Source organism: Thamnophis sirtalis, unplaced genomic scaffold (genome assembly GCF_051295495.1).
Source record: "Thamnophis sirtalis isolate CommonGarterSnake01/CBP01778 unplaced genomic scaffold, rThaSir2_p1.2 scaffold_3, whole genome shotgun sequence".
Classification (NCBI taxonomy): Eukaryota; Metazoa; Chordata; class Lepidosauria; order Squamata; family Natricidae; genus Thamnophis; species Thamnophis sirtalis.
This window is the reverse complement of record NW_028261383.1, coordinates 165,280,774-165,424,952: the sequence shown is the minus strand read 5'-3', so window position 1 is coordinate 165,424,952 and position 144,179 is coordinate 165,280,774. Positions and strand designations below refer to the sequence as shown.

The following is a 144,179-nucleotide window of genomic DNA, read 5'->3' as shown; positions in this document are numbered from 1 at the left end:
TGAAGGGTAACTAAAACCCACTGACCGGTAAAAGCCATTAAACAAAAAGAAAGTTATTAACTTAGTGTCTAAGTAAAGAAGTCCTAAAATATTAAAAAGCAGGAAAGAAAGGTTTCATTGCAACCAAGCCTTCCCAAGTCCCTTGTCTTCCAAAAACTGACTGAGCAGCTAAGATGTCAATGCAGTTCTCTCTGCAGTTCCCTGGGACCTGGCCCAAATGCCAAGCCCACTGAGTGCCAAAAACCAATCATCCATGCTTCAGTTGGCAGGGAAAGAAATAAGTTGGAAGGGGAAAGCCAGCTCAACACAGAACTAAGTACCCACAAATTCTGTAGCACCCTAATGAGCACGCCAGACAGACAAAAACATTTTCCTCAAAGGTTCAGGAGCCAAATGAGGACAAGCTAACTAAGAAAGACAAGGCAGCAGCTAAGTTGTCAGGTCCAACAAAATAAACAGTAAAACAGGTTGACAAGAAGGAAATCTGGCCTTCTAATAAATTCTGGGTTACTTACAGGGAACAAACCTAGAAAGATCCAGCTAGGCCCACTCCCTTTTTTCAGGCTTCTGCACCAAATGTCTCCAGGGGTAATCTGGACAGCAGCTGCCCCAAAGCAATTCCCCTCAGAACAACCCTGATCCATGCCAACCTTCCAGCATCGTCATAAGAACCATTTACTTACCCACACATTATTAGTTGCAGACGCAGCGCTGCGTGAAGAGAGGAGATGGAAGCGCCCCCCCCCATTACATCATCAGACCTGTGAGGCAGCAGGTGATAGCATCAGGTCTGGAGGTGGGAAGTGAGAAAATGAACCCCCTTCCAGCCTGACCAAGAACAGCTGGAATTCCAGAACAGACATCAGCTCAAATCAGTTTGTCCTCCTTTGGAATTCAATTTCTTCTCTCTTTTTCCTAGCCAGAAAGAATGCTGATCCCCATTACATTCTTTCCACAGACATTTCTGCACATGGTCTCCGGGGGAGAAGGAAAGGAAAAGCACACAATCCTTTTCCATGTATAAAAGTGTAAAGGGAGAGAGGGGAGGGAACGACTCCGTAATTCTCTAGGGAAGACATACATCCAGTTCTAACCATCTCTCCAATATTGTGAAAAGACCATCTATATGATACAACCGATGAAATGCAGCTTAACCATTTAGAAAGAATTACTCAAAAGACCAGAAGATGCCTCCAAGACAGAGTAATTACGGTATATGTATCCGTGATCATGATTAGAGAGAGAGAGAAAAAGGCAATTTGAGAAGTCAACCTGAACATAAAGCAAAGAACAAGAGGATGTCCCTAAAAAAGGAGGAGTGAAAGATTCACTCAGCAAGTTGAAACACCTCTTAGAAAAGGACATCTAACCCTGAATCATCCAGCCACAGAATGAATATTAAATATCTGGACTGAATCTCAAAAAGGCCAAAGACAATGAAAAACTTGAACAAAAAGGAAGGCAGTGATAGTAATGGGGAATCTTTAGGGCCTGGCAGTTAATTGGGAGAAGTAGAGGGGGAGTCAATAATACAGATGGGACATAAAGTGGTGAAGACTCAAGATCCATTAAGTCCAATCCTACTTTTCCTAATTTCAGCCCTAAGGTATGCAGGATATACACCAGGCTTCAAACCTTAACTGAAGGGGTGGATCCCAGGGACTTTGTAGAAAGAACATGAAAACCAGGGAAGGAAGATTAAGAAGAAAGTCTGGTCCTCCAATATCCTGAACTAAAACAGCTTGCCTTTGGGCCAAAGGAGCAGGATCTGATTCATGCAGCTCTATTGAGGAAGAGTTTAGAAATAGACTGGTGATAAATATGGAATAGAAACAGCTGAAAAACAGATCAACGTAGAGTCATCGACCCTACTTTTCCCTAATGAAAGAGAAAGAAAAGGCAGCAAATATTTTGAACGGGAATTCAGTAATTCATAAAGCACAGTGTTAGGAGATTGGGAGTGTTTAGGCCAGTAAAGAATTAAAGAAAGGTCAACTAGACCGCTTTGCACGATCAGATCTGTTGTATGAAAATGGGCGATCCAACCTAAAAGCTGGGCGAAAAATCCCTGGGGGGGGGGAGGATTCGGAACAAGGGATCAAAGGTCCTGCTGGATTCCACGACCCCCTCCCCCTCCCCCCCCCCGCAGAAATCTCTCCTCGGTAAAGAACTGTCTCTTACCTTGGCGGCGGTTACTGCTATTGCGAGTCCCAGTAATCCTCGGCCATGGCCGCCAGCATGGGCCGCCTCGGAACTCGGCACCCCTCAACCACCCATGGTCACCCCCCAAGCCCGGGTCTGCTCGACTCCTCCCTCCCAGCTCCGAAGAACCACCCCCAACTCAGCCGCCTCCCACCCTACGACTGACCAACGCCAACCCCCTGGCTGGGCTTAACTCTCCCCACCCCTTTGGAGCGTACCATTCCCTGTTAACATGGGTAAAACCACCAGAGAAGCTGGAGGCCTTACACAATTCATGTTACCCCACACTTAAAGAAGGCGAGGGAAGAAACGGAACCGACACTTCAGTCATTTCCAGAAATAAGAGAGTTTTACGAATCTGTGCCAGAACAATAAAGTATCTCCCCCACTTTCATTTCATGTGGTAGAATCCCAGCCTTCTTATTTTCCCGAGATGGGGGGGGATCTCCCCTTAATAAAAACATCGATGTTTTCTTCTGTATTTTGATGAAACTTTTTAACTTTCTGCAATCCGTTTGCAATAAATCTCAGTCGCCGTGCATGACAACTTTATAGACGTTAGACGTTAAAGGGCCGGCCTATCCTCCATGTGCATCACAATGGTAGATTCCACACTCTCCCCCCCCCCCAAGTAACCGTTCCTCTTAATCATTAGCAGACGTTGCCCCGCCACCGTTCGCTGGTTAGAAGGGGGATGCTTTTAGTTTCGAATAACCGATAGTGGCAACTCATATTCAAATCTCTTGGTTTCTAAATCCTCTTTCTAAGTCGGGACCCCGCAAATCGGTCGAGACGCATCAGGGTTACCAGTATGTAAACCCAAAACTACTATTCCAGGCTTAAGCGAAACTACTTTATTAGCTGCAGAAGAATGGGTTGCACGACAACCATTCGACGTCATATTAATTAGTTACGTATAAGAGAGTAGTGATGAGTTAAATGAAACAGATTAGACTCGGGTTAACTCAAAAAGTATTTATTGGTGATGGGGGGGGAGGTTTACATTGGTAAATGTTTGTGCTCTCTCTCAAGCGATTAAAGGGAGCCGAGCCACCTTAAAGCATAGCGCGCAAGCGATCGGAGCAGCAGAATTTGGAACGCCCGTCTAAAATTTCGGGGCATTGTTTGAACATTCCGAGCTCTTCCTGAAATCTGAGAACAATGAAGGAAAGACCGAGAATAAAGCCGCGACTTTGCTCGCTTGAGATCCACGGCGGTTTCGCCCTCGGAATTCGCAAACTGGATGCTGCTTTCCTACCCTAATTCTAAAGGGAAAGCAATGGACTTTTTATTACTTCTTTTTCCTTCCTTCCACTAATCGGTGGCTTTGTTTCCTGGCCGATTTTATACTACTTTGCACCACAAATTGGTGTCCTCAAATTGTTTTTTTTTTTCCTGTTGCAAGCCGCCTGAACGTTAAGCATATAAGAGGTTTTAAAGTGTTACCATTATGTTTTGCATTGCCTGCTTTCTAGTAGTTTGACGTAATTAATCTCCACTTTTTTAATTATTGGGGTTAGAGGAGGATCTAAGAAGGGAGAGAGAGAAAACGTATTCTCTTTTCTTGCAGCCTCAGGTGAATAGCTAATGCGCTATACTTGTATGGCATTAAGCCTTGCTTCTGGGCCTTCTCCTGGCTAGTTAAGTAAGCCAGGAAGGATTACAGACGAATCATATTCCCTTGCTCTGCCACACTGCCAATAACCTTGATAATGTGAGAAGAAGGGAACTTAATCAGAACCATGGTGTTGCTCTGTGGAGTTTTTCAGAAGCCTATTAGGACCAAAAAGGCTGCTGTCATAGTAACAACACTAAAGACACAATAACCAGTTAGGTCAGTGATGGCAAACCTTTACGGCACAGAGTGCCCAAACCAGAATGTGCATGCACGTGTGGGCCCTGGAAACTCGGAAGACCAGCTGACGGAGTGTGCACATGCAGTCTTCTGATTTCCGGCACCTGGTCTTCACATGTGCCGGAGTGCCGGAAACCTGAAGACCAGGTGGCTGGTACGCATCAGTGGTGGGTTTCAAAAATTGTTCGAACCTACTCTGTGGGTGTGGCCTCCTTTGTGGGAGTGGCTTGCCCATGTGACCGGTTGAGAGTGACTTGCTGCCCATGTGACCGGAAATGAAGATGCCCACGACATTTGTCAGAACCACCTTAAATTACCTCACACACAGCACTGGCATGCATAAGAATATGATGTAAACTTGTTTTTTTAAAGGCATCTTTGGTTTGCGTTAAAACAACTTCAACACACGCAATGTTCTGATTGCACCACAAACGCAGTAGTCATCCTTACTTTTCACAGAGGCACTGAGTTTTATAAATATGAGCGTGATAGTGTAGAATAATCATATCCAAGGACCAGTGGTGGGTTTCAAAAATTTTTGGAACCTCTTCTGTAGGTGTGGCCTGCTTTCCGGGTCCACTGGTGGAACCTCTTCTAACCGGTTCGGTAGATTTGACAAACCGGTTCTACCGAATAGGTGCAAACTGGTAGGAACCCACCTCTGGTGCGCATGCACACGCCGGAAACCAGAAGAGCAGCTGGCGACTGTGCTTGCCCACAGAGAGGGGCTCTGTGTGCCACCTCTGGCACGTGTGCCATAGGTTCACCATCACGGAGTTAGGTCAGCGTTACCATTCTAAAGGCTGTTATTTCCCAGAACAACTTGCCCTCCAGCCAAGGGTCCCAGAGTGAAAAAGCTTGGATGAAAAAGAGCAAACTCGAATCCACAGAGATAACGGAAGGATTTGTTTGTCTAATCTCTCACAATACTTAATACAGAAATCCAATTAAAATGATAATTTACAAATATCGCCTTTTTGCTCAGCAAAGGGGAGTTAACTTACCCATAACATTGTCAGGATGCTTTTATCTTTAATAAGCTTATAGTTAGCAGAAATCTGCCTTTTTGTGATTATTCTGTATCCTGAACCCTATGTTAGAGAACAGGTAGACACATTTTCCAAGTACAGTTTGTCCTCAACGTACAACCACAAGTGAGCCCAAAATGTCTGTTGTTAAGTGAGACATTTGAGTTTTGTCCCATTCTTGCTATAGTTAATTAAATCACTGAAGTTGATGAGCTAGTAGCTTGGTTGTTAAGTGAATCTAGCTTCCCGATTGACTTTGCTTGTCAGAAATTTGCAAAAAGTGATAATATGACCTTGAGACACGGCAAGTCATAAGTATGAACCAATTGCCAAGCATCTGAATTTGATCACATGATCATGGGGATGCTGCAAAAATCATCACTCTGAAAAACTCACAAGTCACTTTTCGGTGCCGTAACTTCGAATTATCACTAAATGAACAGCTGGAAGTCGAGGATTACTGTACTATCTTCAAATAGCTTGCAGAATGCTATCCCTCTCTGCCATTTTTTTCTAGACCGGTGGTTTTTTTAAAAAATTTAGGACATCTTTTCACTTTTAAAAATTGAGGATCCCAAAACAGTTTGTGCTTGTATGGTTTATATTTATCAATATTTGTTATATTAAAATTGACACATTTGCTACTGCTTCTGTTGTTTGATTTTAATACTGTATTTCTCAATATAGGCTGGCAAATAATTTTGATTTCATGGACCTCTGAGAGAGCTTTGGGGATCCCATGAGGTCTTAATACCACACTTTATAAAACACTACTGTAAAGTTAACTAAAGTTATGTTTAGTCCATCCATAGGGGATTTAGTTTATAATCCCCTGATCCATCCCCATTTCCTTTTTTTTTTTGCATCTTAACTTTTCTTGAAATATAGTACCCAGAATTGGACACAATATCAGAGACAGGTATGAACAGTGCAAAATGGGATAAAATTATTCCTTCTCATTGGGGGAAAAGATATATTTCCTTTGATTTAGCCATTTGCCTTTTTGGCAGTCACATTACACTGCTAACTCACTTTTACTTTGTGATCAGTTCAGGTCGAAGATCATTTTCCCAATGATAGGAAAATGGGCTTAACCAAATACTCCCTAGCCTATCCTTGTACATTTGTTTCCCCAATCTATATACTACTTTTTACTAAAATCTCTATACTAATAAAACTCTTGTTCAGGTAACCTTTAAATGGATGAAACGGTGCATCACAGGGCAACAATTTCTGAACCAAACTACCTCAAATGGGCTAACTTATAGAATGTGTCCAAAATCTGGGAACCATTAACCCCTTTGGCAACCGTTACAAAACATTTTGTGACATAAAAATTAAAATGCCATAAAACATTTCCTGTGCTGATGTTTGACAGTTTATGTATATAGTTCAACTTGGGCTATTTTCAAGGCCTATACTCTACATTTCTGAACATATTCCAAGTTTCTCAGTGAAGACAGTACATTAGAAATTCTGCCATAGTTGAACACAGTGAGGAATCTAGTAAGGAAATATCTCTGAAAGTATGAAAGTTGTCATGGGTTGTCTGGTTATTTTTGTTATATTAGCTCACTACAGTGATGTCACGGTCATAGAGCTTTAGATCTAGCCTACAAAGACCTTCAAACACCACTTTACTAATAACATGTAAAATATTTGGCCCACATGTTTGGTGATGCTGGTATATCCTTGTATTCAAAGAAGACAAAACAATTGTGATACTACTATTGCGGGCTGTGACAAACTCCTTACTCTACAGAAGTTTTTTTTTTTGCCTGAAAAAGTAGGGTGTAAAATAGGCAAAAATGCTGGGCTGTGTAGATTTTCAATTGTTCACTTTTTAAACAAAGTCACCAAGCATACAGGCCAGCCTCCCCTCCAGATACTATTTTTTTTTAATATGTTGATTGTGATCCTTTTCAAACTGGCTTTAGGCCTGTTAATTTTGCTGGAAATAATTTAAATTGCTTGGAGAAAGATAGGATTCATAACATATTGTTATGCCTGCCAAGTCCTTTTTGCATGGTGGACCCAGAGGAATTCTTGCTCAAACCTTGTCTATTGTTTTATATGTCAGCCTCTTTCAGCTTACTATGTTCCAGATGGGCTAAATTATAACTTCCAGAATTTCTAGCCATTGGTATGCAGTTCTTGATGAAGGCCTGGGTTTTTTTAAGTTCTGTTTTCTCTAGGGCTTTCGTGTTTATGGCTGTTATGTTATATTTGTTATCACTATCAACATTTTTTAATTAAATTCTCATTTTAGGTAAGTCAGAAAGGCCGAAATAAATAACATCTGAATCGATATGACTTTCTTCTCCACTCTTTATTATTCTTTTAATAAATTAAAAACTAAATCTCTCAATTGATGCAGATGTTTTATTGCTGCCATTTTGACCTGACCAATGCCGGCTTTCCCATAAAGCAGGAGCGAAAGGATCCTAATTCATTTTGGAATCCTACTTGCCTAAGGACTAAATAAATCAGGGGTGAACAGGGAACAGATGGAGAAAGGCATTTTTTCTGCCTCCTGGTAGCAAGCTTGCTGTGATCAATCTTCTGCCAAGATTGTCAGCTGTAAATATTTCAATGATGGTGGCGTATGAAAAGAGCTCGGATGGCATCTCGATTCCATGCTTGCTCACATGCATGTTCATATTGTTGTGAGTTTTCATTTGGGAATTCTGAGCCAAGGGCAAAGAGGAAAAGCTGCTTTTGTTTCATAAATAAGGATCAAGGTTTAGTAACAAATTTTCATACACCCTGGAACTAGAGCTACCAGATTCAGGCTGCAGAAATCCAGCTAGCAGTAAGGAGCAACTCTTAAAGTCACAGGATTTTAATTTTTCCCCACTTTTGTGGACCTGGAGCCTTTCTGCTTCATATCCCATGCTTAGAATTAAGGAACAAAATAGTTGGGCAGCTGTATCAAAAGGAATTCTTCCTGAGGAAATATTTGTCACAGAAAACATTAGCTGCATTTCTTGGATACAGTAGTTGATCTTGGCCAAATGAAGCATGGGACTGCCATATAGCTTGCAATGCCATACTGTGGTTTGTCTTGTTTAGGAGGGTGGGACGGACATATTGTAGTTTATAATTCACAGTTCATCATATGCAAACTCAGCTAATTGTGGTTTACATTAAACCAAAAAAAACAAAAAACCAGGCTAGTTTTTACTAACTTCCTTTTAAAAAAATTTTTTTAATTTAAAAAGTTTACCAAAACTAGTTTATAAAACCCTGGCAAAATAATCAGATGATTCAAAAAGATATGGCAGACCATAAATTTGGACAGTTTGAAGAAGGAATCGGACATCTACATTATCAATAAAGCCATCAAAGAATTGCAGTCATAAAATGGCATTGTATGCTGTGTTCTAGATGAAGAATCAGATTACTCATGAGAAAAACATGAGTGCAATCAAAGGATTTGACTCACCGGGCTTTTGATTTAATCCTTGAGCCTGTTTTATGTTCAGTGCAGCCATTTAAGCCAATGGACATTCTTTCATTTTTTTAAAAAGCATATTGTATGAGGCTCTGATTCACCCAGGATTGCTTTTCAGGTAAGATCAAGTCCTCCTTGGTTGATGCAAATTATAGCTTTCAGACAATTAACAGGAAGAGGCATAATTAGATTAGCTCTGAGCAATTTAACAGCCCTCTGGGGTTATTTTAGACCTCTTTTGCCTGGCAGGATTATGTTAAGGTTTCTGTACTTAGCTTCTTGAAAATTATAATTTAGTCACACAATTTCCATAAGCAACACCACTCCTCCTTCCTTTTTAAAAATAGTTTTTATTAAGAAAGTATTCAACAGAATTAAAACAATGCAAATTGTGAACAAGAGAAAAAAGGGTAAAAGTAATAACATTTTTCTTTTCTATTTCTTTTTTACAAAGTAATAAGTGGCCTTCGAAAAGTGTTTTAAAGACAAAGTAGCTCCCTGCAGCTTCCTGCCCATCCCCCTTTGTCAATGGGCCATTAAGATGCCCAAGCCAGTCTATTCTACATTATAAAGAGTTCTCCCAGTCAGCTCCAGGGTGATGGGATTAAGGCATGATAGTATTAGCCCTTTACCCAACTCACCACATGGCATCTGAGAACTCAACCAAACTTGAGACTCAAAACACAGCCTAGAGAGATGCCCCTGCACGGCATTTTCTTACAGCGGAACAGGAAACAGAGAGGTGGGGCCGAACAGAGAGTATAAATCCAGGAACTTTCAGCATTTCGTCCTCTCTTCTTCATCCAACATTGAAGCATGTGATCACCTTTTCTGTTCAGGACTCAAGCCATGTGATCCAGTCCATCATTAAACCAACTTTCCAAGCAGCTCCATGTCTCCAGTGTCTTTTTCCCCACTTGGAGCCGAACCCAGAAGGACATTTTGTCCAACAGCTGTTATTATGGCCTGGAAACACCTTTCCAGGAAGATTGGCTATTCAGCCTTTGAAAGGGTGCCACTGGGCCAGCTGATGGCATAGGTGATTGAGGTCATCTGTAAGACATACATACAGAAGAAGATCTTTATTCATTCATTAGAGCCATGGTGACACAGTGGTTAGAGTGCAGTACTGCAGGCTACTTCAGCTGATTGCCTATTGACTGCAATTTGGCAGTTGGAATCCCATCAGGCTGAAGCCTTCCATCCTTCCCAGGTCAGTAAAATGAGCAGCCAGATTGTTGGAGACAATATGCTGACTTTGTAAACCACTTAGACAAGGCTGTAAAGCACCGTGAAATGGTATATATGTAAGTCTAAGTGCTATTGCTATCTTTGCATCAGCCCTACCATGTAGTATTATTTCCTGCCCTGTCCACCCCACTACTGAAACAGAATGGCTTGAAACCTCTTACCTTGGACAGCTGTTGTTTGACACTGTCCAAGATGAAATGGTTGCCACTCAGCTAGCCAGTGGCACAGCTCATTCAATTCATCTGAAAGACAAAAGAAACAAGGATTTTAGTCATTCCTAATATATTCTTTTACTTTGTTATGATTGCTGGAAAACATTCACCTTCAAAAGGGGAAGATGAACCATTAAAAGGGTGCCATCCTGCCAGCTGAGTGCAGAGTTCATTTATGTCCTCTGTAAGACACAACAAAAAGCAAGTCCATTAGTCCATCATCTCTGGAACAGCCCAAATAATATTTTTATCCAGGGTTATTCTTACCTTGGGACTGGCTACAAGAATATGGCTGCCACCCAGCTAGCAGGGCACACAAATTCTCTATATCTGTAAGAGACACAAAAAAGGAGCTAGGTCATTAGTACTTCATCCTCTGAGATGGCTCAACCCATTGGTTTTCTTCTGATTTCCTTTCCACCATGGCTTCCGTGGCTTTTCTTCTACAGCCCATCCCCAAATCTTCTACTCTCCGCAGCTCTCGTCTTAATGAAACTATTTCCCTCTGACTAAGTCTTCTGGAGAAAAAAGGGATTCCTTCAATGGGTGAGATGGCTCAATTCCTACCTGTCATATTGGAAGAATTGACTTTCCAAAACTACGAGTAGTACTGGCACTATCTCCTATCGAGTCAGCGTCCGGTAAAAAGTGGTCAGTAAAAGTAGAATCATTTAAAAGTGTTTATTCCTGTCCCTACGGTAACCCTGGACATTCTGAGATGCAAAGAGAATTTTCAGAGTAGAAGCTGATGATGAAACGTGATGTCACCGCAGAAGCCAAGGAGCACATCAGCAATTTCTATCAAGAGCTAAGCCTGGGAGGAAAGAAAATGCCCAGTCCTTCTGCTGACCACCCACCTTCCCTGGTAGCCAATCATCACTTTCAGAGATGTGGGAAATAGCTTTCATTTGGGCAGTAGATGACTTCTTTCTTCTTGAATAAAGTTTTCCTGAATGGCCCAAAGTTAGCAATCCTCAGTCTGTTCCAGCTGTGCGGGAATAAGAGATGACATTGCATTGTTAGAGATCCCTAACACCCACTTTATGATCTGTTTCTATGAGAGGAGGTTTTGAAGTATTTCTAGCAGAACTAGACTATGTTGTTTCTCCGTGTCATATATGTGGGTATATGGATAATTTTGTATTTATCCTGTTATTGGAGGTGGTTATCCTTTGAGACCTGTATGCAACAAAATTTCATTTTTAATGTATGCTGATTAGTGTACATTCAAAGTGACAATTAAGTTTTTTATTCTATTCTATTCTATTTTATTCTATTCATTCCAATAGCCTATCCTATCCTGTCCTGTCTTATCATATCCTATTCTTCATTCCAATATCTGTCCTATCCTTTCCTTCATTCCAATATCTATTCTATTCTATTCTATTCTATTATTCATTCTGATATTTATTCTATTCTATTCCTGTTCTTTTCTATTCTATTTTATTCTATTCTATTCTTCATTCCAATATCCTATTCTATCCTTTCCTATCCTTCATTCCAATATCTATTCTATTCTATTCTATTCTATTCTATTCTATTCTATTCTATTCATTCCAATAGCCTATCCTATCCTGTCCTGTCTTATCATATCCTATTCTTCATTCCAATATCTATCCTATCCTTCATTCCAATATCTATTCTATTCTATTACTATTCATTCCAATATTTATTCTATTCTATTCCTGTTCTGCTCTGTTCTGTTCTATTCTATTCTATTCTATTCTTCATTCCAATATTTATTCTATTCTATTCCTGTTCTGTTCTGTTTTATTTTATTCTATTCTATTCTTCATTCCAATATCCTATTCCATCATTTCCGATCCTTCATTCCAATATCTATTCTATTCTATTCTATTTATTCTATTCATTCCAATAGCCTATCCTATCCTGTCCTGTCTTATCATATCCTATTATTCATTCCAATATTTATTCTATTCTATTCCTGTTCTGTTCTATTCTATTCTATTCTTAATTCCAATATTTATTCTGTTCTATTCTTGTTCTGTTCTATTCCATTTTATTCTATTCCATTCTTCATTCCAATATCTATTCTATTCTATCCTATCCTTCATTCCAATATCTATTTTATTCTATTCTATTCTTCATTCCAATATTTATTCTATTCTATTCCTGTTCTGTTCTATTCTATTTTATTCTATTCCATTCTTCATTCCAATATCTTATTCTATCCTTCATTCCAATATCTATTCTATTCTATTCATTCCAATAGCCTATCCTATCCTGTCTTATCATATCCTATTCTTCATTCCAATATCTATCCTATCCTTCATTCCAATATCTATTCTATTCTATTCTATTCTATTATTATTCATTCCAATATTTATTCTATTCTATTCCTGTTCTGTTCTATTCTATTCTATTCTTCATTCCAATATCCTATCCTATTCTATCCTATCCTATCCTATCCTATCCTATCCTATCCTATCCTATCTTTCATTCCAATATCTATTCTATTCTATTCTATTCTATTCTTCATTCCAATATTTATCCTATTCTATTCCTGTTCTGTTCTGTTCTATTCTATTCTTCATTCCAATATCCTATCCTATCCTATCCTATCTTTCATTCCAATATCTATTCTATTCTATTCTATTCTTCATTCCAATATCCTATTCTATCCTTTCCGATCCTTCACTCCAATATCTATTCTATTCTATTCTATTTATTCTATTCATTCCAATAGCCTATCCTATCCTGTCCTGTCTTATCATCTCCTATTATTCATTCCAATATCTATCCTATCCTATCTTTCATTCCAATATCTATTCTATTCTATTATTCATTCCAATATTTATTCTGTTCTATTCCTGTTCTGTTCTATTCTATTTTATTCTATTCTATTCTTCATTCCAATATCCTATTCTATTCTATTATATTGGTGAAATTGAATCTGATCAGAGGGCATATTTGGGTGGAGACCATAGCATACCACACCAGTGAAGGGGTGCTAAGATATACGACAATTAATAGCTGGAGCAGTGAAGGGTTGGACAGCGAGTAACAGCACACAGTTATAACCAATCGGCTGAAGAGAGCCAGCCACTGAATGCGGGAATCTGAGCTGTAATTGGTTGCTGTGAGAGTAAAGGGGGAGTTTCCTTGTTTCCCGCCATTTTCCTGTGTGCTGTGTGTGGTCTGTGATTTACCTCATGATGTTCCTGTCGTGTTGATTTTCCTGATGATGCTTCTGTTTGTCTCCTGTAAATACATTTATTTACATAAAATTGCCAATTTGTGTCAATGACTCTGACTCCATTTGAACACCGGTTGCGCAATTCCCTGACAAATCTGATCAGAGGACCTATTTGGATGGAGACCATATCACACCACACCAGTCAGGAGGTCCTCACTGTTAAGCTTCCCCTGCAAAGGCTCTTTGCTGCCAATTCACAGCCTTCCCACCTCATGGTCCATTCCACACATGAACGTGTCACCTGAACAGGTATATCCCTTAAGAAATCCAACCAAAACTGAAAAGCTACCCACCCAAAGCACCAACTGAACTTTGTCTTCATGAAGCCAAAGCTACAGATGCAGAGATGAGGATTGATTAGAATGTCTTTTGAACAGTACATCAACTGCATCTCATCCTTTGAGATGGAAAAACCCAAAAGGTTAAAGGAACCTGCACATGTTGTGGTCCAAGGGAACCAGCTGTGCAACTTGTCCCGTATTCACAATAGCCCCATAGCTTGTGACGAGGAAGGGATGGATGAGGAGAGCATAGGTGGCAGAAGAACCGATGCCTCTGTTCCCATGAACATCAGCCACTTGTTTGATCAGGCAAAACTAAAAGGTGTATTGGCATCATTTTTGAAACCTTTTACCCAATTTAGGAGTACGGACTAGATAAAACAGATTTTACAGAAGTTGTTAGTACTCCATCACTGGAAGCTTTTTAAGAAAAGATTGGGCAACCACTTGGACAACGATTTAACTATGAGCCAGCAGTGTGCAGCAGCTGCCAAAATAGCCAACACAGTTCTAGGCTACATAAACAGAGAGATAGAATCAAGATCACGCGAAGTGTTAATACCACTTTATAAGGCCTTGGTAAGGCCACACTTGGAATACTGCATTCAGTTTTGGTCGCCACGATGTAGAAAAGATGTGGATAGCAATAGCAATAGCAGTAGACTTATATACCGCTTCATAGGCCTTTCAGGCCTCTCTAAGCGGTTTACAGAGAGTCAGCATATTGCCCCCAACAATCTGGGTCCTCATTTTACCCACCTCGGAAGGATGGAAGGCTGAGTCAACCCTGAGCCGGTGAGATTTGAACCACTGACCTGCTGATCTAGCAGTAGCCTGCAGTGCTGCATTTAACCACTGCGCCACCTTGGCTCCTAGAGTGGAGACTCTAGAAAGAGTGCAGAGAAGAGCAACAAAGAGGATTAGGGCACTGGAGACTAAAACATATGAAGAACGGTTGCAGGGACTGGGTATGTCTAGTTTAATGAAAAGAAGGACTAGGGGAGACATGATAGCAATGTTCCAATATCTCAGGGGTTGCCACAAAGAAGAGGGAGTCAAATTGTTCTCCAAGGAACCTGAGGATAGAACAAGAAGCAATGGGTGGAAACTAATCAAGGAGAGAAGCAACTTAGAACTAAGGAGAAATTTCCTGACAGTTAGAACAATCAATCAGTGGAACAGCTTTCCTCCAGAAATTGTGAATGCCCCAACACTGGAAGTCTTTAAATAGATGTTGGATAGCCATTTGTCTGGAAAGGTATAGGGTTTCCTGCCTAGGCAGGGGGTTGGACTAGAAGACCTCCATTGTCCCTTCCAACTCTGTTATTCTATTCTATTCTATTGTCTGGAATGATATAAGGTCTCCTGCTCAGCAGGAAGTTGGACTATTGAAGACCTCCAAGGTCCCTTCCAATTCTGCTCTTCTGTTGCTGCTGTTGTTGTTATTGAGAGAGAAAGAAAATTATTAGCCTAGAAACCTGTTGACCCTTACTTAAATTTGCCTGGGTATGGACTTTGATTTAAGATATTTTGTATCTGATTATTATGTTTCATTTATCTCCCCACGCTTACCTTTAGCCTAATGATAAAATTCAGCAGAAACTTTGTATTTAGGGAGTGTCATGGGATCACCTTTTGCAATCTGACAAGCAAAGTGAATATGGCAAGAAAAGTCATAAAATGGAGTAAAAGTCACTTAACAAATGTTTCACTTAGCAACTTAAATTTTGGGCTCAATTGTGGTTGTAACTCAAGGACTACCTGTACAAGTTATCTGTCATTTTTTCCAAGGCTATCGTAACTTTGAATCATTGTTAAAAGATCAATCTTCTGCCAAGATTGTCAGCTGTAAATATTTCAATGATGGTGGCGTATGAAACAAATTTTCATATGCCCTGGGACTAGAGCTACCAGATTCAGGCTGCAGAAATCCAGCTAGCAGTAAGGAGTTAGTATATTCTGACCTTTTTTCTCTGTCATCCAGTGGCTGTTCAGATGTTTGCAGTTTAAATTTCATATTTTTACCAGGAACCATCGCGTATCTGACAATTTCTTTCAGTCATTGGCTACCAAAATTACAAAACACTTAGAGCAAAGGACAAAATAAAGTAATTGAGTTCCATAAGGGGCCATTTGTTAGGGTTTATGGATCCTAAATTCCAAAATATCTGGACAACATCAGATTGCTTATCTGTAACCGTGGTTTCTTGAATGAGTTGTATTACGTCTGATTATAATTTGGAGCAGCACTTCCCAAATTTTTCCTTCATTACCCAAAACCACCTTGGAAAATCCATTTTGCCCAATGTAGGTAAAACACTTAAGTCAATTTAAATATTTCTGATGTGATTGGGTAATGGGTTCATGTGTCATTACCTAAAGAAAAACCCGCTTTCATCCAATTGGGTAGTTTACCGATTTTGGAATCGTTAGTTTAAGAGCGTTGGGTAAACCCAACTTGTATTAGAGAATGAAAACAGCAAACATATCAGCTCTAGATCTGGTAGACTGCTTTTTCTCTTCTCCTTTTTCAAAATCACATAAACAAAGGCTGAAACCTGCTTTAGCTGACATAACAATTTTAGATATTAGCTATGTTATATAGGTAGTCCTCAACTTCTGACCACAATGGAACCCAAAATTTGTCGCTAAGTGACACATGTTAGTGAGTTTTGCCCTATTTTCTTGCAACAGTTGTTAAGTGAATCACTGCAATTGTTAAGTTAATAACACGTTTTTTAAATGACAAAGTCCACGTTGATTTTGTCAGAAAATTGCAAAAAGTGATCACATGACCTGGGACACTAAAACTCATAAATATGAGTCAATTGTGTCTGAATTTTGATGACATAACCATGGGGATGCTGCCACAGTCATTAAGTGAGAAAAATTGTCACGTCACTTTTTTTAGTGCCATTGTACCTTTGAATGATCACTAAACAAACTAAGTCAAAAAAACACCTGTATAACAAGGCCAAAATGTAGTTGCCTGATTTTGAACACATTAGCTGTGTTTGTATTATGTACTTAAGGTAAAGATAAGGGTTCTGCACGTGCGTGCTAGTCATTTCCAGCTCTAAGGGCGGTGCTCATCTCCGTTTCAAAGCTGAAGAGCCAGCACTGTCCGAAGACGTCTCCGTGGTCCTGTGGCCAGCATGACTAAATGCCAAAGGTGCATGGAATGCTGTTACCTTTCCACCAAAGGTGGTTCCTGTGTTTCTACTTGCATTTTTTATGTGCTTTCGAGCTCCTAGATTGGCAGAAGCTGGGACAAATAACAGGAGTTAATTACAAGATGCTAGGGATTTGAACTGTTGAACTTCCGACCTTCTGATCGACAAGCTCAGTGTCTTAGCCACTGTGCATAGCCATGCTTAATTGATCTAATTTTCTTGGTTTTTTTCTAGGCAACAGATGTGGGTGTCATGCACACTCTTCCCAGGGTCTCACCAGCCTAGAGAGAGATACATTGTCTTTGAAGGTCTTGGGGATTGGAAGCAGAGGTGGTATTCTGCCAGTCTGCCCCAGTTCGAGCGAACAGGTAGCGGTGGCAGCGGGTGGCTCCACCCACCGGTCCAGACGCTATCACAGACACTATGCACAGAAGCATCACACGTGAGTGAAGCAAGCGCGCACACGCTCACGCTCCCGGTTCTGAACCAGTAGCAAAGATAAGAGGAAACCATTACTATAATTTAATCACACAATTTCCATAAGCAACAGCACTCCTCCTTCCTTTTTAAAAATAGTTTTTATTAAGAAAGTATTCAACAGAATTAAAACAATGCAAATTGTGAACAAGAGAAAAAAGGGTAAAAGTAATAAGAACATTTTTCTTTTCTATTTTTTTTTTACAAAGTAATAAGTGGCCTTCGAAAAGTGTTTTAAAGACAAAGTAGCTCCCTGCAGCTTCCTTTGTCAATGGGCCATTAAGATGCCCAAGCCAGTCTATTCTACATTATAAAGAGTTCTCCCCGTCAGCTCCAGGGTGATGGGATTAAGGCATGATAGTATTAGCCCTTTACCCAACTCACCACATGGCATCTGAGAACTCAACCAAACTTGAGACTCAAAACACAGCCTACAGAGTTGCCCCTGCACGGCATTTTCTTACAGCGGAACAGGAAACAGAGAGGTGGGGCCGAACAGAGAGTATAAATCCAGGAACTTTCAGCATTTTGTCCTCTCTTCTTCTTCATCCAACACGGAAGCATGTGATCACCTTTTCTGTTCAGGACTCAAGCCATGTGATCCAGTCCATCATTAAACCAACTTTCCAAGCAGCTCCATGTCTCCAGTGTCTTTTTCCCCACTTGGAGCCGAACCCAGAAGGACATTTTGTCCAACAGCTGTTATTATGGCCTGGAAACACCTTTCCAAAAAGATTGGCTATTCAGCCTTCGAAAGGGTGCCACTGGGCCAGCTGATGGCATAGGTGATTGAGGTCATCTGTAAGACATACATACAGAAGAAGATCTTTATTCATTCATTAGAGCCATGGTGACACAGTGGTTAGAGTGCAGTACTGCAGGCTACTTCAGCTGATTGCCTATTGACTGCAATTTGGCAGTTGGAATCCCATCAGGCTCAAGCCTTCCATCCTTCCCAGGTCAGTAAAATGAGCAGCCAGATTGTTGGAGACAATATGCTGACTCTGTAAACCACTTAGAGAAGGCTGTAAAGCACCATGAAATGGTATATATGTAAGTCTAAGTGCTATTGCTATCTTTGCATCAGCCCTACCATGTAGTATTATTTCCTGCCCTGTCCACCCCACTACTGAAACAGAATGGCTTGAAACCTCTTACCTTGGACAGCTGTTGTTTGACACTGTCCAAGATGAAATGGCTGCCACTCAGCTAGCCAGTGGCACAGCTCATTCAATTCATCTGAAAGACAAAAGAAACAAGGATTTTAGTCATTCCTAATATATTCTTTTACTTGCTGGATTCTTTTACTTGCATGATTGCTGGAAAACATTCACCTTCAAAAAGGGAAGATGAACCATTAAAAGGGTGCCATCCTGCTAGCTGAGTGCACAGTTCATTTACGTCCTCTGTAAGACACAACAAAAAGCAAGTCCATTAGTCCATCATCTCTGGAACAGCCCAAATAATATTTTTATCCAGGGTTATTCTTACCTTGGGACTGGCTACAAGAATATGGCTGCCACCCAGCTAGCAGGGCACACAGGTTCTCTATATCTGTAAGAGACACAAAAAAGGAGCTAGGTCATTAGTACTTCATCCCCTGAGATGCTTTAGAGATGGCTCAACCCATCGGTTTTCTTCTGATTTCCTTTCCACCATGGCTTCCGTGGCTTTTCTTTTACAGCCCATCCCCAAATCTTCTATTCTCCGCAGCTCTCGTCTTAATGAAACTATTTCCCTCTGACTAAGTCTTCTGGAGAAACAAGGGATTCCTTCAATGGGTGAGATGGCCCAATTCCTACCTGTCATATTGGAAGAATTGACTTTCCAAAACTACGAGTAGTACTGGCACTATCTCCTATCGAGTCAGCGTCCGGTAAAAAGTGGTCAGTAAAAGTAGAATCATTTAAAAGTGTTTACTCCTGTCCCTAGGGTAACCCTGGACATTCTGAGATGCAAAGAGAATTTTCAGAGTAGAAGCTGATGATGAAACGTGATGTCACCGCAGAAGCCAAGGAGCACATCAGCAATTTCTATCAAGAGCTAAGCCTGGGAGGAAAGAAAATGCCCAGTCCTTCTCCTGACCACCCACCTTCCCTGGTAGCCAATCATCACTTTCAGAGATGTGGGAAATAGCTTTCATTTGGGCAGTAGATGACTTCTTTCTTCTTGAATAAAGTTTTCCTGAATGGCCCAAAGTTAGCAATCCTCAGTCTGTTCCAGCTGTGCGGGAATAAGAGATGATAATGCATTGTTAGAGATCCCTAACACCCACTTTATGATCTGTTTCTATGAGAGGAGGTTTTGAAGTATTTCTAGCAGGACTATCCGATTCTACAACAGCTTTGTTCCCTAGACCACCTGTCTGGTAAACTCGCAAGATTTGTTTTTCTTACCATAAATATGTATACATCTGAACTAGACTATGTTTTTCTCCGTGTCATATATGTGGGTATATGGATAATTTTGTATTTATCCTGTTATTGGAGGTGGTTATCCTTTGAGACCTGTATGCAACAAAATTTCATTTTTAATGTATGCTGATTAGTGTACATTCCAAGTGACAATTAAGTTTTTTATTCTATTCTATTCTATTTTATTCTATTCATTCCAATAGCCTATCCTATCCTGTCCTGTCTTATCATATCCTATTCTTCATTCCAATATCTGTCCTATCCTATCCTTCATTCCAATATCCTATTCTATTCTATTCTATTCTATTATTCATTCCAATATTTATTCTATTCTATTCCTGTTCTGTTCTATTCTATTTTATTCTATTCTATTCTTCATTCCAATATCCTATTCTATCCTTTCCTATCCTTCATTCCAATATCTATTCTATTCTATTCCATTCATCCAATAGTCTATCCTATCCTGTCCTGTCTTATCATATCCTATTCTTCATTCCAATATCTGTCCTATCCTATCCTTCATTCCAATATCCTATTCTATTCTATTCTATTATTCATTCCAATATTTATTCTATTCTATTCCTGTTCTGTTCTATTCTATTTTATTCTATTCTATTCTTCATTCCAATATCCTATTCTATCCTTTCCTATCCTTCACTCCAATATCTATTCTATTCTATTCCATTCATCCAATAGTCTATCCTATCCTGTCCTGTCTTATCATATCCTATTCTTCATTCCAATATCTGTCCTATCCTATCCTTCATTCCAATATCTATTCTATTCTATTCTATTATTATTCATTCCAATATTTATTCTATTCTATTCCTGTTCTGTTCTGTTCTATTCTATTCTATTCTTCATTCCAATATCCTATTCTATCCTATCCTATCTTTCATTCCAATATCTATTCTATTCTATTCTATTCTTCATTGCAATATCTATTTTATTCTATTCTATTCTTCATTCCAATATTTATTCTATTCTATTCCTGTTCTCTTCTCTTCTATTTTATTCTCTTCTATTATTCATTCCAATATCCTATTCTATCCTTCATTCCAATATCTATTCTATTCTATTCATTCCAATAGCCTATCCTATCCTTCATTCCAATATCTATTCTATTCATTCCAATAGCCTATCCTATCCTGTCTTATCATATCCTATTCTTCATTCCAATATCTATTCTATTCTATTCTATTATTATTCATTCCAATATTTATTCTATTCTATTCCTGTTCTGTTCTATTCTATTCTATTCTTCATTCCAATATCCTATCCTATTCTATCCTATCCTATCTTTCATTCCAATATCTATTCTATTCTATTCTATTCTTCATTCCAATATTTATTCTATTCTATTCCTGTTCTATTTTATTTTATTCTATTCTATTCTTCATTCCAATATCCTATTCTATCCTTTCCAATCCTTCATTCCAATATCTATTCTATTCTATTTATTCTATTCATTCCAATAGCCTATCCTATCCTGTCCTGTCTTATCATATCCTATTATTCATTCCAATATCTATCCTATCCTATCTTTCATTCCAATATCTATTCTATTATTCTTTCCAATATTTATTCTGTTCTATTCCTGTTCTCTTCTCTTCTATTTTATTCTATTCTATTCTTCATTCCAATATCCTATTTTATTCTATTCTATCCTTCATTCCAATATCTATTATATTCTATCCTATCCTATTCTTCATTTCAATATCTATTCTATTCTATTCCATTCTATTGGTGAAATTGAATCTGATCAGAGGGCATATTTGGATGGAGACCACAGCATACCACACCAGTGACGGGGTGCTAAGATATACGACAATTAATAGGTGGAGCAGTGAAGGGTTGGACAGCGAGTAACAGCACACAGTTATAACCAATCGGCTGAAGAGAGCCAGCCACTGAATGCGGGAATCTGAGCTGTAATTGGTTGCTGTGAGAGTAAAGGGGGAGTTTCCTTGTTTCCCGCCATTTTCCTGTGTGCTGTGTGTGGTCTGTGATTTACCTCATGATGTTCCTGTCGTGTTGATTTTCCTGATGATGCTTCTGTTTGTCTCCTGTAAATACATTTATTTACATAAAATTGCCAATTTGTGTCAATGACTCTGACTCCATTTGAACACCGGTTGCGCAATTCCCTGACAAATCTGATCAGAGGACCTATTTGGATGGAGACCATATCACACCACACCAGTCAGGAGGTCCTCACTGTTAAGCTTCCCCTGCAAAGGCTCTTTGCTGCCAATTCACAGCCTTCCCACCTCATGGTCCATTCCACACCTGAACGTGTCACCTGAACAGGTATATCCCTTAAGAAATCCAACCAAAACTGAAAAGCTACCCACCCAAAGCACCAACTGAACTTTGTCTTCATGAAGCCAAAGCTACAGATACAGAGATGATGATTGATTAGAATGTCTTTTGAACAGTACATCAACTGCATCTCATCTTTTGAGATGGAAAAACCCAAAAGGTTAAAGGAACCTGCACATGTTGTGGTCCAAGGGAACCAGCTGTGCAACTTGTCCCATATTCACAATAGCCCCATAGCTTGTGACGAGGAAGGGATGGATGAGGAGAGCATAGGTGGCAGAAGAACTGATGCCTCTGTTCCCATGAACATCAGCCACTTGTTTGATCAGGCAAAACTAAAAGGTGTATTGGCATCATTTTTGAAACCTTTTACCCAATATTAGGAGTACGGACTAGAATAAACAGATTTTACAGAAGTTGTTAGTACTCCATCACTGGAAGCTTTTTAAGAAAAGATTGGGCAACCACTTGGACAACCATTTAAATATGAGCCAGCAGTGTGCAGCAGCTGCCAAAAAAGCCAACACAGTTCTAGGCTACATAAACAGAGGGACAGAATCAAGATCACATGAAGTCTTAATATGACTTTATAAGGCCTTGGTAAGGCCACACTTGGAATACTGCATTCAGTTTTGTTCGCCACAATGTAGAAAAGATGTGGAGACTCTAGAAAGAGTGCAGAGAAGAGCAACAAAGATGATTAGGGCACTGGAGACTAAAACATATGAAGAACGGTTGCAGGGACTGGGTATGTCTAGTTTAATGAAAAGAAGGACCAGGGGAGACATGATAGCATTGTTCCAATATCTCCGGGGTTGCCACAAAGAAGAGGGAGTCGAATTGTTCTCCAAGGCACCTGAGGATAGAACAAGAAGCAATGGGTGGAAACTAATCAAGGAGAGAAGCAACTTAGAACTAAGGAGAAATTTCCTGACAGTTAGAACAATCAATCAGTGGAACAGCTTGCCTCCAGAAGTTGTGAATGCCCCAACACTGGAAGTCTTTAAATAGATGTTGGATAGCCATTTGTCTGGAAAGGTATAGGGTTTCCTGCCTAGGCAGGGGGTTGGACTAGAAGACCTCCAAGGTCCTTTCCAACTCTGCTATTGTATTGTATTGTTTAATGAAAAGAAGGACTAGAGGAGACATGATAGCAGTGTTCCAATATCCCAGGGGCTGACGCAAAGAAGAGGGAGTCAAGCTATTCTCCAAGGCACCTGAGGGCAGGGCAAGAAGGAATGGGTGGAAACTAATCAAGGAGAGAAGCAACTTAGAACTGAGGAGAAATTTCCTGACAGTTAGAACAGTTAGAATAATTTATCAGTGGAATGATTTGCCTCCAGAAGTTGTGAATGCTCCAACACTGGAAGTTTTTAAGAAGATGTTGGATAGCCATTTGTCTGAAATCGTATAGGGTTTCCTGTCTAGGCAGGGGGTTGGACTAGAAGACCTCCAAGGTCCCTTCCAACTCTGTTATTCTATTCTATTCTATTGTCTGGAATGATATAAGGTCTCCTGCTCAGCAGGAAGTTGGACTATTGAAGACCTCCAAGGTCCCTTCCAATTCTGCTCTTCTGTTGTTGTTGCTGTTGTTGTTATTGAGAGAAAAAGAAAATTATTAGCCTAGAAACCTGTTGACCCTTACTTAAATTTGCCTGGGTATGGACTTTGATTTAAGATATTTTGTATCTGATTATTATGTTTCATTTATCTCCCCACGCTTACCTTTAGCCTAATGATGAAATTCAGCAGAAACTTTGTATTTAGGGAGTGTCATGGGATCACCTTTTGCAATCTGACAAGCAAAGTGAATATGGCAAGAAAAGTCATAAAATGGAGTAAAAGTCACTTAACAAATGTTTCACTTAGCAACTTAAATTTTGGGCTCAATCGTGGTTGTAACTCAAGGACTACTTGTACAAGTTATCTGTCATTTTTTCCAAGGCTATCGTAACTTTAAATCATTGTTAAAAGATCAATCTTCTGCCAAGATTGTCAGCTGTAAATATTTCAATGATGGTGGCGTATGAAAAGAGCTCGGATGGCATCTCGATTCCATTCTTGCTGACATGCATGTTCATATTGTGAGTTTTCATTTGGGATTTCAGAGCCAAGGGCACAGAGGAAAAGCTGCTTTTGTTTCATAAATAAGGATGAAGAGATATGGTTTAGTAACAAATTTTCATATGCCCTGGAACTAGAGCTACCAGATTCAGGCTTCAGAAATCCAGCTAGCAGTAAGGAGTTAGTATATTCTGACCTTTTTTCTCTGTCATCCAGTGGCTGTTCAGATGTTTGCAGTTTAAATTTCATATTTTTACCAGGAACCATCACATATCTGCTCATTTCTTTCAGTCATTGGCTACCAAAATTACAAAACACTTAGATGAAAGGACAACATAAAGTCATAGAGTTCCATAAGGGGCCATTTGTTAGGGTTTATGGATCCTAAATTCCAAAATATCTGGACAACATCAGATTGCTTATCTGTAACCATGGTTTCTTGAATGAGTTGTATTACATCTGATTATAATTTGGAGCAGCACTTCCCAAATTTTTCCTTCATTACCCAAAACCACCTTGGAAAATCCATTTTGCCCAATGTAGGTAAAACACTTAAGTCAATTCAAATATTTCTGATGTGATTGGGTAATGGGTTCATGTGTCATTACCTAAAGAAAAACCCGCTTTCATCCAATTGGGTAGTTTACCGATTTTGGAATCGTTAGTTTAAGAGCGTTGGGTAAACCCAACTTGTATTAGAGAATGAAAACAGCAAACATATCAGCTCTAGATCTGGTAGACTGCTTTTTCTCTTCTCCTTTTTCAAAATCACATAAACAAAGGCTGAAACCTGCTTTAGCTGTCATAACAATTTTAGATATTAGCTATGTTATATAGGTAGTCCTCAACTTCTGACCACAATGGAACCCAAAATTTGTCGCTAAGTGACACATGTTAGTGAGTTTTGCCATATTTTCTTGCAACAGTTGTTAAGTGAATCACTGCAATTGTTAAGTTAATAACACGTTTGTTAAATGACAAAGTCCACATTGATTTTGTCAGAAAATTGCAAAAAGTGATCACATGACCTGGGACACTAACACTCATAAATATGAGTCAATTGTGTCTGAATTTTGATGACATAACCGTGGGGATGCTGCCACAGTCATTAAGTGAGAAAAATTGTCACGTCACTTTTTTTAGTGCCATTGTACCTTTGAATGATCACTAAACAAACTAAGTCAAAAAACACCTGTATAACAAGGCCAAAATGTAGTTGCCTGATTTTGAACACATTAGCTGTGTTTGTATTATGTACTTAAGGTAAAGATAAAGGTTCTGCACGTGCGTGCTAGTCATTTCCAGCTCTAAGGGCGGTGCTCATCTCCGTTTCAAAGCTGAAGAGCCAGCACTGTCCGAAGACGTCTCCGTGGTCCTGTGGCCAGCATGACTAAATGCCAAAGGTGCATGGAATGCTGTTACCTTTCCACCAAAGGTGGTTCCTGGTTCCCGGTGGTTCTACTTGCATTTTTTATGTGCTTTCCAGCTCCTAGATTGGCAGAAGCTGGGACAAATAACAGGAGTTCATTACATGATGCTAGGGATTTGAACTGTTGAACTTCCGACCTTCTGATCGACAAGCTCAGTGTCTTAGCCACTGTGCATAGCCATGCTTAATTGATCTAATTTTCTTGGTTCATGTGTGACATGCTGAATTAGAAATTAACCAAGAACTGGAATAATATGTATATTTATGTTAAGGTAAAATTTGATTGGTTATATTGTTATTCACTAGGTCAAACTCAATTTTATTGAGGGCTTCATTAGCTTTGTGTTTTACCTCGGGGGTCCAGGGTGGGCATGGCCAGCTCAACGTCACTCATGTCAGGGGTCCGGCGCTCTTCCAATGAAAACGGGCTCCCGAGCTTCATTTTTGACTGCAATGGCATCCTGCAACCCTCTGCCAGCAAAAATGGAGCTTGGGAAGGCTGCATGCAGCCCCCCCACCCCCCCACCCCCAAGCTGCATTTTCACTGGTAGAGGCACCCCAGGCCAGTCTTTCCTTGTTTCCAGGGTAGCCCCAGAAGCCCAATCTAAGAACCCTGTGGACTGGATGCAGCCAGTGGGCCTAGAGTTTGAAACCCCTGCCCTATGCTGTACAAAGCCCATTTTGTTGCAGGCATGTCTTGCTTCTCTCTCTGCCCTAAGCAACAGCAAAATGTATTTCCTTGCCACACAGCAGGCTGGGCAGTCCCTATCAAAGCCAATTTTAGTCAAGAGGACACCTGCCAGGGTTTTCCTATCTTGTTGCCTAGCACTTGCAGGTACTACAGCTGGAAGAAAAAGGGTAGGCAACAGATGTGGGGGTCATGCACACTCTTCCCAGGGTCTCACCAGCCTAGAGAGAGATACATTGTCTTTGAAGGTCTTGGGGTTCAGAAGCAGAGGTGGTATTCTGCCAGTCTGCCCCAGTTCGAGCGAAGAGGTAGGGGTGGCAGCGGGTGGCTCCACCCACCGGTCCAGACGCTATCACAGACACTATGCACAGAAGCATCACACGTGAGTGAAGCAAGCGCGCACACGCTCACGCTCCCGGTTCTGAACCAGTAGCAAAGATAAGAGGAAACCATTACTATAATTTAATCACACAATTTCCATAAGCAACACCACTCCTCCTTCCTTTTTAAAAATAGTTTTTATTAAGAAAGTATTCAACAGACTTAAAACAATGCAAATTGTGAACAAGAGAAAAAAGGGTAAAAGTAATAAGAACATTTTTCTTTTCTATTTCTTTTTTACAAAGTAAGAAGTTTCAGCATTTTGTCCTCTCTTCTTCTTCATCCAACACTGAAGCATGTGATCACCTTTTCTGTTCAGGACTCAAGCCATGTGATCCAGTCCACCATTAAACCAACTTTCCAAGCAGCTCCATGTCTCCAGTGTCTTTTTCCCCACTTGGAGCCGAACCCAGAAGGACATTTTGTCCAACAGCTGTTATTATGGCCTGGAAACACCTTTCCAAAAAGATTGGCTATTCAGCCTTCGAAAGGGTGCCACTGGGCCAGCTGATGGCATAGGTGATTGAGGTCATCTGTAAGACATACATACAGAAGAAGATCTTTATTCATTCATTAGAGCCATGGTGACACAGTGGTTAGAGTGCAGTACTGCAGGCTACTTCAGCTGATTGCCTATTGACTGCAATTTGGCAGTTGGAATCCCATCAGGCTCAAGCCTTCCATCCTTCCCAGGTCAGTAAAATGAGCAGCCAGATTGTTGGAGACAATATGCTGACTCTGTAAACAGACAATGCTGTAAAGCACCGTGAAATGGTATATATGTAAGTCTAAGTGCTATTGCTATCTTTGCATCAGCCCTACCATGTATTATTATTTCCTGCCCTGTCCACCCCACTACTGAAACAGAATGGCTTGAAACCTCTTACCTTGGACAGCTGTTGTTTGACACTGTCCAAGATGAAATGGCTGCCACTCAGCTAGCCAGTGGCACAGCTCATTCAATTCATCTGAAAGACAAAAGAAACAAGGATTTTAGTCATTCCTAACATATTCTTTTACTTTGTTATGATTGCTGGAAAACATTCACCTTCAAAAAGGGAAGATGAACCACTAAAAGGGTGCCATCCTGCCAGCTGAGTGCAGAGTTCATTTACGTCCTCTGTAAGACACAACAAAAAGCAAGTCCATTAGTCCATCATCTCTGGAACAGCCCAAATAATATTTTTATCCAGGGTTATTCTTACCTTGGGACTGGCTACAAGAATATGGCTGCCACCCAGCTAGCAGGGCACACAAGTTCTCTATATCTGTAAGAGACACAAAAAAGGAGCTAGGTCGTTAGTACTTCATCCCCTGAGATGCTTTAGAGATGGCTCAACCCATTGGTTTTCTTCTGATTTCCTTTCCACCATGGCTTCCGTGGCTTTTCTTTTACAGCCCATCCCCAAATCTTCTACTCTCCGCAGCTCTCGTCTTAATGAAACTATTTCCCTCTGACTAAGTCTTCTGGAGAAACAAGGGATTCCTTCAATGGATGATATGGCCCAATTCCTACCTGCCATATTGGAAGAATTGACTTTCCAAAACTACGAGTAGTACTGGCACTATCTCCTATCGAGTCAGCGTCCGGTAAAAAGTGGTCAGTAAAAGTAGAATCATTTAAAAGTGTTTATTCCTGTCCCTACGGTAACCCTGGACATTCTGAGATGCAAAGAGAATTTTCAGCGTAGAAGCTGATGATGAAACGTGATGTCACCGCAGAAGCCAAGGAGCACATCAGCAATTTCTATCAAGAGCTAAGCCTGGGAGGAAAGAAAATGCCCAGTCCTTCTGCTGACCACCCACCTTCCCTGGTAGCCAATCATCACTTTCCGAGATGTGGGAAATAGCTTTCATTTGGGCAGTAGATGACTTCTTTCTTCTTGAATAAAGTTTTCCTGAATGGCCCAAAGTTAGCAATCCTCAGTCTGTTCCAGCTGTGCGGGAATAAGAGATGACATTGCATTGTTAGAGATCCCTAACACCCACTTTATGATCTGTTTCTATGAGAGGAGGTTTTGAAGTATTTCTAGCAGGACTATCAGATTCTACAACAGCTTTATTCCCTAGACCACCTGTCTAGTAAACTCACAAGATTTGTTTTTCTTACCATAAATATGTATACATCTGAACTAGACTACGTTGTTTCTCCGTGTCATATATGTGGGTATATGGATAATTTTGTATTTAGCCTGTTATTGGTTATCCTTTGAGACCTGTATGCAACAAAATTTCATTTTTAATGTATGCTGATTAGTGTACATTCAAAGTGACAATTAAGTTTTTTATTCTATTCTATTCTATTTTATTCTATTCATTCCAATAGCCTATCCTATCCTGTCCTGTCTTATCATATCCTATTCTTCATTCCAATATCTGTCCTATCCTATCCTTCATTCCAATATCTATTCTATTCTATTCTATTATTCATTCCAATATTTATTCTATTCTATTCCTGTTCTGTTCCATTCTATTTTATTCTATTCTATTCTTCATTCCAATATCCTATTCTCTCCTTTCCCATCCTTCATTCCAATATCTGTCCTTTCCTATCCTTCATTCCAATATCTATGCTATTCTATTCTATTCATTCCAATAGCCTATCCTATCCTGTCCTGTCTTATCATATCCTATTCTTCATTCCAATATCTATCCTATCCTTCATTCCAATATCTATTCTATTCTATTATTATTCATTCCAATATTTATTCTATTCTATTCCTGTTCTGTTCTATTCTATTCTATTCTTCATTCCAATATCTATCCTATCTTTCATTCCAATATCTATTCTATTCTATCCTATTCTATTTATTCTATTCATTCGAATAGCCTATCCTATCCTGTTCTGTCTTATCATATCCTATTATTCATTCCAATATCTATCCTATCCTATCTTTCATTCCAAAATCTATTCTATTCTATTATTCATTCCAATATTTATTCTGTTCTATTCCTGTTCTGTTCTATTCTATTTTATTCTATTCTATTCTTCATTCCAATATCCTATCCTATTCTATTCTATCCTTCATTCCAATATCTATTCTATTCTATCCTTCATTTCAATATCTATTCTATTCTATTCTATTCTATTCTATTCTATTCTATTCGTGAAATTGAATCTGATCAGAGGGCATATTTGGATGGAGACCATAGCATACCACACCAGTGAGGGGGTGCTAAGATATATGACAATTAATAGCTGGAGCAGTGAAGGGTTGGACAGCGAGTAACAGCACACAGTTATAACCAATCGGCTGAAGAGAGCCAGCCACTGAATGTGGGAATCTGAGCTGTAATTGGTTGCTGTGAGAGTAAAGGGGGAGTTTCCTTGTTTCCCGCCATTTTCCTGTGTGCTGTGTGTGGTCTGTGATTTACCTCATGATGTTCCTGTCGTGTTGATTTTCCTGATGATGCTTGTGTTTGTCTCCTGTAAATATATTTATTTACATAAAATTGCCAATTTGTGTCAATGACTCTGACTCCATTTGAACACCGGTTGCGCAATTCCCTGACAAATCTGATCAGAGGACCTATTTGGATGGAGACCATATCACACCACACCAGTCAGGAGGTCCTCACTGTTAAGCTTCCCCTGCAAAGGCTCTTTGCTGCCAATTCACAGCCTTCCCACCTCATGGTCCATTCCACACATGAACGTGTCACCTGAACAGGTATATCCCTTAAGAAATCCAACCAAAACTGAAAAGCTACCCACCCAAAGCACCAACTGAACTTTGTCTTCATGAAGCCAAAGCTACAGATGCAGAGATGAGGATTGATTAGAATGTCTTTTGAACAGTACATCAACTGCATCTCATCCTTTGAGATGGAAAAACCCAAAAGGTTAAAGGAACCTGCACATGTTGTGGTCCAAGGGAACCAGCTGTGCAACTTGTCCCGTATTCACAATAGCCCCATAGCTTGTGACGAGGAAGGGATGGATGAGGAGAGCATAGGTGGCAGAAGAACCGATGCCTCTGTTCCCATGAACATCAGCCACTTGTTTGATCAGGCAAAACCAAAAGGTGTATTGGCATCATTTTTGAAACCTTTTGCCCAATATTAGGAGTACGGACTAGATAAAACAGATTTTACAGAAGTTGCGAGTGCTCCATCACTGGACGCTTTTTAAGAAAAGATTGGGCAACCACTTGGACAACCATTTAAATATGAGCCGCAGCTGCCAAAAAAGCCAACACAGTTCTAGGCTACATAAACAGAGAGATAGAATCAAGATCACGTGAAGTCTTAATACGACTTTATAAGGCCTTGGTAAGGCCACACTTGGAATACTGCATTCAGTTTTGGTCACCATGATGTAGAAAAGATGTGGAGACTCTAGAAAGAGTGCAGAGAAGAGCAACAAAGATGATTAGGGGACTGGTGACTAAAACATATGAAGAACTGGGTATGTCTAGTTTAATGAAAAGAAGGACTAGGGGAGACATGATAGCAGTGTTCCAATATCTCAGGGGTTGCCACAAAGAAGAGGGAGTCAAATTGTTCTCCAAGGCACCTGAGGATAGAACAATAAGCAATGGGTGGAAACTAATCAAGGAGAGAAGCAACTTAGAACTAAGGAGAAATTTCCTGACAGTTAGAACAATCAATCAGTGGAACAGCTTGCCTCCAGAAGTTGTGAATGTCCCAACACTGGAAGTCTTTAAATAGATGTTGGATAGCCATTTGTCTGAAATCGTATAGGGTTTCCTGTCTAGGCAGGGGGTTGGACTAGAAGACCTCCAAGGTCCCTTCCAACTCTGTTATTCTATTCTATTCTATTGTCTGGAATGATGCTCAGCAGGAAGTTGGACTATTGAAGAATATTGAAGAAGTTGGACTATTGAAGACCTCCAAGGTCCCTTCCAATTCTGCTGTTCTGTTGTTGTTGTTGTTGTTGTTGTTGTTATTGAGAGGAAAAAAATTATTAGCCTAGAAACCTGTTGACCCTTACTTAAATTTGCCTGGGTATGGACTTTGATTTAAGATATTTTGTATCTGATTATTATGTTTCATTTATCTCCCCACTCTTACCTTTAGCGTAATGATGAAATTCAGCAGAAACTTTGTATTTAGGGAGTCTCATGGGATCACCTTTTGCAATCTGACAAGCAAAGTGAATATGGCAAGAAAAGTCATAAAATGGAGTAAAAGTCACTTAACAAATGTTTCACTTAGCAACTTAAATTTTGGGCTCAATCGTGGTTGTAACTCAAGGACTACTTGTACAAGTTATCTGTCATTTTTTCCAAGGCTATCGTAACTTTGAATCATTGTTAAAAGATCAATCTTCTGCCAAGATTGTCAGCTGTAAATATTTCAATGATGGTGGCGTATGAAAAGAGCTCGGATGGCATCTCGATTCCATGCTTGCTCCCATGCATGTTCATATTGTGAGTTTTCACTTGGGATTTCGGAGCCAAGGGTACAGAGGAAAAGCTGCTTTTGTTTCATAAATAAGGATCAAGAGATATGGTTTAGTAACAAATTTTCATATGCCCTGGGACTAGAGCTACCAGATTCAGGCTGCAGAAATCCAGCTAGTAGTAAGGAGTAAGTATATTCTGACCTTTTTTCTCTGTCATCCAGTGGCTGTTCAGATATTTGCAGTTTAAATTTCATATTTTTACCAGGAACCATCGCATATCTGCTCATTTCTTTCAGTCATTGGCTACCAAAATTTACAAAACACTTAGAGCAAAGGACAACATAAAGTCATTGAGTTCCATCAGGGGCCATTTGTTAGGGTTTATGGATCCATTTTAGTGCCATTGTACCTTTGAATGATCACTAAACAAACTAAGTCAAAAAACACCTGTATAACAAGGCCAAAATGTAGTTGCCTGATTTTGAACACATTAGCTGTGTTTGTATTATGTACTTAAGGTAAAGATAAAGGTTCTGCACGTGCGTGCTAGTCATTTCCAGCTCTAAGGGCGGTGCTCATCTCCGTTTCAAAGCTGAAGAGCCAGCACTGTCCGAAGACGTCTCCGTGGTCCTGTGGCCAGCATGACTAAATGCCAAAGGTGCATGGAATGCTGTTACCTTTCCACCAAAGGTGGTTCCTGTGTTTCTACTTGCATTTTTTATGTGCTTTCGAGCTCCTAGATTGGCAGAAGCTGGGACAAATAACAGGAGTTCATTACATGATGCTAGGGATTTGAACTGTTGAACTTCCGACCTTCTGATCGACAAGCTCAGTGTCTTAGCCACTGTGCATAGCCATGCTTAATTGATCTAATTTTCTTGGTTCATGTGTGACATGCTGAATTAGAAATTAACCAAGAACTGGAATAATATGTATATTTATGTTAAGGTAAAATTTGATTGGTTATATTGTTATTCACTAGGTCAAACTCAATTTTATTGAGGGCTTCATTAGCTTTGTGTTTTACCTCGGGGGTCCAGGGTGGGCATGGCCAGCTCAACGTCACTCATGTCAGGGGTCCGGCGCTCTTCCAATGAAAACGGGCTCCCGAGCTTCATTTTTGACTGCAATGGCATCCTGCAACCCTCTGCCAGCAAAAATGGAGCTCGGGAAGGCTGCATTCAGGGCCCCCCCCCAAGCTGCATTTTCACTGGTAGAGACACCACAGGCCAATCCTTCCTTGTTTCCAGGGTAGCCCCACAAGCCCAACCTAAGGACCCTGTGGACTGGATGCAGCCAGTGGGCCTAGAGTTTGACACCCCTGCACTATGCTGTACAAAGCCCATTTTGTTGCAGGCATGTCTTGCTTCTCTCTCTGCCCCAAGCAACAGCAAAATGTATTTCCTTGCCACACAGCAGGCTGGGCAGTCCCTATCAAAGCCAATTTTAGTCAAGAGGACACCTGCCAGGGTTTTCCTATCTTGTTGCCTAGCACTTGCAGGTACTACAGCTGGAAGAAAAAGGGTAGGCAACAGATGTGGGTGTCATGCACACTCTTCCCAGGGTCTCACCAGCCTAGAGAGAGATACATTGTCTTTGAAGGTCTTGGGGTTCAGAAGCAGAGGTGGTATTCTGCCAGTCTGCCCCAGTTCGAGCGAACAGGTAGCGGTGGCAGCGGGTGGCTCCACCCACCGGTCCAGACGCTATCACAGACACTATGCACGGAAGCATCACACATGAGTGAAGCAAGCGCGCACACGCTCACGCTCCCGGTTCTGAACCAGTAGCAAAGGTAAGAGGAAACCATTACTATAATTTAATCACACAATTTCCATAAGCAACACCACTCCTCCTTCCTTTTTAAAAATAGTTTTTATTAAGAAAGTATTCAACAGAATTAAAACAATGCAAATTTTGAACAAGAGAAAAAAGGGTAAAAGTAATAAGAACATTTTTCTTTTCTATTTCTTTTTTACAAAGTAATAAGTGGCCTTCGAAATGTGTTTTAAAGACAAAGTAGCTCCCTGCAGCTTCTTTTGTCAATGGGCCATCCCTCTTTGTCAATGGGCCATTAAGATGCCCAAGCCAGTCTATTCTACATTACAAAGAGTTCTCCCCTTCAGCTCCAGGGTGATGGGATTAAGGCATGATAGTATTAACCCTTTACTCAACTCACCACATGGCATCTGAGAACTCAACCAAACTTGAGACTCAAAACACAGCCTAGAGAGTTGCCCCTGCACTGCATTTTCTTACAGCGGAACAGGAAACAGAGAGGTGGGGCCGAACAGAGAGTATAAATCCAGGAACTTTCAGCATTTTGTCCTCTCTTCTTCTTCATCCAACATTTTTTTTATATATATATATATATTTTATTATGTTTTCATTCTATACAATCACATATTCACTCTGCTTAATCAGGGCATATAACATTGAATAATAAACACGGCCCTCACTTATATAGAAAATGCCCTCTACAATACAAACCCAGTATACCACCTTGGCCTGCCATACACCCTCTTTCAACCCCCTCCAACTTTCATTCTTCCTTCTCACACACCCCTCTACGCCTACTTCCCCTCCCCTTCTTTCTAACCTTACTCCCTCTCCATTCCCTCCCTCCCTTCTCCTCCTCCTCTCTCTCACCCTCTCCACCCTCCTTCTTTCACTCGACTCTTTCCTTCGGTATCTATTACCTTCCAGTATATTCGGTTTGTTCTATTTTCGCACTAACATTGAAAAGCCACAATATACAAATACAATCATGGAATTTAACACATATTGTATTTCCCCCCTCCCCCCTCCCCCTAAATCCCCACCTCCCTTCCCTCCCCCCGACTTCCCAAAGACCATACGTGGTATAACTTTTGAACAATCACAGTCTAAAATATCTCTACATTGAACTCAGCTTCTTACTGTTACCCAAATTTTAAACAATTTAAATTATTACTGATACTAAGCATAAGCTATCTGGAGTTTCTTAGTCCCATATTTACTTTTTATGTAATCAATCCATTTTTTCCAGTCTCGTTTATATCTCTCGTTTGAATGTTCTTTGAGATATGCTGAGATTTTGGCCATTTCGGCTAAGTTCATAACTTTCAAAGTCCATTCTTGAATTGTAGGTAAATCTTTCTTCTTCCAATACTGCGCCACCAAGAGTCTTGCTGCCGTTATTAAATACAGAACCAAATTAGTCTCTGCTGCTGTAAAATCAATACATATACCCAGTAAAAACAACTGGGGGGTAAATTTTATCCTTCTTTTAAAGATGTTTTGCAGGATCCACCATATTTTTATCCAAAATGCCTTGACATTACGACATGTCCACCATATATGAAAATATGTAGCATCACAAGAACCACATCTCCAACATTTAGGTTGAACATTTGGATACATAGAGGCAAGCTTTTTAGGATCTAGGTGCCATCTATAAAACATCTTATAAAAATTTTCTCTCAAGTTTTGTGCTTGTGTAAATTTCACATTTCTTACCCAGATTCTTTCCCATGTTTCAAGCATTATTGGTTCCTCGATATTCTGAGCCCATTTTATCATACAATCCTTAATCAGTTCCGTTTCAGAATCCATCTGTACTAATACATTATATATCCTCTTTATATGCATTGAGCTTTGATCTCTTATTTGTTTAAACAAATTATCCTCAACTTTTACAAAGCCAATTTTTTGATCTGTTTTCCACCTAGCCTGTAATTGACCATACTGAAACCACGTTTGAACTACCTTCTCTTCTTTAAGTACCTCTAAAGATTTTAGTTCCATCACCCCTCTTTCTGAGATAAGAAGTTGTCTATAGGTGGTTCTATCGTGTTTTTGTTCTACATTCATATTTTCAATTGCATGTCTAGGAATTGCCCACATGGGCACTTTATCATTTAGTTTATGTTGATATTTTTTCCAAACCCGCAATAAAGCATTTCTTAAGATGTGATTTTTAAATTTCTTATCCGTTTTTTTGTTAAATAACAGGTAAGCATGCCAACCATATAACAAGTCATTTCAGCATTTTGTCCTCTCTTCTTCTTCATCCAACATTGAAGCATGTGATCACCTTTTCTGTTCAGGACTCAAGTCATGTGATCCAGTCCATCATTAAACCAACTTTCCAAGCAGCTCCATGTCTCCAGTGTCTTTTTCCCCACTTGGAGCCGAACCCAGAAGGACATTTTGTCCAACAGCTGTTATTATGGCCTGGAAACACCTTTCCAAAAAGATTGGCTATTCAGCCTTCGAAAGGGTGCCACTGGGCCAGCTGATGGCATAGGTGATTGAGGTCATCTGTAAGACATACATACAGAAGAAGATCTTTATTCATTCATTAGAGCCATGGTGACACAGTGGTTAGAGTGCAGTACTGCAGGCTACTTCAGCTGATTGCCTATTGACTGCAATTTGGCAGTTGGAATCCCATCAGGCTCAAGCCTTCCATCCTTCCGAGGTCAGTAAAATGAGCAGCCAGATTGTTGGAGACAATATGCTGACTCTGTAAACAGACAAGGCTGTAAAGCACCGTGAAATGGTATATATGTAAGTCTAAGTGCTATTGCTATCTTTGCATCAGTCCTACCATGTATTATTATTTCCTGCCCTGTCCACCCCACTACTGAAACAGAATGGCTTGAAACCTCTTACCTTGGACAGCTGTTGTTTGACACTGTCCAAGATGAAATGGCTGCCACTCAGCTAGCCAGTGGCACAGCTCATTCAATTCATCTGAAAGACAAAAGAAACAAGGATTTTAGTCATTCCTAATATATTCTTTTACTTTGTTATGATTGCTGGAAAACATTCACCTTCAAAAGGGGAAGATGAACCATTAAAAGGGTGCCATCCTGCCAGCTGAGTGCACAGTTCATTTACATCCTCTGTAAGACACAACAAAAAGCAAGTCCATTAGTCCATCATCTCCGGAACAGCCCAAATAATATTTTTATCCAGGGTTATTCTTACCTTGGGACTGGCTACAAGAATATGGCTGCCACCCAGCTAGCAGGGCACACAAGTTCTCTATATCTGTAAGAGACACAAAAAAGGAGCTAGGTCATTAGTACTTCATCCCCTGAGATGGCTCAACCCATTGGTTTTCTTCTGATTTCCTTTCCACCATGGCTTCCGTGGCTTTTCTTTTACAGCCCATCCCCAAATCTTCTACTCTCCGCAGCTCTCGTCTTAATGAAACTATTTCCCTCTGACTAAGTCTTCTGGAGAAACAAGGGATTCCTTCAATGGGTGAGATGGCCCAATTCCTACCTGTCATATTGAAAGAATTGACTTTCCAAAACTAGTACTGGCACTATCTCCTATCGAGTCAGCGTCCGGTAAAAAGTGGTCAGTAAAAGTAGAATCATTTAAAAGTGTTTACTCCTGTCCCTACGGTAACCCTGGACATTCTGAGATGCAAAGAGAATTTTCAGCGTAGAAGCTGATGATGAAACGTGATGTCACCGCAGAAGCCAAGGAGCACATCAGCAATTTCTATCAAGAGCTAAGCCTGGGAGGAAAGAAAATGCCCAGTTCTTCTCCTGACCACCCACCTTCCCTGGTAGCCAATCATCACTTTCAGAGATGTGGGAAATAGCTTTCATTTGGGCAGTAGATGACTTCTTTCTTCTTGAATAAAGTTTTCCTGAATGGCCCAAAGTTAGCAATCCTCAGTTTGTTCCAGCTGTGCGGGAATAAGAGATGACATTGCATTGTTAGAGATCCCTAACACCCACTTTATGATCTGTTTCTACGAGAGGAGGTTTTGAAGTATTTCTAGCAGGACTATCAGATTCTACAACAGCTTTATTCCCTAGACCACCTGTCTGGTAAACTCGCAAGATTTGTTTTTCTTACCATAAATATGTATACATCTGAACTAGACTATGTTGTTTCTCCATGTCATATATGTGGGTATATGGATAATTTTGTATTTATCCTGTTATTGGTTATCCTTTGAGACCTGTATGCAACAAAATTTCATTTTTAATGTATGCTGATTAGTGTACATTCAAAGTGACAATTAAGTTTTTTATTCTATTCTATTCTATTTTATTCTATTCATTCCAATAGCCTATCCTATCCTGTCCTGTCTTATCATATCCTATTCTTCATTCCAATATCTGTCCTATCCTATCTTTCATTCCAATATCTATTCTATTCTATTCTATTTTATTCTATTATTCATATCAATATTTATTCTATTCTATTTCTGTTCTGTTCTATTCTATTTTATTCTATTCTATTCTTCATTTCAATATCCTATTCTATCCTTTCCTATCCTTCATTCCAATATCTATTCTATTCTATTCTATTCATTCCAATAGCCTATCCTATCCTGTCCTGTCTTATCATATCCTATTCTTCATTCCAATATCTATCCAATCCTTCATTCCAATATCTATTCTATTCTATTCTATTATTCATTCCAATATTTATTCTATTCTATTCCTGTTCTGTTCTATTCTATTTTATTCTATTCTATTCTTCATTCCAATATCCTATTCTATCCTTTCCTATCCCTCATTCCAATATCTATTCTATTCTATTCTATTCATTCCAATAGCCTATCCTATCCTGTCCTGTCTTATATATCCTATTCTTCATTCCAATATCTATCCTATCCTTCATTCCAATATCTATTCTATTCTATTATTATTCATTCCAATATTTATTCTATTCTATACCTGTTCTGTTCTGTTCTGTTCTGTTCTATTCTATTCTTCACTCCAATATCCTATTCTATCCTATCCTATCTTTCATTCCAATATCTATTCTATTCTATCCTATCCTTCATTCCAATATCTATTTTATTCTATTCTATTCTTCATTCCAATATTTATTCTATTCTATTCCTGTTCTGTTCTGTTCTATTCTATTTTATTCTATTCTATTCTTCATTCCAATAACCTATTCTATTCTTCATTCCAATATCTATTCTATTCTATTCATTCCAATAGCCTATCCTATCCTGTCTTATCATATCCTATTCTTCATTCCAATATCTATCCTATCCTATCCTTCATTCCAATATCTATTCTATTCTATTCTATTATTATTCATTCCAATATTTAGTCTATTCTATTCCTGTTCTGTTCTGTTCTATTCTATTCTATTCTTCATTCCAATATCCTGTTCTATTCTATCCTATCCTACCTTTCATTCCAATATCTATTCTCTTCTATTCTATTCTTCATTCAAATATTTATTCTATTCTATTCCTGTTCTGTTCTATTTTATTTTATTCTATTCTTCATTCCAATATCCTGTTCTATCCTTAACGATCCGTCATTCCAATATCTATTCTATTCTATTCTATTCTATTTATTCTATTCATTCCAATTTCCTATCCTATCCTGTCCTGTCTTATCATATCCTATTATTCATTCCAATATCTATCCTATCCTATCTTTCATTCCAATATCTATTCTATTCTATTATTCATTCCAATATTTATTCTGTTCTATTCCTGTTCTGTTCTATTCTATTTTATTCTATTCTATTCTTCATTCCAATATCCTATCCTATCCTATTCTATTCTATCCTTCATTCCAATATCTATTATATTCTATCCTATCCTATTCTTCATTTCAATATCTATTCTATTCTATTCTATTCTTCATTCAAATATTTATTCTATTCTATTCCTGTTCTGTTCTGTTCTATTTTATTTTATTCTATTCTTCGTTCCAATATCCTATTTTATCCTTTCCAATCCTTCATTCCAATATCTATTCCATTCTATTCTATTCTATTTATTCTATTCATTCCAATAGGTTATCCTATCCTGTACTGTCTTATCATATCCTATTATTCATTCCAATATCTATCCTATCCTATCTTTCATTCCAATATCTATTCTATTCTATTATTCATTCCAATATTTATTCTGTTTTATTCCTGTTCTGTTCTATTTTATTTTATTCTATTCTATTCTTCATTCCAATATCCTATCCTATTCTATCCTATCCTATTCTATTCTATCCTTCATTCCAATATCTATTATATTCTATCCTATCCTATTCTTCATTTCAATATCTATTCTATTCTCTTCTATTCGTGAAATTGAATCTGATCAGAGGGCATATTTGGGTGGAGACCATAGCATACCACACCAGTGAGGGGGTGCTAAGATATATGACAATTAATAGCTGGAGCAGTGAAGGGTTGGACAGCGAGTAACAGCACACAGTTATAACCAATCGGCTGAAGAGAGCCAGCCACTGAATGTGGGAATCTGAGCTGTAATTGGTTGCTGTGAGAGTAAAGGGGGAGTTTCCTTGTTTCCCGCCATTTTCCTGTGTGCTGTGTGTGGTCTGTGATTTACCTCATGATGTTCCTGTCGTGTTGATTTTCCTGATGATGCTTCTGTTTGTCTCCTGTAAATATATTTATTTACATAAAATTGCCAATTTGTGTCAATGACTCTGACTCCATTTGAACACCGGTTGGGCAATTCCCTGACAAATCTGATCAGAGGACCTATTTGGATGGAGACCATATCACACCACACCAGTCAGGAGGTCCTCACTGTTAAGCTTCCCCTGCAAAGGCTCTTTGCTGCCAATTCACAGCCTTCCCACCTCATGGTCCATTCCACACATGAACGTGTCACCTGAACAGGTATATCCCTTAAGAAATCCAACCAAAACTGAAAAGCTACCCACCCAAAGCACCAACTGAACTTTGTCTTCATGAAGCCAAAGCTACAGATGCAGAGATGAGGATTGATTAGAATGTCTTTTGAACAGTACATCAACTGCATCTCATCCTTTGAGATGGAAAAACCCAAAAGGTTAAAGGAACCTGCACATGTTGTGGTCCAAGGGAACCAGCTGTGCAACTTGTCCCGTATTCACAATAGCCCCATAGCTTGTGACGAGGAAGGGATGGATGAGGAGAGCATAGGTGGCAGAAGAACCGATGCCTCTGTTCCCATGAACATCAGCCACTTGTTTGATCAGGCAAAACTAAAAGGTGTATTGGCATCATTTTTGAAACCTTTTACCCAATATTAGGAGTACGGACTAGATAAAACAGATTTTACAGAAGTTGTTAGTACTCCATCACTGGAAGCTTTTTAAGAAAAGATTGGGCAACCACTTGGACAACGATTTAAATATGAGCCGCAGCTGCCAAAAAAGCCAACACAGTTCTAGGTTACATAAACAGAGAGATAGAATCAAGATCACGTGAAGTCTTAATACGACTTTATAAGGCCTTGGTAAGGCCACACTTGGAACACTGCATTCAGTTTTGGTCGCCACGATGTAGAAAAGATGTGGAGACTCTAGAAAGAGTGCAGAGAAGAGCAACAAAGATGATTAGGGGACTGGAGACTAAAACATATGAAGAACTGGGTATGTCTAGTTTAATGAAAAGAAGGACTAGGGGAGACATGATAGCAGTGTTCCAATATCTCAGGGGTTGCCACAAAGAAGAGGGAGTCAAATTGTTCTCCAAGGCACCTGAGGATAGAACAATAAGCAATGGGTGGAAACTAATCAAGGAGAGAAGCAACTTAGAACTAAGGAGAAATTTCCTGACAGTTAGAACAATCAATCAGTGGAACAGCTTGCCTCCAGAAGTTGTGAATGCCCCAACACTGGAAGTCTTTAAATAGATGTTGGATAGCCATTTGTCTGAAATCGTATAGGGTTTCCTGTCTAGGCAGGGGGTTGGACTAGAAGACCTCCAAGGTCCCTTCCAACTCTGTTATTCTATTCTATTCTATTGTCTGGAATGATGCTCAGCAGGAAGTTGGACTATTGAAGAATATTGAAGAAGTTGGACTATTGAAGACCTCCAAGGTCCCTTCCAATTCTGCTGTTCTGTTGTTGTTGTTGTTGTTGTTGTTGTTGTTGTTGTTATTGAGAGAGAAAAAATTATTAGCCTAGAAACCTGTTGACCCTTACTTAAATTTGCCTGGGTATGGACTTTGATTTAAGATATTTTGTATCTGATTATTATGTTTCATTTATCTCCCCACTCTTACCTTTAGCGTAATGATGAAATTCAGCAGAAACTTTGTATTTAGGGAGTGTCATGGGATCACCTTTTGCAATCTGACAAGCAAAGTGAATATGGCAAGAAAAGTCATAAAATGGAGTAAAAGTCACTTAACAAATGTTTCACTTAGCAACTTAAATTTTGGGCTCAATCGTGGTTGTAACTCAAGGACTACTTGTACAAGTTATCTGTCATTTTTTCCAAGGCTATCGTAACTTTGAATCATTGTTAAAAGATCAATCTTCTTCCAAGATTGTCAGCTGTAAATATTTCAATGATGGTGGCGTATGAAAAGAGCTTGGATGGCATCTCGATTCCATGCTTGCTCCCATGCATGTTCATATTGTGAGTTTTCACTTGGGATTTCGGAGCCAAGGGCACAGAGGAAAAGCTGCTTTTGTTTCATAAATAAGGATCAAGAGATATAGTTTAGTAACAAATTTTCATATGCCCTGGGACTAGAGCTACCAGATTCAGGCTGCAGAAATCCAGCTAGTAGTAAGGAGTTAGTATATTCTGACCTTTTTTCTCTGTCATCCAGTGGCTGTTCAGATATTTGCAGTTTAAATTTCATATTTTTACCAGGAACCATCGCATATCTGCTCATTTCTTTCAGTCATTGGCTACCAAAATTACAAAACACTTAGAGCAAAGGACAACATAAAGTCATTGAGTTCCATCAGGGGCCATTTGTTAGGGTTTATGGATCCATTTTAGTGCCATTGTACCTTTGAATGATCACTAAAGAAACTAAGTCAAAAAACACCTGTATAACAAGGCCAAAATGTAGTTGCCTGATTTTGAACACATTAGCTGTGTTTGTATTATGTACTTAAGGTAAAGATAAAGGTTCTGCACGTGCGTGCTAGTCATTTCCAGCTCTAAGGGCTCATCTCCGTTTCAAAGCTGAAGAGCCAGCACTGTCCGAAGACGTCTCCGTGGTCCTGTGGCCAGCATGACTAAATGCCAAAGGTGCATGGAATGCTGTTACCTTTCCACCAAAGGTGGTTCCTGGTTCCCGGTGGTTCTACTTGCATTTTTTATGTGCTTTCCAGCTCCTAGATTGGCAGAAGCTGGGACAAATAACAGGAGTTCATTACATGATGCTAGGGATTTGAACTGTTGAACTTCCGACCTTCTGATCGACAAGCTCAGTGTCTTAGCCACTGTCCATAGCCATGCTTAATTGATCTAATTTTCTTGGTTCATGTGTGACATGCTGAATTAGAAATTAACCAAGAACTGGAATAATATGTATATTTATGTTAAGGTAAAATTTGATTGGTTATATTGTTATTCACTAGGTCAAACTCAATTTTATTGAGGGCTTCATTAGCTTTGTGTTTTACCTCGGGGGTCCAGGGTGGGCATGGCCAGCTCAACGTCACTCATGTCAGGGGTCCGGCGCTCTTCCAATGAAAATGGGCTCCCGAGCTTCATTTTTGACTGCAATGGCATCCTGCAACCCTCTGCCAGCAAAAATGGAGCTCGGGAAGGCTGCATGCAGCCCCCCCCCCCCCAAGCTGCATTTTCACTGGTAGAGGCACCACAGGCCAGTCCTTCCTTGTTTCCAGGGTAGCCCCACAAGCCCAATCTAAGAACCCTGTGGACTGGATGCAGCCAGTGGGCCTAGAGTTTGACCCCCCTGCACTATGCTGTACAAAGCCCATTTTGTTGCAGGCATGTCTTGCTTCTCTCTCTGCCCTAAGCAACAGCAAAATGTATTTCCTTGCCACACAGCAGGCTGGGCAGTCCCTATCAAAGCCAATTTTAGTCAAGAGGACACCTGCCAGGGTTTTCCTATCTTGTTGCCTAGCACTTGCAGGTACTACAGCTGGAAGAAAAAGGGTAGGCAACAGATGTGGGTGTCATGCACACTCTTCCCAGGGTCTCACCAGCCTAGAGAGAGATACATTGTCTTTGAAGGTCTTGGGGTTCAGAAGCAGAGGTGGTATTCTGCCAGTCTGCCCCAGTTCGAGCGAACAGGTAGCGGTGGCAGCGGGTGGCTCCACCCACCGGTCCAGACGCTATCACAGACACTATGCACGGAAGCATCACACGTGAGTGAAGCAAGCGCGCACACGCTCACGCTCCTGGTTCTGAACCAGTAGCAAAGGTAAGAGGAAACCATTACTATAATTTAATCACACAATTTCCATAAGCAACACCATTCCTCCTTCCTTTTTAAAAATAGTTTTTATTAAGAAAGTATTCAACAGAATTAAAACAATGCAAATTTTGAACAAGAGAAAAAAGGGTAAAAGTAATAAGAACATTTTTCTTTTCTATTTCTTTTTTACAAAGTAATAAGTGGCCTTCGAAACGTGTTTTAAAGACAAAGTAGCTCCCTGCAGCTTCTTTTGTCAATGGGCCATCCCTCTTTGTCAATGGGCCATTAAGATGCCCAAGCCAGTCTATTCTACATTACAAAGAGTTCTCCCCTTCAGCTCCAGGGTGATGGGATTAAGGCATGATAGTATTAACCCTTTACTCAACTCACCACATGGCATCTGAGAACTCAACCAAACTTGAGACTCAAAACACAGCCTAGAGAGTTGCCCCTGCACTGCATTTTCTTACAGCGGAACAGGAAACAGAGAGGTGGGGCCGAACAGAGAGTATAAATCCAGGAACTTTCAGCATTTCGTCCTCTCTTCTTCTTCATCCAACATTTTTTTTTATATATATATTTTTTTTATTATGTTTTCATTCTATACAATCACATATTCACTGTGCTTAATCAGGGCATATAACATTGAATAATAAACACGGCCCTCACTTATATAGAAAATGCCCTCTACAATACAAACCCAGTATACCACCTTGGCCTGCCATACACCCTCTTTCAACCCCCTCCAACTTTCATTCTTCCTTCTCACACACCCCTCTACGCCTACTTCCTCTCCCCTTCTTTCTAACCTTACTCCCTCTCCATTCCCTCCCTCCCTTCTCCTCCTCCTCTCTCTCACCCTCTCCACCCTCCTTCTTCTTTCACTCGACTCTTTCCTTCGGTATCTATTACCTTCCAGTATATTCGGTTTGTTCTATTTTCGCACTAACATTGAAAAGCCACAATATACAAATACAATCATGGAATTTAACACATATTGTATTTCCCCCCTCCCCCCTCCCCCTAAATCCCCACCTCCCTTCCCTCCCCCCGACTTCCCAAAGACCATACGTGGTATAACTTTTGAACAATCACAGTCTAAAATATCTCTACATTGAACTCAGCTTCTTACTGTTACCCAAATTTTAAACAATTTAAATTATTACTGATACTAAGCATAAGCTATCTGGAGTTTCTTAGTCCCATATTTACTTTTTATGTAATCAATCCATTTTTTCCAGTCTCGTTTATATCTCTCGTTTGAATGTTCTTTGAGATATGCTGAGATTTTAGCCATTTCGGCTAAGTTCATAACTTTCAAAGTCCATTCTTGAATTGTAGGTAAATCTTTCTTCTTCCAATACTGCGCCACCAAGAGTCTTGCTGCCGTTATTAAATACAGAACCAAATTAGTCTCTGCTGCTGTAAAATCAATACATATACCCAGTAAAAACAACTGGGGGGTAAATTTTATCCTTCTTTTAAAGATGTTTTGCAGGATCCACCATATTTTTATCCAAAATGCCTTGACATTACGACATGTCCACCATATATGAAAATATGTAGCATCACAAGAACCACATCTCCAACATTTAGGTTGAACATTTGGATACATAGAGGCAAGCTTTTTAGGATCTAGGTGCCATCTATAAAACATCTTATAAAAATTTTCTCTCAAGTTTTGTGCTTGTGTAAATTTCACATTTCTTACCCAGATTCTTTCCCATGTTTCAAGTATTATTGGTTCCTCGATATTCTGAGCCCATTTTATCATACAATCCTTAATCAGTTCCGTTTCAGAATCCATCTGTACTAATACATTATATATCCTCTTTATATGCATTGAGCTTTGATCTCTTATTTGTTTAAACAAATTATCCTCAACTTTTACAAAGCCAATTTTTTGATCTGTTTTCCACCTAGCCTGTAATTGACCATACTGAAACCACGTTTGAACTACCTTCTCTTCTTTAAGTACCTCTAAAGATTTTAGTTCCATCACCCCTCTTTCTGAGATAAGAAGTTGTCTATAGGTGGTTCTATCGTGTTTTTGTTCTACATTCATATTTTCAATTGCATGTCTAGGAATTGCCCACATGGGCACTTTATCATTTAGTTTATGTTGATATTTTTTCCAAACCCGCAATAAAGCATTTCTTAAGATGTGATTTTTAAATTTCTTATCCGTTTTTTTGTTAAATAACAGGTAAGCATGCCAACCATATAACAAGTCATTTCAGCATTTTGTCCTCTCTTCTTCTTCATCCAACATTGAAGCATGTGATCACCTTTTCTGTTCAGGACTCAAGTCATGTGATCCAGTCCATCATTAAACCAACTTTCCAAGCACCTCCATGTCTCCAGTGCCTTTTTCCCCACTTGGAGCCGAACCCAGAAGGACATTTTGTCCAACAGCTGTTATTATGGCCTGGAAACACCTTTCCAAAAAGATTGGCTATTCAGCCTTCGAAAGGGTGCCACTGGGCCAGCTGATGGCATAGGTGATTGAGGTCATCTGTAAGACATACAGAAGAAGATCTTTATTCATTCATTAGAGCCATGGTGACACAGTGGTTAGAGTGCAGTACTGCAGGCTACTTCAGCTGATTGCCTATTGACTGCAATTTGGCAGTTGGAATCCCATCAGGCTCAAGCCTTCCATCCTTCCGAGGTCAGTAAAATGAGCAGCCAGATTGTTGGAGACAATATGCTGACTCTGTAAACAGACAAGGCTGTAAAGCACCGTGAAATGGTATATATGTAAGTCTAAGTGCTATTGCTATCTTTGCATCAGTCCTACCATGTATTATTATTTCCTGCCCTGTCCACCCCACTACTGAAACAGAATGGCTTGAAACCTCTTACCTTGGACAGCTGTTGTTTGACACTGTCCAAGATGAAATGGCTGCCACTCAGCTAGCCAGTGGCACAGCTCATTCAATTCATCTGAAAGACAAAAGAAACAAGGATTTTAGTCATTCCTAATATATTCTTTTACTTTGTTATGATTGCTGGAAAACATTCACCTTCAAAAGGGGAAGATGAACCATTAAAAGGGTGCCATCCTGCCAGCTGAGTGCACAGTTCATTTACATCCTCTGTAAGACACAACAAAAAGCAAGTCCATTAGTCCATCATCTCCGGAACAGCCCAAATAATATTTTTATCCAGGTTATTCTTACCTTGGGACTGGCTACAAGAATATGGCTGCCACCCAGCTAGCAGGGCACACAAGTTCTCTATATCTGTAAGAGACACAAAAAAGGAGCTAGGTCATTAGTACTTCATCCTCTGAGATGGCTCAACCCATTGGTTTTCTTCTGATTTCCTTTCCACCATGGCTTCCGTGGCTTTTCTTTTACAGCCCATCCCCAAATCTTCTACTCTCCGCAGCTCTCGTCTTAATGAAACTATTTCCCTCTGACTAAGTCTTCTGGAGAAACAAGGGATTCCTTCAATGGGTGAGATGGCCCAATTCCTACCTGTCATATTGAAAGAATTGACTTTCCAAAACTACGAGTAGTACTGGCACTATCTCCTATCGAGTCAGCGTCCGGTAAAAAGTGGTCAGTAAAAGTAGAATCATTTAAAAGTGTTTACTCCTGTCCCTACGGTAACCCTGGACATTCTGAGATGCAAAGAGAATTTTCAGAGTAGAAGCTGATGATGAAACGTGATGTCACCGCAGAAGCCAAGGAGCACATCAGCAATTTCTATCAAGAGCTAAGCCTGGGAGGAAAGAAAATGCCCAGTTCTTCTCCTGACCACCCACCTTCCCTGGTAGCCAATCATCACTTTCAGAGATGTGGGAAATAGCTTTCATTTGGGCAGTAGATGACTTCTTTCTTCTTGAATAAAGTTTTCCTGAATGGCCCAAAGTTAGCAATCCTCAGTCTGTTCCAGCTGTGCGGGAATAAGAGATGACATTGCATTGTTAGAGATCCCTAACACCCACTTTATGATCTGTTTCTATGAGAGGAGGTTTTGAAGTATTTCTAGCAGGACTATCCGATTCTACAACAGCTTTGTTCCCTAGACCACCTGTCTGGTAAACTCGCAAGATTTGTTTTTCTTACCATAAATATGTATACATCTGAACTAGACTATGTTGTTCCTCCGTGTCATATATGTGGGTATATGGATAATTTTGTATTTATCCTGTTATTGGAGGTGGTTATCCTTTGAGACCTGTATGCAACAAAATTTCATTTTTAATGTATGCTGATTAGTGTACATTCAAAGTGACAATTAAGTTTTTTATTATATTCTATTCTATTTTATTCTATTCATTCCAATACCCTATCCTATCCTGTCCTGTCTTATCATATCCTATTCTTCATTCCAATATCTGTCCTATCCTATCCTTTATTCCAATATCTATTCTATTCTTCATTCCAATATTTATTCTATTCTATTCCTGTTCTGTTCTATTCTATTTTATTCTATTCTATTCTTCATTCCAATATCCTATTCTATCCTTTCCTATCCTTCATTCCAATATCTATTCTATTCTATTCCATTCATCCAATAGCCTATCCTATCCTGTCCTGTCTTATCATATCCTATTCTTCATTCCAATATCTATCCTATCCTTCATTCCAATATCTATTCTATTCTATTATTATTCATTCCAATATTTATTCTATTCTATTCCTGTTCTGTTCTATTCTATTCTTCATTCCAATATCCTATTCTATCCTATCCTATCTTTAATTCCAATATCTGTTCTATTCTATTCTTCATTGCAATATCTATTTTATTCTATTCTATTCTTCATTCCAATATTTATTCTATTCTATTCCTGTTCTCTTCTCTTCTATTTTATTCTATTCTATTCTTCATTCCAATATCCTATTCTATCCTTCATTCCAATATCTATTCTATTCTATTCATTCCAATAGCCTATCCTATCCTTCATTCCAATATCTATTCTATTCTATTCATTCCAATAGCCTATCCTATCCTGTCTTATCATATCCTATTCTTCATTCCATTATCTATTCTATTCTATTCTATTATTATTCATTCCAATATTTATTCTATTCTATTCCTGTTCTGTTCTGTTCTATTCTATTCTATTCTTCATTCCAATATCCTATCCTATTCTATCCTATCCTATCTTTCATTCCAATATCTATTCTATTCTATTCTATTCTTCATTCCAATATTTATTCTATTCTATTCCTGTTCTATTTTATTTTATTTTATTCTATTCTATTCTTCATTCCAATATCCTATTCTATCCTTTCCAATCCTTCATTCCAATATCTATTCTATTCTATTTATTCTATTCATTCCAATAGCCTATCCTATCCTGTCCTGTCTTATCATATCCTATTATTCATTCCAATATCTATCCTATCCTATCTTTCATTCCAATATCTATTCTATTATTCATTCCAATATTTATTCTGTTCTATTCCTGTTCTGTTCTATTCTATTTTATTCTATTCTATTCTTCATTCCAATATCCTATTCTATTCTATCCTTCATTCCAATATCTATTATATTCTATCCTATCCTATTCTTCATTTCAATATCTATTCTATTCTATTCTATTCTATTGGTGAAATTGAATCTGATCAGAGGGCATATTTGGATGGAGACCATAGCATACCACACCAGTGAGGGGGTGCTAAGATATACGACAATTAATAGGTGGAGCAGTGAAGGGTTGGACAGCGAGTAACAGCACACAGTTATAACCAATCGGCTGAAGAGAGCCAGCCACTGAATGCGGGAATCTGAGCTGTAATTGGTTGCTGTGAGAGTAAAGGGGGAGTTTCCTTGTTTCCCGCCATTTTCCTGTGTGCTGTGTGTGGTCTGTGATTTACCTCATGATGTTCCTGTCGTGTTGATTTTCCTGATGATGCTTCTGTTTGTCTCCTGTAAATATATTTATTTACATAAAATTGCCAATTTGTGTCAATGACTCTGACTCCATTTGAAAACCGGTTGCGCAATTCCCTGACAAATCTGATCAGAGGACCTATTTGGATGGAGACCATATCACACCACACCAGTCAGGAGGTCCTCACTGTTAAGCTTCCCCTGCAAAGGCTCTTTGCTGCCAATTCACAGCCTTCCCACCTCATGGTCCATTCCACACCTGAACGTGTCACCTGAACAGGTATATCCCTTAAGAAATCCAACCAAAACTGAAAAGCTACCCACCCAAAGCACCAACTGAACTTTGTCTTCATGAAGCCAAAGCTACAGATGCAGAGATGAGGATTGATTAGAATGTCTTTTGAACAGTACATCAACTGCATCTCATCTTTTGAGATGGAAAAACCCAAAAGGTTAAAGGAACCTGCACATGTTGTGGTCCAAGGGAACCAGCTGTGCAACTTGTCCCGTATTCACAATAGCCCCATAGCTTGTGACGAGGAAGGGATGGATGAGGAAAACATAGGTGGCAGAAGAACCGATGCCTCTGTTCCCATGAACATCAGCCACTTGTTTGATCAGGCAAAACTAAAAGGTGTATTGGCATCATTTTTGAAACCTTTTACCCAATATTAGGAGTACAGACGAGATATAACAGATTTTACAGAAGTTGTGAGTACTCCATCACTGGAGGCTTTTAAAGAAAATATTGGACAACCATTTAAATATGAGCCAGCAGTGTGTAGCAGCTGCCAAAAAAGCCAACACAGTTTTAGGCTACATAAACAGAGAGATAGAATCAAGATCACGCGAAGTGTTAATACCACTTTATAAGGCCTTGGTAAGGCCACACTTGGAATACTGCATTCAGTTTTGGTCACCACGATGTAGAAAAGATGTGGAGACTCTAGAAAGAGTGCAGAGAAGAGCAACAAAGACGACTAGGGCATTGGAGACTAAAACATATGAAGAAAGGTTGCAGGAACTGTTTAATGAAAAGAAGGACTAGGGGAGACATGATAGCAGTGTTCCAATATCCCAGGGGCTGACATAAAGAAGAGGGAGTCAAGCTATTCTCCAAGGCACCTGAGGGCAGGACAAGAAGCAATGGGTGGAAACTTATCAAGGAGAGAAGCAACTTAGAACTGAGGAGAAATTTCCTGACAGAACAGTTAGAACAATTTATTAGTGGAATGATTTGCCTCCAGAAGTTGTGAATACTCCAACACTGGAAGTTTTTAAGAAGATGTTGGATAGCCATTTGTCTGAAATGGTATAGGGTTTCCTGTTTATTTATTTATTTATTTATTTATTTATTTATTTATTTATTTATTTATTTATTTATTTATTTATTTATTTAACTTATATACCGCTTCATAGGGCTTTCAGCCCTCTCTAAGCGGTTTACAGATTTTTAGCAAATTGAGTCAGCAAATTGCCCCCACAGTCTGGGTCCTCATTTCACCCACCTCGGAAGGATGGAAGGCTGAGTCAACCTTGAGCCGGTGAGATTTGAACCTTGAGCCGGTGAGATTTGTAACTATATACCAATGGTACATTATTTTATAAACATTCTCTTTTAAATTATAATGTAGTATGAATGTCAATCTTTTTAACCACATGTTTTCCAACCATCTCAACATTACATTATCACAAAAGTTCTTAGCCCATTTTATCATGCCAGCTTTCAATTGTTCTTTGTTTCAAATTTCATGTAGAAAAATGTGTACGTTTTAATCAAGTACATAATCAGCTTCAAATTCTGTCTTCTGCTGCTCAGTTCCAGATGCCCTATTATCTGCTTTAAATCTTCCTTTTTAACTGTCTATACAAAAACCATATCCTCTGCAACCAGTTGCTCTTTTGGTTTCATCTTTGGTTCTTGCATCTTCCAACAGGTTAACTACCGTAGTTCTCTTTGCCTGCTGTTTCCTCCTCCTGAAAAAGAGGTGTCCGTGCCTTTAAAACCAGGATATTCAAGAGGGGAATCTTTTTATTTTGGGAGGCTTCTGACGGATTATTACAAAAGGCACATGATGTTGCCAGGAGCTTTTCTTTTTTTAAAGAGCGAGAAATAGCAAGTGGTCATAAAACAAACCATGCCGAAGGAATATCTTTAAATTAAACGGCATTCTAGAGGGGAGAAAATCTTTCTCCTGGAAGGCCGAAGAAAAAAACTGCAGAAATTAACAGCTCTGTCAACAACACGTTTTTAAAAAATGAAAAATGAGAGGTATGTATAATGCCATGATTGTCCAAAGTTCCTATGTAAAAGTTTGCAAACTAAAAAACAAATTAAATTAAGATTCACATGACATATGCCATTGACTTTTCTCTTTAGCTGCCATTCCTCTATAATCTATGCAGTTCTTCTGTTTTCCGAAATGCCTATGGCAAATTCAGAAAATTAATCTTATACAAACGCATCAGAATCCGATTAGGATTTGGCTCCTTAATAAGTAAAAGTTAATATGTAAAGAAAAGTATCAAGGAAGTCTGCTCATATGCAAAGTATATTCCTATAAGACAGCTTTCCCACAAGATGTGATTTGCCTGTTTTGGACTATTCTTCCCATTAATGTTTACCATAATCTTTGAGAGCCAGTTGGTGTAGTGATCAGGCATCAGACTAAAACTCAGGAATCTGTGAGTGGGTGATTTTTGGCCAGTCTCTCTTTCTCAGCTGTAGAAAGCAGGCAAGTGATTAGTCCAAATTGCCAGAAGGACCCAGGACTGATTCAAAGGCATATATAATGATGGGTACATAATATATAAATAAATATAAATATATAATACAAAATGTATTATAAATATATTATGTAAACAACATCTGGGGCATCACTGAACTACCATTGGCATTGACAAAATCATCCCCAGTCAATTGCAAAAGGCAGCTTTACTTGGTACAGATAAAAGGTATCCTGCAACGATACCTTTAATCCTATTCATCAATATCTTCCTGTCCCAGGTCCTTGGGAAAGAGTTAGCAGGTAGACAAAAATGCCAAATCCAGTCTGAACATCTGACTGTGTGACAAGCATAATGATGACGATGATGACAAAAATCACCATCAGTCAATTGCAAAAGACAGCTTAATATGGAACAGCTTACATCCTGTGACAGTTCCTTCCGTCAAGCAACATCTACTTATCCCAGGTTCTTGAGAAGGGCTCATTAGGTGGATAACAATGCAAACCCATCTGGCTGTGCACCTAACCATAATAATTTTGACCACTGGAAATGAAAAGTAAACATTTAAACACCTGGAGATGAATAAAAACACCTGGAATTGGAGTGGGCTACAGTATATATCTCCCTAGAGCAGAGGTCTTTAAACTTGGCCACTTTAAGACTTGTGGACTTTAACTAGCAGAATTCTCCAGCCAGCTCTGCTAGAATGGACACCACCAGCAAGGGATGTTAAGGGGCATAATTTAACAATGTCAGGAAGCCATCAGCAGTTTCATTCAAAGTGGGCTTTATATAAGGCATATCATATACAATACAATACAATACAATACAATACAGTACAATACAGTATAATACAATACGCTCATCTTACTTTCTAATTTGCACTGTAATCTTCAGAGTGTCAAGTAATCTTACTCTAAGCTGGTTATACTTTATGAATGTTGCATTAAACAATATTTTCTTATGCAGTATTGCCTTTTTTAAATATTGTAAAAAAAGGCCCTTGAATTGAAGGAGTGGTGTGTAAAAATATAAATAAGAGTGCACAGAAAATAGAATTTATGGATAAATAGCACTATGGCAAGCATTTTTCAAATACCCAGGGCAGGATTTACAAAAGCACAGAACCTAACTAATTTTTTTCATGTAAGCTCATTTAAAATTAATATCCTCCAACTTGGCAGAAAGACAAAAAAAATATTGTTCCAAAAGTAATCTTTCCCATACCGGGAGTCGAACCCGGGCCGCCTGGGTGAAAACCAGGAATCCTAACCGCTAGACCATATGGGAAGGACATATTCAACTCGTTTCCCCAGCTCAGGTCAAGAATGAAGAAAGCCAAGTCAAGTCAGCCCGTGCCTGCCATCTTTTGGAGGGACAGCAAAGTGCTATAATTTAAAGCAATCACTTTTCTGAGCGACTATCCTTTGCATTGTCAGTCCCATGCAGCGATAAGTCTACTACAGTAGTATCTTAAATGAAAGAACATTTAAGAACATTTAACGCTGGAGCCTCCCTACGTTTACCTAATAGTAAATTCTGTGATGAAGTTTACAGGAAGGCACGTTTAGGATTGCAGCTCGAGGTCCCTTCGGACTGAGGTGTTGATCCAGACTGCAGAATTCCGAAAATCCACCAGAGGGCAGCAATAAAGAAGAGGATTGTTTCGATTCCCTGCCATCCAGCGTTAATCCAGAGGTTTGCAACCCTACAGCTCTCCATTAGAGCAACATCTTCCTCTGATGAATCCAATTAAGGAGTAAGGGAAAGAGGTAAATTGGCGGGAGGTAAGTGCAGACACCTGGGATAACGAGGGGCCGAGCTGGTTAAAAGGCAGCTGCAAGCTCTCCTCCCTAATGTTCTCTTCTGAAATTGCTTTTGTACTGATGGGGAGAGTCTGAGTGATCCTACAGAAGGGAACTTTTAGCTTGGTAGTTTTGTCCTTCTCATGTTCCAGGAGAATGGTTTCATATCTTGCAGTAAGGTGAGTTTAGGGGGATGGTGGAAAAAGTTGGCCTGGACTTAGGAAAAAAATGTATCTTACTTAAAATAAGCTTAGTATTTGGGATTGTGGGTCATATTAAGCTGCATTTTACTTAATTGTGGTTTATTAGATAAGAAACAACTGGTTGGGTTCACACAGCTTACAAAACTACCAATAATACTGGTACCTGAATGCCATAGGTGAACCCAAGTATTTGACACAATAGAGGGTTAGCTTTACCTAGATTGTATCCTAATATTTTATCACTATATTCTAAAAATGATGTAACTTCTTATGCTAAATTGTAATGTGGTTTGTTTTTATTTTGGTTTTTATTAAACCATAGCAGATAGCTTAGTGTGCATAGTTCAATACTTAACTATAGTTATACCTGTGTCCATCTCTAACCCATAATTTGTGAGCATGTTTGGCTGGGGTAACTTATTGCATCCTGTGATTTTATTTGATTTGGCTTGATATGATAGGTCAATCAATCCATTGTGGGTTGTAAACCAAGCACTTTAGAAACCCAGCCAGTGACACCATAGGACTAAGCTATGATGGTGTTCTAAGATGTGAATTCAGACTGGGTGTATTATGCACCCTCTGCCCTTGCCAGCAAAAACTAAGATGTGATTTCTTTGATTTTTGTCAAAGTGGTACATGGGCTCATCATCTCTACTGTGCCTTATGGGTTTTGGCTTAATGGAAAGATTGAGTCTGGGTGTTAACTTATTAATGGGTTTTCTGTGAGAATGGAACTGAATGAAAGCTACTGAGCAGCTGCTCTTCCTGCTGCGGAGACCTTAAAGTAGGTTTTGGCTTTCAGTGAGCTAGATCCTGAAATCCCAGCTTCTGCTACAGCTAGCCAGCATCGTATCAAGCATATTAACCAGCCTGGAAAGAGTGAGGAGGATGTTCTCTGTGATTGAGCTGCCTGTATAAAATGTGACCTTACCCAAATATCTCTTTCAGACTGTTTCTCCTCGTTGTTCTGGTCCCTGGAACATGGCTCCAGTTTGCTTCTATAGCAGGTAAGCAGGAGGCTGAGCAAATGCAGCAAACTAAGATCTTTGTATGCTTTGACTGCCGCTGGAGAAGGACATCTCCATGGAGTAGAAAGAGTCCCTCCCCCAATTTTCTTTCTTTTGAAGAAATAGAAGGTGGCCTAGTCCTCATCTTGATTAATCACACAAATTGGGCAAAGATTATGTCTTGCTCTTTTCCAAGGTGCAGCCTACTAAGAAATTGGTACCTTTTAGATATTTTGATTAATTGTTTCTTCCATTATTATTAGAATGGTTAATAAGGAAGGTCAGATAGTAGGTACAGCTAGAGATAGCAACATATATTATACTTCTGGCTATTGCTTGATTGGAAAAGCATCTTGGGACTCAGACTCTGGCAAAGCACTATCGTTAAATTTTTCCAAGCTCTTCCATGCTATATTCATAATCCATACAGGTTATGCAGAGAGTAAGCTGGTTTGGTGTTCTTTTATTGCAGCCTTCCCCAGCTTAACATGCTTTAGATATTTGGATTATCTTTTTGGCCTTTAGTCTCTGGCGGGAAAGAAAGAAATTAAAGTGTAAAATATCTGGAGAAGCTGGTGAATTGGTGCAGGCTTCTGCAGTTATCAACTGGATCATGTCAAGAATTTCAGATATTCTGAACAGTTGCCTTGCCCATTGGAGAGACCACGACCTGATCCTTTTGGAAACTTTGTTCTCATGCTAAAACAGATCCAGTCAGTTTGAAACATCCCTCACAGGGCGATTGTTGGGAGAAATAGGCAGAGGAAAGCCCCAGGTACCCCACCTTGTGTTCCTGAATGAAATATGAGATTCGAATCTAATAAAATGTTCTTCCTCTTTGAGGTTCAGATCGGGTGGAAGTGGAATGTCTAGGCAGCCTTGCAAAACTCAAGTTGAATCCGAGTTATTTCCACAACAAGTATGTCACTTTTGCTGCCCTTGGTGAGTTTTGATCCTCCTTTGTCTTTTATTGTGAATTGTTAGGAATTTTTCAATCTGATCTTTGTTTTTTAATATGGCATTCCATCTGATGATGCAAGGATGAAGTAATGCTGTTTAGTAAAGCGGTGCAGTGCATCAGATTCAATCTCCAGAGTATGTTTTAAAATGCACTGCAGGAGCCTGCAATAGAGCATCTTGCCTGCAGCATCTTAAAGCAGCCGGGTCTATTCCCAGAAATGTCTGGCAGCTGCCTTAAAATGTTGCAAACAGATGCAGCATTCACTCTCTGCAACATCTTTCAGGAAGTGAATCCAAAGAACTGTGTGGCTTTCTACCTGAGTGGTTAACTCTCTAGGCTCTAGGCAAGTGACAATAACTTGTGCTATAGCTTCAATTTGTCTTCCTAAGTTAACCTCCCTTCATTCCATTTGGAAATCAAATATTTGGGTTTGTTTACTGCCTGGATGGGAGGCTGTCTAAAATCCCACTTGAGACTTCTCCACTTGCATATTGAAGGAATATGCTTAATGGTTTCTATATGTTGTAATTCCTCTAAATCTCCCCACCACAATCAGATTTTTTTTAAAAAACAACCTAGTACATTAGAACTATTAATATCAATTGATTTTTGAGGCAAAAGCTATCTTAGCAGCCATTTAATATTGTAGACACATCTATAGTAAGCTCTCTTCCCTGCCAATGATGGCATACATCCATAATTCTGATGCATATTTTCTCTGCTCAAGCTTTCCATCTTTTATGCTGCACCACAAGGGAGGAAATCACTTTCCCCAAACATTTGCAAATATGTACCTGCCTTAGGTGGAAAAAGGCCTATGCTGCTTATCTTTTATGCAAGATCATGCTTGTCAACAATATGGTGCTGATAACTGCTTAGAAACAGAGTTTTCCTGTTTCTGAATAACTCAATATATTTGTTCTTTCAGATCAGTTTGGCAGAGCTTGGCCGATCAATGAGGTCCAGGGTATGAAATGTGGCTATACCATCTTCCAGGATGCTTGGGGGAACATTGAGGTCCGGGCCTCCCTGATTGGCTGCTACACTCAGATAGTGGTAGGTAGGAGAGGTGTATAATGGTGGACTGGCTGTAAACCAGGCTCTGGAATTCTATACTAATGTCTCAATTCTCAAAGAAAATGATTTGGTCATCATCCATCTTCTTTTGGACAAAGGCTGCAGGTAGATGTTCTGTAGGGTGTAGAGGGCACCCTAGGGATGGAGCAAGAAAGGAAATGGGTGTGATCAAAGCAAAAAAGAGGATATGTTTTTATGTTGTCATAAGCCAATCTGTAAGGCACAGGTGTTAAACTCGCCAAGTCATGTTGCCGTCATGTGACATTTTACACCATTTTCCCCATTCGCGGAGCTGGGGTGGGTGTGGCCTGCGCATGAGGCATCCGGCCTGCAGGCCACCAGTTTGACACCCCTGCTGCAGGGTTCGCTCGGGGGTGTGCTGCTCACGCACGCACAGTACAACTAAAATTGCGCACATGCAGAAGCAAAAAAACAAGATAGCGCCACCGGGAGAACTGGTTTGGGGGCATGACAGTCCTGGGTCGCTGCCAGTTCCAGCGAGCCAAGCCACCAAGCTACTACTGGTTTGGCCAAACCAGTCCGAATAGGTAGGAACCCACCATTGCCCTGCTGTGAGGTGTTCAAACATTTTCCTCATTATACCCAGGGTTAAGATGTTTAACCTGAATCTACAAAAATCTGAGGGACCCTGAAAAAAATGCAGAATGTTGTTCCCAGGTTGGAAGATGTATACACAAACGCTAATCTAGGGGTAGGCAAGGTCATGATACTACTTATCACTGCCCACCTTCTTATGCTACATGCAGTCCTACTATATTATCGTGAGTCACCATCATCTGGAATGGTACAGGATCCCTGTCTCTATGAAGCTTGCAATTTGTTCTGCAATACTGTTAACTTCCTGCTTGCGATGTTAATATGGAAATTGTAATCCTGTTCCAGCAGTTCTGAAGATGTTCTTTTCCTATACTGTACACCTCACTAGCAATGTTGTACCTTAAATACTTAAACCAGCACCACTTAATAGGAGGCGTTTCTATGTGCAGGGCCCAAGACCTTGCTGTTAATTATTGCTTTCTTCTTTCTGCAATCTTTTATTTAGGATGATCAACAGTTCACACTAACCATACAAATCGAGGCAGCAACAAACCCAGAGATGCACAATGCAGCTTTGCTCAATGTCCCTGTGAGTTGCTCATATGGCCCATGGCAGCCGAGGGAAATTGTCTGTGAGACAAACTATATGGAGGTAAGTTTGGAGAGCGGTCAAGCAATCCTCAGCACTGATAGTGCTACACAATCAAAATTGTGATGGTTGTACAATTTTCCTGTAAACATGTTGCCAGGAGCTCTCAGATACATTGTGACAGTGGACAAGCTGAACTGCACTTGAATAGCTCTGGTTCTGTGTGTGTTACATAGAAGTAGTGGAAGTAGAATGCAGTTGGCACTTGAACCTGTATGGGTTCTTAGATTCTCCTTTAAGATTTGTTGTTTTTAGTAACGCCAGGTTAAAGCCTGCAGGCGAATAATTTGAAAAGAGATTAATGCTGGAACTGTATGTTCTCTTTTATGGATACCAATTGCAGAATCTGTAGCCAAGAAGTCCTAATCCTCTGCCAAAGAAAGTCACATTTTGCAAGTATAATTCTGTACTAAGGCTAGATGTTGAATTGTGTCAATTTGGGAGAGGCAACTTTGGGAAGGAGGAGAATGTGAAAATCTTGCCAGTCTCTGCTTTTCAGTCATTCTAACATTTTGACAAGTACTACTGATACTTACAAGTAGGGCTGTATGCTCTTCTGTTCAGTTGCCAGTTGAGACAACACAAACACACCCAGCTTTCCACTACAGGTGGCCCTCGACTTACAACACTTCATTTAGCGACCAAAGTTACAACAGCACTGAAAAAAGTGACAGTTTTTCACACTTATGACCATTGCAGCATTCCCCACCGTCATGTGATCAAAATTCAGTCGTTTGGCAACTGATTCCTATTTATGACAGTTGCAGTGCCTTGGGGTCATGTGATCACTTTTTGCGACCACTTGACAAGCAAAGTCAATAGGGAAGCCACTTAACAATCATGTGACTAGCTTAACAACTGCAGTACTCACTTAACAAAGATCACAAGAAAGATGGTAAGAAAGGTTGTGAAATTGGGCAAAACTCACTTAACTTCGGGAAGAATAATGCAGAGCTCTAGCGACTGAGGGAAGAATAATGCAGAGCTGGGCCCATCATTTTCTGCACAAGGCGGTTCCTTTTTTTTTTTTAACATAGTAAGGCTGGTTCAGTTTTCGGATAACCTTGAATGTGCCTGGAGGTAAGTTTGGAATTGAACAATTGAAGTAACACATCTAAAGAGCCATATTAAACCATATAAAGAGCCATATTATATACCACACATAATATTACACCGGTCCAGCATCTGATTTTGTTAATATAAATTATGCTGTGCTTCTGTGGTTAGATGGCTTAGGCATTTGTTATTTGAACATAGATCTTTTTAACGTTTCTATTTTATTGTGTTTTACTAATCTAGGTGAAATGTTAATATATTGTAGTCCATGTATGATACACCACAGGCTAAATAAATGAATATACCACACCCATCAGTCTGAGAATTTAAGCAGTAGAACTAGAGACAATGATCTTGCCTCAATTTCCCACTGATCCATGATGGAAAACTCAGCTGAAGTCAGGGCAGCATGCATGCGTTGTTAGAACAGGCTGGCCTCTTTGATAGAGTAGAAGGGAGAACCCTTAATTTATAGCATGGACATAAAATAAGGCTGTCCATCATGCCCTGCTTACAATTTAACGCGTCTTTAATGCCTCATCTGCAAAGCATGGTCCAGGAAGCATGGATCATCAACATCCCAAAGGTATCAACTGGCCTCAGGATTACAAATGGGAGGGAGGTGACTTCTTGCCAGCCTGAGTGCTCATCTCCCAATTGGATAGTATCGGTGTAGCAACTAACCATTCTGCGGTGAAGGCTTGTCTCAGGACTTTCCCAATGTACTGCAACACATTTGCTTTATATGACCACCTAAGCTTCTGATAATACAACACATACTTCTGATTTCGGCAAGGAGTGTTGCCTTAAGCAGGAAGTTGTGGTGAGCTGCCAGTGTGGCTGGTGAACTAGATTAATCCACTTCTAAACTCTAATCTTCCTAGCTCAGTGAATATGCTTGTCGCTCCTGCCTCATTAGAGGGCAGGCTGCAGAAAGTGTTCAACTACCTTAGCCTGGGCAAATAGAACATTTATTATCCATTCTTGGTCCTCCTAATTAAGGAAAGTGACTTCCATTTAATGCATTTATTTTATTTGTCTTGTATGCCGCCCACTCCTGGAGGACTCCGGGCGGCTCACAACAGACAAGGGAAGGGGGATAAATAGACAAAGACAACACTTTAAAAAAGACGCAACACTCACAATTTCCGTGGGGCTGGATGTTTCACAAGCCCCCCGGCCTGCTGGAGCAGCCAGGACTTGGTGGCTTTGCGGAAGGCCGGGAGGGTAGTAAGGGTCCAGATCTCCACGGGGAGGTCATTCCAGAGGGCTGGAGCTGCAACAGAGAAGGCTCTCCCCTGGGGAGTCGCCAGCCGGCATTGGCTGGCAGATGGAATCCGGAGGAGACCTAACCTGTGAGATCTAATCGGTCTCTGGGAGATAATCGGCAGGAGGCGGTCTCTCAGGTACCCAGGTTTGCACTATGCTGTTTTCCATCACAGATAAAGCCAGAATAGGGAGTCCCCATGATGGTAAAGCTGCAGATCAGAACATGGCCCTTCTTGACCAGCATTAAAAAAAAGGAACAGATTGTAGTTATTGAGAAGGTTATAGCTTCATACAGCCCTTTTGTGACTTGTGGACTTCAACTCCCAGGGTTCCTAAGCCAGCCATGCTGGCTCAGGAATTCTAGGAGTTGAAGTCCACAAGTCATAATGGGGCCATAGTTCCCTACCTCTGCCTTAATACTACAAAAACATCCAGGCTGAATTTAAGAACTGGAAGCAATGGGGTGGAATGATAGACATTTATGCTCTTAAACCTCTTAAATGCTTGAAATATTTTCCAACTATACCATCTCTTGTTTCCCCACCAGGTCTCAGTGAGAAGAAATTTCCCTTCAATCTCAGATGGTTTTCTTCAAGATCAGCCTGAAGACTGGGCATCTGCTTTGTCAGAGGTATTTCTCTGTCTTCTCCCTGATCCAAACAGAGTCCAGGTAGCATAATTTCCACCCAGACAGTTCTATAACTCTTAAAATGCTTCGTTTTCTTGCTTTCTGCTCCCACATTTTAGGTCAAAAGTGGGACTTCCTCCATATGGCAAATCATCTTTCACATGGGCTCTGAGAATAGATTGATGTTGGTTGAAGAAGCTCAAGCTGCCGGTTATGGGATTAACATGACAGAGACCAGGATCGTGTTGAGAGCTCCCTACAATGCATCTGAAGCTCAGAAAGTGGAAGTGAGCTCACTTTAATTTTCAGAACATATGCAGGACAAAAGGCAGTGGCCAGAATCCATGCGTTCAGTAATGTTGTTTAGCTAAAATAACCATAGCTTGTGGGAATAGGGGTTCATTTCTTCTTCTTGTGCCATATCTGCCATCGGAAATTGGCAATCCTATTTTTATCAACAGCTGCATAAAAAAAGTGCTACTGAGTTTGTCCAAAACAGTCCCTTAGATTTTGAAGCCATGATGTTCTTCTTCTGCCTGGACCTCGTTTGCCTTCAATTTTTCCCTTGGAGGATTAAGTGAAGTATGCCGTATTTTTCCAGGTGTCGCATCACATGTCCAAAATATTCTAACTTTTGCTTTTTTATAGTGTTGATGATTTCTCTTGGTTTTCCCAGGCAGCTTATCACCTCCTTATTTTTGATTTGGCCAACCCAGCTTATACGTAACGGCCACCAGTGAATCCATATTTCACTTCATGTCCATTTCTACCCTTCTCTATTAGTATGGATAGGCACATGGGATTGGTGCCTTCAGTCTAAAGAACGTGGTGATATCCCTGATCCCCTACGTACCCATCTGTCTATGGCCCAGGGATACTTGCTCTTTGAAAAAAATGTAATATCATCAAATGTGATTTGTATATAGAGAGATATTTTATTCCATGTCCTGAAGATCTGGCAATTTGACACTTGGGCAAAGTAAAAAATCGGAAACTTCTTGCTCCTGTTTCAGATCAGTGGCATCCCTTTTTCTTCTGTGAGATCCAGTACCTACTACAAGCAGCGCTGGAATGTCTTCATAGTCGATGCTGCCGTGGCCTGCCCTATAGGTGGGTAAAAAAAGAATAATGATCTACAGGCCATGGATCCCTGACCCAATCTCTGAAGGCTTAGGTTTCCCTCCTTATAGCCTTATACTATCTTTTCTCTTCTACCCTTTTACTCCCTAGATGGTATAACCTACGTCGAAGAAACAATCACTTGGACTATCCCAAAGCAGGTTTCTCCTCTTCTAATTGGAGCTGGTACAATCAAAGAGTTGCACGTAGAGATGGGTGTCGACTTATACAAACTGTCAAGCCAGGATATAAAAAGCCGAGGTTACACGCTGGCCAGTAACAAGGATGCCATTATAGTAAAGATACCCATTGGTGCACTGGGTGGTAGCTACAAGGTAGGCATGGGAAACGTTTTGGATATTAAAAGCTACTCTAGGTGATGGCGCATTACAAAGAGGGGATATGGTATATATACTGATGAGTCAAATGTTCTGATGCAGATTTTTAGACTTTTAGATGAGCTGAGGTGGCGCAGTGGTTAAATGCAGCACTGCAGACTACTTCAGCTGACTGCAGTTCTGCAGTTTGGCTGTTCAAATCTCACCGGCTCAAGATTGACTCAGCCTTCCATCCTTCCGAGGTGGGTAAAATGAGGACCCGGATTGTTGTTGGGGGCAATATGCTGACTCTGTAAACCGCTTAGAGAGGGCTGAAAGCCCTATGAAGCGGTATATAAGTCTAACTGCTATTGCTATTGCTATTTTAAGTTTTTCTCTTCATTTGTATCGTGTTAAGCCCATTGCGATACAATATAGCTCACCTATATTGGTGGGGGAAAGCATCTTTTTTTTAAGAGGCTGTGCAAAAATATTTGGGTGCCATATCAGTTCTCTTAAGGACCCAAGCTGCTCAACCCTGGTCTAGCATAAATGAGGACAGATTCCAGGTGTTCATTTATTTTTCACATTTTTGAATTGCCCATCTCCCTCCGAGAGGGACTGGTGGATTCCCACTGTTCACAAGCCCTAGGCAACATGGCCAATGGTGAGAGGTGATGGTGTAGTTTTAACGCCATCTGAAGAGCCTCATTTTGCACATTTTTGATCTCTCAAGATACATTATTTGAAGTGGGGAGAAGAAAAATGAATGGCTGACCACGGTTCAGCTTCTGCTTCTGAATGGTACGGTGCATTGAAATGTCGGACTGATGGCAACAGAGCAAACTGGATTCTAAGGGGGATGCCCATTTTTAATACATGATTTGTCTCGATAGATGACCACTTAAGCCAGGGGTGTCAAACTGGCGGCCCACGGGCTGGATGCGCCACACGCAGGCCATGCCCACCCCCAGTTCCACAAATGGGAAAAACATCATGAAACGTCACATGACAGCAACGTGATGCATGAGTTTGACAGGCATGACTTAAGCGATGATTACCAGTTGTTCTTGTCTTCCAGAGTCACGTGGTTGATGGAAAATTGATGATCACCTACAGAATCAACACCTTTGTGGATCATTTATGGGAAGATGACAAGAGAGGTATTACGAAGCATCTTATACTGAAGAAGATCAGCACACCTTTGCAGCTTGCACCCATCAGGATTACAGACTGTGAGTTGTTGTTTTTTTAATAAGAAATTGATACAGCACAGTAGAAAGATGCTGTGTCTATAGTCTTCTGTAGAAGGTGCGATTTTCTATAAAGCTTTCTAGTGGTGGAATGTTCTCTATTGCCCCCTAGTGGTCGGCAGGCCACCTAGATATGTGGGCACACTTGAGTTTTGCAAGATCTGACTTTTAAAAATGCTTTCCTGGAATAATGATCACACATTTAGATGGTCATTTAAGCAGGACCCGTTGTCTATCATCCCTAATATTGTTTCACCTGCACACTTTTTAGTTTACCACAAGCGGGTTACCCAGAGGGATAAGTTCAGAGAATATAAAGGTTGTTGTAAAAATATCTCTGAAGAAGGCAGTGGCAAACAACTTTTTAATGGAGCCTTGCCAAGAAAACTGCATGGGTGTGTCCATGAAGTCATCGGGAGTTGCTTGAAGGGGATTTTGTATTACTGCAGAGCACAGCTCTAGGCAACCACACCCACCATCTTCATTTCCTTAAGTGCTGGAGCTCAGTTAGACATTAAAAAAAAAACATGTCGTGACATGTTGCTGCCATCTTTATCCCTCAATAATAAGGGATAGAGAAACGCGAGAGAAAACAAAGGTCTTTTGATTAACTTATAAAGTGTGGGTCAGAAGACCACAAAGAGGTGGCTCTGGAGTTCTTAACAGACAGAAAGCAATCGGGTTTTCTTAGAGGGAGTGGTGGAAACCAGGACATCTTGTCCAGGGTCCCCCTACAAACCTGGCTGAACCATTTTTTTTTAAATTGAAAATTTTGAAAAAAAAAACTTACAAATATTTACCTCCCTCCCCCTCCCCTCCCCTCCCCCCCAACCCCCCTCCTCCCCGGCTTCCCAGAACCAATACAGGGTATAAATCTTTAACAAAGCTATTCTAAGATAAACTTTAAAAAAAGTTAGTATCATCTTTCATTTGAGCTTTAACTCCTCTTTGCTAGGCTAACTCTAAACAGATTATATCATTCCTTGTTTCTTCAGTCATAAACTATCTGAAATTTCTTAGTCCCATATTTATTTTGAGTATAGTCAATCCATCTTCAGTTTATATCTCTCATTTGAGTGATCCTTGAGATATGCTGATATTTTAGCCATCTCTGCTAGGTTTGTTACTTTCAATGTCCATTCTTGAATAGTAGGCAAATCTTCCTTCTTCCAGTATTGTGCCACCAACAGTTGGCTAAACCATTCTTGATGTGTTGTGTGCATATATAGAGAGAGGAACATGCAAGTGTGTGTGTGTGTGTGTGTAGAGAGGGGGGGGGAATCTGAACTCAGAAAGTCAGCTTCACTGAGGCTTAACGTACAGTATCTATTTGCAGCCTTTTGCAGGGGTGGCAACAGATGGCAAAGGAAGAGAAAATGCACCACTTTTGACAGTAAGGGTTGACCTGACACCCAGAAAATGGGCATTGGGTAGCGGCCTGTAAATTGTCCATTCCTGATGTACACTACCTCCTCCTTATCACCCTAGCTTTTTTAAAAAAACAACACTCAACAGAAACATAACAAATGGCTGCCTCTGGACAAGGGACATCAACCTTTGATGATCTTTCCAGTGGATACCAACCCTATTTTCTGCCCATTACTGATAAGGACCACACTGGCTGATGATGCTTTGCTTTGCCATCATGCCAACTTTCCAACATATTTATTTAACAGTTCATCCAATGCCATCCACATTAAATAGGGTAAGAGCAGTGACAGATTAAGGCTCACTGGTGCCCTAAGCACTAATAAATCTTGGTGCCCCCCTCCTTTATACATACTGTACAAATCTTCATTGGGTTTTTTCTTTATTTCTCAACTTCGTGGTGCCCCCTTTGGGGGCCGGATGCCCTAAGCACCTGCTTAGTCTGCTTAATGGTCACTACACTAGGTAGAAGAGTCTGGTGAGCATCAAGAGGTATCTCCCTGTGTACACTGGTGCCTGTGGGCATCATATTGGCTATTCAAGTCTTAGAATCAGCCAAAGGGGAGGGGGTGGTGTCATTCACAAAGCAGTTGGAGGAAAAGATGAGAGAGAACGTCAAGCTCAAAGCAGACTTTTCCTTCAAATGGTTTTCTTCCCCCTGCAGATACAAAGATTAATCTCAAGCTCTTCAATGCAACGGTTGGCTCCTTCTTGCCAGATGTAAACCTGGTTCGTGTGACTGTGGGTCATTCGGGGCCCTTGCCGTTGCCTGAGGCTGAGAAATGGGGCTGTAAGATCATTGAAATCAAACACCCCGACGGCAGCAAAGATTACCTTGTGCAGATCTCATTTGATAGCCCTGGAGTTGAGAAGGAGGTATGAACAGATATCAATGTAGGTCTTGCAGGTGTCACTGTGGGATGTCTTTATCATTAGTAGCAAAAGACCACTGGCAACAGAACTGCTGAAGTTCCTTTTAACCCCAATATAATAATTCAACCAAAAATGATCTCCATTTTTGTAACTCCATGAAATGACATTCTTTGTTGAGTACCAATACATATTTGGGCGATCCGTTCCTGAGAATTCCTGGGAATTTCTAACCTGGGGATGGATTATCCTCCCTTAGTTTTCAGAATAATTTTAGGCCATGTGAATGTCTTTCCCTTCCCTCCCCAGCGCAAAATGGAACATGGTTGGTCAAAGGCTGGGTAAAAGTAGGTGTTAGATAATTGTATTTGCAGAGGAATACTTGGTGAGGTAGGATTAAAACGCATGGACATCTTTTATTAAGTTGTATAAAAGAGGGAGCGAAGATTCAAGCTGTAGGGCAGGGCACGGGTGGGTTGCTGCCAGTTTTATTACAACCCGCGTGTGCACTTTTCAATGTAAATTGCATGCGCAGAACAATTTATAGTGAACTGCCCATGCACAGTCACTAAAATCCAAAATGGCTGGCCGCGTGAGCCAGATCTATGCATCCTGCAGGCTGGATTCGTTCCCGCAGGCCTTGAGTTTGACACCTCTGCTGTAGAGTATCTGTGGTAGAGGTATGACAGTGTTTCAATGTGCTACACATGTAAACAAGTTTTGCAATTTAACTTTTCGAAGATGGAGTCAAAATCAGTCTTCCATAACCTTGGTTTTCTCCAAATTCGTGGTCCTCAGCTCCCAGAATTCATAACGATGGTCATGTTGGCTAGGAAATTGAAATAAGCCAAGTCCTGATATCTAGAGGTTGCTTGGCTGGATAAGGCTGCTCTAAAAAGTTTGCAACCATCTGAATCAGTCCATTCATCTATGTAAATTGTTAGATATTGTGTAGATTTTAATGTAGAGTTACAGAAAGGGACGTATTTTGTAATCCATAAATTTCATCCATCTAAATAGATTGCATGTAACCAATACTAAGCTCACTTAGTTAATAGTTACACTGTTAGTGATAATGTAGAAATTAATGCTTTCCTTTTTAACTTTTCCCAGTATGTGCCAGAACATTTTCGAAATTATACTACCAACCCCGTATTGCAATTCGTTGTGATTCCTCAGGGAGAATTCTTTGAAGTCCCAGTCCCTCTGTTTGCCTTAGTGAGGGATGCAGGTGAGTTGATTGGAGCTAATATTTTCTCCCTCTTTCCATTATGGATATAATGGAATAATGATATGGTTAGAACCTGGAAGATAGATCCTTGGATAGTAGTATACATTTCCATTGCAACTTAGAAGGTAAGCTAGTGAATTGAAAATAAGGTCTGGATATCTGAAATGGTCTAGGGCAGTGTTTCTCAACCTTGTCAACTTGAAGATGTCTGGACTTCAACTACCAGAATTCCCCAGCCAGCGAATGCTTGAAGTCCAGACATCTTCAAATTGACAAGGTTGAGAAACACTGGTCTAGGGTCTCCTGCTTAAGCAGGGGGTTGGACTAGAAGACCTCCAAAGTCCCTTCCAACTCTATTATTCTATGCACTAAATGTTTCGGGTCTCCTGCTTGAGCAGAAGATTGGACTAGGAGACTTCCAAGGTCCCTTCCAACTTTATTATTGTATATTCTATTGACCCAGAAGATGTTACTCTAATGTTGTTACAAACAATTATAGCCTTTCATTGATATCTTAATACTTTTTTTTAATAAGACAGTTAAACAGTAGCACTATGATGTAGTTAGACATTTGTATAATGAACTAGCTGATAACCCGGCATTGTCCAGGTATTTATTTATAGGGGGAAATGTCCAGACCAAATGTAATTTCTAATGTTGGATTTTCCCCCTTACCAGAGGGAGCCTCCTTGTGGAGTACTGTGAAATTACCATTACCATGGCAACTCTACTGCGTTTTACAGTAGAAGCCATTTTAAGGCACAACAGGCTGTATTTTAACAGACCACACCACCCTGAAGGATTTTAGGGGTGGCTTACTCCCACAATATTTTTTTTCCAGAGAGTAAATCATCTGTGTACCAAGTTTGGTTGAAATTGCTCAAGCCGTTCCAGAGTTATGCTGGAACATACACACCTACACACACACAGCCATATATAATCAAGTAGTTGCTCATGCCATTCTGTGAAATTAAGCTGTCAGAAATGTGAATGGGAAATGCTTGGGGATTGGTGCAGTGAGTGGGAAAGTAAAAGGACAGGCACCCATCTTGTTTCCTCTTCTCTCCAGTGCTGCCTCGCGCAGAAGGATTCTGTGATAACGAAGCCCTCTATTTAGTGGTGAAAGCTGGCAATGTGGATCAGAATTGGTTGCCCTTTGTGGGAAACACACGTCTCACCCAAGAGACTGCACAGACCCTTGAGTATGGATTGCAGGTCAATCAAACTCACCTGGTCCTGAGAGTGCCGAAGCTCGCCACTCACGTGTTTCTGGAGGTATGACAAACCTTGGTCTGGGCAGCCCTTCCATTGAAGAATGTAAAGGGGTGCCCTTCAGGATGGAGTGGGAACCGTGGGTAACTATTGTGAACAAGCCTCCCGGGGTCTGCAGGCACAGGTAGGCATTGGACTCCCCCTTGCTGCCTTCAGCTCCAACAATCTAGGTCAGGGGTCTCCAACCTTGGGCACTTTAAGCTTTGCTGGCTGGGGAATTCTGGGAGTTGAAGTCTGCCAGGCTTAAATTGGCCAAGGTTGGAAACCCCTGACCTAGGTGACAAACATCTGGATGGCACTAAAAGGTAGCAAAGAGTGAGTTTGCAATGTCTCTGCACTGCCATCTTGTGATCATCTGGATGTCTCCAGCCCAAGCGTGAGCCATGATGGAAGACTAGCCCAGAATAAAACAGAAGAGTGAGCAAGTGAAGGATCACCCACTTGCTCCTGTGGCTGCTATTACCTTTTCTCCTGATGTTCCTGATGTTGCCTCATTAGTAACAACACGATACTGTTGGCAGCTAACCTTGGAAATTGTTCATGGTTTCCTCACAATCAGTGCTGCTCACTCACTTCCTTCGCCTCCCTCCTCCTACCTCTCTGTGAAAGAACGCAAGGAGAGAAAATGGCCACACCATATCTGGACTGTAAAAAGTCCAGGGAACCACTGAATGGCAGGAAATAGGGGGATTCTTCGTTGTATCTTGCTTTGGGGGTAGAAAACATTACTTATACTTCTAGGAAGTTCCTGCTTCCTAGAAACAAACCTGTAGTCGACTTCCTTTACTTCTGGGAGTAAGCAACCTGCTTGTTTATTATAAGCCAGTATCAAAACCCTCTTTGGTTCAGTAGCAGGTTCTTGTTCCTTCTCTTCCACCATCTAGATGTGTTACTGTAATCTTCACGCTATTTCCAAAGAGGCCATTTCTTTTTCTGTATTAATGAATGGAGAAAATAATCTTCCTGGGAGCCATCTCGGGCAAAGGTACATAAATTGCTGCAGTTAAGAGCTGCATTTGAACTTTGAACAGCCGAGGTGGCGCAGTGGTTAGAGTGCAGTACTGCAGGCTACTTCAACTAACTGCTAGCTGCAGTTCGGCAGTTCAAATCTCACCGGCTCAAGGTTGACTCAGCTTTCCATCCTTCTGAGGTGGGTAAAATGAGGATCCAGATTGTTGGGGGCAATAGGCTAACTCAGTCAATCACTTAGAGAGGGGTGTAAAAGCACTATGAAGCGGTATATAAGTCTAAGTGCTAGTGCTAGTGCTAGCCAGCCAGGAGAAAACCTAAATAAAATACCCTGAAACCTAACATTAAAGTGTACTTTGTGATATGATGCTTAATCATTTCCTACTCTCTTTGTGTCCTAGGAAATAAACTCCTTTGGGGTTGTGACCACCTTCCAGTTGCAATTCAAGGACCATCTCAGTCAAACAGAAATGATTGAATTTACCATTTCCTGCACCTTCTCTCCAAAAGATCTAATTGGTAAATGATATTCCTGTCTCAATGTCTGAAGGATGTTGATTCTGATATCCTTCCAGATACATTAAATGCAGAAATAACCAGATTTCAAGATGTCACTTTCAATCTATTTAATCTAGATTAATAAATTCAATATAAAGGCACTCATATATCATTCATGTTATTTTGTACACTACTATATTTTATATATTTTAAAGATTAAGGTGGGTTGGAACTGAAGATAAGTTTTGGAATCACCATTGTATTACTGATATTTCATTAGCAACACAGTTTTTCCCTATCTGAGTTACTCCTTTCCACCTTATGGTTTATGGGGAAATACTGGCATGAATTTGACTTTCATGCCAGTATTTCCATCCCCATTAGTGACCTGTATCCTGCCTTTCATCTCTGTTTTAAGTCTCTGCCACCACCCAGCTTCTTTCCAAAACATTTTTCCTTCCTTAGATTTTTATCCACCTTTATGACTTTATAAGTAACTCAAGGCCACAAATATACTCCTATTTTCCCCAGAACAAAATCCCTACGAGGTAGGTTGGGCTGAGAGAGAATGACTGGCACAAAGTCATCTAGTCAGCTTTCATGCCTAACTCACAATCACTTGATTTCTAAGGCCAGCACCTTACATCAAACTGATCCTTCCTTCTGTCTTTCCTTCCTTCCTTCCTTCCTTCCTTCCTTCCTTCCTTCCTGCCTGCCTGCCTGCCTGCCTGCCTGCCTATTACAGATAAAACTAAAAACACATTTAAAACAGGGATCACAAGTGACAGTGACCACCATGGGAGAATAAGGGGGAAATATTAACTTACTGCTGATAAGAGCTAAGGACAGGAGTACTTTCTCACTCATGCACTGGGGGAGAACTGTTACTATTGAATGATTATGCCCAGCGGATATTTAGATGGGGATACAATCTCAGTTATATTCTATAATCTTCCAAAGCATCTTCATCTTTTTAACAAAAGGATCAATAAGTTAATGCAGCTTCCATAAAGGGCTACAGTGCACTCCATTCTTGTTAATCAACTCCACCCTTGTAATTCATTCTCTCTCTCTCTCTCTCTCTCTCTCTCTCTCCCCCCTCTCTCTCTCTCTCATATATGTGGGCTATGCAGAAATTATAGGGCAAGTGGTTTTACTAGGTCTGCTTCCCTGCTCTTCAATGTGTAGCCTTGATATTTTTTTCATGCTCTCTCGTTGCTTTTTTAAAAAAAGGCATTGACCTTTTTATGAATGATTGGAGATTCATAAATAAATGAGGGAGGGAGAAAATGGTAAAAATGATGCCCATTATTGATGTTACATGGTGACATGTGCTGTAAATTGTTATCATCAACAATCAAAATGTGAAAATCATATTTCTTTCGGAATGGAAGGCTGGTATGAAGGTATTAGAGTGAATGAGTACCCAAGAGTGCCAGTTAACATGGAATGACAGCTGCAATGTTTGCTTGCAGCTGGTTGTGAAAAACTCTGATTGGCACCAAGAGCTGATTGTCTAGAGGCATCTATGGTGACATCAATGATGCGGCTCTACTCGAGGCGAGGGATGAGAATTGGGGTACTGGGGTTGTCAAGGAAGGAATCCTTATCTCCTGAACTTCCTGGAATAAACTCTGTCTCTTGCAGACTGCCAGCCTAATGGCACAATTGTAGTCTCGGCTCGGACTTTGGTTGGCATGCCAGACTTGGACCTCTCCAATTTAGTGCTGAGAGACAAACGCTGTAAACCAGCTTCTGTGACAAAGGCAGGAGCAGTTTTCCTCTTCAGTGTAAACTCTTGTGGCACAACTCGCAAGGTGAGAGATTACTGGGGGAAGGTTTCCCCCTCTTCAAGAAGGTCTGGAAAAGATGTTGCCAAGTAGAATAGGATATATCCACTGACCAGTCCATCTACGCTCTGGCTGGGTTGGGTTGATTTTTCCCAATGGGAAAGCCAGGTTGGGAATACAGATTTATATCCATCCAATAGGACATGCATCAACATTTGTACTCGTAATACAGCTTTATAAGTGACAACTAGAGGAAAAGCTTATTTTTACTATGGTACTGGATCTTTCCTATTTCACATGGGGTGATAAAGGGGACGAGGGAAAGGTCCAACATGGGCCTTTGACCAACCAGGGCAGAGATCCAATTTCTACTTGGAATGCTTCATTCCATTCTTCTTTACAGTTTGAAAACACCATCATGACTTATGAAAATGAGGTCCTGTATTTCCTCCCAGGCCAAGCAACACCCGTTTACCAGTGAGTATTTGTGACTTAAGAACTGAAGCCAACTTGACCCTGCCTTGTATGGTTTCCAAACATGCTGTCATGGCAGTTCTCAGAATTCCCAGGTTGGGGAGAATTTGAGTTAAAGAACTGTTATGAGGAGGGATCCTTTCATTCAGGAAGAATTGCTTTGGCACCCACTATTCTAAAATATCAAGAGATAAAAAGTGGGTACAATAGTATAGGGTGATTTGGAACCCATCTGGGGAGACTCTGCAGCAGGGGTGGGTTCCTGCCAGTTCTAACCTCTTCTATAGAAGAGGTTCCACAAATCTACAGTGCCGTTTAGAACCAGCTCCATCCCCCCCGCATCCACACACATCATCAAGATGGAGAGCGAGAGGAGGAATTCTGGGAATTGAAGTCCACAAGTCTTAAAGCTGTCAAGTTTGAACACCCCTGGGTTATTTTTTCCTAAAGGGTTAGGGGTGCAAGGGTCTTGTAACTTGACAGCTTTAAGACTTGCGTGCTTCAAATGCCAGAGTTTCTGAGCCGACATTTTGATTGCTAAGCAAGAGCGTTCTTAAGTGAGTTTCACCACATTTTACAAGTTGGCCACTCCCACTCAGTCACATGGCTGGCAAGCCACTCCCACCTGGTCACATGGCCAGCAAGCCACTCCTACCCAGTCACATGGCTGGCAAGCCACTCCCACAAAGCTGGCCATACCCACAGAAGAGGTTCTAAAAAAATTTGAAACCTACCACTGCTCTGCAGACATGGGTCTCCAACATAGCCAACTAAAGCTGCCCTGAATTTCCGATGTGCATCAACTTCTTCCCCAAAATGTGAAAAGAGAGAAGCTAAAATTTTGGAGCTCTTGGTGAGCTTGGGTGAATTAACGAAGGCTCTTTTGTTGGCAAACTTTATCTTTCCAAGGTTGAAATGTGCTTGCCAGTACTTCATTGGAAATACGCTGCTGTTCCAGTACAGCCCTGCACAACCACCATCGCCAACCATACTGCCTGGGACTGGGCAACTGGAACTTGCCCTTAAACTTGCCAGAGGTAATTTCAAAGCAGAGGGGTCACCTATAGCAAATCTAAGACCATAATCAATAAAATTATGGCACTGTATTTTGTCGTATCGGCCACCAGCATGAGAAATGGTTTCTAACTTGAATTTTGCACTAATTTGAAGGCAGGGATTGTCTTGAAGTTTTCTTGCTGGATGGAGAGGAAGAATGCAAAAGTACAAGCAACCGTTGCTTGTACTTTTAAACAAACATTTGTATTTACCTTTTTAAAAAAATCCAACTTTAAAAAGAATGGAATATCTCGCCAAATCTATTTTTAAATATTGTAAGCTTAAAGACTGGGTCCTAGAAGTTTTCCAGTTTAATGTGGGATTCATCTTTGATGAGTCTCAAGTATCTAAGTGAGCACTCATGAATTTCCACTGCTCTCTCGGCTTCACTGGGAATTTTTATATTGTTAGGAAATTGCGAACTTGAGTCCTGAAACTTGGGCTGTTTAGACTTGAATCAACTTCGTGTGTCACGTTTATCAGTTGAAGGGAGCATACCAGGTCATCCAGCAAAACAGGGTTCAGTTTTATTGTTTCGTTTGTCTGCTCCTCCTCCCAATCTAAGCATGTGGCAGCAGCCAAGAACATCTCTTGGCTGTATTTTGGGTTAACAATAAACAATTAGTTTTGATCTAATTGGCATAGCTGGCATAGCATGAGTTTTAGATCTTTCAGTCCTATCACAAAATCTTTAATTGGGGACAGAGCGAGCAGTCTTGTAACACACATTTTTGCAGTTGCTACTGTTTAATTACCTTAATAGACTTTTAGCAATTTTTATAACGTTCTTTCTTGAATTCAACTTATAGAAGTTGAATCAATTATAAAATCATTCCGATCCCGGTTTTCTCACTAATGATAGCAATAGCTCTGACTTTTAGAGATGCTTTTGCCTCCACTCCAGTTGTCTGATCTGGGCTTAAAACGTCAGTTGCATTGTGCTAATATAATCCTTGGGCAGAGTAGAATACATAATCCTAGTTTAGGCTGGGGATGAAGACTGATTCTTAAATTGAAGAAATTAGTTTTGAATACTGGGGTCCTAATAATTGTTTTCTTTTGCCCATCTGATTTTTCTGCAGACCAGACCTACAGAGATTTCTATCAACCCACCGAGTATCCAGTAAGCCGTTATTTGCGAGAGCCTCTCTACTTTCAGGTTGAACTTCTTCACAGCCAAGATCCACAACTGGAGTTGTTTCTGGAGAACTGCTGGGCTACTGCAAAATCTGACAGGAACAGTTTTCCACAGTGGCACATAGTGGTTGACAGGTACCAGTTTCAAATGTGGGCTGGAGGTCTTTTGCCACTTACATGAACATTTGAACATTGTGAGTGGAGTTGTTGCAGAAGGCAGTTTGACAAGCAGCATAGGTTATGCTAGGGCAGTGATGGCGAATCTTTTTGTAAAGATTTGTAAATTTTGTGTGCCAAAATTGCGTGCGTGTGTGCTATCACGTGCATGTGCCCACACCCAGAATTCAATGTGTCCTGCCCACCTGCGTATGCACACACAATACCCCCCTCCTGTGTGGGGGGGAGTTTTTTCAACCTCCCCAGGCTCTGGAGGCTTTCCTGAAGCCTGGGGAAGGCAAAAATGGCCTCCCCCGGCTTCCCCGGAGGCCCTCCAGAAGCCGCAAACGGATCATTTCTGAAATTCTGGTTGGCCCATTGGGCCCATTTTTCTCCCTTTTCTCGAAAATGGGTTTTCCCCCAGCTCTCTGGAGGGCTGAAAATCAGCTGGTCTGCGTGTATGCATGCCAGAGTTGACGGCTGACAGTGCGCCAGAGCTGATGGTATGCCAGTGCTGATGCATACCACAGATTTGCCATCACGGTGCTAGGGAGTGAAAGACCTGTAAAAACTTTCCAAGTCATAGCAAAATATAACACTTTGTACCATCTGCAGTATTTTATGTTCAATAATTCAGTCACCTAAAAACTGAAAGACACATTGGCAATTCTTGCCATAAGCTCAAAACTCAAGATAGAGCTTGATGGTGTACCTTCTAGAGCTTTAATACTATATCATCCAGCATGAGTTCTCTACCTCATCAGTCAGATGCAAAGGTTTCTTTATGGTTGAAGTTGTACTGATATTGGACTCCATGGCATAATCTAAAGTGGTCTTTCTGGTCTTTAATTTGGCACAGGCTGGATCTTATAGCTATAGTTTTGTTGAGAAGCAATACATGAGTTATGTATTTTATTTTATTTCTATTTAATAATTCTTAACTATCTGTCTCCCTGAGAGCGGGATTCATTCTCTCTCTCTCTCCCCATCTCCCTGAGAGAGGAATTCTGTGTGTGTGTATGTGTGTATACATGCATATGTTCAGGTATACGTGTAGATATATATCAAATGATTCTTTTTAATTTTATATGCTAGCTGTGAGAATACAGCAGATTCACATCAGACCATTTTCCATGAGGTTCCCAACACTTCTGTCCCATTCCCTACACACCTGAAGAGGTTTGAAGTGAAAATGTTTACATTTGTGGTGAATAATCAAGCTGTTCAAGGACAGGTAAGGGTTGCTTTTATGAGTTATTTGGGTAATTTTTGACATGACATTTCATGATCTTACAAATTTGATAAGCTGATCCTACTGATGGTATATCAGGGTAGTTGACAGTTCCATTGATAAGATTCTCCTCCAGCATTCTGCTCTAATAGCATTATTGTCTTTACTTCCCTACCAAAGATGTTGTATGACAATAATATGGTTTTTCTAAGCTATGAACTTTTACAAGCATATTGCTGCAATATTGTGTTAAAGCCAGAGTACTTCAGTTTTATTTTAAAACCAGTCGAATTCCATTCTTCCTAAGGAGACAAGAAGTATTTTCTATATTTTCTGTAGTTTGCCATGTTCTTTAGTAACATGCTCTCAAACTATTTTGTGATGCCTGGTGATTTTTGTCTCTTGTTCAGGTCTACTTCCACTGTAATGCAGTAATCTGTGATTCCACCCAGCCATCTTCTGATGCCCTTTGCATCAGGCTCTGCATTCCCAGAAAGCAAAGAACAGGTAAGGGATTAGAATACAAATGACTTGTATGGGTTAATATTTATCTTTCAGTTCTGCCAGCATCTGCTCTGTTTTGGGTGCAGACAAAGAGCTAAGATAAGTAGATATGGTATAATCTCCATAAATGTTATGTTAAAATCCCTTGGTCTCAACCATGTATCCTAACTACACTTTGAAGGTTAAGGATCTATCTTAATGGCATTGCTTTGTCCTGTCCTGAAGCAGTTTAAATTCACCTTCAACTGCTCCATTTAAAAATAGCATTTCCCCCTTTGTTCTGACATAAGTTCTACTCTGTGATAACTTATTGACAAGGTAGTCCAGAGCTGGGGTTTGCATAGTTTTTATTGGCTATTGTATGCTGGTGCAAGCATAACATAAATGGTCCTCTGGGGCCATTTTGGTTTGGACCACTGTAGCAACTAGATTCTGCAAAGAAATCTGCCCACATAATGCCTGATGTTTTCTGAAGTGGTTATTGGGTATCCTAGTTGTTTAAAAATAATATTTGTTGAAGAGTGGTAGTGCTCAGAGGTATATGCACGTAGGAGTGGGGATAAGAAGAATGTGATGGCCTTGGTCATCTTATTCTTCCCCAGACCTCTCCATTATTCAGGGCTATTACAAGTCCTCCAGCTGTGAAATTAGACAAGAGTATAAAGCTGACCAGGATTTGAAAACTGATTTTAAAAAAACTGGCGAAAATCCTTTGACTCAGTTTGTGGCTTCTTTGGCACTTCCACCCATTTTGTGTGTATCCCCATCAGTTCTACCTGTTGATCCTCAGTTATACATTGGACAAGCACAAAATCAATCTCTTATCAGCCAAAACTGACGCTCTGTCAGTGTATAAGAACTGGAATAGCCATAACAACAAGTCAGCCAATGGGAACTATTTGGTGACTGAGACACAGGGTTTGTTGTGAGCCATGAGATAGTTTGGAGCCAGGGTGTGGCTTAACTTAACTGTTCTGTGTATGTAATAAGAGTTCGTTTGTCTTTGCTTGAGTGTTCTGCCTCCTTGCTTCTAGTTCTAGTCCTTGTTACTTCTCTCTACCGCGTTACAAGAGCTGCATGGGTATTGTGTATATGCATCATGTTTTATATTATTGTATATTAAGAAATTTCTTCTATTAATGAATCCCGCTGAATTATTTACTTGTGTGCTGACTGGATAGCTACAGACTCTGACAGGCTGTTTGCTCTACATGAGGGATATTTTTTTTTGTAAACACAAGTTTAGTGCTACTCCAGAATCAAGTTATTTCAAATGGATGCTATTTCAGAATAGCACTGAACTCATGTGAAATGGAGCTATTAGATGAACAAACCTTCATGAAAGACATGCACAAAACCAGTGGGTTTTTGTTTCTTGTTTTGGCAAATGACCTAAACCCACCACTTCAGCCATCTGTCAAAACTCCCTTCCTTCCCACCCCCATCCCAAGTTTAGGGGAGTGGTTTTCCCAATAACTAATATTTGTTGAGGGGTAAGCAAAGTCACAAGATACCACCAATTCCATTCTTGTGCCAAGCATCAAGAACTGTGTACTGTCTTTGTTAATTGGAAATAGAATCGAGACCAAGAGCTGTGCAAAATATGCCAACATACTTTTCTGCCATCTTAAGGACTGGAAGAAAATCTTCCAGAAAGAGGCCTTTTGTCTCTTGCAAAATGGTACTTTTCCTCCTTAAAACCAGTTGTGTAAAAACAAATACATTTCACTATAGCCGATGATGGAAAATTGGTTGCAATATGTTCTGAATTATATAACTAGCATAAGCATTATAACATGTTTCCGATTAGAAAGGAATGGCTCTGAAGATGAAAAGGCTAACAATTTAATTCCTTCTAGGCCGGAGCACTGATTCCTTGAATGACATCCAGGGATACGTTTCATCGGGAGCAATTGTGATAGGAAGGCAAAAGGATTCCTAAACATCTCATAAAAAGACTGGAATGGTGGCAAGATGCAATTTTGGTGTACAAGTTGTAAAGTATTTATTCCTAGGAGTTGCAGCTGTGTATTATATAATAAAAAGCCTACAATAGGCACATTTGAATATCTTTGTGTTTTTGTGTAAATTTCTAGAGCAGTTTTATTCAAACTTTTAGGGATAGTGGGCACATGTGGAACTTTTAGGGTTCTAAGGTCATAAAATATTGGTTGCAAGAATACTTTTGTAACGATTAGTCACAAAATATTCATTTTATAGAAAGGAAAACTAGTGAGGCTACAAAATCTGAACGCATAAGAGGTGAGGATCTGATCTTGAACACATTCCAAAACTCCCTTCCTTTAAGGCTTCCTGACTTCCATGAAATGAAGTTGCATCAAGCATGCTGTTACAGGGAAAACCCATCCTAAGTGATTATAGGCACAGCAACAGAAATTACTGAGTATTTGCTACACAGGGTATAAAGCATGTAGCACTTCATAAATAAATCATTTCTAATCTACATTCAAACTAGTATTTTTTAAAGTGTAACGAATGCCTAGATTACTCAACAGCACTTAATGTAAGTACATAAGGTAAGCTAACATGATACTGTAGTCAGCTTCATTTACTGTAGGTCATAAACAACTTGTGTCTTCTGCAGATTTACAATATAAATGTGCTTTACAGATTAAATAAAAAGCTATTTCAATGTTCTATAGATTCTGGATTCAGCCATGATGAAGCCGTGCCTCTGTCTGGTTATAAATTGTACCTGTAAGAACTTCTGAAGGCTATATAGGTATCCTTACCTTATATCATATACAGTATATAATGTATATTTGGAACAAATGACCAGTAAAGGAGTGTAAATTGACCATGGGAAAAAAATAGACAAAGGAATTAAATATCTACAAAGATTAGCAAGAAACTCTGATAAGTAAATGATTAAGTGGTAAGGGAAACAAACTTTGAAGATGGGAAGAAAAATCTAGTACGATTACCTGGCAGTTTTATTATCTAGCTGAAATAATCTTTACAACTCTACCATAGAGAGGAAATAAGAATGTGGCTAAACATGAGACTATAAAAAAATACACCAATTTGCTCTGAAAGAGTTGCTAATTGACACTAGAGGCAATATTTCAGCAAGAAATGTTCTTCTGCCTTTCAATTGACTTTTAAAACCACTACTATAATGCTATGTTTTAAATCCACACACACTTCATTTTTGTTAGTCATTGCATAACATATTTCTGCTTTGTTATAGTGGTCATTTTAGAAAACCTCCATGCTTGCTAGATGATGCATGAGTGTTTTTACAAATTTCCCAATTAAAAAAAGCTATCCTGTTGAATACTTTTCCATTCTATAATTATGCTTTTTAGAATTGAAATGCCTACCAGAGTTGATCCAATTAATAGTTTATCTTTCCATTGTCCTCCTGACATGCAAAGAAGTGCCTTGATAAAAAATAGAATGTGCATGCTACCCCATGCTCAAGTAGCCTTTAGAGAACGTTTTATAACCCAATTAATCCCAAGTAAATATGGTAAAGACTGAGGGAAAGGAGAGGAGGAAGGAAGGAAGGAGAGAAGAAAGAGAAGAAAGGGGGGTAGAAAGGAGGGAGGGAAGCAAGGAGGGAAGGAGGGAAGGAAGGAGGGGAGAGAAGGAGGGAAGGAAGGAGGGAAGGAAGGAGAGAAGAAAGGAGGGAAGGAAGGAGGGAATGTAGGAGAGAAGGAAGGGGGGAAGGAAGGAGGAAAGGAAGGGGGAACGGAAGGAGAGAAGGAGAAAAGAAAGGAGGGAAGGAAGGAGGGAAGGAGAGAAGGAGGGAAGGGGAAGGAGGGAGGGAAGGAAGGGGAGTAGGAGAGAAGAAACGAGGGAAGGAAAGAGGGAGGGAGGGAAGAAGAAGTAGGACCGTTGTAAGATAAGATGGATCTATGGGATGTTAAAAAAGCAATCTTCAAGTATATTGTCAACAGTAGGGAAAAATTGTTATAAATACATATTATTAATAACAGTTATGAGATCATATAATTGTGAATGTATATATGAAATTGATAAAATTAAAATAATTAAAACAAATAAAAAATATGGTAAAGACTGCTATGTAACATATGAAGACTTTACACTTGATTGGCATTTTTTAAAGATAGAAAATTACAACTGTTGCAGCTTCAGTTCGTTCTTCTGTAACAAAATGCATGGGTTTTCTAAATCTAAATCATCTCTATTGTATTCAGTTCTTTCCCAAAGAAGTTCATTCATAAATAAGCATCTGAATGAGCCATCCACCAACTTGCTGTCCTACAGATGGGTCACACTATCTTTATACACTTTATGCAGCTACCATAGGCTTTTGACTGTCTTGACTGGCTGTTATTTCAGTTGGAGACTTCATCCAGGCATTCCAGTTACAAGTATGCTTCATGTGGGAGAAACAGAGAACGATTTCCAAATTTTAACAAAGATGAATTTCTCAGAACTGCAAAGCCTCTTGCCAATGTGCAACCAATGAAAATAGAATTTTTTCTAAGTTACTTGATATTTACCTGATATCCAGAGTGTAGATGGCTTAAATGTCAAATAGCAACAATGGAGGTAAGATACTAGGGAACTACCAACATCAGCATCATAATATTGCTCTGTTGGACTGATAAGAGATGCAGCACTCATGTACAAGCAAGTCAAATAGCACATATATCTATGATCCCTTGAACAAGGGGAGTAGTTGAGGAAGGTATATGTAGATTGAGAACAAATGGCTCAAAACCAGAACATCCCAGTTGCTTGACACACAACGCTACGAACCTATTTCGATCATGATTTTCTTTGTAACAAACAGTGGTTTCTAGCAAATAAGATGTTCCAAATCACAGATAGTATTGAGAATCGAACCATTTAAAATCTGATCATGAAAAAATGTTTGTTTAGACTGCCACTCTTCACTTCTATCCACTTAGAGGACAGGTGCTTTAAAGGATATTACTGAAACTATATGGCAGTGATGGGGAACCTTTTTTGGCTCACGTGCCATAAGTGGAGGGAGCGCAGGGGGGGGGGGGTCGTGTGGGCATGCTGCACCCATAATGCAATGCGTGACCTCCCCAGTGCACATGCGCGCACTACAGGCGCGACCCATTTTTGCAGGCTTTTTTCACCCCCCACCCCCCCGGGAGCTTCCCTGAAACCTACGGAGCAGTCAAAACAACCCTCAGAGGAAGCAGGAAGTCTGTTCCTGAACTCCCGGTTTGCCCGTACGGCCGTTTTTTTGCGCTCCGGAGGCTTCAGGGAAGCTCATGAAGCCCCAGAGGGCCTCTGGGGGGGAGGGGGGGCTCTTTTCGCCCTCCCCTGGCTCCTATAAAGCCTCTGGAGCCTGGGGAGGGCGAAAAATGACTTTAAAAAAGGGTGAATCCAGCTGGCCAGCGGGTGCATGTGCGCTGGCCAGCTGACAGGGCAGCGCCTCACATGCCCTGACAAATAGCTCCGTGGGCCACCTGTGGCATGCGTGCCATAGGTTCGCCATCACTGCTATATGGACTCAGGCAAATGTGTGGTTATCAGGATTGTTTGTAGCCAGAATCCAAGAGAAATTATGCTTCTCACTGGATTTTCCTATGTTCCAATACATCATTTTTTAAGTATTTACGCTATTCCCAATAGCGGGGCTAAGACATGCTCTTTGTCTTCAGAGTGCACATAAATTACTCCATGCCATTCACTTGATTTTCTTGAAATGTACCCTCTAGTGAGAACTATTCTGTGACCCTGTCCTAGCAACTTTCATCTTTCTTGGCTACAGAGTGAAGGGTTCCCTTTGAACAGCAAATGTGTAAAGAGGCAAGAAGCGGGATCTCACTTATACTAAACATTGCTACAAATTTATTACAGATTTCTCTTTCAAGTACATTTTGAAAAGTAACAACCACTTTTTAAACATGTGAATACAAATTAAACACAAAAATCATACATCCCGGTGGCAATGCAGTGAGTGGGGTTGGGGGGGGGGGGAAGAGGAGGAGGCAGCAGCAGGAGTGAAGGAGATCAAAGAGACAGAAGCAACAGAGTAAGGTCCTTTGCACTTGGGAGCTGTGGCAGTGACTATTTCAGCCACAGGAGGTCCAAAAAGCTGGCCCGTAGCACCTCTGATTACAAATGTAGATACGTTGTTAAGAAGGGGCCAAGCTGTAAGACCCAATCTCCTGAGCAGACTGAAAGAAAAAGCTCCCTGCTCTCCTGTCAGGAAATTAAATATTGTATTTTTAAAAAGTTATTCAGAGTACAGGGTAGAAATAAAAGGTAAAGGAGCCTGTGCCGTTTTAATAAGGCACCCCTCAAAATAAAATCTTAAATTAGATGGCTTTTTGATTGGTCTTTTCCTTTGAGGAGAGGGACATGGTCCAAAGTAAGTCTGCTACACTCTGGACAGCAGAAAAGGCAACCAAGGAATCAATGTATCTGCCAAAGTAGGAGGTGCTAAGTGAACTGTTGACTGCTGTGCTGGAGGCATTCCCTACCTCCCAAAGTGACTGACTGGTTTCACAAATCAACAGTCCCTTTTGCGCTATGGGAAACTCTCTGGGACTGGATATTCAGATTACTAAAGCAAGAAGCTTTCACACTTTGCAAGAAGTCTTCTCTAAAAGAATTGCCAAGAACAATGTAGTGCCGTGGGCTACTAACAAAAGAGGCAAGACTGCTATGAGCAAGCAGGCATAGAAGGACAAGGAGCTCTCCCACTGACCCATCAAAGGCCAACGCCTTCTGACCTTCTGTGGAAGGGTCAGACTTTTGTAATGGAAGGGGAAAATGCCACCCCCGCAGAGTGATGGAAACAGCCTGGGACAGATTGAGAAGCCCATCTCCATAGTTAGTTGCCATGCTCCAGAAGAACCCCTGCCCAGCTCTAGCAGGATTCCCCTCGGAAGAGACATGCCAGTCCTGCCTTCAGCACAGTATTCAGAAGGGAGGAGAGCCTGGAAGCTAACAGCTCAATGACTTGGCTGGCAGGCAGGGAAGGCAGGCTGGGGAGGCTTTAAAGCAATTGGCATGAGGTCTTCTTGCGCCCACGTTTGGCTTGTAGGGCAGCTCGGGTTGCCATCTCAAACACTTCCCGGACTCCATCCTTTGTTTTGGCAGAACATTCCAGGTAGCCAAAAGCACTAATCCTGTTGGCCATATCCCTGCCCTCCTCTGGCTTCACTGGTTCCTAAATGAGAAAAAGACAGTGAGGTCTCCTGTACGTCATACTGAGGAAGGAAATAAGAAGTAAGTAGCACTCAGCAAAAACCCAGCAATAAGAATTATGGGCTTCCACAAGTAACTTTCATTTTAAAGAAGGATCTTTTTCTCTAAACAGATTCCAAAGCATTCCCATTTTAAAGGCAGCAGTAAGTCCAGAAAGAGATGTTAAACTATTGACTTCACCTGCTTCATCTTGGCTAACTCCCGACGTGTATGTTCATCATTACGCAAATCCTTCTTGTTTCCTACCAGGATGATAGGCACATTGGGACAGAAGTGCTTGACCTCTGGAGTCCACTTCTCAGGGATGTTCTCTGTATAGTAAGAGAACATAAATGAACTAACACCTTCTAATTCACTGAGTAATTTGGTAATAAGACAATATTACAATTGTGATGGAAAAATCTGTGAACTGTTTACAACTATCTATAACCTTGCAGTAATATTGCAACTTTAATAAGATCAAAGTATCTTAGTCCTATTAATATATAAAGACATTTGGGTTATACTAATGACACATGGAAAAGCATTTTTATTCCAAAGTTTTCCCACAGCTAATTTCTGAGAAGCGTTTGCAATTTAACTACTGCTTCAAAGAAATGTAAATATCTTTCCCCTTCCTGGAACATTACTGCAATCCTCAGAAAAGAAAGAAATCACAGTAACAGTATTGCTATGGAGAAATATGGTAAATGGCACAATCATATCCTACTACATTGACAATTTTGTTCAAGAATAGACACCATAAATATACTGTATTTCTACACATATAAAGGAAAAAGAGTAAATCTGTGGACTCCTTTCTTCCCTGTACCAGGAAAAGGCCCTAGGACAATCAATTGATTAAAAACCTAAATACAGTCTCCAGAGGGCTGTCAACATTTTTTTCTGAAATATAAATATTTGATAAGTAAAACAATATTTAGTGTAACCAGCAAACTATTATATACACACTGGGGCATCAAATTAACTGTACTCAATTTTTAATTAAATAAAAAGGGAAGGAGGGTTTCTTGGTCTGATCTATCATTTTCCATGACTCCAAATTTTGAGTGTGGATCTCAACACACCACTCAAAAGGATAATGGGATTCTCTGCCCCATCTCCCAATTTAAATATTATTCTGTACAAAATGAGAGGTTAAAGACTCACCTAAACTGTCAGGGCTATCAATGGAGAAGCACATCAGGATAACATCTGTATCTGGATAAGACAGGGGTCTCAGGCGGTCATAATCTTCTTGTCCAGCTGTATCCCACAGGGCAAGTTCTACCTGTACAAGTACAAAGTTGGCAAACTTTAGAGACATGGTCTTAAAGAGTAGATTCTGAAATAAACTAGTTGCTCACGCCATTACATCTTTAGAATGGTTCAGTGAAACGGCCCAGAATCGAAGCACAGAGTATTAACTGAATTCAATCGGTGGAAAATGCAGATCTGCATTTTATTTTTACTGTATTTCAATTCTTTCACACTAATTTTAATTCCTGTTCTTCAGCAGATACAACATACGGGAGAAAGTAATCACATTGCATAGACCAATCAGAACAGAGAAAATATATTTAATCTCACATGGGCATACTGCCTGGTCCAGGGTCCAAAGCAGACATTTCATACATTCCAAAATACACATCCCAGAATTAAATTATTTTTGCTTCTGCATATATACACAATACAAATGTATCTTATGATCACCCCTTTCCATCAGCTGCATTTTGCATTTCATACTCCTATAGGATTAGATGAGTCTTGAAAATCAGCAAATTACCTGTTTTCCATCCACTTCAATGTCAGCCACATAGTTCTCAAACACAGTGGGGACATAGACTTCTGGAAATTGGTCCTTGCTGAAGACAATAAGGAGGCAGGTCTTTCCACAAGCTCCATCTCCCACAATGACAAGTTTCTTCCGTATGGCAGCCATCTCTACTAAAAGAAGAAACATTTTCAGCAACTGATTGCATGGCTCTTGGTGTACTTTTTTTTAACTAAGAAGTGTTAAATATTGTCCCACTTGATTTTATTTTCAGATGACCTTACCTTTAAAAAAACCTATCATGCTACAGGGACTCAGGTACAATCTTCATTTCAAACTTTTTGGACCCTCATATTTATTGAAAACATTTATATAGCTCCCACCTTATATCGAACTCTGGGCGGTTCCCAACCAACAGTGAGAGCCAGAACAAAAAAGATTGTAAAATCAATCACCCGGGGAGAGGGGGGAAGGGGGGAAGAAAGAGATCATAAAATCAAGAACAACTCACTTAACAACCACCTTGCTTATCAATAGGAATTCTGGTCTAAATTGTGGTTGTATGTCAAGGACTACCTGAATACTTGTGAAACCAGAACATCAACTACAACCTGAGAACTACCAAATCAATCCATACATTTCAAGAACTGTGGTTGACATTATAGTTTCAAGAGATATGGTATAAGATTAAAACTGTCTGAATAATGAAAGATCAACAACACTGAAACAAAAAATGTGACAAAAGTATATACCAGATAAGGTTAAGAGAGGACTACCTATAAACATTGTTGGTCCCAAGACAGACAGAATTCTAACATGAATCCTTCAGCCAAGAATTTCCAAAATGGCAAGGCAAAAGTTAAAAGTAGCAATATGAAATTAAAGCTACAGGTCAACTTGCAATCACTATTGAGCCCAAAATTTATGTTGCTAAATGAGACATTTGTTAAGTGAGTTTTGCCCCATTTTATTAATTTACTTGCCACTGTTGTTAAGTGAATTGTTGTGGTTATCTGGTTTTCCCATTTGACTTTTGTTGTCAGAAAGATGCAAAAGGTGATCACATGAACCCGGGACACTGTAACCGTCATAAATATGAACCAGTTGACAAGCAATTGATTTTTGATTATATGATCCTGGGGATGCTATAATGGTTTTAAGTGTGAAAAATAGTCATGTCACTTTTTTCAATGCCGTTGTATGTTTGAATGGTCACCAAACTGTTGTAACTCAAGGACTATCTATACAATGATTAGTCAAAATTCAATCTCATCATTTACTGACATGTAAGACTTTACTGACATATAGGGGACTTCCTATTTTATGCTTATTTTAATCAGTATGAATATAAACTCACACAAACCAAAGTGTGTATATCTAAATGCTCCAAATCTAAGATTTACTGAATTTTGGGTTTGGCCCCAATTACATATTTCATTTCCCTGCCCTAAGACTACAATATTCAATTTCATTGGTATATCAATCATCTAAAATCTGTCTGGAAATAATATTTATCAACTAAGGAAGCTAGGGAGGAGGAGGAAAGCATTTTGGGAGAGGCAGAGTGAGTAATTACTCTGTAAAGTATTGATCTTAACTATTGTAGAGTTGAAGTAAAACAAGATTGTTAAAAGTCCTCTTGGCTGACAGATTATAAACCTGAAACTAATATATATATAATAATCAAAATATAATCAATATATAAATCATTATCAGCAAAAACTCATACACAATAATTCAAAAGTGAGCAAGTAGTAAATACTGTTTCAATATTGGGATGCACACTGTGCAACTCTAGCAGTGCAATTCATTCCTGTGAGAAGAAGTATTGTAGATGGAGAATTTCTACAAATGTTGATACAGAAAGCAGGCAGTCATCCATGAGATGCCTGGGCATCTTATTTAAAGCAAACAGAAAGATACAAACCTTCTTTTTAAAAAATACATAAAACTGGCATGTGAAGAAACACAATTGAGCCAGAATCACATATAAGTCTCCCCCTCCAAAAAAATCTCCCCCAGTTGAAATATTAAATTGTGTCATTTAAACAAGTTAAGCATTGATAACTAAAGTCTTATGGGACTTTATACTAAATATATAATAATGAATACTATAGTTCAAATTTCATTTTAACTGTTATTAAAAGTCTGTTTTTTTAAATTAAAAAAAAAAGTGGTGTCAAGGAGGGAGGACATTCCAGAGATTTGGGCCCGAGATGGAAGAAGTTAGATATTATGGTTGACTGCTGGAACTTCTTATGTTAGTACCATTGCAAGTGAAAGCTACATTGTGTACATAATATTCTATGCAGTATATGCTCAAATAACACTTGTCCTAAAAGTAGTAAAAGTACGTAAAGGTAATTTAACAAATTCTGCATCTATGAGTTACATTTCATTTCAGATACAACTTATAATAGTTCGCTTAGTGACTCTTCAAAGTTACAATGGAACTGAAAAAACAGAGTTATGATCGTTTTTCACACTTATAACCACTGCAGCATCCCCATGGTCATATGATCAAAATTCAGATGCTTGGCAACTGGTTCATATTTATGACAGTTGGGCAGAGTCCCAGGGTCCTGGGATCCTCTTTTGCCACCTCCTGACAAGCAAAGTCAATGGGGAAGCCAGGTTTACTTAACAACCGGTTACTAATTTGACATCTGCAGTGATTCACTTAAGTGTGGGAAGAAAGATTGTAACATGGGGCAAAATTCACTGTAGAACTGTTTCATTCAGCAACATAAATTTTAGACTCAATTGTGATTGTAAGACTACCTGCAATATTATTTAATAAAATATTGCAATAAGCCATTATTTATTTATTAATCCATTCAATTTGTATGGCTGCCCAATTCATCAAGTGACTGTGAGCAGTGAATAATCCAAAATTAAAATACAAAGGAGCTGAGAATATATCATACAATAAGCAATACAATAAGCAAGAAACAGATCCTTATACACACCCAGGCCCAGAGTCAGATCTTTAAAGGCTTGTGAAAGGCCAGCAGAATCGGGGCCACCCTGAACTGAAAAAGGAAAATGTCCCATAAGGTGGGAACTGTGGCAGAAAAGATAGTTACATCTTGTAGGCTCCACTAACCAACACTCCCTTACCTGATGGGATCCAAAGCATGCCCATCCTGTCTGGCTCGAAAGAACTGGGGAGTTCTTTAAAGGTGACAACAGCACCTTGAATTCCATCAGGAAGCATTCTGACAACTAATGCAGCTTACAGAATAGTGGTGTTACACATGCCAAATAATCGGCACAATATTTACTTCCTATGCTGCCACGTTCTGCTTCTCCTCTTATGGGCACTCCTCATTTAATGACCATTTGTTCAGTGACCATTCAAAGTTACAATGGCACTGAATGAGGGAAATTAAGTCTGTCCTTAGTACTTGCAGCCATTGCAGTGTCGCCAGTCATGATTCAGATGCTCGCTAACTGCATCACTATTATGACATTGTAATGTTCCACGGTCAACAAGCAAAATCAAGGGGGAAGCCGGTAGGAGGTTGAAAATGGAAAATATATGAAGATAAGATGCTGCAAATGTGCAGGATTCACCTACAATGGGACTGCTGGAACTGCCTTGGTTAAGTTGGTGCAGTCATGTGACATCAGGCTGTATACCGTATTTTTGGAGTATAAGATGCACCAGAGTATAAGATGCACCAAGGTTTTGAAGAGGCAAATTTTTTTAAAAAGTAGGTAGGTAAAGGGATAGAGAGGGAGAGAAAGAGAGAGAGATACAGAAGCTAGGTAGGGAGAGAGAGAGTGAGTAGGTAGGTAGGTAAGTAGGTAGCGAGAGGGATAGAGAGAGAAATACAGTAGATAGATAGGGAGAGAGAGTAGGTAGGTAGGTAGACGGGGCGGGAGAGAGAAAAACAGATAGTTAGGGAGAGAGAGTGAGATAGAGGGATAGATAGATAGACACAGAGAGAAATACAGTAGGTAGGGAGGGAGGGAGGGAGGGAGGGAGAGAGAGAGAGTAGGTAGGTAGGTAGATGTTTCCAGGTGTATTTGTCCATGTGCTGGAGAAGGAAATCGCTGACAATCTGCAGCACCTAACTTTCTTTCTGCTGGCACAGCACTTGATCAATGTAATTCTCATCAATTAGTTCAAGAGCTTTCCAAAAGGGGGGAAAAAGTTTTTGCACTCTGCAAACCTCCCCAACCCCCCCCTTTTTTTCCACATGAATAGCCTTAGGGGGAGCTTGCAGAGTGCTCGGGGAGGGGGGGGAGATGAGCAAAAAACGGCCCATTTTTGTGTGAAAACAGACTCGGTTTTTGTCAAAAAAAATTGCATACATAGCCTTATGGAAGCTTATAGAGTGCTGCTGGGGCTGGGGGGACCAGCCCATTTTTTGCTCATTTCTGCCCTCCCCAGCCCCCAGGAGCTCTCTGAACGCTTCCATAAGGCTATGCATAGCCATTTTGGTGAAGGGGGTGAGACTTCAGGAGGCCAAAAATGCTGTATTCAATGTGTAAGACGCACCCAGATTTTCAGCCTTTTTTTGAGGAAAAAAGGTGTGTCTTATACTCTGAAAAATACGGTAACTATTGGCCATGCTGGTGGGCGACTGATATCAACTGCAACTCAGTAATAACCAGAGGGCCAAACCTTGATTTACAATAAGACTGAAATAGCTTTTACTATACTTTATTTATTTTTAAAAGCATATTTAAATGTTAATTTGCATTAAAATACAAATTAATAAGGTAATACACAACATTAGCAAATGTCATATTAACAATGCTTATGAAAAAGAACTGAATGAGTTAATTGGTATTTTCTACAGTCTGACTCATTAGGTCCAAAACAGAAGGGTTTTGTTTGTTTTTTTCTGCAGGAAAATTTCTCATTTGCCCACTTCTGAAATCTGCACTGCCAAATCTAATGTTGCTGGAAACTTACATTCTGTTTTTAAAGATGAGAATGTTTTTATAACATAGCTCAAGGTTAGTAAGAGAGGAACTGAACAGTGAGAAAATGCTTTGGATGCAAGGATAAACATATTTAAAGCTAGGAATGTTACACTAATATCTGGTGTTCTAAACAATCTTCTTTCAAATACAGATGAAGAGAATACAATTTGCTTGACCAACAGGAACACTAACTGCTTGTTAAAAGATTTTAAGGCCAGAACTAACTGATCAAATTAAATTCCACATGAATCCTGAAAACTGTTCATACTGCTAGAGAATCCTCCATAAGAGCAATCAATGTTAACCTCTCTTCGGTGCTAGATTGCAATCATCAAACACAGTTCCAATTAACAAACTCTAAAATTAAGCTATGTTGTTCTTTAGTATATGATTAGAGTCAACATCCTCAAGTGACTCAGCAAGTTGGCAAACAATTTTATTATGATTTAATTAAGCACAGGGTGAGAGTGCTAAGAATATTTCCTATTTTTAGTCACCAAAACCAGCCCCAAAATTCTACTATATGGGATTTAGGTTGGCTTCCCCAGAATGTACACACTCTAATCAGCTGTCCCTTTACTCTTTCACTGTAATAAAATCTCCTTTCTTATATTACTTATATATATATATATATATATATATATATATATATATATATATATATATATATATATATATATATATATATATATATATATATATATATATATATATATATATATATATATATATATATATATATATATATATATATATATTTTAAAAGAGCTACAGTTAGTGCCCATTTACCTTAATGTCTATGGAGATTCTCAATCATCCAGGTCAGTTGCTTTTAAAAAGGCAACTGGATTTTCTTGGGTTTTTTCCCTTGACAACGTTTTGCTTCTCATCCAGAACTGAAGAAGTTCTTGGATGAGAAGTGAAACATTTTCAGGAGAAAGGAAAAATTAAGAAAGTCCAGTTGACTTTTGAAAAGCACCTTTGGAACCAAAATAAAAATAAGCATCATCCCAGTGATCTAAGAAAGCTTTAATATTCAACATACCATTCAAGAGGGTCAACTCACAGTAACAATCCACCGGTAGAAAATTTTTTAGATAGCTCACAATAAAGAACTGTAGCAACTCAGTATTAGGGATTTGACAGCATTTTGTTTCTATTCTCATACACAATGTATCAAAATCAATACTATTCATACTTGATAAAGCATGGTTTCTGATGCAGAAAATTATTTTAATTTCTTTTAATACATTTCAATCTAGAACTAAGAAATCAATAAATTGCTGGATATAAATATTCCCATATTTGAATATTAGGAGATAGGGTTGTGCTGCAATCCAGTTACTGTCCCTGTATTACACAAATAAAGAATATCATAGTTGAAAGTTTAGTAAAGAACATTAAGAGCAGAATGAGGAGGATTTAACAATTTGCAGCCTGAGATTACTCTTGACTTTCAATTTATCACTGGTTCTAGCCCGAATAGTGGATAAGTAATTGACCATAAATACTTGATCATAAATACTAAGATAAAAGTATCACACAATGCCTCCTCTCATTTTATTAGATAGGATCTATTTAGTTCATTGTTTTTGCTGAATAATGGCTGTAATAAATTGAAATTGCTAGATCTCAGAACTTTTGAAACAAACTAATGAGTAAATAAAAACAATTCCTCAAGAAATTAAAATACAACTGTAGATTCCTCCAAGCACATGCTGAGCTGAGGAATCAGTTTTCAGTATCAAAATAAGTTTGAACCTCAAGTTTTAAAAAGTGTTAATATATTTTTATTTCAAAATTAAACTACTCCTAATGCAATTTAGAACAGGCAGTTTTTCCTGGAATGTTTAAATAATTCAATCAATTCTTTGCTGATTTTACTGTGCCACAAATCTTTCAGAAAATTACCAGATTCTGACTGACTTTTGCCCACCTCTGACTTAAAGAAAACAAAGGTAGATAAGGGGGAATAAAGAGAGAAGCTGGAACATTTTGCACTTCTCTTATGTGGATGTGTCACAATTTTTTTTCCATGGGAAAAGCAGTAGTTTGGGAAAACAGAACCTTGCACACTGAATTCTCACCACCAACACTACAGATATTGCTTAAGTGGGAAGACAAGATCACATACAAAAATCTACCAATCTACCAACAGCATAATAATAATATATAATGTAGGTATCTGCAACTATACATATATATTCAAGACACAAACATACAAAACCAAATCTCAATTCCTGAAAACGTTCAACTTAAATGTAGCTCAAAGAAAATTGATTTGAGAAATAATGTACTGCAGTATATGCAGCACATTTCCAAATTTCTACAGAACTTTATTTCACAAAATTCAACTTAATTAGATTTGACTCCCAAACCAGTCAGTCCTTGTACAGTACACAGCTGAAATTTACTGTACAATTGTAATTACTGTACAATTACTGTAATAATGTGTGTGTTCTCAAACTATCCTTCCTATTTACAGATGAAAAAGCTTAGCCAACAGATTTAAGATGAATTCCATTTTTTTTAAAATTCACCATAAAATTTGTGATGTCGGTTCTTCTCTGATTTTCAACTAGCCAAAACAAAGACACTGTTACTGTGGAAGTGGTAAAGTTTTTTGTCTACAATTTTATTTGTTATTGTCCAAACAGGGATAAAAACATACACATTTTCCATTTCAGTGGTCTTAGGACAAGAAACGAAGACACTGCATACATTTTAGGAGAATTTATTTTTAACAAGAAAGCGGAAATGCGTTTTGCAAAGCTTCCAAACTTTCTATATTAACAGTAAAACTGTGCTGTACAAACTTCTCTCTCTCTCTCTTCGTGACCGGGATAAATGAACTTGGAGCAATTTAAAACCTTCTGCTCTTTTATCGTTTTCACTACACTCCTGCACCGATGCAAATCTGTGACAAACAAGTGGTTGAGTCTGTCATCCGAAGTCACTTCAACTTCATTGGGAAAACAGGCGAGGAAAGAAACACAGAGGCCACAGGGGGTGGGAGGGGGGTCGGGGACAAGAAAAGCAGGCGGATGGCTTCCCAGCTCCCCTGGAAGGGAATTTCCAGAGCGCCTTTAACCACTTTTACCGTGTAAAATGGAGATTTCCGAATAGAGCCGGAAACCAGCGGGTGTGTTAGTTGGACTTTTTTCCCCCCTTTTCATTAGCTACCCCCGCCCCAAAACTACAAAACTAAGCTGTGCGAGCGCGAGGGACCCCGTATACCTTCACCCCCCGACTTCGTAACTGAGACCCTCCCCACCCAATCAAAACCCGTTCACTTCGCCTACCCCCCCCCCCGCGCCCGCACCGCTTGGGAGGGAGGCACGAGCCGCCCCACCGCCAACTGTCTTCTCACTTCGCGCATGCGTCCCAGGCACCTCTCCGACTCCTTCCGACCCTGCATCCAACTTTACCCCAACAGTTTTTTGTTTTTTTAAAAAAAAAAAGCTTCAGCCCTTTGAAACCCCCCCCCTTCCCCAAACTTCTTAAATGTTCTCACCCTCGTAAAACAAAGTATCCCAGTCTTTTTTTTAAAAAAACCCAATCTCCCACAAATTGCTTTCTTACCGGTTTGGTTTCACCCGACTGCCGGCTCCGCCCGGCTCCCCTCACCGCCGCCGCCGCCCGGACTCTCCACAGCTGCCCCTTACAAACCCCACCCACTTCGTGATTGACAAGAACCTCCACCCTATTGCATAACTCTATGCAAACTTCTTGGAGGTCTGCCGTCATATAAAAGAGGTCCGAATCCGCCCCACTTTCAGATTGACAATAGAGGGCGAGCAATGGGAAAGCACCATGCTCTCCAACTTCTGTTTGATCGTGTCATCGGGCGCTGTCCGATTCCGGAATGATGGAAGCCGACGACCAATCGGTAGCCAAACTCCAGAACGATCTGATAGGCAATGGAGATAGACCAATCGTGCCTGGATTAAGTAAAAATGTGTCCAACTGCACACGGAAGGCGGGCCATTCCTTTCCTTTCCTTGGTTGTCATTGGCCGTGTGTTCGTGGCCAATGAAGACGCGTGAAGAAAGTACTGTAATCATTTCCCGGTAAGGGCGGGTTTAAGTTGGACGCCACGCCCACCAAGTGATAATAGGATCAACAGACCAATAGGATTTTTCCGGGAAGCTCCGCCCCTTTAACCCTTGCGAACAGGCTCGCCCCAGGCAACGCATGGAGTTTACTTCCCGCCTAGTTATACTCTCCAAGACAAAGTGATTTTCTCTGGCAGCCATTTTGGAAGTTTCTCACTAGCGCCCCCAGAGGCCAATGGTCACGTTTCCTCTCTTCCTCCGCGAAAAGCTGCGAACAGATTCTGCATTACGTCTGTGGCAGTTAGAATTGTGTGAAGTCTTTTGGGGAACTGGGATGCTCCTCTATCACCCCGGATTCAAGGGCTATCTTAAAATGAAGGCGCACTGGAAAAGGGGGAAGGTTCATTTTCGTCCAACATCCAAACTGATTTCATAAGTAGCCAGACCATTGATCAAAGTTGAATTAGAACAGTGGTTCCCAAACTTGGCCACTTAAGACTTGTGGACTTCAACTCCCAGAATTCTCCAGCCAGCAGAGTTCTGCTAGCTGGAGAATTCTGGGAGTTGAAGTCCACAAGTCTTAAGTGGCCAAGTTTGGGAACCACTGAATTAGAAGAACCAGAGTGTTGTGATTTGATTTGTGGTGGTGGAAGGATAAGGTGAAGCAGACGTATCTGGGCATTTTTTGTTTTAGACTGTAGGCAGGCATACTCTACTTATGCTTCATAGGCTGTGAGACAAGCCAGTGTTGGCAACCTTACCGAAATATGCAAGTCCAAACTGAACTGCAATTCTTAGGTTATGCTTTGAGATTGCAATTCCAACACATTTATAGTTGTGGTTTGCAAACTACCAAGTGAGAACTGCAGGGAAGTTATTCAGGCCCAATTATGTCTACAACTCAAAACTAAAGATGGAAGAATTAAACTTCACATAGGTCTAAGACTTGCAGAGATGCTAAAAGTTAAAGCTATAAATTTCTGGCAGCCAATAGTCCAATATTACATAGAAATATATGGGCAAAAGAAATGAACATGATAGCCAGAAGGAGCCTACAATTAAACAGAATTAGATCTTGTGTAAAGAAGCAATTTAAATGTAACATTTTAATCCATATTTGGATATTGGTATACTCTTAATGTCCATCGATCCTACCGTAGTTAACATGCTAGATTTGCAATCCAATACCAGAAAAAAGCTAGGCTGTTTTCCCCTACATTGGTTTACAAAATTTATAGTAAACTCATTGCACATTTTTATGCAACACATGCATTTGAACTTTTTTTCCTCATAGCATTTTTTAAAAAAAATGTTTGTCTCTTGCACAAAGATTGGGAAAAAACTGATATCTTGAACCTTACTTTAAAAATTAAGCCGCAATTCAATCACTACAAGTGCATTTTAGGAAAGCAATATCAGGTTTTACAAAATCTATCAGGATGATAATATTCTTTGCAGTAACACATGACATTTATAGAACTGAAGTGCAATTCCGCTTTGGTTGCGTTGACCGATGATCTTTGGAGAGCCAGGGATGGAGGCCACGCCTCCATCCTGGTGCTCCTTGACCTCTCAGCGGCTTTCGATACCATCGACCATGGTATCCTTCTGCGACGACTGCGGGAGGTGGGGGTGGGAGGCGCTGTTCTACAGTGGTTCTCCTCCTACCTCTCGGACAGGTCGCAGTCGGTGTTAGTTGGGGAGCAGAGATCGACCCCTAGGCCCCTAACGTGTGGGGTGCCGCAGGGTTCGGTCCTGTCCCCCTTACTTTTCAACATCTACATGAAACCGCTGGGTGAGATCATTCGACAGCACGGGATAAAATACCACCAATATGCGGACGATACCCAGTTGTATCTGTCCACCCCGTGCCAACTCAACGAAGCGATGGATGTGATGAGCCAGGGTCTGGAGGCTGTTAAAGACTGGATGGGGGTCAACAAGCTTGTGCTCAATCCAGAAAAGACCGAGTGACTGCTGTGTTTCCCTCCCGCGAATTGGCCAAGTGTTCCATCTCTCAGGCTGGGGGGTCAAATTATACGCCCCTCAGACAGGGTTCGCAACTTGGGAGTCCTCCTGGACCCACAGCTGACCTTCGAACATCATTTGTCAGCTGTGACCAGGGGGGCATTTGCCCAGGTTCGCCTGGTACACCAGTTGCGTCCCTACCTGAACCGGGAGGCCCTCACAACAGTCACTCGTGCCCTTGTGACCTCTAGGCTGGAATACTGCAATGTGCTCTACATGGGGCTGCCCTTGAAGAGCATTCGGCGACTTCAGCTAGTCCAATAGCAATAGCAGTTAGATTTATATACCGCTTCATAGGGCTTTCAGCCCTCTCTAAGCGGTTTACAGAGAGTCAGCATATTGCCCCCAACAATCTGGGTCCTCATTTTACCCACCTCGGAAGGATGGAAGGCTGAGTCAACCCTGAGCCGGTGGGATTTGAACCGCTGAACTGCTGATCTAGCAGTAGCCTGCAGTGCTGCATTTAACCACTGCGCCACCTTGGCTCTAAGAATGCGGCCGCGCGAGCGATTGTGGGTGCACCTCGCTTCACCCACGTTACACCTATCCTCCGCGAGCTGCACTGGCTGCCTGTCGATCTCCGGGTGCGCTTCAAGGTGCTACTTATCACCTATAAAGCCCTTCATGGTAGTGGGCCTGGGTATTTGAGAGACCGCCTACTGCCAATTACCTCCACTAGACCGATACGATCGCATCGATTAGGCCTCCTCCGAATTCCATCTACTAGCCAGTGCAAACTGGCAACTACCCGGAGGAGAGCCTTCTCGGTGGCTGCTCCGACCCTCTGGAACTAACTCCCCGTGGAGATTCGGACCCTCACCACCCTCCAATCCTTCCGCGCCGCTTTGAAGATCTGGCTGTCCCGGCTGGCCTGGGGTTAAGATTCCAACCCCACCCGAATTGTGTGACTGTTGTGCTCTCTTTTAATATGTTGTATTGTTTCCATATTGGAATACTGTTTGTCTTCCCCCCCCCTCCCTTTTTGAATTGTGAGCCGCCCTGAGTCCCCCCAGGGAAAAGGGCGGCATACAAATAAAGGAAATGAAATGAATTCCTTTCACATCTTTGAAATCAGTGTCATTTGATCACAGTGGACAATTCTGTAAGTTTTTTTTTTCTGGGAATGAGAAAGAAAATTAAGTAGTAGTTGGAAAATGTGTTCATCACTGTTAAAAAACCTTTCCATATAACCAACCTTTCACAAGATTCTGTGAAAATCCATTTGAACTTAGTGGATAAACCATCCTGTGAACTGTTTGGTTTTGGCATGCATGATGTGAATCCAGCTTGTAAACTATAATTTTGCAAACATGTCATATGAAGACAGCCATTTATGGTCCAATAAATTATAGTTAACCAAGCTGTCTTAGCATGTTGCAATCTCATCAGTTGTGCCACTGAAGCAGAGCAGAACATCTCATTTAATTATAAAGTTGTGAAATATAAATACGAATATCAATTATTATCCATGAGACTTCTACAACTTCTAAAGACAATGTCACATTAATTTTACCTGACTAGTAGCGAAGCTGTACAGCTTTCACATTCCAATATATTAACTAGAGCTACAACTCTAAACAAGAATTGCCTGCTTGATGCATATTAAGCTTAAATATACTCTGAAAAAATTGCTTTCAGGCTCATATTGAGGAGCATCTTTACTACAGCAGCCACTCAAACTACATAAGTATGCATATCTGTTTATAGATTGTAGAAAAGTAAAAATAAAAATGCTACCCAATTTTTGAAAATGGATTCCTTATTTACGACCCATTCAAAATGCATGGATACAAAATCTAGACTAAAGGTTTGCTGTAAAGTTCACAGAAGTATGGAAACTATTATTATCACTGAAGTAGTCAAAATAATATTTCTTTGTAAACAAGGAGCTTTATAATCATTCATCCCTCTAGAGCCCTAAACTTCAACGGATGCCAATCTAAAAACAAATAAAAAACAAATAATGAAACAGCTTCTTCATATAGTCATATAACAAAGAACTGATAAATGATGATTGACTAGATTACGATCTTAGCCAGTGTATAGAACCAGTGCATGGAGTGAAGCTGCTTCCAGCCTAGTATGTATACATGCACTTAATTTCATAAGGAGTTAAGGATAGACAGTATGGTTGTTACTGTATTATTTCCGATGTCACAAACAAAACAAGCAGCAAAATAACAAAAAATTGACAGCAGTAGAGGAAAACCTTTCCGACAATAGCTTTAAACACCTGATTATCAGGGAAACAAACTGCTTTCAAAAAATGAGAAATTATGATATAAATCAAGATAAATTAAGAATTTGCTAGCATACTAGGAATGCCAAGCATTTGAACTGGGATGAAGTTTTATGTCATGTACATAGCAAGTCTCCCCATTCCACTTGAACAATAAAGGACCACTGGCTTTTGCAAATGTTTATTGACTCATTTACTTCTCTTATCAGTTCTGACCTACACTTTCTACCCACTCGTATCTTCTCCCTCTCCCCCGCAAAGCCAGCCCTGGGCAAGTTCTCAGAATACAACAAAGGGGCATTTCCTCTTACTAGCCACTTCCTCAGGATGAGAGAGGAGAACAGCTTCCCTTATTAGTGAGTAATAGGGATGAAGGAGAGGAGGTGGTCAAGGAGTCAAAACACAACACGACTAACATTAACAGGAAAGGACAAAATGGGAAGTGGGTGTTAAGGCGCCTCAATAACATGACATAACTGCACGGGCTAAGGATAAGAGGGAGCAGCCGCAGGAGTGGAGAATTTCCCAGGCCCTGATGGACACGAAAAAGGGAAAAAAAATTCCTAAAAGATTACAAAAGTTATTTCATGTTTTGAGTCACTTTAACCGTGACAGGTGAGGGAGGGAGGCAGATCCTCCTCCACACTAACAGTCCGTGGCAGGCAAGTGGGCAATGCTAGCAAGGGGGCTGCTAGCGGATGGTGTAGCGCACATACGGCACCTCTGTGTCTTCGCCACTGTCGTCATTGCAGCACAATTCAAAGACCAGAGCTTTCACATGACGCCCAATCTTCTTCTTGGAAACTCTGGTGACAATTTCCGTCATCCTGGGAGGAGAGGGAAAAGGCAGCTGTCAGGCAGATGCAGATTCAACTGACGTAGTCAGTACCCTTGCTCATTCTCTTAAAACAATACATACGGCTGATCATGGCGCTCCTTCAGCTTGGCTGGCTGCATAAAAAATGAGTAAAGCATAGAAACTCCTTGGGACAGCATTGTTATCTCCAGCTTGTACTCTTTCTACATGTGGGAAGGAAAGGGAAAAAAAAAGTTCTTTACTGAAATGGTTTTCATGTCCATTCGCAAGCCTCTTCTGAAGCCATTAACATTTTGTGGCAAATGGCGACTGGGACACTCGCAATGCTTACCTTGAAATAAGCCAGGAACTCACGCAGTGTCATCTCCTGTCCATCAGGCTGGATACCCTGCACCTCAAAGCGGTCCCATAAAGTCCATTCAGTATTATAGTACTGAAGAAAAAAATGTAATGCAACATGTTAATAACATATTAGTTGTAGTAACATGTGCTACAGTTAATACTCAATAAAAAATGCAACAAACACAAAAGCATAATTCATGGTCATTTACTCCATGTAAGAAGGCATCAGTTATTCATAATTTCTAACATGTAAGGACATAGAAAAGTTGTTAGAGCCACTTTTTTTATCTCTGTATCTCTATCCAAATAACAAAAAGAGAAAACAGACAGAAGTATTCTCCCCTAACAGATGGAGATAATGAAAACAAAGCAACAAGTACAGAAACAAAAGAAATGGAAGTGGCAGTTTTATGAAACTCTTGGAAAGGCTGATTTACATAAACTTCCAAGAGACTTCAGCATGCCTTTGGCTCTCTTTTCCATTCTCTATCTTAAGTTGTCCCACTTGGCAAAACTTAACAAAAAATAAAGGAATTTTTTTTACAAGTTTTAGTAATATTCTTTGCATGGTATTCAAAGAAGGGACTATCAAATGCAAGTTCAAAAGATTATTTTTCCCATTATGTACCAGGGGCCATTTGTGCAAACAAAAGAAGATGAACATATGTGTGTGAAAAAAGCCACCCCACTCACCTTGTTCTTTGGGCAACAGATAGGCTCAGAGAAGCCAAAGAAAGGCAATGCCAGGTTAAGGAAACCATTCTTGAAAGATTCAAGTCGCTTGTGTCCCTGTATTACTTTGTATAGTTCTAAACAAACCAAACCTACTACAGCTGCAGTCGTTGTGGCAATTGCAGGTATAATTTTCCCTGCAATCAGCTTGCTCTGAAAAGAGAAGACAAAAGAGCTTTTTGATTTTTTAATTTTTGTTTTAGACCACATTTAGGAGTTCAATAAAGCGTCCACAGCTTTTCCTCTCCCCAGTTTTTCAGCCAGGTGAGGAAGATCAAGCTAAAAAAGAGCGATTGGCTCAAAATCAACCAGTGAGCTTCCATAGCTGTGGATGAAGTATAGGAAACGTCTGCACTGTCTCCCTCACACCCCTAATACATTCTACTGTACATAACCTTTATCCACCACAGGAAGCTCTTACCTTATGCCGGTCAGCAGGAGGAATATCATAATTTTCAGCTCGCAAGTTAGAAGCAGCAACAATAAAATCCATATGGAAATTTGTGTCATCATCCTGAAATTTGGTACAAATAAGGTGATAGTTACAACCAGCAATGTCACGGTCTTCAGCATTCTTTTGGCTTTGGGACCTGCAGTGAATGCCAGAAAAAGTCTGAAGCAGCTTCCTCGCCAAACCGGAAGCTTACCTATGGTTTCAAAACTGAACAGCAGAGGTCATTTCTGGTATCATTTGCATGTCAGGTTATAGTTAAATAATGATGTATTCATTTAAAAATGCCTTACTTTTTCAAAATCAATTGGAAACATCCTGAAGTCATGAAGTTGCTGAGGACTCGGAAGTGAAGATTTTAGCTCTTCTAACCGGCTATCATCTAAGAAAAATAAATGTAAAAATTTCAGAAAAGGCTGCTACAATGCATGTCATCTCTTTCTCAGCAACCTAAAACCTTTTCTGCTCTAAGCTGATGTAATGTATTGCAATCTCAAAGCCCCTAAACTTGTTTAGTAGTCAGACTCTGCCATAAATCCATGAACAGCATTTCAAGAAAAACCCTATTAAAATCTGATAGTAATTATGCAAGCAGCACAAAAACTGTTCCAGAAATGAAACAGTAAATCAAAATATGGATTGTGAAATTGTGAGAGATAGCAACACTTAAAGAAGAAACTGGGCCTTCCATTCAATAGAATCAAAATTATTCAGAAAGAAGACTTATTCTCACTCAAAGCCTGGCATTCTTTACTTTTATTTAGTTAAAATTGTGCCTTTGGCAGAGTCATCTCATTCCCAGTTCTTACCAACTGAAGCATTGGCATTCTGTAGCTCCTGATCAGAGATATGGATGCGGACACCAGATTTGGGAGTGAATTCAGGAACTTGCACCTGGCACAGCAGCTCCACAATAGCTTCTCTGTCTCTAGTGCCAGTGATGCCATATGTTTGGGCAAATAAGTTTGCAGCTGCCACTACATAATCCATGTGCAAAGGCTGTGGAGATAACGTTAGTTGAGTCAGATTGGCAATTTTTTTCTGAATGCAGCCTTTTTAACTAAACATTCTACACATGACCAATTAAATTCTACTTCAGCAACTAGCTTCTATCTGAAATGATTACCTAAAATGTACACAAGTGCACACGCACACAGAGTTTACATAAAAGAAAGCTGAAGATTATCTACTCCATCTTAATTATATCATCACTAGGTTTCACCCATTGTCTTCTAACAAACTGCCTTATATGCTACTTCCTATATGCATATTTTTCTTCTTCTAAGGATTATATTCCATGAATCTGATAGACTGTGCTCCATTGCTTATGCAGTAATAATAGTTGAAGTGCCATTGAGCTTTTTTTCTATTAACAATCCGTTCCTTTGAAGCTGCAATAACAAGACATATGAAGCAAAAGATCCAAATTAAATGCTGGCGGTCTATCATAGTGCCTTTAGCCAAAACAAACCAAGAGAAATTATTCTCATTCCTAAATATAATAATCAGATCTTGATAGAACCATTCATAAATTATTTTGCACAACTTTTCTTTTATCCCCTTCTGATTATCTCAATGTTTAGACAAAATATCTTTGCTTCTCCCTGAAAATTACACGAATTCATCTGCTAGAAGTCTACACCTTTTCCAAAATGGATAAACTGTAAACTGTATTTCCTCCTTCTAATCATGCTTCTATTTTTATAGATTTGTTTTAAAACAACATACTATATATATTTAAATACAGGTAATCCTTGACTTACAACCATATTTAGGACCAGAATTTCTGTCACTAAGTAATAAAGTCATAAAGCGTCACATCATGGGTGTCAGACCTGCCATAACTTAAATCTCTAAATAGAACTGAGCCTTGGTTCCATTTGTTGAGAAAAGTGTAGTTTATTAGAGATCAAGAGTATTACAGTATTGCAAAGCCAGAATTGAAAATCACCCGCCAAAATTCCTACATTCTACTTTTCCCTCCTTTAACTGTCTCTCATTCCCCCATCCCCCCTAACCAATTTGGTTCAGGCAAGAATGTTTTCCTAACCATCAAGCAGAGTTTGGTATGAGGCCCCTTCCTTCTTCCAGCTGGGTGACCTTGAAGCCGTCTCGGAGGAGATACAACACTTGCTTTTCTTTCCCCATCTCATTCCCCCTCCCCAAAGTTCATGGCCGTCTGTCACTGCATAGCAGCAAAGCACAAGCAAGAACAGGGGACAGCTGACAATGTGACTGCAATAGTTAGTTAGTGACAGCAATCCTAGCACTTCCCATTTCCATTGTTAACCGAGAATTGTGTGTCACTGAGTACTTCTCCCACGCCAAGCCATTGTGGGCTTATTCTCTTCTAGCCTTGAACCTCGGTAAGGTAAAGGACTGCTCCCTCTTGAACTCTCCCCACCTGCATATTTTCTCCCCATCTATGCCTTTTGGCGACTTTGCTTTGTAATGTGGCATGTAGACCATGAGCCATACAGCTGAGGCTGCTTGACATGCTGCAGCTCTGGAGCTACAAGAAACTTTGAGCTCAATGTAAATCCCTTTGCAGTGCAAAGCCCAGCTTGGCCCAATACCACTGTGTGATATTGCTACCCAGGAAGCCCCAGCTGCCTCGGTCCAGCCACCCTTCATGCCTTGCACGCCAAAAACCCTGTTGCTCTGCATTCTGCCACCCCAGCTGACCTTTGCCATCTTTTTGCCTCGATGATGAGGCATGCCTGCTCTAACCTTCTGTAAGGTAACATGAGGCCATCTGCCCCAGGTCCTGTGAGGAAACTGCCATGTGAAAGTTGGGGGAGAAAATCCCATGTGGCCAACAGGTGCCTTGCAAAGGGCCAGACCAGGCATGCTTCACCAGCAGTAGGAGCAAAAGGATGGCAAAGGGCAGTTAGGGCAGCAGGGGCCATGGAGTGCAAATTACAGGTCACATGATGAAAATTTGGGCGTCCACAAACACACTTCAACTCCGCCCCCCCCCCCCCAAGGCATCAATGGAGGCTGGGGGCGGAGTTGAAGTGCCTTTGTGGACGCCCAAATTTTCATCATGTGACCTGTAATTTCAAACGGGCACCAAACAATGGTCATAAGTCGAGGACTACCTGTGTAAATGTCAATATTGCACTTTGTAAGGACAGAAGATCGAAGTAGAAATCTTTCTCCTATCACCTATCAACTAGCTAATATTTTTTTCAATTTTCAAGCAGATCATGATGCTTACATTTTTGACATCAAAAGTGAGTGGATGAGGACATCGCTTTGGACCTGACCAGAAGAGGGTTCCTGAATTAGTTTTCTGAAAAGAAAAATGGAAATAGCGTTAAAAGGACAGCAGAGCAAAATATACCATTTTACCATTATAAAGAGAGACTGAGGCCATGATACAGGAACTCACCTGATTTGGGGGAAAGTTGTGCAGCAACTGACGAATATTATTGCTATACTGGGTATGCCAATGATTACATGCCCAGGCCACACAGTCACCCCAGGATTTAGGACGGTCAGTCACTAAGCTTTTGAATACAGCTTCCAAAACCTCTAAAGGTTGAGTGCCAGGCAGCTTTTGGGTTCGCTCCATAAATTTGGCATCTCTGGAAAGAAATGAGAACTGGTTCAGTAATTTTCCCTGAGCCTAATAGAAACTGCAAACCATACCACTATGATACATATTTTCACCATTCTGAATCAGTTGGCTTCATTAGAGATTATTAGAAAGCATTACACGTTATTAAATAGTGTCAAATCTACTGCTGCATGGAGCTATACTTTAGTATTTATAATGAAAGGTTAAGCACCTTTAGCCAATTTTGGGCCCTCAATACAGTATAGTACTTACGTAATATACTGGTTGACATTTTCTGCAGGCTGCTTGAAAAGGCCTTCAAATTCATCACGGGCCCACTGGGAAATAAAACAAGAGTTCCAACCTTGACACAGGAATTAAACCAATTGGTACCAAGCACTGATGTTTGTAACAGTAATTTGTTTTGCGCTAAACAGAATTATACAAAATAAAGTATCACACAATAGTTGACACATAGAAGTCAGCAGGACCTGCTAATAAGGTGAAGAGGAGATCCAGTTTGCTCCTTCTAGAGAGAGCAAGAGCTACAACAATTCCTTGATCATGTCAACAGCAAGATCATTCAACTAAAAAGGATCACTATCACATTCAAATTATCACCTTCCAACTTCCAAAAAAACCTGTTACTGTATTGTCGCTATCAAATGTTTGTATCATTGGAATCTCACCTGTAGAGTATGCTCGATAGCATTAGGAAAGTTCTTCAGTGTACAGATAGGGATAGATTTTTCAGGTGGATCTTGACTAGAGCTATAGGATTCTGTTAGGAATGGGATCACCACCTGGATGTTCCCTTTGGTCCCCAGTGTCCCTGATTCCAGCAGGGGCTTGCGGTAGTAGACACAGCGACGATCCATGTACATCCCTAAAGAGAAGTATATAAGAAAATTGTGAATGATTACAATTTAACCTCCAGTCCTGGATAGCACTGGCGGTTAAAAGCCTCAAATTGGATCAATTATATTTTCAGTGCTTGAAGGATGAGCACTTTATTTCCATAACTATTGTATTTGCTGTGAGAGCACTCATGATCTAGAGAGGCAGACAAATCTAAACTTCAGTCACTTAAAATCAATTCATTTTTTAAAATCTAAAAAATTGTGATAATGTAATCCCCTTTGGTCATAATTTGGTTTCATTCAGTTTGAACGTTTGGCACTCTTTCAAAAGTCGCTGGAGCTGGTCACATTCTTGCCTATTCTTCAAACATTGTGAACACAATGGCATAAAGCTTCACTACACTAATCTGTTATACTTCTATCCCCAGATGTGTTTCTAATTTTAAGATGAGTTCAAAAACCACATGCAGATACCTACTTGCATCTACGTTGTCCAGTGCATTTGCCACTCCATCAAGATTCTCAAAGAAGTCATCATCATATATACGTTCAGTGTCTGGGCCTACACGATCTTGGTGGCTTTTGATGTGAATGTTTGGGTTCATTTCTTTCACAGCAGCTGCTGCTGTATCAGATTTCATTTTCTAGATGGTTTGAAATATTAAGTTTTACTCTGGGTATAGAAATTTCACATTACAGCTTCCAGTATTACCATTATTTAAAAAATAAAAAGTAAAAATAAAAAGTAAACACAATATTCACAATCGATCACAAAACAACATGTTTCTTGCCCTTAAATTTGCCAAAATCAACTGTTAAACCTCCACTAAACTCCCAAAGCAAACCATGACAATTTTTCACCAAATGTCCTATGGCTGACCCTTCTGTAACCCCAGAAATCACACTCCTGATACTAATGGAACTGACCGTAACATCCCAAGGTCGGAAGAGGAATTGCCGGTTGAGATTGGACTTCTCAATAGTGTCCATGTCAGTCACAGCCACCTCTCCCCCTTGTCCGCATCCCAGACCAATCATAGCAAAGTTCTTCAGCAGCTCACAGCCAATGGCACCAGCACCAACCTAAGAGAGAGGAAAAAAAAATGTCAGCAGGTTGCTTGGATGGACATACCAAAAAACTGAAAAATCATGTCAACACTTACCAGAAAGTATTTTTGTTGGCTCAGTTTAACCTGTAATTCATTGCCAAACACAGCAATCTGTCCATCATATCGGCAATGTTTCTATCGGGGGGGGGGGAAAAAGAGGCAACCAGTTTGTACCTATTCTTCAAAGGATGGAATATCCCCATTTCCCTAATTCTGCTCATTAATAATCATCACCAATAATTATAATTTATTTATTCCTATAAATACAGAACACTGCATTTTATTTATATACTATTTCAAAAGTTTCAAGTTCCCAACGCTAAATGATACAATAATTTCATTATGGGTCTATTCCTGGTCTTACATGCTACTTCAAATTGCATACCAGGGAATTCATGGGAAAGAATATATTATACGGTAATATACTCCACAATCAAATTTAGTATAAACAATTAAAACCACTCCTTTTTTTGGCCTCAGGCTTAATATATATGTCTCCTAACTTACAAATTGTTTTCCCAGCCATTTTGAGTAGTACTTTCCCCCCATTTAACATTTTTATTGAGTTATAAGATAAAATAAGATACAAAATATGAAAGTAAATAGGAAAAAAGTGAAAGGGGGGTGGGGGAGAAGTGAGGAAGGATTTGGAAAAAGAAAAAGAAGTGTTGACTTCCGAATCTCTTTGTTGCAGTAAAATAAGGCATTAACAGAGTAGTAATTTTTGGGGGGTGATTCCCAAGATACATCTTATGTTTATATTACTCACAGGGCTGCAATTTTCCTCAGTCAAGGTATCCTTATTTTCTTCAGGCAAGCACTCCAATGCATCAAAATACAGCCACTGGATGATAGGCATGAATTTGCCTGAACAGGCCTAAAACAGAGAAATAGAAAAGAACGTCTCTTTGATACCACACTGTTTTGTTCTGCCTGAAAAAGCAAATTTCAGGAATAAATTGGCATTATACACCATCACATTATTACAGAGGATTTGTTTACCAAATCCAAAGCTGCTGAATAAGGAAAACATGGACTAAGTGGAATCCTTTTACTATCTGCCAAGTTTTTCAAATATTGTACCTTCATAACTTCTTGTGCAGCTAGGCCTCCAATGAAGGCGTTGACAGGTGCCAGATCTCCAGAGGCTTGGAAAGCAAGTTCCTTGATGATGTCCTCATTCAAATGTTCTTGCTTAAGTGGGGGCATTGCTTGCTCATTGAGATCTTTCACTAAAGATAGCACCTCGCTAGCGTCTGCCTGAGGAAGAATGGAAGAAGTCCGATAAAGGCTAAGGAAAGCTGGGAGGAACCGTTTTTCACCAAAACCATAAATGTAACCTGTGCTAAATGCAGTCTGTGTAAAATAATAGCTATCATTAAAAATGCCTAAGCATAAAAGTATATAAAATGACCACTTTCCACAACTAGTGGTCCCTGAATAAAAATGTATTGCATTTAATGTAACATTCAAGCAGATTAAGAAATGGAAAGTGAGCAACTCTGTACAAGATTTACACCAGTATTCCAAGCATTATTCTTTGATTAGTGACTTTGCTTGCAACAGTAGCTGTATATTCTGTGGTTGATATGAACTACTGTTACTGGGGGAAAAAATCTCAACTTGCAAACTAGAAAAAGAAAAATGGAACCGAATAGCCTACCTGGTTACGAGGCCTGGGAAAATGCCCATGCTTTTTGTGAAACTCATGCAAGGCCTGAAATGCCAAATGCAGCTGGCCTGGCCGATCAAACTTGCCAAAATCAGTAACAACCAATTCTGGCTCTGGCAGAGAGGTGCGCAGAGATTTCTGAAAGAAAAATAATGGAAAAATTGAAAATAGGCAGCGATGCCTTCATAGTTACCCTTTACTGGCAGGGAAGTTGCTTACTTCCAACCTCCAAGCCAGTGCTTACGTACCACCCAAGAACAGGCACAGGCAGATCAAAAGGTGCCAGATTGTTCTAATGGCAGGATGTTGTTGGGAACCATGGGAATTTGCGCAGCAAAAAAAAATGCAGAATCTGTCAGAAAAGACACTTACAAAGCTAATCTTCTTTGGCATTTTGACCTGGGTAACAATGCCGCCACGTACATAGTCTGAAAAGTTGGAGGTGTCACCAATACTAAATGTGTAGGGACCTAGAAAAGAATAAGAAGTACACCCATATAGATGTCACGGGCAAAGAACCACACTGAAAATAAAAACATTGGCACTTCAGAATTGCCATATTAACTTGGACCAAGAATCCTCAACAATCTTGTCAAATTACTAGTCTCGAAGAACTTTCTTAATAGACACGAGAAAGAAGTAAGAGCCAATTTTTCTAACATTTCCACAATAGGATTAAATTCTAAGTAATAGTGGAAGAAAAGAAATATGCCCTCATGCTACAATAAACAAGCAGCAAAGAGAGAAGATGGACCGTGAAATGTTTTTGTTATGCTGTGCCAGAGTAATTATATTCTGAGTAATGAACTGGAGAATTTTCAGGAAACTTTAAAAAAAATCATACAAGAGAATGAAGATGCTACAATGAGCATCTTTCCACATTCTCTAACATGCTTATTTGTAGCATGCTTAAGACTTACAATCAATTCAATGTTTGTAGACTTCTTTTTCGTTTTATTTTTTTGCACCTTCAACTCAGTCTTCACTCTTAGACAAGTCTCTGCAATTTTCTTGGAAACAATTTTAGAAATCGTCTGCCCTTGCCTTCTTCCTACGGCTGAGAAAGTGCGACTGGCCCAAAATCACCCAAACGGCTTTGTACTAGCTTGATATTTTTAACCACTACACCAAACTGACTGTCACTTGTAACTCAGGCTAAAATTCCAAGTTAATGTTACATATTAGACACTCTATATGATTCCCAACATACCAAAAGATAATTTTGTCGAACAGTTTAAAAAAAAACTTTGACAGATATTCCATTCTAGTAACATCTACATTTTGTGCAGGTCAAAGCAACACCGTGTCTCACCCAACACTTTGATTTCCATTGGTTCACAACTGTTAAGCTCTTTCATGCCCTCAACTTCCAGGAAAGAAACAAAGTCTCCGCTTTCAAAACCATGCCGAGCCTCATCTAGACAGGTTACCTCTCCAGGGCACCCCTGTACAGGAAAAAGAAATTCGAGCTACTGTGTGGGTCTGAAAAAATCAATAAATCTACCTTAAAAACAGAACCTTGACTGCCAGCTTCAAGAAATAATTACCTTAGTAACCATTGAGACCATAGCACTAAGTGGCTGCTCTCCATTGGTATCTGTCACAACCATGTTCTCACCAAAGTCACAGAACAACTGGCTGTAAGAGAGAGAAAATGGGCGATCTTAGGGGCTTTGGAGCACCTTCAGCACTGTGCCTGGTGGTCTTGAAAGCCAAGGTTGGGACCCCATAACTGGGCTGTGTGGCGCATGACATATGGTGGTTAGGAATCCCAAACAGTTCATCCCAACCAAAAGAAGAACCCTACTGAAAGAAATGGTCACAACACAGAAAAGGGTATTAAAAACGAACTATTGTCTTACCCAAAGAGTCCTTTGGTATCTGCCACTACAAGTTTGATATTTTGGCTGTGACAGAAATCACTAATACGTAACTGTTCCTCCAAGGGACAATTGGTGAGCACAACTACCTGCAAAAAGGAGATAGGGAGATGGGCGGTTATGAAACTGGATGGAGGGATGGAGGGAAGAAAAAGCCTTTGAAATAAATCACACTAGAAATCTGGAGCTCTTCAGTATCAGCTCACTGTTCAGACTTCCTGGTCTATGGCAAGTAATATTCCCAGCCATGTCTTCTCTCCCATCCTATTTTTCATTTTATTTATTAATGCTCACAAAAACTCTGTTTGTGTATATAAAAAATATAAGCCAAATATCTAACTAGATTGTTTACTGAATCAGGAAAGTAATTCTTGATATAAAGTGCTTAGTAACCCTCGCTTCTGAGAAATTAAAATACCTGGAAGTTGTTAAGAAAGTCCTCACTGAGAGGTCCAGTGTAAGCAGTAACAGGTACATAGGAGTTGAGTTCAGCGAGCCGTGTCTGAGATACTTCAGCACGGTTCTTTCCAAGGTCTTCCTCACGAAGGTAGAACTGGAAGAAAGGATGGGGAAGTGGGGGGATGTTTTAGTAGTAAATATGTTTCAATAAAGGTAATCACAAATAGAACCATATTTAAGTGAATAAAATGAATTGAGAGGTAGGATGAACCACCTACCTGGGAAGAAAGATCAGACCATTCAGCTATACCTTGGTCATGGATTGTGACTGATTTAACACCACCTAAAATGATGTTTTTAGCTATCTCCACACCTAGTCCTCGCAAACCAGATACTAAGATGTTGGCATTCTGCATTCGTTTCATTGCCTCGTGGCCCAATACATATCTATTCAGGACAAATGGGGAAAAGGATTACATTTTCAGTGCCTTGTTGGTCCAACCTGAAAACTGAGCATCCCATATACAGGCAGGTTTCTCTCAACATCTGATAAAGTTCAACAGCTCCAAAACACATCATACTTATATTCACATATTACTTAATATGTGAATATTCACATCATACTTAATATTCACATATTAGACTGGTACTAACAATCTACTTTTCAAAACAGCTCTGATTCTCCTTTTGATACTTACAGCTGCCTTGAGTATAGACCCTCATCAATATCTGTTTCACTTCCATTCTTGGCCATACCCTGGAAAGGACAAATATAATCAATTAATCCTTGACTGCCTTTTGATCATTAAAAGAATGTGATAAAGGAACACAAATAACTAAGAACAACCACTATTTGGTTTCTATATTTTATCACTCTCAATGCATTTCAAATATTAATTATTTACCAAGGAAGAATTTAAAGTACAAAAAGAAGTCAAGAAATCTGGTCAATTGAATTATGGATGGCAACTCGGGTAATATATTTCACAAATCCACAACTGCATTACAAGAAAGAACAACAAATAGAAAAGGAAACGGATATTACAGCGTTCTTTGTCCCTCTATTCCTCTGTATAAATCTGAGTATTTTTTTTAATACTACATGAAGACACACCTTCAGGCTTATTAATTCCTTACAGAAGAATGCAGAGCACATTTTGTAAGGGCACAGCTAAGGCTACCTATTACCAGGGAGGGGTTGCAGTTTTCAATCCCCCCCCAAATCTGCAGTACTCTCAATGCATAGCAGCGGTTTCCCAATATTTGACAATCTGCCCCAAATTATTTCTCCAAGAAATGGAACCAAAACAGTAAAAGCCTATTTTTTAAAAATAAATGTACATTCTCCAAGCTAAGAAAGAGCTGAACACAAGCCAGTCATAAATCAACACAAGATGACCAGATGACTGCAAATTCATATTACAAATACGGGTAGTCATTGGCTCACAACAGTTTGTTTAGTGGCCATTTGAAGTTATAACAGCACTGAAAAAAGTGACTTGTGACTGTTTTTCCCACGTATGACCTTTGCAGCATTCCCATGGTCACACAATCAAAATTCAGACAATTGACACTGACTCATATTTATGAAAGTTGCAGTGTGCTGGGCTCATGTGATCATGTTTTATGACCTAAGAAACAAAGTCAATGGAAAAGCCAGATACACTTAAAAACTGTGTTCCTGACTTAACAATTGCAGTGATTCACTTAACAATGTGGCGAGAAAGTGGTAAAATAGGGCAAAAATGAAGAGCCGAGGTGGCGCAGTGGGTAGAGTGCAGTACTGCAGGCCACTTCAGCTGACTGCTAGATCAGCAGTTCAGCGGTTCAAATCTCACCGGCTCAGGGTTGACTCAGCCTTCCATCCTTCCGAGGTGGGTAAAATGAGGACCCGGATTGTTGTTGGGGGCAATATGCTGACTCTGTAAACCGCTTAGAGAGGGCTGAAAGCCCTATGAAGCGGTATATAAAAATCTGCTATTGCTATTAAAAAAAAAAAAAAACTTAACTGTCTTACTTAGCAATAAAAATGTTGGGCTCAATTGTGGTCGTAAATTGAGGACTACCTATACTACCCACTGCTTGCTATACCACTTGCTCTAGTAGGACAAGAAAGCATGTGTTGTAACATGTACAAAAAGCTAGATATAAGAGATAGTAACAATGGGTACAATGACATATATATATACACATCACTAAAAGTCCCCAAGAGTTGTTAATGCAAAATCAGGGAATTTGACTCCTATATAATCGGAGGTTGCAGATTCCAGATTATATTGTACATTTTTATAGAAGTGTAAACCCTTGTATTAATTTTGTAATTGCTATCTATAAACATATTGAAGATATAACTATTTGGATACTTATTGGTTTCTATCAATTTCACAGGAAAGGCTGTAACTAAGTGAAGGACTGTAATCAAGACTCAATCTGGGAGCAAAATGTAGAAATCCTTTTTAGATCTCTCTCTCTCTCTCTCTCTCTCTCTCTCTCTCTCTCTCTCTCTCTCTCTCTCTCTCTCTCTCTCTCTCTCTCTCTCTCTCACACACACACACACACACACACACACACACACACACCAGTATAGACTTAAGAGTGCTTACAAGTTGGGGAGGCATTAAGATTTTCTGCCTCCTTTCTGTATCATGACAATAGGCTCTTTACCAAGATAAAAATTAATGCTGGATTTACCCTTGCCCATCTTTAAAGCTAACATATTTTCTCTGTGCAAGTAGAGCAGGGGTCCCCAAGCCCCGGTTCATGGACCAGCACTAGGCCGCAGCATGCCAAAAACTGGGCCCTGCAAACAAGTGAAGCCCCATTTCCGGGATGCAGGCGGTGTACAAAACCATGCCCCTCCGGTCCACAGAAAAATCTCTCTTCATGGAACCTGTCCCGGGAGCCCAAAAGGTTGGGGGCCGCTGAGGTAGAGAATCAGTATGTCAGAATCAGAGATAGTATGCTGCATTAATCAATTCAGAAACTTACGTTGGCAGGCGCTTCACGCAAATCAGTCTGTATGGATTTTCCAGAGGAGCAGTTTGAACCCGTCTTTGACTCTGATTCACCCAAGCGACGCTTCTTGGACAACGGCGAGCTGGACATCTAAATGCACAATGGAAAATACAGATATGAGAATACAATCTTTGATAATCTAATCATTTTGCAGCAGGATTATGACTCTGCCAAAAACAAAAATATCCTTTGCAATAGGCAAAGCACTTATGGGAATAGGAGAGAAATACAAAAATAGTGTCTGTTGCAATGAAGCAGAAGCAATTAACAATTTCCTCCCAATACTGGTCCACAATCTTTGTTGCCTGAGGGAATCAAAAGATTTGCTACATGTGAAGAACATGTTGCTACCAGTGGTCTCTTAGGACACCCCAAAGGGACTATTTCCCATGTCCCACTGGAGTACTAATTGCAGAATCAACCAACTAAATCATACCAGTTAATCAAGTATGGCAGTAGCATAATGGAAAACAAATCTTTGAGGAAGCATAGCTTTCCTTCACGTTCTGTGCTAAAAGTATCTTATATTGGATCAATTGAAAAAGGCACTGTCTTTCTTAGCAGATTTCTCATCAGAAAAAAAAAGTATTTCCAGAGTACTGGAACAATACTGCGTGCTATTTTAAAATAGTTTTAAAATATAAAGTTCCTTTTTAATCTACTATCTAAAACTAGTTATTTTTCAATGCTACACCTATAATCACAGAATTCTGAACCAGATGACATCAGTTTAGGCTGTTCTTTTATGGCAAATGTCTCCAAGGTGCCACAGAAGCTATACTTCTGTAGAAATTGCATTGAAACACTCCAAAAGCAAATCCAGTTTTACAACACATTACCATTTAGAGTGATAAATGCAGGTAGGAAAAAGCATGAAAGAAGAAATGTTCACTATCCAATACAGGTAGTCCTCAATTTATGACCAGTTAATGACCATTCAAAATTATGATGGACCACCCAAAAGCTACTTACAACCCTTTTCCAAATTACAAAGGCTATTTACAAACATATATGAGTCATATGATCATATTTTAGACGCCTGGCTGATGTTTGCTGCATCATGACCATTTGCAGCATCCTGCAGTCAATAAATCACAATCTGTGATCTTGGTCAAGGTCTGACATTTATTTCATTTCTGGCAAAAAATGCCCATTGGAGAAAATTGACTGACTTAACGACTGCTGCAAAAAAAATTTTTTTTTCATAAATCCAGTCTGGTCACATGATGCCTCAGTTTAAGACTACAATTTATGACCATAAATCTGGGTTCAGTTATGATCACAAGTAGAGATCAACCTGTACCACAAATTCATTGGAAGAAAGCATTTCCTTATTCCTTCCCAGGATATGCTTACTTAAACAGGTAAGAACAAAATTCTTTAAATGAATCCTGCTTTACATATAGTCTATTTAAATCCATCCAATGATATTACACTTATTCTTGTTGTGTATGAATTCAGCATCACATTATCAGCTCTATTCTTACTAGAAAAACAGTATATAATCCTTTTATTATTGTAAGCCCTGTCTCACAAGCTCAATAAATGAGCATCCATTTCAAAAGAGCATCCAGGTTTTTTTTGCCATATGCTGAGTTTTAATTAATTTATGGAACCCCACACCATACAGCCTGCTCAATTATGCTATATTATTATGATGTTAGACACAAATGACTGAATTTCCTCAGTCAAAGGAAAATCATAATAAAAAAATACAGATCAGCCAAATGTTACATTGAAGTGCTGATATTCTTCTTATAGCAGCCAAGGTAATATTACTTTGGATCTGTCTTAAGAAATTACAGCATGAAGGGGAAAAGTAACAACTGGTTCAGTGATTACAATGGTTCTAAGAAACTATGATGCTAGCTGCAAGGTAAGCTAACAATGTTTAAAAGTTTTAATGTCAGTTTCTGCAAAGCTAATACTTCCCACCTTTCCTCCCAACTGCATATATAATTTTAGTGTTATATAAGTACAGGTAGTCCTCGACTTATAACAGTTCATTTAGTGACCAAAGTTACAATGGAACTGAAAAAAAGTATAGACATTTTTCACACAACCGTTAGGGCATCCCATGGTCACATGATCAAAATTCAGATGCTTGGCAACTGACTCATATTTATGATGGTTCCTTGGGCTATGTGACCTTATAAGCAAAGCCAATGGGGAGAAGCCAGATTCACTTAACACTGTGTTACTAACTTAACTGCAGTAATTCATTTACCAACTGTGGCAAGGAAAGTCATTAATAGAGCAAAAATTCACTTAACAAATGTTTCACTTAGCAACAGAAATGGTGGGCTCAATTGTGGTCATAAATCATGGACTACCTGTAATCTTTCCTATCTGCTTGTAAAAACAGATCATAAAGACGAAGGATGTCTTGTTCCATGTAACTGTAAAATAACTGCAGTTACCCATGTTCCACACCAATGTAACATTTTATTTCCTGATTAAATACAATTCTTGCTGGTTTTTGAAAGAGCATATACCTTATCCAATCATCTAGTAAGGAAATGTCAACAGCAAGTTAGTTTCCAGATTGAAGGGAAGCAATTTGGAAAAGAGCACCAATAGACATAACACTGAGTAGGAAGTACAACTGATTTCAAATCAAAATCAGGCCAACAAAAAATAGGGAGTATATTTTTTTTCTTTTCTCAATATGTGGAAGAATACATACAAGGTCAATAAGGTTTTACTGCTTCATAAAAAGTTGGGGGGGGGGAAGAGAGCCTTAGGCAATGTACAGTAAAAAATATAAACAGAATGAAGTTTAAAAAAAAGGAAGACTTTTACAGAGTTAAATCACAATACTGATTTGTGGTAACAAATGCCATAATCAGTAACAAAAGGATCATGTTAAAAAATTAAATTAAAATTAGTTACAATCTAATTCTGTTCTCTATAATCTGTTCTTCTGTTCAGCTTTTGAAGAAAGAACATTCCTGTTACATCTGAGGTATGGCTGTATTATCAGATAAGAATTCTTTTGAGACTATGTGTTCTATTGTTAGGTTACCGATACCGACAGTTGATCTGCTGGTTCAAAAATTATTGGTTGTTTTATTACTATAATTGTTTAACTGTAAGCTAGTTAGACCCTGCAAATGAAGCGGCATACAAATTTGTACCTCTCTGAAATGGACTTTGAGGCTATTTGGGGGGGGGGGGGGGAGAGAAAAATGTCTATACTATAAAAGGACACTGCTGACTGAGGCATACAACTGGACCTAACATGCTCAGCATTACAACTATGAAGCCCAGGCAAGGATAGCTTCCATTACTTAAAAGTTAATCCATCCTTTATGCAGGGACCATTGAGGAAACCACAGCTGTCAGCTTTTTGATTAATAAAACCAAGTTGGCACTGGGTTCAGCAATTTTTTGGGTGTGTGGTTTAAGCCGTATATCTCTAATAAGAATTACTATTTTTATTTAGCCAGTATATTCATTGAACTAAAAGGCTATCAAACAGTACTGATAATCCTCAAAGATAGCTTCTACTATATTCATCTCTCCAAAACTATATATGAAGTAATTTTCTAGCAGAAATTACTGAAGTAGAATAAATTAAGCAGAAAAATGCAAAAGGAATTATCTTGAACAAAGAATAATTTAACTCAAAAATGATCCTAATAATTTTGGAAGAATTTCCACATATAATGAATGAAAATGTTTACCTCCTAGATCGGTGGGCAAGGATAATTGACGCGCAAAATATAGCCTCTCATTATCAAGACAACCCCTGCCTTCTCGAGGTGCCCACCGTTTTTCCAACAGAAGGGGCTCTGTCAACTCTTGGGCCCGGCGAACTCAAGTAGTACTCAGCCTAGAATCATGGATCCCGTTGATTCGGGATGCATGCGACTCTACAGCGAAGGGATTGGCGATGCCGTACCGACGCTAAAGACTTAAGTAACTCCTAGATCAGTTGTGTCAAACTCACATCCTCACGTTGTCATCATGTAAGGTATCACAACTTTTTCCTCCTTCGCTAAACTAGGCATGGCCAGCACATAATGCATCCGGCCCGCAAGTTTGACACCCCTGTCCTATATTAAATATCAACCATTATTGCTGATAATTATTGTGAATTTAGAAATTCACAGTGGCGTACTGGACATTGTCATACAAATTCAAATAAAAACAAACAGTTTTTGCTATTCCTACCATAGTGACTTATGAAGCTACAGTCTGCAGCATATAGTTTTGGGACAAGCATACTTATTAACAAATATATCCATTTTAATGGGCATTCAAAGAGCATAAAAGTTACACTATAGTAAAATAATTTTTCACCTGAGTTAATTGAAACAGAAATAATCAAAATATAAAACTTGTCCTTTCTAAGCCTGAAGAACAATAGGAACAACCAATGAGTAAAAATTTCAAACATTTTATAACATTAAGTCATTTTAACAAATTAATATCATTTTGATATTAATCCTGATAAATCTTGATGAAAATACATGTAGTACGGTATATGGTACTTTCCCTTAAAACCATTTACTCTTATTTGAACTGGGTGAGGAAAAAACACAAGAATGACATTAAATATAAGTAACTGTAGAATAAACTGTAAGAATCAATGTGATGTTGACATTATGATGCTGGACTAGGAATGGGAAGAACACATGTTCTAATCCCTCCTTAAGCAAAAAAACCAGGCTTTATGACAAGCCAGCTAAAAAACAAAAGCTCTGATCATTTTATGTATTGATAACTTTGCTATGTGAACTGAAGTGGGCACAGTGCAAAACAAGAGGACTCTGCAACCATATGAAACTAACACTACAATGGTGAAATAAATAGCTGTGACTTGGAGCAAAGGAGAAAAAAACAGGTGTCCATGCAGTCACTAGAGGTTGAGTTCTAAAAGGAATCTTTCTCTTAAAGACAGGCAGAAAATGGAACTGGATATTTTGGCATGAATGATTTGCTGCAAAACAGGAATTTTAGATACTCAATTGTTTAACAATACAGCAATGAACTAAATTGCCATATCAACAGGTTGCTCAAAGTTTGGGGTTAAGCCAGGAATAGGTTTTATGTGAAATTACACTATATTTTATCTCAACGACAACAAATTTTGTCTGTATGTAATCAGATATCTTTTTTAAAAACTGTAAATCACTATGTTGTATCAACTCTGTGATCTATAGCTTCCCATTCTAGACTCTTTTGAGCTGTTTTCTAAATGATTGAGCACCCCAAATCTATATTTCATTCAGGATATCTTAACTCTAGTATCTTATCTCTAGTATCTATATCTGAATTTTAAGCCCAGCAAAAACCAACCCTGACATCAAAAATACACAAGGTATGTTTCAGGAAATATAAAGCATAATTCTATCATTATAGTTCAGTAAAGCAATAAGCAGGGGTGTTCTATGTAATGATCAACCAATCATATCAGATACACGTCAGAAAAAAAGGTAGTTAAAAAGACTTCGCACAAATACAATAATCTCTGCCACAGAGTCAAGGTGAAATGTAGTCCATCTGAGGATTTTCCATCTAACAAATGCCTATTCCCATTGGCTCAATATGTCCCATGATTGACAATTTTGCAAATTGGTGCATATATCAAATGCTAGATAAAATTGATTTCAAAAATAAAGTTGCCAATCAAGAAATAAGTGAGACAAAAGCCAGATTAGAAATAAAATTATTATGGATGCTGAAGATGACTATAAAATTTCACAACTTTGGAACAAAACTTCATTAGGGTGAGTTTTTACATAGAAATCTGTATTTAATCTTTATTTATGTTAACTTTCTTGCTTGGGGTTTGAAAAGAACTTGTAAAGACATAATAATTGTACACATACCATATTATGAAAAAGCATACAAGTTTGATGGACTGTCTAAATTTAGCAGCCACAAGTCTTATGCCTTGTCAGAACAGAACCCTTAACATACTTAACATCCAAGGTTTGATATGTCTACTGAAAGGCATAGGTTACAAAGACATACACTTACTATTAATTTTTTAAATTAGTTTTAAGGTAATGAAAAGAAAGTAACAAAAAGGAAACAAAGGCAATGTCACAGGATTTTATATAAATGCCAAAATTAGATTCAGAATCCTATCTGGAGTTCTGTTCCCAAACTTCTTGATGTCTATAAAAGAAAGCATAAAACAGAATTGTTTTATATACTTTTGGCCTACATGAGGAAGGAAAATACACAAATAATTCTGATCTGATATGAAGTTCTGAGCTTTTCTACTATAAAACCCAGAGCTATGAATGAAAACACTTTCCATGCTTTCTTCCTCTTTACAGGTTAAAATTACAGTATCTGAAAAAAAATATACAAAAATAATTGCCATGGAAACTTGACCTGGCATATTAATTGTCAATGCTTATTGGATGTACAAGATATAGCCAGCCAATTACAGTATACATTTTAAGTAAAGACTACCAATAATGGATAAGAATTAAACATGGCAATCTTTTAATTAGCTTCTTGTGCAAGACAATTAAGTCACAAATCAGTTCAGGCAGATTTACCAGAATCACATTCAAGCTGCCCCATGACAAACATGCACAGGCAGACAAATACAAAGAATATGGGCTATATTATTTCAGATAGATGGGATTGCATGACAGAGATGTGATCATAAGATACGCCGAGAGATACGTAAAAGGGCAAGTGCCCTGATTGCCTCAAAATTCCTAACATATCCCTTTTAATATACGAATTAGTAAGATACAAAACTACAGTACCTGTTCTCTGTCTGCCTTCCCTATTTTCAATAATATACAGAGCCTTCTCCAAAAATGAATTCTTAAAACTTTAAAAACCCAGATAACAAATCTTGAAAAACCAATCCCAGTGGTAGAAAAAGTCAGTGGAAAACTGAGAGGATTATCATTTATTCTGTGAAACCTATGCATTTTTGGAATAGATACCGAGATAACAACCACAACCAATGATGCAGAGCCAGCAATGTTAAAGCCAACCGGATTATACTCCTATCAAAGACCACTGAAGAACCACATTTTCCTAGACGCCCTCCACGAGAGGGGGGGGGGGAGAAAATCTTTCAAAAATCTGCTTTGCCATGCTACTGGCATGACTGAGATTCTGTTTTATCTCCTTTGTAAACTCCTCAGTGAATCGAAGAATACTGTAACACGGCCTCTTCACAAATACCGTTAGGATAGACGCTGAAAGAAAGAATCCACCCCAACAATTCGCAGCGCTTCCCACACTCCTAACTCAACATTTACGCCCAGGTGACTAACCTCCCCTTCCCCCGGGGACTTTTTATTCGGGCTCTTCTTCTCTGAAACCCGCATTCCCCCCAAGTGGGGGGGGGGAGAGAGATACGGGAGAAAATTACAGCAGGTAACGGCAGCCCACACTTTCCACTCCCCCCCCCCAAATTTGATCCCCATTCCTCAGGAAAGGATAGATCAGGAAGAGCCACGAATCCTTTACTGGGAAAACGGGAATTATCCCCCGATTTAGCCTTCGTAGAAGAGAAAGGGAATCTGAGGGGCGAAACGGAAAGAGCGAGAGAGCGGAGCATTTCTCTGAATGAAAACGCAGCGCCAAGGCTAACAGGAAGGAAAGAAGGAAAGAAAAGAGCAGCTGTTCCAGCTAAGAGGGCAGCTGGGCACCAGGCGGCCTCATAAAAAGGACGTTGGGAGGCAAGGAAAGCTAGAAATCCCAGGCAGGTAAGGTACGGAAGGGGGGGGGCGCAAGACGAGGAGCAGTTGGCCGTAACGCTACTTGCCGGCGAGACGCGGTCTAGGCCTTGCCGGCTTGGAAGAAGGAACCCTACACAAAAAGGGGGGAGGCGTTTCTATGGAGACCAGATTCCTTTTGAATGTTCCTCTGTTTCTAGGGAAATAGGCGACGGGAGGGGGGGGAAAGCCCCAAAGATTACCAATGAGGCTGTGTCAGGCCCCGCCGCGGCCGCCGCTGCTGCCGAGTCACCGCTCTGCGCTGCTGCTGCTGTTTCCTCCTCCGGCCTGCACTGACATAAGATGGCCGCGGCAGGGCCCGGAACAAAAACCTCCCCAGTGTCGCACCGCTCCTATCTAGACTGCGACTAAACCCAACCATTGACTCCATTGGATTCAGCCAGCGTCCGTCACACAGAGGCTCGCCCTGATAGGCTACAAGGAGAAAAGTTAGCGCGAGGCCACGCCCACTGACCTGAGGAATCTGCCTCCTTTTATGATGAAAAAACTGATGCGGGGAAGCCCCTCCCGCCCGGCCTCAGCCTTGAGGTAAAAAGAGGCGGCCCTTGCAGTATCAGGGCCATGCCCCTTCGAAACTTCACGCCGAGACTAAGGAAACGAAACGAGCCCAGCAACGCCTTAAGGAATAGAAATGTATATCTCACTCCTGAGTTAGAGAGAAAGATAAACTCAATTTCTTATTTAAAGGAACTGCAAGCAAGATGGGTACTTCGGCAGGAAAAATCTATAGAGATTGTCAAGTCATCCAGGTCATGGTTGTTCCAAAGGTGCTGAAAGTCCAGTTGCCTCCTGAATTGGGACAACTGTGGCCTGGTTGACAGAGAATCTCTATAGACTTTTAGCTATGCAATTTGGGATGAACACCCTTCGAATGGGGTAAAAATTGCAGAATACAGGAACCATTACTACTCACTACTCAGGTGACCCTGAGGATACAGATAAACCTCCAAGTGCTTCAAGACTCTTTAGTCAAAAAGGATGCAAATGAACAGCTGTCTGCAAGGAACATAAAGCCTTCCATTTCCCACCATCCAGTCAAAACTGAAGAAACTTCTTGGATGAGAAATGAAACATCTTCAAAGGAAAAAAAAACAACCAAGAAAGCCAGTTGCCTCCTGAAAAACCACCTTTGGGACAGCAGGAGAAATGTTTTCCCAGTGTGGAAAAAACCCTATACTTATAAAAATTACCTTTGCTAGTAAGCAAGCATAAAAGCCTACAATATATTTTGCCTGTAAAAGGTTTTTGAGTGTTAAAAGTAATTTTCTAAAATATAATCAATTTATCCTTGCAACAACTGTATAAAATAGGACAAAAATAAATAATAATGGAAAAACCAGTTGCCCCAAATAAGTTATGGTAGGCAGCATTTCAATCAGATATCTCCACTTGTTTTTACCAAAACATGTATGTCCAGCTCAACCACATAATAAGAGGTAGTATGTTATTTTTTCTTGCACAATCCAGCAACCATTTGTGCTCTTTCACACTGGTGAAACCAACTATCAGTACTAAAGATTTAACAAGTATTATAAGCATTATGCTCAAATCACACATGAGTAAAATGAAACTACCGCACAAATCTTTGGCAACAGTAAAATAAGGGTCAAGCTGTCAACATATGAAGTCAGACTGTACAAATCTGAACAGAACAAGTGTAATAAATGCTGCATACTTGTTGGTCAGCATTTATCATGGCTATTTGCTTTGACACAATTATGGGATATCAAGGGATACCAATCATTGAGCTTTTATGCCTACTGGAAACTAATATTCAAAAATATCAAACCTTTATCCCACCTCAATGCATTTACAAAATACTGTTCTGTTCTTTCATCAATTGGTATCTTAAATACCAATTAAGGAAAACAAAAATGAAAAGATCTGTTCTCAGAATGTTTTCAGCTGCTGTAACCTACACCAATCTGAAGGGCTCAACAACCTTACAAGTTGTTAATTGACACACTCCCTGTAGTCTCTTATGCATAACCTGCATCTGAATAACTACTTGTCTTCTGTCTTTCATCCCCAACTCATCCAGTATAAATCCTATATTGCTCTAGCCACTCTGTTACATCTGATTAAGTGAAATGAGGCTTATGGAAGCTTATACCTTTTTTAAGCTGTAAAAGATGCTAACAAATGACATTTGAAATAATCATAGCTCAGCCCATCACACCTTACAGAAATATTATGACAAAAGTACAATATTTTTTGGAGTGTAAGAAACACCTTTTCCCCCAAAAAAGAGGGTGAAAATCTGGGTGCATGTTATACCCCGAATGCAGCATTTTTGGCTTCCCAAAACCCTGCCCCCTTCACAAAAATGGACGTGCAGAGGGTTTGGAAGGCCTGCAGAGTGCAAAAACTTTATTTATTTATTTACCTCTTCAAAATCTTGGTGCGTCTTATACTCCGGTGCATCTTCCTTACGGTAAATGGAAAATATTCTATATCATATGAAAGTCATAGAGGATTTTAAGAGCCTGGATACTGTCATCCTTTAGGAAGGCCTTAAAAACTCTAGCTTTTGCCTGCCCTAGCGCTTACTGGAAGAGCCAGGGTTTCAAGTTTTCCTTTCCCCCAGGGTAGGTGTTTTGTTGTTTTATCGCCTGTCAATTTATGCCGAAAGCTTAAAAAGTGGCCATGAATCACTAGTCAACTGAGTGTCTCTATACAGATAGTCCTCTATTTATTACAATTGGGACCCGGATTGTTACAATTAGTCAGTGCAGTCATAAAGTGAGACATCGCATGACCTCACTGACTTACATAGAAATCCTGGCACTTTCTGTTAAGGTCATTAACCCAGAAGGATGGGCTTTTAAGTGATTCGTCCCTGTCTCTCCCCCCCCCCCCCCCACGCGCCATCTCCCTCCCATCTCTGGCTGCCTGGTACTCTGCTTTGCAGGATGAAAAACAACCCCATATAACCACAGAGTGGAAAGCAGCCCCATAACTGCCTGATCCAAAGGGGCTACTTGCCAAGCCCTAGGAAGCCTCGGCCACAACAACAAACACCAGCAAGCATTTGTTTTCCTGTGTGCCTTCTCTCTCAGTTCTCCTCAATGATTGTCACTCCTGTCAGGTAAGCCAGAAAAGAAATATGACTCGATGAGATAATGCTACTTTATTGTAAGTTTTCATTAACAGGATCTTGCAAGTCTGAAGATCCAAACTTCCCACTGCCACTTTTAACCATTTGATCAATCAAACAGGGTCCTTCTTAATTTTATTCCTCTAATTATTAAGCTCTGGGAGGCCTCCTTTCTCTTGTCTGATCGTTTCCTAGGCAGAATCTAGGAAAATTCCCGAAGGTCATTCACACATTATATGTACTGTTATCCATAGACAAAGCAGAAGTGCCTTGCGGCCTCCTTTTCGAACTCATAGCCACCATACTACATTAGGCATTCCTGCTTCTCCAGCAAACACTTCTATATATGATTCTCCAGCACACCCCAGCAGCACAGTGCCAAGGTAGAGCACCCATGAAACCCCAACAAGTGCCACCAAGCATTTGTTCACCCAGCTGCTTTCTCTCCCAATTCCCTGCATCAACCTGTTGCCTTTTGTGCCCAGCTGTTGTTCCCGAAGGTTTCCAAAGGCAGTGCAACATTTTGAAAGCACAGACAGCCACTTTTAAGGAATGTTCACTGGGGAATTGAGACAGCATGGATAAAAAGGCACTTCTTCTTTGGCCACAGAGGCTGGGCGCAAAAGGCAAAAGGTCAGCATGGGGAACTGGGAGAGAAGGCAGTTGGTCAAACAGATGCTTGCAGGGGCTTCATGGGCACCGCAACTTAGCACTGCACTGCTGCAGCAGGATGGGGGAGTCATAAGCCAGAAAAGGAGGAATGCCTGAAATAGCAGAGTAATTGTGGGTCTGAAAGGGAGACAACAAAGGCATGGAGGCACTTCTCCTTTGGCCACAGTGGCTGGATGCAAAAAAAGGCAAAAAGTCAGTGCAGGAAACTGGGAGAGAAGACAGATGGGTGAATGCTTGTTAGCGCTTGCTGGGGTATGTTAGGGTGACTGAGTCTTCCTGAGGCATGGCAAATAGCCTCAGAGACACACAGTTCTGGGGCAACTTACTGTTCTACAAGGCAGAGTGCAGGTGGCCAAAAGGGCATACATCAGAGAGTGAGATAGAGAGGTCTGGAAACACACTCATACCGTGTTATAAAGTGTGAGTCGACTGCCAAGTATTTTGACTACATGGGCACAATGGTGTTGTGATGACCGTAACTTTGGGCACAGGTCCTTTTTACAGCACCACTGTTGCAACTTCAAATGGTTGCTGAACGAATGGTCATAAGTCGAGGACTACCTATATGCTGAATTAATAATAAATCTAATATATAAAAATAATTTAAAACCTCACCCCCAATATAGCAATATGTAGCGTAAGAAGCAACCTGGGAGCACAGAGAAGGTCCTCTCACGACAGTCTGCTATAACTCTAGGCACAATCAGCAATTATCCGTGACAAAAGTCCCTGCTTAATGCGTGAACTGTTGGATTAGGGCTCAAGACATTTTTCAGTCATTAAGTGACCCTAGGCCAGGCACATCTTAACCCAACTCACCCAAAGGTATTGTGAAAATAAGATGGAGCTTAACACGCTATGCATATTGTACTTTGGGATGAATAGATAACAAGAAACATAAAACAAAAACCATCCCTTTAAAAAAAAATCCTTTGTGTGTCGCTGTTTCACTATAATAGAAGGCAAAGTGCTCCCAAAGGGAATATTGAATGAACTCATGAATCACCTACAAAATCCAATGTGCTTCTTTGCCAGGCTTTTAAGCCTGGCAGATTTATATGTAGAGAAGTGCTACACTAGCTGTAGATTACTGTACCTCTGGACACCACTATACACATTTTGTCATCGTAGAAAGGGCTTTTAAAAACAGGGTTAACTGAATAAATCTTGTTTATTTATTTAGCAAATTTAAATAGCTGTCCATTTCACTGAATGTGATCTAGGCAGCATAAAATAAAACAGACAGTTAAATATTAAAAAACAAACATAAATAAAAACCAAGACTATGGGAGAATGGACAACATCCTAAATATAATACAACTATCTTGCAGACGTCTTGTCCTCACGGAATCCCCAAAGATGCTACAAATAAATCTATCTATCTATCATCTATCTTAAGGGCTTTCTATGAGGCTGGTAAGGATGGGGCTAACTTTGCCTTGGGAAGAATGGTGTTCCAGAGAGCATGAGCCACAGTTGAAAAAGCTTGTCTCCCGGGTCTCGTCAGATGGAGCTCTTTAGCAAAAAGGGCATATAATAACATACCACTCCTGCCAGGTAGAGTTCACTCAATATACTAAGTCGTAAGCCACTCTTTACCATCGGCAATAGCTGCATTCATACATCTTAAACTTTGCTTGATTTGCTTGGCACATGAACCCAACCAGCATCTTTTTCAGTTCTACTATTTGATGTCTCTCTACAAAAGGAAGGGATTAAACTTGAAGTTGCTGCATTGGGCTCTTCATGGAAGCATATTGTATAAAATTTTAAAATGTAGTCAAAAATAACATATAAATATATCTTTCTAGTAGCTGTTTAATCTTTGCTACATGATGTATTAATGTGCAAAATATGATACTTGAATTTAGCATTTTTGTGGAGCTTTGTGATTGCACAGCTCTAGAGATAATTTAGCAGAGATTCTTTCACAAGGTTTGTCACTTCTAAATTAGTACATGTGTACATTTATAAATACATATATTACATACCCAGAATGTAACATATACCATTTCATTTCTGGTATGAATATGTATGCAAAAAATGAATGCTTTCCCATAAGGTTTGATATAAAAATTAGCTCCACACATGATGCTAAGCCAAAATATGGCCTGCTAGATTTTAGGTTAGCATTCTGTTCAAATCTAGCCACTGTGATTTTAAATGGTTTATGGCTTAGCTTGCTGAACAAGCAAGATCATTACCATTTATCCTAATTATTTCTTCTTCCAAAATGAACTTTAACAAAAAAAACCTCAGAAAGTCCAAGGGATAAAAGATATTTTTCCCTCAGATTTCAAACTGTTTGAAGACTGGGGAAGGAAATGACGAGCCATTTCAGTATTCTGCACAGAAGCCAAATGGACATTCACATGGCCAATGTCAGCACAATATGATACAGAAAGCTGAAACACAAACACACACACACACAGAGAGACACCAATTTAGAAGGTATCCATCATCAAGCTACTCAGGAAGAACAAACAGGGGGTAAACAAGAAAAGCACTAAAGTTTATAATGTGGCTGCTGAAAGGATGCCCACCTGCTGATATGCTCATAGCCAAAAGGAAAATTTAATGCTCTCATTTGATGCTCTCAGAGCAGAAATCTGAAGAATGTAGACAGACATTCCAGAAGTTACCAAATAGAAAGTCGACTGGAATGGATCACTTCAGAAGAACATTATATTTACTGTGGAGAATAAAACCACTGCAGAAATGAAGTCACCATCATTTTAAAATAAAAGGGTAAAGAGGTAAGTGCTTTGGTTCATCCCCCTGCAATCAAACCAATCAGTATCACTGTGATCCAAGTCTATCCTCCAACCACAGATGCAGAGATAGCATTGGCTTACCTGAACGGTCTTCTCTGTGCGCTGCGGGAGAGTCCAAGCATGGGTTAATTCTTCCTGACTGCCCTGGACTGAACTGAAGATCTTTAGCCACGTCTCCTGTGCTGGCACCTCAGATTTTTTGATGAAGGCGTGAACCTGTAGTCTGTTCAACGGTGGTTCCAGTAAGTTTATTACAAGTTCAAGTCAATAGTAATTCGCAGAAGTCATAAAACAACAGCGTAAGTCATGAGCTCTGGTCAGCTGAGAGTTCAAATACAGACGTTAGAAGAAAGAAACGTCAACGCGAAATTAACACTGTGAGAGACCTTATGGCAGGGTTGGACTCTCCTGCAGCGCATAGAGAAGACCGTTCAGGTAAGCCAACGCTACTTCTCCTGTGCGCTGCTTGGAGAGTCCAAGCATGGGACATAGCCAAGCTAAATGTCACTAGGGCAGGGAGTAATTGAGTTAATGGTCTCTCCAGCCAAATGAATGCCCTGAAGAACTCGTCTCCCAAAGGCTGCATCCGCCGACACAAACTTATCTAACTTGCAGTTCCGGACAAATTGAGACGGCGATGCCCACGTTGCCACCCTGCAAATTTAATCTATGGGCGCTTGAGTCGCCCAGGCTACTGTAGAGGCGACGCTCCTTGTAGAGTGGGCCGTGATGTGACGTGGCACCTGTATAGACTGGAGCTGGTAGGCAAGGGCGATGCAGGCGCGCAACCATTGGCCAATGGTGGCAGAGGTGACCTTGAGCCCCATAGTGGCAGGTTGAAACGATATGAAGAGGAATTCAGATTGAAATGACCCCGTGCGTTTGATGTACTTGCGGAGTGTCCTGAGCACATCTAGTTTGTGTCATCTGTGCTCCCTAGAATGCCTTGGATGCGGGCAAAAGTTTGGAAGAATGACTTTCTGGCTCCGGTAGAACCAAGTGTTGACTTTAGGGATGAACGAAAGATCCAGACGGAGAACGACCCTGTCGGGATGTATGATACATAGGTCCTCCATGACAAACAGGGCCGTCAGCTCCGAGATATTTCACGCAGAAGTAATGGCGGTCAAAAAGACCATTTTGAAAGTCAGGTGTTTCAAGTCACAGGATCGAAGGGGCTCGAACGGAGGGCTGCTCAGTGCCCTCAAGACAATATTCAACTCCCAGGACGGATAACGATGGATGACAGGATGACGTAAGTTGGTGGCTCCTTTTAGGAAACTGTGGATCCTGGGATGACGTGCAAGGGAGAGGTAGTTGCTAGAAGCCAGGACCGTAGACAGCGCTGCAACCTGACGCCAGAGCGTGGTAGAGGCCTCGGAGGGATGAAAGGACTGTTTCCTGAAGTATCCGGAGCCTTTGCGCTCCGCCTTCTTGGAAACAGAAGGCATTACTTTCTTTTTATCTTTGTTCTCAACAAGAACCAGGTCCAAGGCCTCACCAGAGTTTTGTCCCCTTGAAGGAAGCTGAGGCCAACTACCACTTGGACCTCATATCTGTGTTCCAGTGATGCAACCATAATAGCTGGTGTGTGGTGACATTGGAGGATAAGGCCCTTGATGCAAATTTTGCAGAATTAAGAATAGCATCAGCCTTGTATTCAGCTGCTGCCATAATCTTGTTCAGTTCCTGCCTCAACTTGGTGTCACCTGCAGGAAGTTTCACGGCAAGGCGGTGGAGCCACAGAAGGGACGCCCTAGACATAAAGGAAGCAGAGGTGTCCGTCTTAATGGCCCAAGCTGCGGCCTGATGGGTCTTATGACATGCTTTTTCTGATCTTTTGTCCTCCGCTTTCAGACCCTCTAAGAGGTTGGGGGGCAAGACGGAGGAGGAGGTAAGAGTCTGCACCGGCGGATCTACCTGAGGTAGTTTTAAAAGAGCCTCCAAGGCAGCGTCCACAGTGTAAAGTTTCCTCTCGCTATTGCTAGGTGTGACTAGAGTACCAGGTTGGGCCCACTGGTGCTGCACAACATTCAGAAATAATTTAGGTACTGGAACTATCTCCTGAGCAATGATGGGCTTGTCAAAGAGCCCCTCACCGTGCTCAACTCTTTCAGAAGTGGCTTGTTCAGGTATGGAGGCCCCTAATCGGATGGGTGTTTTGGCCTTCTTAATGATAATCTTGAAGGAAATCTGGTTAAATAAACCAGAAAAGGCTGGCTTATATGGGACGGCCCCCTCATCCCCAGAGAATTCCTGCTCAGGCAAAACAATAGCAATAGCAATAGCAGTTAGACTTATATACCGCTTCATAGGGCTTTCAGCCCTCTCTAAGCGGTTTACAGAGTCAGCATATTGCCCCCAACAACAATCCGGGTTCTCATTTTACCCACCTCGGAAGGATGGAAGGCTGAGTCAACCCTGAGCCGGTGAGATTTGAACAGCCGAACTGAAGAACTGCAGTCAGCTGAAGTAGCCTACAGTGCTGCATTTAACCACTGTGCCACCTCGGCTCTTCATCCTCGTCTACAGCAGAATCTTCGCTGTCCAGGGAAGAGTGCAGGGAAGATGACCTGTGGGTAGTGTCCCGGGGCCGACTACCAGTGGTGCTAGACTTGCGGGCCTGTTTGGATTTCTGTTTGAGCCCTGGGAGATGGCCCTAGTTATCACCTCCTGCATTTCTGCAGAGAAGGCCGGACCCTGATCCTCTACCGGACAGGCCCGTTTTGTGGCCTGGGACAAGGGAAGCTGAGGGGCCAGGGGCAAGGTTGGAGGAAGATCCTCCTCAGCCTCCAGCGAGCATTGGAATAGGTCAGCATTGTCCGCCATCGAAGGCCTGGGGGACTCTGCAGATCCTATGGAAACATCAGAGAAAAATTGCTGGTCCTCATCCTCACTGTCTGTTATGGACTGCTCAATGGCAACAAGGCATGGCTCCTGAGGTGGATCCCTTAAGGGAGGCTCTGCAATTGATGTAGCTGTGCATTGAGCCTTCTCAAACTGCTTTTAGAGCGCCTTCTGGTGCCTAAGAGCCCCCTTGTCCTAAGAACTGGCCTGCTTCTTCCCTCCAGCCTGATGGTACTTGCTAAGGGCCTCTGAGGTTGTCTTGCTGGCCTGTCTAACAACCCACCTACTGGTTGAGGGAACTGGATGGTCTGCCTCATCGGGGGTTCTCTCTGCCATGGTAGGAGCTATGTAGTGTCCTTGTCCAGGCAGATGCGCTGCACTCACCACCTGGTAGACCAAGGGCTGTGGAAGGTCCTGAGGAAGGAGCGAGGAGACAGGGAGCGATAGTGGTAGGCCAAGTCAAGAGGCGCGATCCCAACTGCTCCCAGCGCTCCCTAGGTGGCAAAGCAGGAGTATGGCCGGGAATAGTCAAAAACTACTGCAGGCGCTCTGAGGGACAAGCCTCACTGATAGTGTGGAAGGAAACCCACTGGATGGCTATACGGAGAGACCCTCGCAGCTCTCTGCTGAAGGCAGGGATAGTCAGGCGGCAGCGAGATAGAGAAGCGGCAAACTGACTGCTGTGTCCAACGCGATGCATTTAATGGCCACAAAATGGCTGCTGCGCTGAAAAGTCGGGAAACTCTCAATTTAAAATGGCTACCGCCTTCAATTTAGCTGGAAAATGGCCGCAGCAACAAGGAAACCGGTCGGAAGGCTTCCGAAAACCACTTCCGAAGCGATGGGCAAGAATGCAAGTGCCCGGGTCCTTAACCACTGCTGCTGTGCCCGGAAGACCACTAATCGAGGGAGGCGTCAGCGCTCCAACCCTCCCGTGTCAGCCCTTGCCGCCCGACAGCAGCGCGTGCCCGAATGAAGCCCAGGACACATTGGCTCGCAGATCGATGCAACCGAAGGGAAAAAACTCTTTAAAACACTCACCAACCTGTAATTGGAAAATAATCAGAATGAAGGCTAGTTTGGAGAGTCCAATCAATGTTTTTATAAGAACCATGTTGTAACACATCCACTGGGCTTAGACTGAATTGAAAAATCTGAGGTGCCAGCACAGGAGGCATGGCTAAAGATCTTCAATTCAATCCAGGGCAATCAGACAGAATTAACCCATGCGTGGGCTCTCCAAGCAGTGCACAGGAGAAGTTGAATATTTCAATGGCAACTTGCAATTCCTTGTCAATGTAACACAAAAGAAAATAAAAACAAAAAAACCTCTCATATTAATTAGGGGAGATTGGAATGCTGACATTAGAAGTAAAATGTCATCTGGAATAATGAATTTGGGCTCTACGTACAAAATTAAATAGGAGACAGGCTATCATTCTGACAAGGAGATTTAATATATATAACCAATATTTATTTCAGTAAACTCAATAATTATTTTGTATTATCACCAGATGAACTCAAAATCAAATCTTTGCTACACTATGATATAAAGAAGAGGTGATATGGCTATATGAAAGAACTACACCAAAATAATTCCCAAATTGATATCTACAAAGGCCTACTTGCTAGAAAGTAAAGTTAGAACATAGAATCATAAGGCTGGAAGGCACCTTGGAGATCATCTTAAAATGAATTCTAGAAAATTTTGCTAATGACAAAGCTGCAAAAATGGATGAAGTACCCGAAAAACTACAAGTGTACGAGATGACACAGTTAAGCACTACTTATAGTCTGTAACAGATATGGGAAACAGAACAGTAGCCAAAGGACTGGAAAATATCAATTTATATTTCAAAAGCAAAAACAACAACCTAGAATAGTACAGGTAGTCTCCAATTTACAACAGTTAATTTAGTGCCTGTTCAAAATTACCATAGCACTAAAAAAGTGACCATTTTTCTTACTTACAACCATTACAGCATCCCCATGCAGAGGTGGGTTGCCAATTTTTCTATTTTTAATTTTCCGGTTCAGGCGGGCGTGACACTTCTGCGCATGTGCAGAAGCGTCCGGGTGGGTGGGCCAGAGCCTCCTGCCGCCACTACCATCGGTTCACCTGATCCGGGCTGAACTGGGAGCAACCCACCTCTGTCCCCATGATCACGTGATCAAAATTTGGAGTCCTGGCAACTGACTCATATTTGTGACTGTTGCAATGTCCTGGGATTTTGTGATCACCTCTTGTGACTTTCTGACAAGCAAAATCAATAGGAAGGCCAGAATCATTTAATAACCATAACTTAGAAACTGCAGTAATTCACTTAACAACTGTAGCAAGAAAGGTCATGAAATGGGGCAAAACTCACTTAACAAATGCCTCACTTATCAACAGAATTTTGGGGCTCAATTGTGGTCATAACCTGAGGACTACCTGTACTAATGAATGATCAAACCGCCCAATAACTGCACTTATTTCAAATACTACTAATATCTTGTTCGTGATTTTGCATTCCAGATTTCATAAAATAAGAATAGCCAGATCTACAAGCTACATTCAGAAGAAGATGAAGCACCTGTGAACATATTGCCAACATTCAATGGATAGCAATAGCAATAGCAGTTAGACTTATATACCGCTTCATAGGGTTTTCAGCCCTCTCTAAGCGGTTTACAGAGTCAGCATATTGCCCCCACAGTCTGGGTCCTCATTTCACCCACCTCGGAAGGATGGAAGGCTGAGTCAACCTTGAGCCGGTGAGATTTGAACCGCTGAACTGCAGATAGCAGTCAGCTGAAGTGGCCTGCAGTACTGCACCCTAACCACTGCGCCACCTCGGCTCTAATAATGAGAAATGCAGGAGAACTCCAAAATGAGATCTATTTTTTACTTTATTGTTGTATAGACTACAACTGTGGATCGTCTTTTAAAACATGGATGCATTTGGGCTATCTCAAATGCTGGTTAAAGAATTCATATCCCGTATTGACTAGAAAGAAACAAAACACAATACAGAATAATTAATGATCCAAATTTGGGAGAAGAGCATATTAAGATTCAGCATCTTTAACTGATGAGTCATCAAGCCCCTAAGGTTCTATATTATCACTTTATTTCAACTACTTGTATTTGCGGAACGCTGGCCTAGAAGAAATAGAAATTGGCCTCAATATTTCTGGAAAAACATCAATAAACTTAATTAGAGTGATACAATTTTGATTGCTGAAAATGAGGAAAACTTAAGGAACCTCTTGCGGAAGGTAAAAGAAAAGAGCACAAAAGCCAGGTCTATTGCTTTCTTTTTTTAAAAAAAAAACCTAAGATTTTATCAATAAGTAGTGCTATGGAAGTAGATATATTGTTGAAATCGTAAGAGATGATCTTCCCATGTTTGAAAATTCACATAAATGATAATGATACAAGTGATGTCTGATTCTTGGACCATAAGTTATGACAATCAAAACGAAATATTAAACTGTAGAGATATCTGACTGACTATGAATTTATCTTAGCCATAGTTTCCCAGTTGTAGCAAACAGATGTGAAAAATAGATTACCAAAAAGGCTGAACAAAGGAAAATCAACACCTGCAAATTGTGAGGGGGGGAAAGATGGTTGAAAATACCTTGAACTGTGACTTCTCGGGCGGCAAAGGCAGACTAAGCCAGTGATGAAACAGTAATCAAATAGGAAACATCAGCGCCTCAGAATTTCTCTCTGGATTAAAGAGAAGGCAAGGATCACCTGTGTTTGGATCCATACAGGATCTCCCTGCAAAGAGATCCTAAAACAGCATTCTCCAGCAAGTTTGAGAGGTCTGGGGGGCAGAGATTATTCATTCTGCCTAAGTCGATGGTTCGAGTGCCTTTCAAAGAATCATTAGAGTTGCTTGCTTCCTCTCAATTACTGATGACCAAGCAAAAATTGCTCATTACTATTTCTTTGCAGCGAAGATCCTTTTAAAGGACAAGCTGTAGCACATCGCTGGGAAAACCTCATTTAACCTTGGTTTGAAAGGCATTCCATGTATATCTAAGGATTGAAAAAGAGAAAAAATGGGGACTACAATGTGGAAGTTGGAAAGTTAAAGGGCTAGATAGACTTCAAAGAAGCCTGATTCACTTATCAACCAGGTTACTAACTGTGGTTCACTTAACAACTGAAGCAAGGAAGTAAATGGGACAAAACTCTCTTAACAAATGTCTCACTTAACAGAAATTTTGGGCAAAGTTGTGGTCATAACTCGAAGACTACCTACCTATACTCAGATGTTACAAGATTGTTTGCTACTCTAGCATAGGATATACAAGAATAACAGATTTTATTGCATAAAACCCATATTGATTTGAATGTGGGTTTGGAGTTTTAAAAAATTCTGAATTACCAAAGTGATCTGAAAATGATGCTATGGATCTGAAAATGGGTTTTAAGAGGGATATGGAAAACAGTTGCCAAAAATGATTTACACATGACACAACTGATTGTCTTAATAATTTAAATAAATTAATAATTTAAAAGGAAATACAAATAATAAATCAGAAGAGTGGCTTGGAAAGCCTTCCTATCTTGGATTTACAAAAGGAATGTCTGCAATCACGGAAACTCTTTCTAGAAAGAGACAAAGAGAAATTACTCAAGCTATGCCTGAAAGGAGACAAGACTAGGACTGGATGATATGTTTTTGCAGTTTGATTACTAAGGCATGAGATATGGGAATACACTGAAGTGCTAGAGGTGTTGACTTATCCAAACAGTTTATACTTGTGTGGAAGGAGGGGGAAATAAACTATTACATATCTTCTTTTTTTACCTTTTACGTCTATCTCTTTTCACTTTTCTTTCTCTTTTCTACACCTTTCATATTTTCTACAGTTTGTATCAGTTTTTATCTTTGTACTTGCAATCTTTAATGAAATGTCTGGGGAAAAAAAGAAAAGAGCTCAGACTGCAAGAAGAATCAGTAAATACAGGTTTACTCAACTTACGATCAGAATTTCCATTGCCGAGCAATTCAATCGTTAGGCAAAACATCATGTGATCACAATTCCAATAGTTCCAGTTACAGCTATTAAGCCAGGATAGTGTCTTCATTAGGTAAGGATTTCACACTTTTCCTCTGTTGTGCTCGCCTTTGCTTCAACTCCACCTATCTGCACCCCCATTTTGCCCTTTGGCTGCTCAGCACTCCACTGCCTACCCCTGCCCCCCCCCCTGCTGCCTGCAGCTGACTTGTGCCATCTTCTTCCCTTTGCTGCTGGTCCAGGATCCAGGCCCTGTGCCATGTGTAACAGGGTAGTGGAGCCTTGTCTGCCAAAGGGAGCTTGCCGGGCCTGGTTGGGGAGGAGGCAGTGGGATGGAAAGTTGTGGTGCTCTCCATCGCTGGGTGAGGCAGAAGAGCCGATAGCAGTTCCCAGACGAAGGTGGAGGCTCTGCAGGAGGCTCTATTCGGGGGGGTGGAAGCAGAATTGAAGGAAGCAGAAAGATGTAGGCTTCCCAGAGGCGCAGTGCACACTCTGCAACTTATGTTGGAAGCCCTCCTGGAAAACTGGGCTGCGGATTTCAGAAAGGGGTGGAAGCAAGCCAAGCATCTGCAGAGCCTACCCACAAGGCCCTCTCTTCACTCTAGACCCAGCCTTCCTCCAGCAAACCCTCACAAACTGCCAGCAGCTTCCAACACGCTGGAGCCTGCAGATGGTTCTCCAAGGGCACTTGCAGTGCGCGCTCTGCAACTCTCATAAAGGAAATTTGAACAACGTTGGCTCCCTTCCTGTACAAATAGTACTGTAGTGTCTGCACATTTGGCTTTCTGAGCAGAGAATATCTTGTCCACGTCTAAAGCTATTTAGGAATGAAACAAGAATTCACTGGATTAGACAAGAGATTCTCCATTCCTAATATTCTACTTCCATACTGTCTAGTCAAGTGCATCAGAGAGCTCACATTCACAGCATAAACAAGTCAATTCTCCTCTATAATCTGCCCTGACTAGTTATTTAAGGTATTTGACCACTGAACATGGAAATATGTGCTCTACATGGGGCTGCCCTTGAAGAGTATTCGGCGACTTCAGCTAGTCCAGAATGCGGCCGCGCGAGCGATCGTGGGTGCACCTCGTTTCACCCACGTAACACCTATCCTCCGCGAGCTGCACTGGCTACCTGTTGATCTCCAGGTACGCTTCAAGGTGCTAGTTGTCACCTACAAAGCCCTTCATGGTATTGGATCTGGGTACTTGAGAGACCGCCTACTGCCAATTACCTCCACTAGGCCGATACGATCCCATAGATTAGGCCTCCTCCGAATTCCATCGGCCGGCCAATGTCAGCTGGCAACTACCCGGAGGAGAGCCTTCTCTGTGGCAGCTCCGACCCTATGGAACGAACTCCCCGTGGAGATTCATACCCTCACCACCCTCCAGACCTTCCGCATAGCCCTTAAAACCTGGCTGTCCTGACAGGCCTGGGGCTAAAGACCTTAACCCTGCCCGAATAGTATGAATGTTGTGCTTTTAATGATGTATTGTCGTATATGTAACTTGGTTTGTCCTCCCCTCCCCCTGAACTGTGAGCTGCCCTGAGTCCCCCCAGGGAAAAGGGCGGCATACAAATAAATAAAATAAAAATAAATAAAAATAAAATAAATTCCACTCACCATCACACTGAATAATTGAATTAAAAATAAGCCAAGAGTTGGTGGCTGGCTTATTGTCAATCAATCAGTTTCACAACCAAATGGGAAGTTGAACCCAGACCTCACCAATTACAGCCCTTCACAGCCCAACCAACTATGAAATAAAAAAAGTTTATCGCCTTTTGTATAAATGCTGACGTGTGCATAGAATACATAAAATATATCTATTCTGGACTACTGTCATTTCTCTGCTTTGCCCATCTATTTGAACAATGTGGCTATTTAAATAGGAATAAAATGATTGCACTGTTAGGAAAACAAGAATCCGTTGGCATTTTAAGCCTGGGGAGGCCAACTGGCAACCACCTAGCTCCTTTTCATTGGCCCTGAAAAGTCCCTATTTTGAATTGGAAAATATATGAATACTACTATGATATAAAAACATCACAGCTATAAAATCGTAATGGGGACTTTCTGGCTACTATGGGTGAAGTCTACGTTTTCAGTTATTTCTATCCATCTTTCTTTATGCTCGTTGTTAATGGAGCATTGTATAAGAAATATATGGGACGTCTGTTCTTCGGTATTCATATAAATTTTCTGTGGTGCAGCTCCAACAAGTAATGTATTCACAAGGTATATTACTTTTCATATATTATGATTACGACTCTCATGAATTGGGAGTAGTTTTTTTTACTGAAGGGAGAATCCACGGGACAGGCCATGCTACAACTATAGCAAAGTTCTTCACGTGGGGAATGGCTGAGAGCTCGCAATGTGACTGTGGTGCAGCAGAACAAACCGTACATATAGTTCAAGAATGTCTACTCAGGAAATTTCAAGGCACTTGGGATGATCTCACGCAGCCACATCAGAAGCAGTTAAATGGTTAGATTCCTTAGATATCGAATTATAACATCTACCCTAAAATCTAAATAAAGCTGATGCTTTCTTTAAACTAAATTTGTATATCAGTGATTGCATGACCTCTGTAGATGCTGTATGCTAAATGGATAGTAGACTATAAAATCAAGGGGGAAACCCACAAACCCTATTGCAAAACCCAGCTTAGCTAGCCCCATCCATTTTGTAATCCCAAACTTTTTTTTAAAGGTATATGGAGTCACCAAAATATTGAGCATCCTGCCTTAAAGACTTTGGTTATGGCACAGTTTTTCAGCAATTCTTCTTCTTCTTCCAGAACTAGCTCCAACGGTGATGATTTGGGGAAAAGTTTGAGCCACAGACCTGCCCTTTGCCAGGAGTAGGCTTAAGTCTATTTATTTATTTTTATCTGACCTTTATTATTCTATTCATTACTCAAGACAGTGAACATACTTAATACTCCTTCCTCCTCCTATTTTCTCTACAACAATAATGCTGAAAGAGAGTAACTGGCCCCAAATCACCCAACCAGTTTTCATGCCTAAGTTGGGACTAGAACTCAATCTCCTAGTGCCTTAACCATAACACCAAATTCTTTCCCTGCTCCTATTTAACATTGACATGAAACTTCTGAGTGAGGTCACCATTCACCTTGGGTAAAGTATCAACACTATGATGTTGATACACAGTTGTACATCTCTGACCTAGGTAGTGGAGTGTTTCTCAGTGCTTGCAAACTGCACAGGTCTAGATGGGGAAGAACCAGAATTGGCTCGAGCATGATAAAATGAGTGGCTGTGGGGTTTACATCCCACCATATCTAGTGATTTACCCTCTTTAACTTTGGCTATACTCCCCATTAAAGTTGGTGGACTATCTGGGGGTTCTTAGACTCATAGCTCCTGCTCAAACAGGGACTATTTTCAGTGATTCATATCTTACTAACCTCCTATTGTTGGCTCTCCTATTATTCCCCCACAATTGCAATATGCTCTACATGGGAATTCCCTTGAAGAGTATACAAAAATTTCGACTGGTGCAGAATCCAGTGGAATGAAATGGTCAGTGATATACAGTACATCCATATAGCACTGCTACAGCATTGAGTCCCAGTGGTTGTTTGTTACCATTGACTCTCAACATGACATGAGGCCAGGTAATTTGTGGGATCCGATATCCTTCATAGTTTCTATCTGCCCCATCTTAATCTGGTAGAATGGGTATCCAGATCTCATGGTGAAACTGCATTACCTGGTGGGGCCTTAGAAACATGCCTTATCTTCTCTGTCAAGATACCTGTCCTTTGGAAAACTCTCCCTCCAGAAATACAAATGACCCCAACTCTATTGGCCTTGATGAAAACGATAAGCGCTTACTTTACTCCCCTCCCCAGCAGGGCCAGGATGTTGACAGAGCCAGAATTAAGGCGTTCCACTTAGTTATCCGTCTATATAGGAACAGTACACAATTTTTTTTGGGTGATACACGATAACAGATCTTTGACTATGGAGCAGCTATCTTTCCTGAACTAGTGTAACACAATGAGCCATAAAATTCACTGCAAACAAGGGCTCAAATAACATCTAGTTTTTATAAAAAAGCATTTCAAGAAGCGAACAAGCAGTGAAGAGCTCCAATATGTCTGCTTATCATTCAGGTTTTGTTTTGCTAGACTCCATGTTTCCGTTTTAAATGTCTAGATTGGCTACTGAAGGACCTATTGACATTCCCCCATGGAGACCTCAGTCAACATGGCCATTGACAGCCACCAACCTCTATCCTAAAAAGGACATTTATTTTTTATATGTTTTTATAGGTACAAAGTATAGTGTAAGCCTTCTTCCACCTCTTGAGGTTACATGGCAGAGACTACTACCCTCCAAAAATTGATGGAGCTTAGTCAAAAACTAAATTTGATTTAAACTGACTTTTATTTAAAATAACTAGAGTAATCAGGACACGGTGGCTTAGTGACTTAGACATTGAGCTTGTCAATCAGAAAGCTTGGCAATTCGAATCCCTAGCACCGCATAATGGAGTGAGCTCCCGTTGCTTGTCCCAGCTTCTGCCAACCTGGCAGTTTAAAAGCATGTAAAAATGCAAGCAGAAAAATAGGGACCACCTTTGGTGGGAAGGTAACAGTGCATCTTCGGCATTTAGTCATGCTGGCCACATGACCATGGAGATGTCTTCGGACAGTGCTGGTTCTTTGGCTTTGAAACGAGATGTGCACCGCCCCATAGAGTCAGGAACAATTAGCACATATGTGCGAGGGGAACCTTTACCTTTAAATCAGGTGCAGAAAAGATTATTTCTACCCACTATTTAATAATTTTCTTTATGGATCACATTAAAAATACAACTTTGATAACAACTTATGGAGAGGCATTCTGGATCACTTCTGACTTAAAGCACAACTTGTATTCCGAAGTATTTTAATAGCTTATTAATAAGTGGCCACTATTAACTAAGTTATTCTGCTCCATGTTAACCAGGCCAAATGGATCAGTTATAAGAAATAGGCAATATACATAAAAATGACTGAATTAATTCTACATTTTGAGTTACTTATTCAAACCATTTTATGACTTCACAGAGAGACAATAACCGTCTTGTTTTCCGGAACAATACAGATTTACTCCATAATTCTGTTAAGTTTAGCCTTAAAGTATTAAAGAATCACTATATTCTGACAAAGCTTGAAGACTTTATTAATCAACTATAACGTTTAGTTGAAAAAAATCAAGATTTATTTTTTGAAATTTAAATGAGACCTCAGATGCTTTCTTTGTTAACAAGGCTTTTGCAAACTGAGATTGTGTCTGCAGTTTTTTTGACTAATGTTAACAGTATCATTTATACTGTTGCATACACAATAACACAGGTATGTTGAGTTCAGAAGATATGCTTAGCTATAAGCCAACCAGATTCATTGTTTAGAAACCATGCCAACCTATTACAGATAGGAGTCAAGGACAGCATGCCAGGCAAAGCGACAAGCAGTGTCGTATTCACTGTGCAGCCTTGTGTTTAAGCCTATTGTACTAATGTGACTTCACACCATTCCCTAGCAAGGGACTCAGAGGCTCTTAATATCAGATTTCCCTCCTGCTTCCGTCTTAAAAAAGAGTCTTATTCAAGTCAGAAACCAGCAGGCAAGCAAACTCTTTTCTCCCACAGGTGGGAACGGACAGCAGTGTCTAAAATAAAAGCTGTGACTGTGAAAGCCATTTTTGATCATCTAACAGCCCAATTCCTAATTCCAGAAAATTTGTACAAGGTCAGTCAATGTTTCAGCAGTCTAAGGTATGTTTGAAAATGGAGGAGCTAAATCACTTGCCTTCATTATTTTTCATGAGTTGATTCAATAAATCAACATACATCAAGTACTGAGCACAGATATCTATATAATTTCCTTTGTATATATGCAGGGAATAAGATATTTATAGGCTTCTTTTTTAAACAACTGTTTAGCATCAACAAATTTGCTTCAATGGCTGCCAGAGTGAAAGATGTATTTGAAAAAGAATTGCAAGCTAAGTTTTGGTAGAAATGTTTGTTTGGAGCTATGTATTCAGAAGTATAGATGCTTAATCTTAGTAGGCATATGGCTGTGTAAAATTATTTTCCATATACAGAACTCCAACTGGCAACCTAGCTAGTCTAATTAAAAGAGAAAAATATCAGAGAAGTTTTATATTGATCCAACTCTCCTGTGGTACACATCAGAAAGATATTCTTACTCCCAGAGTTAAACAAGACTGCCAGACTTCAGGTTCATGGGATCTATTTTGGTTTCTTATTAAAACTCTGGAGATGCACCAACTGGAGTCCGAGTCATGAATAACTGAATAGAACTTACAGTTCTGCACAAAAAAATCTGTTCCAAGTGTCTCCAAACTTTCACTATTTCATCAGCATAATGTAAAGTGAGGCACTACAATTAAAAATTAGGTGCTTGCAAATCTATTGCAAGTCACCTAAATTGCCTAAAAGTAGATCTTTTTGTTGGTGTCTGGTTTGATCTTGCCAAAGAAATTACTCTAGTTATCATTAGTTATTGATAAAGAAATTTTCTGCTGCGAACCTCCACACAACGACTAGATGGCAGTAACCCTAATTCTTTTCTGTCATCTACTGGTTGTCCAAATTTCTGCAGCCCGGTTAGTCCGCCTCATTTAAATTCACATTCCCTTCCTGACAAGCCTTGTAACAGAACTGATCACAACCCTTTGTCTCCTCCAAATGCACAAAGAAAGAGCCGCCTGAGATCCAAGATGCTGTTAAGAGGCTTCATAGCAGCACTGAGGCAGGATTGTTGCTTTTTTGCTCCATGAGCACAACTCAGAAAAAGGTTGGAAGTGAAAATATCTACGGCAGCACAGATTAAGCAATTCCTTTTTAAGCCAGCATTCTCTTCACGGGCCAATGTGCCAGGAATGTAATGCTGAATAAAGAAAGGGAGCCTACTGATCACGAGAGAGAGCCAAGGCAGGTTGTTTTGCTGAGGCCGTTTTTTCCCCCTCCACATCCAAACTTAAGGTTGTCTCTGGGGAGTTTTGAGAGATATTCCCCCCCCTTTTTTTTTTTTTGCTTAGAGGAGATGGCGAGGTGCCCCCTGACTACTGATGCGGCTCATATAAAGAACATGAAACGTTGTGGATTGTCCTGAGCTGGATAAAGGGGAGTGACTACATCTTCTCGTTATTGTATGCACGTACTGTATATGCATCTGTCTATTTATTATCTATCCACCAACAGTACCTAAACTCAGCATTAACGGAGCACAGGACGGCCGAGCTGGGGGGGGAAAGGCTTAGGGTAAACCCATCCATATTACTCGATCCCACCGTAAGAAATATATATATATGCCCAGTTGGGAAATATTGGGGGTGGGGAACTACACACACACACACACTCTGCAAACTGCATGACAGGCTGTGAACTTTTCTTCCCCGGCCATACAGGGACCTTGATGCCCCCCCCCCACTCCAATCAGCAAAATGACCTTGTGCTTCAACGCGTCGCCTCCGCCCCCCACGTTCCTTCTCCACTCTCACCCTTTCCGCCCATCATTTTATCACCATCGCTGCTTAACCGATGCCCCGGCGCCCCAGAGGAGAAGGCTGGCCCTCGCTTTGGCTTCTCGCCTCCTTCCCCGCCCCTCTTCCTCATGCCTCCCCCGGTTCGGATCTTACCCCCCCCACTGTGGACCGCCTGAGTTCCAACTCCGGCTTCTGCTCCCGCCGCTATAGATGCCTGCAGGCCCTCGTCGCCGCCTGCTAAGAAGAAGGAGTCGGCGTAGCCCATTCAGGGGTAGAGGGGAGAAAGGTGCCCCAGTCCTCCCTGAGCGGTGCCATCCGCTATCTTGTCAGCCATATAAGTAATTCCTGTCTAGTGTTCTTACGAAATGCTGTTTTTTTTCCCCCGTGGAGATCCTTTTTTGTAAAAGTGTTGCTGGATTGAAAGCA

General features: G+C 40.3%; 4 protein-coding genes and 1 non-coding gene across 9 annotated transcripts in view; 1 reads left to right on the top strand and 4 right to left on the bottom strand.

Moving 5' to 3' along the window:
- CDK16 (cyclin dependent kinase 16) overlaps positions 1 to 2,339 on the bottom strand; it is an 87,939-nt gene extending 85,600 nt beyond the window's left edge. For all 3 annotated transcript variants that reach the window (XM_087710731.1, XM_087710732.1, XM_087710734.1), the window contains exon 1: positions 2,182 to 2,339. The gene's annotated coding sequence lies outside the window, so the exon portion shown is untranslated. The remainder of the gene's footprint in view (positions 1 to 2,181) is intronic.
- Positions 2,340 to 50,180: 47,841 nt separating this feature from the next.
- LOC106552507 (uncharacterized) lies at positions 50,181 to 79,109 on the top strand. Its single transcript, XM_087708275.1, has 22 exons — positions 50,181 to 50,408; positions 54,232 to 54,269; positions 55,477 to 55,535; positions 56,385 to 56,477; positions 57,425 to 57,552; positions 58,637 to 58,783; positions 61,653 to 61,736; positions 61,853 to 62,020; positions 62,747 to 62,843; positions 62,964 to 63,187; positions 64,251 to 64,404; positions 66,515 to 66,726; positions 67,834 to 67,951; positions 69,021 to 69,226; positions 70,594 to 70,711; positions 72,338 to 72,507; positions 72,884 to 72,957; positions 73,864 to 73,991; positions 75,093 to 75,282; positions 76,399 to 76,537; positions 76,945 to 77,041; positions 78,898 to 79,109. The coding sequence occupies exons 1-22, from the start codon at positions 50,181 to 50,183 to the stop codon at positions 78,978 to 78,980; spliced, it is 2,955 nt and encodes a 984-aa protein (XP_087564401.1). The 3' UTR covers positions 78,981 to 79,109.
- TRNAE-UUC (transfer RNA glutamic acid (anticodon UUC)) lies at positions 53,736 to 53,807 on the bottom strand. Its single transcript has one exon. It is a non-coding gene; the product is annotated as a tRNA-Glu (tRNA).
- Positions 79,110 to 82,834: 3,725 nt separating the features above from the next.
- LOC106552511 (transforming protein RhoA) lies at positions 82,835 to 94,656 on the bottom strand. 2 transcript variants are annotated; one of them, XM_087710730.1, is made up of 5 exons: positions 94,500 to 94,656; positions 85,992 to 86,152; positions 85,376 to 85,496; positions 84,407 to 84,537; positions 82,835 to 84,188 (listed from the first exon to the last, which is right to left on the bottom strand). In XM_087710730.1, exons 2-5 carry the CDS (start codon positions 86,145 to 86,147, stop codon positions 84,015 to 84,017), a joined length of 582 nt encoding a protein of 193 aa, XP_087566856.1. In that variant the 5' UTR covers positions 86,148 to 86,152; positions 94,500 to 94,656; the 3' UTR covers positions 82,835 to 84,014. The 2 variants fall into 2 exon arrangements, with proteins under 2 accessions (XP_087566856.1, XP_013926281.1); XM_014070806.2 differs by having other exon boundaries at positions 85,992 to 86,149; positions 94,500 to 94,650.
- Positions 94,657 to 99,404: 4,748 nt separating this feature from the next.
- Positions 99,405 to 143,977, bottom strand: UBA1 (ubiquitin like modifier activating enzyme 1). 2 transcript variants are annotated; one of them, XM_087710728.1, is made up of 26 exons: positions 143,909 to 143,977; positions 114,052 to 114,169; positions 111,762 to 111,820; positions 111,342 to 111,510; positions 111,083 to 111,217; positions 110,647 to 110,753; positions 110,332 to 110,422; positions 110,097 to 110,229; positions 109,157 to 109,254; positions 108,776 to 108,922; positions 108,196 to 108,372; positions 107,882 to 107,989; positions 107,167 to 107,247; positions 106,931 to 107,086; positions 106,482 to 106,647; positions 105,833 to 106,029; positions 105,417 to 105,481; positions 104,976 to 105,171; positions 104,802 to 104,876; positions 102,391 to 102,580; positions 101,875 to 101,963; positions 101,552 to 101,644; positions 101,092 to 101,283; positions 100,388 to 100,489; positions 100,159 to 100,259; positions 99,405 to 100,066 (listed from the first exon to the last, which is right to left on the bottom strand). In XM_087710728.1, the coding sequence occupies exons 2-26, from the start codon at positions 114,166 to 114,168 to the stop codon at positions 99,931 to 99,933; spliced, it is 3,180 nt and encodes a 1,059-aa protein (XP_087566854.1). In that variant the 5' UTR covers position 114,169; positions 143,909 to 143,977; the 3' UTR covers positions 99,405 to 99,930. The 2 variants fall into 2 exon arrangements, with proteins under 2 accessions (XP_087566854.1, XP_087566855.1); XM_087710729.1 differs by lacking the exon at positions 143,909 to 143,977 and adding an exon at positions 121,985 to 122,136 and having other exon boundaries at positions 114,052 to 114,168.
- Positions 143,978 to 144,179: the final 202 nt, after the last annotated feature.

Coding starts and splice junctions, on each gene's coding strand:
- LOC106552511 (XM_087710730.1), bottom strand. CDS start 86,147: ATGGCTGCCATACGGAAGAAACTTGTCATTGTGGGAGATGGAGCTTGT. Junction 85,497..85,991: donor TTGAAGTGGATGGAAAACAG/GTAATTTGCTGA, acceptor GTACTTGTACAG/GTAGAACTTGCCCTGTGGGA. Junction 84,538..85,375: donor TGATAGCCCTGACAGTTTAG/GTGAGTCTTTAA, acceptor CTTACTATACAG/AGAACATCCCTGAGAAGTGG.
- UBA1 (XM_087710728.1), bottom strand. CDS start 114,168: ATGTCCAGCTCGCCGTTGTCCAAGAAGCGTCGCTTGGGTGAATCAGAG. Junction 107,087..107,166: donor GCCAACAAAAATACTTTCTG/GTAAGTGTTGAC, acceptor CCTCTCTCTTAG/GTTGGTGCTGGTGCCATTGG. Junction 100,067..100,158: donor AAGGAGCGCCATGATCAGCC/GTATGTATTGTT, acceptor CTCTCCTCCCAG/GATGACGGAAATTGTCACCA.
- LOC106552507 (XM_087708275.1), top strand. CDS start 50,181: ATGTCTTTTGAACAGTACATCAACTGCATCTCATCTTTTGAGATGGAA. Junction 61,737..61,852: donor GGGCATCTGCTTTGTCAGAG/GTATTTCTCTGT, acceptor CCCACATTTTAG/GTCAAAAGTGGGACTTCCTC. Junction 72,508..72,883: donor CTTGTGGCACAACTCGCAAG/GTGAGAGATTAC, acceptor TCTTCTTTACAG/TTTGAAAACACCATCATGAC.